General features: G+C 39.5%; 8 protein-coding genes across 8 annotated transcripts; 4 read left to right on the top strand and 4 right to left on the bottom strand.

The window, feature by feature from the left end:
• The first annotated feature begins 8,477 nt into the window (after window positions 1-8,477).
• Window positions 8,478-10,425, top strand: LOC148087258 (uncharacterized). The gene is made up of 2 exons (XM_087783138.1): window positions 8,478-8,909; window positions 8,991-10,425. The coding sequence occupies exons 1-2, from the start codon at window positions 8,478-8,480 to the stop codon at window positions 9,786-9,788; spliced, it is 1,230 nt and encodes a 409-aa protein (XP_087639264.1). The 3' UTR covers window positions 9,789-10,425.
• A 5,666-nt stretch (window positions 10,426-16,091) lies between these two features.
• On the bottom strand, window positions 16,092-36,275 carry plpp2b (phospholipid phosphatase 2b). Its single transcript, XM_087785455.1, has 6 exons — window positions 35,919-36,275; window positions 21,326-21,477; window positions 20,845-21,107; window positions 20,711-20,768; window positions 19,749-19,925; window positions 16,092-18,704 (listed from the first exon to the last, which is right to left on the bottom strand). The coding sequence occupies exons 1-6, from the start codon at window positions 35,977-35,979 to the stop codon at window positions 18,552-18,554; spliced, it is 864 nt and encodes a 287-aa protein (XP_087641581.1). The 5' UTR covers window positions 35,980-36,275; the 3' UTR covers window positions 16,092-18,551.
• Window positions 36,276-38,127: 1,852 nt separating this feature from the next.
• On the bottom strand, window positions 38,128-48,604 carry mier2 (mesoderm induction early response 1, family member 2). The gene is made up of 13 exons (XM_087785456.1): window positions 48,584-48,604; window positions 46,734-46,882; window positions 44,372-44,485; window positions 43,295-43,403; window positions 42,253-42,332; window positions 42,035-42,104; window positions 41,431-41,558; window positions 41,268-41,349; window positions 40,520-40,611; window positions 40,325-40,455; window positions 40,114-40,247; window positions 38,758-38,855; window positions 38,128-38,265 (listed from the first exon to the last, which is right to left on the bottom strand). The coding sequence occupies exons 2-12, from the start codon at window positions 46,758-46,760 to the stop codon at window positions 38,800-38,802; spliced, it is 1,023 nt and encodes a 340-aa protein (XP_087641582.1). The 5' UTR covers window positions 46,761-46,882; window positions 48,584-48,604; the 3' UTR covers window positions 38,128-38,265; window positions 38,758-38,799.
• Window positions 48,605-61,585: 12,981 nt separating this feature from the next.
• Window positions 61,586-63,956, top strand: s1pr3a (sphingosine-1-phosphate receptor 3a). The gene is made up of 2 exons (XM_087785457.1): window positions 61,586-61,743; window positions 62,286-63,956. Exon 2 carries the CDS (start codon window positions 62,362-62,364, stop codon window positions 63,559-63,561), a length of 1,200 nt encoding a protein of 399 aa, XP_087641583.1. The 5' UTR covers window positions 61,586-61,743; window positions 62,286-62,361; the 3' UTR covers window positions 63,562-63,956.
• Window positions 63,957-69,820: 5,864 nt separating this feature from the next.
• On the bottom strand, window positions 69,821-96,057 carry shdb (Src homology 2 domain containing transforming protein D, b). Its single transcript, XM_087785458.1, has 7 exons — window positions 95,875-96,057; window positions 93,148-93,509; window positions 87,922-88,072; window positions 85,624-85,845; window positions 74,227-74,401; window positions 72,772-72,882; window positions 69,821-70,786 (listed from the first exon to the last, which is right to left on the bottom strand). Exons 2-7 carry the CDS (start codon window positions 93,478-93,480, stop codon window positions 70,600-70,602), a joined length of 1,179 nt encoding a protein of 392 aa, XP_087641584.1. The 5' UTR covers window positions 93,481-93,509; window positions 95,875-96,057; the 3' UTR covers window positions 69,821-70,599.
• Window positions 96,058-100,921: 4,864 nt separating this feature from the next.
• Window positions 100,922-116,934, top strand: ankrd24 (ankyrin repeat domain 24). Its single transcript, XM_087785459.1, has 22 exons — window positions 100,922-100,968; window positions 102,107-102,237; window positions 103,088-103,176; window positions 103,242-103,306; window positions 103,374-103,431; window positions 103,509-103,579; window positions 103,640-103,746; window positions 103,876-104,048; window positions 107,065-107,087; window positions 107,297-107,389; window positions 107,453-107,548; window positions 107,611-107,730; window positions 112,457-112,586; window positions 112,676-112,848; window positions 113,435-113,577; window positions 113,642-114,321; window positions 115,017-115,327; window positions 115,434-115,658; window positions 115,746-115,922; window positions 115,982-116,143; window positions 116,595-116,660; window positions 116,812-116,934. Exons 1-22 carry the CDS (start codon window positions 100,933-100,935, stop codon window positions 116,878-116,880), a joined length of 3,198 nt encoding a protein of 1,065 aa, XP_087641585.1. The 5' UTR covers window positions 100,922-100,932; the 3' UTR covers window positions 116,881-116,934.
• A 1,953-nt stretch (window positions 116,935-118,887) lies between these two features.
• Window positions 118,888-131,807, bottom strand: shc2 (SHC (Src homology 2 domain containing) transforming protein 2). The gene is made up of 12 exons (XM_087783139.1): window positions 131,014-131,807; window positions 128,461-128,531; window positions 126,380-126,440; window positions 125,797-125,916; window positions 125,067-125,120; window positions 124,936-124,987; window positions 124,737-124,863; window positions 123,484-123,664; window positions 123,274-123,367; window positions 121,287-121,454; window positions 120,502-120,833; window positions 118,888-119,056 (listed from the first exon to the last, which is right to left on the bottom strand). The coding sequence occupies exons 1-12, from the start codon at window positions 131,773-131,775 to the stop codon at window positions 118,928-118,930; spliced, it is 2,151 nt and encodes a 716-aa protein (XP_087639265.1). The 5' UTR covers window positions 131,776-131,807; the 3' UTR covers window positions 118,888-118,927.
• A 2,282-nt stretch (window positions 131,808-134,089) lies between these two features.
• Window positions 134,090-136,044, top strand: cks2 (CDC28 protein kinase regulatory subunit 2). The gene is made up of 3 exons (XM_087783140.1): window positions 134,090-134,260; window positions 134,500-134,627; window positions 135,721-136,044. Exons 1-3 carry the CDS (start codon window positions 134,202-134,204, stop codon window positions 135,762-135,764), a joined length of 231 nt encoding a protein of 76 aa, XP_087639266.1. The 5' UTR covers window positions 134,090-134,201; the 3' UTR covers window positions 135,765-136,044.
• Window positions 136,045-143,215: the final 7,171 nt, after the last annotated feature.

The following is a 143,215-nucleotide window of genomic DNA, read 5'->3' on the forward strand; positions in this document are numbered from 1 at the left end:
AGGATACAAGATTTATATAGAATAGAATACATCATCTTTTCTGAGGAGCTCCGGATAACCAGTCAGGTTCTTATCCCTGTAAAAATGATTATCCTACAGTCAGAAAGCAAAATATTTTTTGGGAAAAAAGGAGAGAAAGCAGCAGTTAAAATTGGTATTCTGCTGGCTTGACCCCTAAGCAGGGCTCATAATTAAAGAGAGAGAGGGAGATGTTGAAAAAGCAATTTCTGACAGTGGAAATCACAACCTGCCAGAGGTGCAGTTTGAAACCGTGTGTGTGAAGAATATAAAAATATGTTTGTTTGTGAGAGAGAGACAGAGGAAAGGCGAAAGGGGGCAGGGAGGATTAAGAGAATAAAGGATGAAGGACAGCAGGGGGGATGCTGAGAAAGACGAGCCAGTGGGAGGGATAGTGAACAGCCACCATGAAAAAATAAGACTGGATGTCTGTGTGTGTGTGTGTGTGTGTGTGTGTGTGTGTGTGTGTGTGTGTGTGTGCGTGTGTGTGTGTGTGTGTGTGAGGGTGTAAAAAAAAAGAAGGAAGGGTGAGTGTAGCAGAGTGAAGCAGAAAAGAGAGAAATATTTTATTGCTATTTTTTTCCATGAATTTTAATGCACAGCACTGGACTCTGAATCTGGGATCACATTTAAGAAAAAGGAGTAATGCCGAGCTTAGCAATCTGGACATGGATATGTTTTGTGTTATTTGTGGGTTTGTGAGGCTGAGGCAGCTGGGGTGTGAGGCATAATGATATTGATGATAGAAAATGATAAAAGAAGGACACATATTATTGCTATTGGCAGTGTGTCTGGCTGAGTTCCAGTGATTAAATGAGTCCACATCGCCCTACTCTCCTCCATAGTAGCTCGTAGCAACAGGACATCAAAGTGGCTTCATAATGGGAGGATGGACACAATAGCCAAAACAGCACTGAAGGTTTTGCTTTTAGCTGAGTCGTGAAAAGCTGAAAAAAAAGCTGTCAATGATGAATAAAAGAAAGCCACTCTGAATCAGTTTCAGTGCAGGTTCATCGTTTCAACATGGACTGATAAACCTACCTTGTCTTAGCCTCAGAGCAAAGAGCCTGCAAAAGTAAGTAAGTAAGTAATGGTTATTTCAAAGGATAACAAGATATATCTGACAGAATAGTGTTCGTATTAGTGAAATGATCTGTCCATGCATTAAGATAATTCACTATAACATCTCGTATTAACAAACTCTGGCTGTTTACATCATTTTTCTCGTACAGTCACTTTGAAGTTCATGCACTTCCCATGAACCAGAGTGTGCAACAGGATTTTTAGGGACAGCACATGAAGGTAAATGTTTAATGTTTACCATCAGATTAGATAGGAAACACTAGTGTTCAACAATGATAAAAGACTAGTGACTCAAAGGTGTTACTAAACAAGTATTTTTGTATGTTGAGGCAAAACATTTGAAAGTACTTGAAGTTTCACTTTGATTTTTAAATCAATCCAAAGGACTTCATTTTACCCCAAAACCAGAGAATTCTTCTCAAAGCTCTTGTCTTGGCTTTATTTCTTGTGTTCCTGAAATGTTTTCTTTCACACTACTTCTTTCACACTACTACTACTAAGTCACACTTCATACTTTAGATTAGGCTTCAACATAAATCATAATAATAGGAAGAGGAGCTTTGGAAATGTTACAATCTCTACTTCAATTTTGCCCACTGTAGAATGAGCCAAACTAACTTTCTTGTTCAGTTCATACTGTCTCAGGAACTCTATAAGTCCTGCGTAATGGCATTGTTTATGAAAAATCAGAGAGGGATGAGGGGAAATCACTACATGGATGTTAGCTCAGCTGCTTGGGAGAGGTGTGCCGGTCAACTGATGTTGAGTTAAAAAAAATTTTTTTTTATTGATCTCTATTGATTTTTATTTTCAAAAACTCAGAGAAAGACACCTTAACTCTAAGAGCCCAAAAAGGAGACCAATAGTTCCAAACAGACCTTGTCGTCAAGTAATGTTTCCCCCTCCAGTCATAAAGGAATCATGCTGCAGCATACTTTACTGCTCAACTGTCACCTCGTTTTGTTTTCTCTGCCGAAAAGACACGAGAGAAATGAACAACGAAAAGGACTATTGTGGAGATGGGTCAAGAATACAGGAAGAAAAGGCCCCCTCCACACACCCCACCTCAGCCTGTATTCATGCACTCCTGGCTGTGGCCTCACTTTGCCCCCATCCACCTTTGTCCCTCATCAGGGTGTCAGTGAAGAGACGGAGCTTTGATTTATTGGTCTCTGCTGCTCTGGGACTACAATCACCCCCTGACCACTGCACCCCCCACAAATCACGGCTCTATCCTACTTAGGGACACACACTAAATGTGTAGGTAATAACATTATGTAAACTAATAAACCCTAATTCATCTTCAGAATCAATAGGGAGAGCTGAAATTCATCTTCAAAGTCAAATGTCAGCAAGGAAAATAGATGAACGTCCCCACTATGGATAGAATACATGTAACACACACACACAACAGTCTCAACCCCTCCCTTCTACACCCATCATTTCACCACCCACCCCCCACATTCCCCTTTTTTCTCCCCTTCCTTCCATGCACCCCCCTTCACACTCTCCCTCCCATTCAGTCCACTCCTGCTGCATTGCCCCTGGGGGACAGAAGGGGTAATGACCCACATCAACTGCAACTACACTCACACACACACACAGAAGCACACACACGCTCTCTCACCTATTGCAAGCAGATACAAATACATATACACACACCTGTGACACACATATGCACACGTAGCAGACACTGACATGTTTAGGCCCACAGGCACGAGTATGTGGGATCTCAGAAATTCCACCGCTCCACTTTAACGTATCTGACTCTTCAAAATGGCTGCACAACGGTCAAAAATGTCACTGTCATAACCTGCAACAGCATCTGACACGTGTAGTCACAGCGGCTCGTTTGACCAGTGGTAAAAACAGATTAATAATTGTATAATTTCCTCACTCTCCTCTCGAAAAAGTGGCCCTGAAATCCAAAAGTGTATCGCACTTAGAATGGCGCTTTAGAAATAACCATTACTTACTTACTTACTTACTTCTGCACAGTTGCGATTGATGATTGGAAGTCAAACAAAAAAATTAGCCTATGAGTTGCAAGTTTGAGATCCTCTAGGATTGCATTAAGAAACAGAGGCGGCGGCACAAAATTTCGTATGGGGGGAAGGGGGGGTCAAGATTTAAGGTAAGGTAAGGTAAGGTAAAACTTTATTGATCCCTCAGGAGGTCTCCTTCAGGATTTTTTTTTCCAATAGCCACAGAAAATACAGCAATTTTTCCTAAAAAAATAAATCAAAATAAAATAAGAACAAGAACATAACGAGAAAGAACAAGATGATACAATCTAAGTCTAAAGATAAAGATAAAGAACATAGATCAAAGAAAAATAACAAAGAAAAAGGATACAAAGACTAACCTAGAACAGAACATCATGATACTTTTACTCCACTCCTGCCCCCAAACTCAGAATTGTGCAATTTAATAGCCCGAGGAATGAATGAGTCCTTGAGTCTATTTGTTTTGCACCTGGGAAGGAGAATTCGTGCACTCATTTGTGACGTAATCTAAGACGAGCGCCGAAAATTTTGAAATGTAGATGTTCTGGAACGTTATTTCCTACATTTTGAGGGGCTGCTTTAGCGGTGGATTTTATTGAGAAAAAAAATACACAAGGTTTCAGCTTGAATTTTGCCACTGAGAAATATTACTTTCCCTTTAAACTGCAAGTAAATGAAGCTACTGGGTGATTACATGAAGATCAATATCCCAGTAGAGGCCCCACACACAACACTTCCCACCAGGCCAGTCGACCACTTTTGGTATGTACAATAATATTCAGTACATGGTTACAAAGTTTTGTATCCGCCAATTTGACTAGATTTGTTTCCCATCATCAACCATTGTGATGATTTTCCATCCTCCTTTTTTTATCTCTTAACATTCGTTGAAGTTTTTCATTTGTGACAAGTCTGGTATAATCTAAATAGGTGGTTTACTCCAAAAGCTATGAGAGTTGACAGACCCCTGTAGGCCGTCGGCGGTACCACATGCACTTTGAGCCCTAATTGGTTAATTTGTGAAAAACGTCAGCAGGATTTGTGTCCTCCTATGAACGAACAGAATTGTACAAAATAAACAATTATTAAAAAAATAAAGGAATACTAATAACAACCTCTCCTCTGCACCAGGAAATCAGAGAAACTTTATACTAATCTATAACAAACAAACACAAAGACACTGCAAATAACAGAAAACGAAAGTATACTTTTTTGTATTTTGTAATTCAGACGAAGCTTCTCTCTTACTTTTGCGGCGTGTATGAGCTACACAAAAATGACGTCACGGATGGGCTCTTCAAAAAGCGACCACCGAATAGACCGGATATGACGAATGAAGACACAAACCGAGATAATGTCAATGCAAATTTAATATTGAATTTTAAAAAAAGGATAAATTATAATAAACATTTTAAACGTAACCCAAGCGCCCTCTGTGGGCCGGTCGCTTCTGTATAACGGCAACATTGGTTGTAATGAGAAGATCCTCGTCACAAAGTGTATGTCAACCTCTTTTATAACCACATTTTCAATCCAAGGGTGAGAGAAAGAGCAATAGAGAAACAACCTTTTCTGAAGCTGAGATAGAAAATAACTTTTCATGAAGAGTTAAAAAAAAAGTTCTCTCTTTCGACTGTAGCGGAATTAAAAATACATATTTTATAGGGTAGGGATGTGAAAAATGTTGTTAATCATCCACACATAACCTATTAGATGATACATATCTTGACAGGACCAGAGGGGAGAAATCCTTCCAGGCTGTTGCTCCTAAGCTTTGGAATGGCCTTCCTCTCCCTCTGTATTTGATGGATCTACTGACTCCTTCAAGAAACATCTTAAGACCTTTTATTTGATCAGGCTTTTTCCTATTTTTTTCTTAAAGTATGTATTTTAACGGTGTATTGTTTTGATTGTTTAATCGCTTTGTGACCCTGCTCTTAAAAAGACCTCTACAAATATAAATTACTTTCTTACTATAAGTAGTGTCACCCAATTTCTCTGATTCCACATTGGTTGAAAATGTAAATAAGCTCCACCGTTCCCATGTGCTGGCAGCTGGCAGCTCAACTCAATACTTTCTCTCCCGGAGACCCAGGGCTCCACCTCCAGAGCTGCTGCTGATCCAGGATCTTCACCACGTCATCAGATCCTGAGTTCTCTCCAGCACCTCCATGGACTCTCCTACACTCTCCTCTTTTTTTCTCACTATCATTTCCCTCACTCCTCTCCTTAACCATCTGTCTACCCCCCCATCCTTCCTCCCAGCCGGTCAAAGCGGAAGGCTGACAACAATGAGTCAGGTTCCGCTCGAGGTTTCTGCCTTCTAAAAGGAAGTTTTCCCTCGCCATAGCTCACTGTACAGTGTTTCGCTTATTGCTCTTTGTTGAATTGCTGGGATCTATTTTTCCTTAATCAACTATAGTCTTATTTCAACTGTATAGTGTCTTGAGATAACTTTGTTATGAATTAAAATTGAATTGAATTGAATAGAGCACACGTTTTTGAGCAAAATGATGAAAGATGATTTTCAACTGTAGCTGTGATTTGTCTTCTGAAGCATTTACCTGAAGTTTCTTGAAAGAAAAATGGCAGAAGTATTGCAGATAGAGATTCAATTATTATGCGAGTAGAATATTGCCAGTTTGTCGTGTATAAAATCCCCTTAAAATTATATATTATAATTTTTCTGACAAATGTATTATAACAAATTGTATGCATGATCTTTATAAAATAAATATTAACTAGGTATAAAAGAATACATAATTTGATGTTTTAGTTGGACTACCCTCTGCTGGAAGAACTGTCTCTTGAGCTGTTGCAACGGGTGAAGGTCGTCTGATGTCATATTGGAGACCAGGATACTTAGTACAGAGGCTTAAATCATGTAAAATACAGGTACATTTCTGTACACTGACTTTTAGGTTCATTATTGACCCGTCACATGGTCATTTCTTTTTATGACTTTTGTTTTTTTATATTAATTTATATTTTGTATGCTTGTTAACAGCTGCAAAGTGTATTTTTCCATTTATATACAAATGTTTAGGTACATTTATGGCAATGCATTGTGGCTCTGAACTTTGATGGACAGATTTATTGAATTAATATATAATAATAAAGTGAACAAACATCATCAAACATCATTTCCACGCCTACATGACCTTTTCTCCAAGTGTTGTCATTTTTAGGTAACACAATGCTGAGGAAATATGTACCAAATTCTTGCAAAATAATGAATAAATAATAAATCTGAACGCATAGAGTAACACACATCCTACGTCAGACATATACTTTATTTGGTGGTGAAACAGCGACACAACAGAGGCATGTGTGCTGTGACTAGAAAAGTAAAATATTTGAGTCACTTCAGACTACAATGAAAAGGATTCAGAAGGGATGTTGGTGGAGGTGGCAGGTCAACACCGCATAGAAGTCATTTAGTCACCTGCTCTGGTCTTGCCTGGACTGCAGCATCTGGAGCTTCTTGAAAGTTTCATCATGCTTCTTTACGTAGAAGTTAGTCAGGTTTTTCTGCTCCTCCAGCTTCACTCGGACTTTCTCCAGTTCACCCTGCAGTTGACTTCTGCTGCTCTTCTCGCTGACCAGCTTTTGCCTCACTCTGGTCAGCAGGTCACTCATCTCCCTGTACGTCATCTGCTCAATCCTCAAATTCTTGCACTCCTTGGTGACGTGCTGTTTCCTCAGATGATCTGAGATCAGCTCCACTTCTCTGCGGAGGAACTTCAGATTTCTGGACTGCTCCTCCATCTTGGCACTCAGGTCATACTCGATGTCTGATTGGTCAAGTTTTCCTGCGTCGCTGTTCGATATCATCACCATGTCTGTAAGTGCGATGTTTCCTTTTAAGATCTGTTCATGTGTTCCTGTCTCTTGCATTAGAGATTGATCTTGAAACGTGGTTCTAATTTATAATTTACACTGTGATGGCACACAGTGAGTTGAGCTCTAATAAAGAAATGTTGATGCTTTTATTATGACGTCATCACAGGAGAGATGTCCAGCTTTAAGGTTATTTTCCCAAACAAAGCCGGATCTCGTGCATTAAACAAAACATGAAAACATCAATATTAAAGCTTCCATACATTAATCTATTAAAATTGTTTTTTTTCAAAGATAATCAATAAGTTTCAATCGCTATCATCTTCTAACCTGTTTGGATAGTTTGGTTTCATACAAGGTCATTTCTCTAATTGTTTAATTAATTCTCCACTTTTCAAAGGGTTAACTGTCCATTGATGAGATTTCAGTCCGGTCTCTGGATAAAAGGAGATATTAGATAGAATGACACCTAAATTTAGCATAATCCCACCATTATGACAATAATGTTTGAATGGTATTTAAAATAAAACCGCAGACGTCTTTTGATATAGGCAGAATTGCAGTCACATGGGCTTCATAAAGTTATCCGTCAACAACAACTAACTGGTAAACAACTCAGCATCACTCTCTTAAATACACATCAAACTTCGTTGGCATGCTAAGGATTTGATTTAACAACGATAGCCACAAACAGGCTAACAAACGTCCATGCAGTGCTATCAGTTGAACTGTTTTTTTTTATTGTGTTTTATTTAAAGTAATAGGTTACAAACTAGTTCAGGGCTATTCAATTACATGATGAATGCTTTTATTTATAAACTTGTTTGCTCATCTCAGCCCCTTGCAGTATCAGTGGATTTAATGCACAACCATGTATTTACTTATTTTCTACTCACCCTCATCTGGATTTAGGGTCGGGATTATTTTCGTATGTATTTTTTAATTGTTACCAGAACAATTCTTCGTATAGAGAATTCAATACAAACACGAGCACCACTTTCACTCTAATGTAAAAATGTAATATTTAGATTTTTACTCTTTTGATTTTGAAATGTATTGTTTACTCGCATATTATGTGGTTGATTTATGCACAAAATCTAAAATAATTTCACATCATACTTTTTCTTTTAAATTTAAATTTAATTTCAGTATAAACACTGACAGATAGTTACCCTCTTACTCTCAATGGTGCACCGTAATAGGCAGAACGGCAGGTAGCCGGAATAGTTTCTAAACTTCAAAGTGAAACTTTTTTAGCATAAAAGTGGATCCTGATGACATCTCAAAGGCATCACAGGATTGTTTACTTGGAGGTGTTAAGTTTCAGCACTTCTCTCCCTGCCATCGCAGGCAACGAAAGGTAACCACCAGAATCATCATCAATCTTCAGAAAACATATAAATAGACTCGGTGGTTAACTCCAGGTATTTGTAATGTTGCTTAACTATGTATGATTTTAAGAGCAGCGACATGAGGTTCATGACATGAGAATAAAGTTAAAGAAGACCGGCTGATTGTTATCATTTAAAGATGAGTGCCGAAGACAAGAATATTGACTTGCACGAAGATGAGTGCGACCTCAACAGCCAGTTGGCAGATCAGTCCAAACATCTTCAGTTTCTGCGTAAACAAATGGTCCATATCAAACATCAGCTGAAGAACCAGAAGAGCATGAGGGATGAGAGCCAGTTACGCAGAGACCAGCAGGCCTATGTAGAACAAGAGGAGCGATGGCTGGAGCTGGAGAAGCTGAAGAACCTGCTGACAGCGGAGAGACAGAAGTGTGAGAGCGAGAAGATTGCGAGGATCCAACTGCAGACAGAGCTGGAGAAGACCAGGAGTCAGCTGGATAAAACCAAAGGTATAAGAGAATACCACATGAAGAAAGAGGAGGAAACGTCCATATTGCTACTGAGGCTACAGAAGCAGAGCGAGGTCTTCCACATCTCAACAGATTGTCAGGTGATTTTTCCTTTTGAAAGGACTGCAGAGAGGCTTACAAGACTGATGTGCTCGAGTGTAACGATTGTATCTTCTGGCTAGATGGAGGAGTTCAAAAAGAAGGAAGAGAAAATGATCCAGGAGGTCCGCGAGGCACAACACATGATGGACAGGTTAGCGGAAGAGCTTCGGGGGGAGAAGAACCAAAATGTATTTCTTCAGCAGCAACTAGAAGAAATGACAGTCTCACACCTGGAGCTCAACAAAGAGTGCGAGAGTGCAGTTGAAGAATCTGGTGCATTGAAGCAGAAGCTGGAGATGGTTCTTAACTTTTACACTAAAACCATGGAGGAGGATGAGCATCTCATTCTACAGGAGGAGGAGGAGCTCAGGAGAGCAACAGAGAAGCACCAAGTTGAGAGGGAGAAGAACGAGAGCACAGATGAGTCACAGGTGGAGAAAACGCATCACTCTTTTCTTGTAGGGGAACTAGAAAGACTCATCGTCTCTCATCAGCATCTCAGCAAAGAGTTCGAGATAACAGTTCAACAGTCTGACGTTCTGAAGCAGAAGCTGGAGCTGGTCACAGAGTCGTATGAGAAAAAGTCGAGGGAGAACCAGCAGCTCATCAAGAGTTTAGGAGCTGAGCGAGAGGAGCTCAATAGAAGGATCCAGAAGACAAGAAATCCAGGGGAGACACTGCAGGAACAGGTGGAAGATGTGGACTTGGAGAACTCAAAAGAGGACCATCACTCATTCCTACAGGCTGGCTCTAGGTCTGTGCTTCTGCACCAGGAGTCTGAGGTCAAGCAGCTGCTCCCGCCAGTTCACAGGTCCATGAGAAGGATCGGCCGCTTCTTAGGTCTGAGGAGGAAGAGACAGAATACGTCCACATATTGAGTTTGTCCAATCACAGGACTGCTTTCCTTAACAGATGATGCTTATCCAGGCCTTCACTACTCAGACTAAAGCAAAATGTGGCTGAATTCAATACCACTTAAGAGTGGCAGTGTTAGCAAAATAATTCTACAGCTACAATTATATCCACACATATTACACAATGACATGAGCACACAGGCTCAAGTTCCACACCAGTCGTATACCATCTAGTGGTTGGACTACTAGCTTGACCAACTCTGGAGCCCTTTTCAGTATCAGCCCAACGATTGATGAATGTTTGCTGATCTAAAATTCCAACCCCAGGTACCTTGACTGATTTCATTTAAACATATATGCACCGTTATTGTTTAATATCTTTGAATTCAAGTTCTAACCGTTCTTGAGAGGAAAAAGAAGATGTTCCATTTGCACGTATGCTGGTTCTACTCTTGATACTCAAGGCACTCTGGTTTCCTCCCACAGTCCAAAAACAGAGGTTGATTGGGGACTTGAGGTAATTGTCTGTAGGTAAGAGTGTTTGTGTGTGTGAATGGTTCTGTCTTCTGTGCCCTTCGCCAGACAGGCATCCTGTCCAGGGTGTCCCCCGCCTCCCCTCTCATAAAGGGGTGAGTGGCAGATAATGGATGGATGGAGTTCAGATTCCCAGTTGTGTTCGCTCAAAGTTTTGATATTGCTATATTTTGGAAGAAAATGCAATTCATAACATGAAAAGCGTTGTTTCATCTCCTTAATAACTATTCACCTTTTAAGCATTTATTTTATTGGGTATTGTATAGATTGTTTAAGCGCTTTGTGACCCTGGTCTTGAAAAGCGCTCTACAAATATTACTTAAATTGTTACAGCAAATTAAACCAAAAAGTTTTTTTTTCTTAACGACACTGACATCTTGTGGTCATAACAGTAAATGCGTGTGGTAGGCATACAAGAAGGGGTGGCTCAAACTTAATTGTGTATTTGATACATGTATTGTTGTTATTATTATATTATTATTATTATTATTATTATAGACACCGTCTAATTTCTAGAAATCACTGTTGGTCCACTTAACTGGTTGATGGAATGCATGGTCTGCATGACGAGGCCTTTTGCAGGATACGTAAGAGTCAGACACTTATGATAATAAAACAATTTAATAGGAATAATATTGAATTTGTTCTTTTGCTGGTTCTAAACCAGTTCTTAAAAAACACATGGTCCTCCTGAAGAGGTAGGCTGGTCCTTCATTCAAATAAATGGACTGCTTAATATTGAGAGAGACCTAAGTGCCTAAAAAGACTTCGCTCTTGAAAAGCAAGTTTTTTAATATTAATTATTCATTGTTTATTCATATGCGATTTTATGGTAGTGTCCATTATTACATTTTAATTCATAGTGTTATATGTTATTCATCTATTTTTATTGAATTCGTATAATTTCAGTTTTATATTCTGTAATGCCACCACAACATATCCCAGTGTTGTGTGTACACTACTGGCAATAAAAGTTTTCCGATTGTAAAAGAAAGGTTTGAAACATTTTTTCCATTTTCACTTATGATTCACTGCTCTCACGTGGCCACTGGAGGGCAGCAAATACAGAGCATCTGTACTTAAGAGAACGACTGTCGCCATTTAAACATGCAAATGAAGAAAAATAAAGATTTACGAGTTCAGATTCATTTTTACAGTCTTTCTCGTAAATATTAAACAATGAGAATCTTCTGCTGTGTTTTGTGTCACTATTATTTCATCAGTTTATTTTTCCCACAACACATTCCTCCCCTGTTTCTGCTCATGAAACCTCAGCTCAGAACCATATTGTAGTTTAGTAGTTTGTCTACGTTTTGTCAGTAGATGGGATTAAAAGCTTAATAGAATTGATTGGGTGGGAATTGTGAGTAACGTAATACGTCACGTGTTGTTTATGGTTGCAAGACCATTCTTTATAACATTAAGGTATCACACACAAGGTCATTGGTCAGCAAGACATAGGTCAGCTAAGGCCACCAGTTTTCCATACTTTAGCCCAAATGTGTAAAAGATAAACTCCACTGTCTGTTTTAGCACCAATGCGATCACAGTCGCTGTCTGTTAGGGACCGTCAATGAATTTTACTTTAACAAACGTTGACATAAAACCCAAATACTTCGAGTTTCGCCGGTCAACTGAACCGCTCTTAGAACATATGTGCCCTTCTCGCTAAACATTACGGTAATATCCCTGCACGCCATGCATGTTTTGTAGCGGTTTCTCATGTCAAACATTTGAAAATAGAAATCTAGAGATATTCAAATCTTAATATCTCTAAATTTCTATTTTCAAATGTTATAATACTTTATATTTTAGTAGCATACATCCTCTATAATACATCCATAGTAGTCATTGATTGGCACTCTGGAGATTTATTGATTTATAGTCCCTCAAACCTGTCATTTTTGACATGTGAAACAGCAACTTTTTAAAATCTCAACTTGTTTCAAACAATCCGAATTTATGTCACAAAATAAAGTTGTATGAATCGATAAAGAACAAACGTTTCTTCTACATACGAGTGTGACCGTGATAGTGAAGGATTAGAGACACGCACGCTCCGAGCTCTTATTTTGAAACCGGCGGTTTGTCACATGCTTTTGCACGGCGTTCCGGGATATTACCGTAATGTTTAGCAAGAAGTGGCACATCGGTTTTAAGCGCGGCTCACGCGTGGTTGCTTGACCGCAATCCAACGTGGATGACGCGCTGCAGACTCTCGCTGAGCAAATATTCGGCGTGGAAAGCAAACACCCGGACTCGTTCTCTACCTGTGGGGAAAACAGTAAAGAAGTGGACTAATGAAGCCGAGCAGGAACTTCAAGAATGCTTTGCATGCACTGTTGGACTGTTTTTGAAGCTGCTCATGTAACTAAAATGGAAAATTATTTAGGATTGATAGCTTTGTTCTATCCGCCCAGTAAACAAAATTATATAATTGACAGAAGAACATTCAGACACAGTAGAGAAAATACATTATTTATAGTCTACTATTCTAAACTTTTTAACAATAATATAAACAGAATATATTCCCCCAAAATGTTCAATAAAGAAACCAAAAAAATAGCCTCCTTGGCTCGAAAATGTATTGTCTTCAAAAGAAAATAATATTGTCTATTTGTGGTTTTGGCCACCAAAATAAAAGTTAACAGAGCTCTATTAATTTCATAAAGGGAGTATCAATCTTGAAATACTCAAGTTGGTCCTGGAAGTTGGAGTTGAACAGATGTTTGACTCGTCCTCTGTCGGTGACCAGCAGGAACCAGCAAAACACAAAATAAACAGCTAACCCTGCAATCTGCTCCTGTAAGGACATTAAGAATTTTGAAAAAGTACCTCTGGTGACGGTTGAACACTGTTCTGTTAACAATGAGTTTTAAATATGACTTGATAGTCTTCTAAATAAGCTGGTGGCCTGCATCTTCGTTGTGGTGTTCCCTGAGCTACGATTGGACTCTCAACAGTTTTTTGTGTCAGATACATTTGAATGCTCCAAAACCAATTCTGGGGCTTCAGCGTTGAGGGATCTCTGCAACTGTAAAACTCCCTGCTCCACTGAAACGGCTTCCTCCTGCCAATCACTTGCAGAAGGAGCACTCCAGACTACATCCATTTCCTCAATACATGTGTCCTCGTCACCATCCTCAGTAGTCAGCACTGAAGAACATGGAGGAGTCAAAGAGTCGGAGACAGAAGGTGATGTGGCAAATGTTCCTAAGCTGGCACAGGGAAGCAGCATATCCCGATGAAGGACCCTTTCTCTGCCCTCTCCATTATCAGGCCTGACCACAGAGACAGGGATACTCTCATCAGGTTGCTTGACAACAACATGAACCGTTGATTCCCACTCGTCAGAAAGTTTGTGTTTCTTCCATAGACTCAGGTTTCTCACAAGGACTCTGTCGCCAACTTCTAAGGGCAAAGCAGTCACTTTGGCATCCCAGCGTCTTTTGTTCAGTAGCTGCCCCTTCTCAACATTACTTGAAGCGATCTCATATGCGGGTCTGAGCATTTTCTTTATGTCTCTCACATACTGGGAGTGAGTTTCAGAATCATAGCCTTGGGGACTGATACCAAAACAAAAGGTCCACTGGAAGATGAAGTTCTCTTCCAAACATCAGAAGAAAAGGAGCGTGTCCTGTTGCATCATTCTTTGTGCAATTATAAGCATGCACAAGGGGTCGTACATACTTATTCCACTCATCTTTTTTTTTTTATCATCCAAAGTCCCCAAAAGATCAAGCAGAGTCCTGTTAAACCTCTCAATAGGGTTTCCTTTTGGATGATAAGGTGTCGTCCAACTTTTGGAAATCCAGCTCTGCCACCACCTCTGATTCAAAACAAGCTCCATGATCACAATGAAGTCTGCGAGGGAAACCATAGTGACTGATGAAGTTCTCCCATAACACAGAAGCAACAGTTTTGGCTGTCTGATCTCTTGGTGGGTAGGCTTGGGCATACTTTGTAAAGTGATCAGTTAACACTAGGATGTTACGAGTGTCTCTTGAGTCAGGTTACAATGACAGAACATCTATGCATACTAACTCAAGAGGACTGTTAACTTTGATGTTAACAAGTTTAGATGCTTTCTGTAGTCTTGCCTTTCTCTTTACACATCTACCACAACTTTTGCATTTTGTCTCAATATATTTCGCCATTTTCGGCCAAAGAAATCTTACCCTGGCAAGTTCCAAAGTTCTTTCCATCCACATACGACCCGTTTTTGTCATGAATATCACTTCCCCTCTCTGGTAGAAAACTTTACGGAACAATACTCCATCTTTCAACAACTTTGCCCTCTCTCTTAAGAGTAAAGTTACCTCATTTTCTTCACACCGTCTGTCAAATGTCATATTGTCTGACGCAGAGTTGATAATGTCAATAACACGAGCTATTACCAAATCGTCCCTCTGTAGTTGAGACCAATCTTCCATAGACATTCCAGGTAAAGCTGGATGACCAGGCATATATGTCAGGGTCTAAGATCATCTAGAGGTGCTACTCTGAGAAGTAGCCTCAGAGACCTGACCAACTTCAGGAGGCCCACCCCCGCACAGAGGCCAACAAAGACCTGGCCAACGACCTCAACACCCTTTACTGCCGGTTTGGAAAGGACAATAGCACACCTCAAACAGCCAACACTACCACACCCCCATCCTCTGTCACACCTCAGACCTTCCCCCACCCCACTGAATTTAAAGGAGACGGATTCAGACTATAAACGGACTAAACGGTTTCATAGACCAGGAAAGCACCGGGCGTAGGCGGAGTTTCGTGCCTCAAAACCTGTGCTTCTGAGCTGGCTACAGTCTTCACCAAGACCTTCAACAGCTCCCTGTAGAAGTGTGAAGTCCCCTCCACCTTCAAGTGCTCCATCATCATCAAGGTTCCCAAGAAACACTCCGTCACTGAACTTAATGACTACAGACCGGTGGCCCTGAAGTCTGTGGTCATAAAGTACTTCGAGAGACTTGTGTTGAACCACCTGAGGACAGCAACAGGACCCCTGCTGGATCCCCTGCAGTTCGCCTATCGTGCCAACAAGTCAGTGGATGACGCAGTCAACCCTTCACTGCACCACGTCCTGCAGCACCTACAGTCCAGGGAACTACGCCAGGATCCCATTTGTGGACTTCCAGCTCGGAGTCCAACACCATCATACCCGTCATCCTCTCCCGCAAACTCTCCGAGCTGAACGTGACTAACTCCATCTGTCAGTGGATCACCAGCTTCCTGACAGGCAGGAGCCAGCAGGTGAGACTGGGAGAGGTCTCCTCCACCACACTGACAATCAGCCCTGACGCCCCCCAGGGATGCGTCCTGTCACCACTGCTCTTCTTCCTCTACACCAACGACTGCACCTCTGAACACCCTGCGGTCAAACTCCTGAAGTTTGCAGACACACGTCATCGGCCTGATCCAGGAACGGCGACGAGTCTGCATATCATCTTGAGGTCGAGAGGATGGTTCGGTGGAGCAGCACGAAAAATCTAGAGATGAACACCTTCAAGACTGTGGGGATGACAGTGGACTTCAGGAGGCACCCCTCAACCCTATGCCCCCTCACCATCACTCATGAACCGTTAATCCCCATCATGCCATTTTTTCTCATTAATTTCACTGTTTGACGTTGTGTGTTTATTAGTATCATTATTATTTCTCTTGTATATTGTTACAAATTCCGGAGTCATCCACATCCACAAAAAACTCCATGTATGTTTACCAATATGTACCAATATGTTGAATCTTCTTTTGTTACCGCCCAACAGCAGTCATAAAACCAAAAAGAAACAGTTATTACAGAAAAAACAAAACGCTTTATTGAAATCTCCTGCTACAAAAACTTCATCAGCATACAAAAATAAAACCATAGCATCAGGTCGATTTGAAGGACAAACGTCCGGCAGTGTTCGAGTTTTGGCACACACCTAGTAAATGAAGAACACATGGAGCCAAAAAAACAGCTGAGGACGTTTATTTCCATCATAAAAATCCTTCATCATCCTCCCCGCTGAGGCCGCAGTTATGCTCGCATGAAATAGATGCAAGAAGCCTACGAGGGGGAAAGGGGGGTCTTGTTGCAATTAACCATAACCAGTTCCATCTGTTTCTTGCAGTAAGTGTTTAAAATGTTCAGGGAGACTCCGGTGAGATCCAAAACTTCCCCCAACTCTCTATCAGGACCAGATGAAGGGCCTAACTGCTCCTCCTCTATGGGAGATAACAACTGTGATCCCCATCGTAGTGACTAGCTAGCCCGTCTGTCTGCACAGGAAGAGAGGACCAGGGGCGTTTACGCTGGTGGCTCACACACGCATTGTAGGCTTATAGTGGCGAGCATAAGCACGGATTAAAAACTCAATTAAAAGAACAATTTGAAATTATTAACACCATGTTCAGACTTGGCATCAGAATTCGATTATCAACATTAGTCATATTTGCGCTGTAGAACTGCCGTTATTAAGTATACAAAGACATTGTTGTAGTGGTCCATTCTCCAACACAACAACAAGAAGGAAAAAACAACAAACCAATTTTCATCGAGTCAACAAAATTTTTCATGAGTGTTTTTGCTTTCAAGCTTTAAATAATATTGCTTTGGTTTTAAAGTCATTTTTTAAATAAAAAATGTAATTTTGAATTATATTTTTGTTGATTTTTTTTTGTTATTTACATTATTTTCCCTTGAGTTGTGTTACGAAGTGTAATTCTTGTTTATAGTGCATCAAGTCACACCACTTGATCACTTGCACTAGTGATGTCAGGATCTCAGGGCTCAACCGGTGGTCGAGTGACCCAATAATTCTTCTGTAGTTTGTAGCAGTGTAGTTTTACCGATGAGAAATCATTTACTCAATGCATGTTTATTTCTGGTTTGTTGTGTGTTATGCAGTTGTTTCTCATCTTGGGGTTGTTAGATGACATTGATCGTTTGGACAACACAGGAAGACGTCAGAGCTAAACCTAGAACGCATTCAACTCTTTTTATTAAATGAGTTATTTATGTTATCCCTGCCCTGTTTTCCTTCAGTAAAATAAGTTATTTGCACTTGAGCTACATTAGCCATACATTGAAGTATTTTAAAATATAATAAAGTTCTACCTTACCTTACCTTACTTATTAATGAAATACCTTAAGTGTTATTCTGAGTGCATGCTTGTTTTAAAGCAGAATGCACTGGACTGGACGACATGGATCATCAGTTGATGTCATGTGATTCTGACACCACTGGTCAGCAGTCTTAAGTAAGGAAAAGAATAGACGGAGGTTAAGGAGAAACCTGAAAAGGAAACCCAAAAAACAATCAGTGAATACCAATATAAAGTAAAATGTATCTTGTTGCTTTAGTGAATCAACAAGATTTATTGTCTACAACAGACATGACCCTAATTTCTTTAAAAATGTCCTAAAAAGTTGATTGTTGTTTTCATGCAAAAAAATGTGCACTCATCGGGTTGTCATGAATTCTTGCATGAAAGGGTTACATTTGTCACCTTAAACACCCTATATTTAAAATATTTGCTGATTATGTGTAAAATGTATAAGAAATTAAACATTCATCAGTTACCTAAGGTCACCTGCAAAAACATTCAGGAGCCGAACCCATGACCCATTGAAAAATCACCTCTAACATTGTCATCCCATTTCAGAAGTACCTCGTTCAGCACCGGGTTTGGCCTGTCGGACTGGTTTCAATTGTCCTCCTCACACCACTTGAATATACCGCGGAGATGAAACAGGTTTGACCAAGAATTGATCCCGTTTCACACACTTGATTAATGTTGATTCATGTGCACTGAAAATAAGAATACAAAGAAAAGCATAATCTCAAACAGTCACAGTTATCCTGTAGTATTAGTTAAAAGTGTCATAAAGACTATAGACCAAATCAACATGAAGACCTTCATGGTCACACCGCATTTTCCTGTCTGTCCACAGAGATGCAATTGTGTTCTCCGCTTCATCGATGACTTTTTGTAACTCTTCAACACAGAACTCGTACGAGTCACCCTGGCGTTTAACATATCAAAAAACTCAGTCGGCCCACTTCTTGGGAACAAATGAGTGAGAGTGGTCGTGGGGTCACATATTTTAAAACATAGCAGAACTAATTTCCAATATGTTGCAGCTTTGCAGGGTGTGAAAGAGCCATCAGAAGTGTGTGTTGCGTGCAGGCAACTCGGACTGTTTCCTGAACACATCACACATGGAGGTCTGAGCACCTGGGACGGCTTGGCCAGCTGCGGCGGTCGTCACACGGACCCAGGACCGTGGTGGTAGTTGTAGTGATTTACGTGTTCAGAGTCTGCTATCTGCAGGCTGGGTTTCCTCTCGGGCTCGTTGCTGCCAGACGCCTCTCTGCGGTGAGGAGGGCGTTTCTTAAAGAAGCTGGATACATAGCGCACCTTTAGGAAGTCAGAGAGTGAGAGAGTGAGTTGGATACTTTCCCACTGAGATGGTATGTGTGAGAAACAGTTATAAATAACATCAGGCCAGAAGGTCTCTGCACAGCTGCTGGGGTACCTTAACACACACATCTATAAAAGTCCCCGCCATGGAGGGGATCTAATTGCATGCAGCACTGGGAAAGCCTGAGGTGTGGAGTCACTTCCTCATAGTCACACACAGACACAGCACAAGTGCAGATGTTGCAGCCGTCGAGAGACCTTGACTATCTTAAGACGTTTTTATTCATGCAGGCTTTTCCTTGATTTTCTGGAACTCTTGTGTTGTTCTTGACCTTTAAAGTATATACTTTATTGAATATTGTTTTGATTGTTTAAGCGCTTTGTGACCCTGGTCTGGAAAAGCGCTATATAAATACAAATGACTGACTTACTTACTATGATTCAGTCTTTGAACTGGCTGCACAGCTGGTTGAAATAAAGACATCATTTGGCGTAACATACTGTAAGTGTTGAGTATGATGATCAATGTTATTCCAAATATTAAGCCGAAAAAGATCTGACCGTCCGCAAGCTAGAAGTCCTTGCCATCAATCAGCTTGCCGAGTTTTGTTTCACATGCATCTTTTTTTCAATGATTTACTCTCTCACCACTTGTTTAACTCTGATTGTTTAACACATGGAAACTTGTTTGTGTGTTTCTTACTACAGATTAAGACCTCGCTGCTCATGCAACAGTTTGTCATACGTAATATGACACCTTCGATCTTATGGTCTTATGACTCAACCAGACTTAAATCGAATCAACATTTTTATACAACTTTGTTTTATAGACATTAAAACAATGTTTACCCGAGCCCCGTTACTGTAAATCTTTTCACTCTTCTCAGTTGAAAATTCAACAAACATGACAGTCTCGGAGACACAGAACTCGGTTTTCATTCTCTGGCCTTAAGTTCTTTTTCTATCACTTGGAAGTTTGTGTCGTCCAAACACGACGCAAACGTTCTTTGGAATCAATATTCTCATTCAGGGAAGACTCACGTTGAGCACAGCGATCAGCGCTCCCTGCAGCAGCCCCGTCAGCACGTCGCTCCAGTGGTGCTTGTAATCAGAAACCCGGGTATAGCCCACATAGACCGCGAAGGCCACCAGGAAGAACTGGATTGTGGGTCGGAGGAGTCTAGCCCACTTAGCTACCAGCCGCGCCTGGACGTACAGCTGGAGTGGAAAAAGAAGAGTGGAGGAGTTAATGACAGGAAGGAAATGTTTGAAGTGATGCATAATTCCATTCATTCTGATCTGCTCAGTTGGCCATTTTGTGAAAGAAAGTGGTGAAAATATTCAGCCAGCTAGTGTTCCTGTATGGAAGTTCTCGTCAAAAGTCATGGTACAGACTAGGTTGCATAATCCAGGGGAAAGGATTTCCAAAGGCATCACATTTAATACGGCCCTGTGAAAATAAAAAATTAAAAGAACAGCAAAACGCCTAAAAATGTTAACAAATATATTCTATACAAAAAGGTTAGGTTTAGAGTAAACAAGTGATGAGTAACCAAAATATAATAAATAATTAGATGGCACATAGTGGTGAAGTGGTTAGTGCGAAGTTTGAAGGTTTGCTTCCGGAGGCAGCCAACTTGTGACCTTTCTGTGCGTTTGTAAGTTCTCCCCGTGTTGCATGGGTTTACTCCGAGCACTCTGGTTTCCTCCCACAGTCCAAAAACATACAGATGTTGCTTGGGAGTTTGGGGAAAATTGTCTGTAGGTATGAGTGTTTGTGAAAGGTTTTATGTCTTTGTGTGCCCTACAAAGGACTAGCGTCCTGATCAGGGTGTCCACAGCCTAATGCCCTAAGAAACTGGGATAGTCTGAATAAAAAAATGTTTGGAAAATAGATCAAATGAACCAATGAAATCTGCGTCAATAACTAGCATTTTTGTCACAACCTGCGACATAAAGAACTGAAAAAAAAACAACCTCCTCGGGAGAGATTATTAACGTACCGCCAGGAATAGCATGCAGTACATTCCAAAAGATGAGTGACCGGAGTAAAAGGACAGCCTGAAAAAAAAGCAGGAAGCAGTTAACACAAACAATCCCGACAATCAATCAATCAATGCATCTGTGGTGGTTCTACCTGGACTCTGTGACGTCAAGTGGTTGACCAGTACAGTTGATCACTTGCATATATCCTGTGCAAACTTTGGGAACACAGACGGACAGGAAATTGGGTCTTGGGCGTCCGATTGTGAACTTGGCCAGGTCTGTCAATGACTGACTGACGGCAGCTCCAAACAAATAGGTCCCGACCACCTTATAAAGTGCAGCAACGTACTGGTTGAAGTCCGAGTTGGAATAGATCCTTTTGCTGTAAACCAGGTAGGCCTCTCCAGAGGAAATCTGGAAAAGGTAAATAACCAGGGTGGACCTGCATTGTGATCTACATCTTTTTTAATATTCAGACATTCACATTTATACTGTAGCTTCTGGGGAGTACATAAACAAAACAAAACTCAAACTCACTAGACTGATTAAAGCAGCCATTTTGTATAGTGATTCTGGATCTGTCCATTTCTGTGCATGTCCTGCTCTTCATGAGAGGAAGCTGTAGAACTTACGATGATAACGGTGCAAGAGATGGTTACAGCTGCCAGCGTCCCGTGAGTGATGGTGTCGGGTTTGAGCGGGTACATGATGGTCTCGTCGTCGCAGTAGATGCCTCTCTGGTACGGCTTGAAGATCACATTCATGACGAGAGAAGGCAGCGCCGCTGTGGATCCAACAAACAGGCTGAGTCAGGCATTATCTTCAGATCAATCACCTTGATTCAATATTCTTGTCTTTATTGTCTTTAGTCAACAATGTAAAAAAGAATGATGACCAAATTATGTCATTAAAATGGTTATAATGTCATGATATTGAAATTTTAGATTTATTTTAATTTTCAGTTTTTAAAACACTTTCAGAGGTTACACTCCTCACAATGATGGTGAAACAGCAAGAAGGCTAAAGGGAATTGTATATAAGGGGTAAAAGCCCATCAGGATCTGAAGAACTTGCAGTTTAAGTTGGGTGAAATGCTTAAAGCTGTAATAACACATTTGTAACCACTTCAAAGGCATTTTAGACATGACATAATTTCTTCAGCAGGAAGTGAAAACATTTCTTTAAGGATAGGTAAACTGTTTTCACACCAGTTCAAGCCCTGAGGACTAAAATCACAATAATGGAACAACCTCCTGGGAGGAAAGTAAACATGGTGAAATCATGTAGGAAAGAAAAATGTGTAACACTCACCTGACAGTTTACAAACAGATTTAATTAACGTTGTTAGGGAACTAAAAATACCAGCATAGGCAGCCACAAATAACTTAATCACCAGTGTGAAATCACAACAAGTATGAATGACAGAGATAGAGAAACTAATTCTAATAAATGTGTCAAAGGAATATATATATATATATATTAAACACCACCACCTGCTTTGATTTCTACAAGCTGAGGCCAAGAGAGGAAGATCAGCAACAGTGTCCAAATTACTCAAACCCCTTTAAAAAAAAAGTTTTTATAGCTTCTATTTCATATTATAATGAACTGGTCTCTCCAGCATGATTTTAAACACCTTTAATGTGGAAGACAAAGTTATTGCGGACTCTGAACATGATTTACACAAACACAGTTTGAATGATTCACTCAGATTCTTTGTATGAGGTAAACTACTAAAAGTTAGATAATAATAATAAATAATTCATTTTTGGCGTCAACGTGTTTAACCTCCAAATCCTGTTTATTGTCTCTTGACAGACGTATAGTTGTATATTACCAGTCTGGGTCTGACTTGATTCCTACAGGATGCCCACTTTGATTGACTGATGAGAGGCTGGGGATCCGCAACACTGAGAGGTAAGACAAATATACGAGTGGAGAGTTGACTGGTGTTCAGCAGCAGTCCAATACAAATATACAGTCATGGAGAGAGCTGCACTTATCATCCATGGAATGTTATGATTAAAGAGAGTTTCAATTACATGTGAATACACAAAGAGCAGATCCTACATGTGAAGAATCTGAAACCTTACGTGTAGAACCACCTGGCGAAGTGATATAAGGTTCAACTGTTGTCTCGTTGTGATGACATCACAAAATTGTGATTAGTCGCCACAAGTGAGACTACAAGTGGTTCTTTATGCAGAATTACCAGATTAATAAAAAGCTGTGTGGAGAGATAGAGAAAAATAACAATCCTCCAGTCTTCCAACACTGACTAATCTCCCACAAGAAACTACAGCAATTACTACTACAATAAAGAGACAAAAACCAAGTATCAATCATAACATTAATATCCTTTTTTTTAAGTATTGTTGCCTCATATGCAGTGTTGGAAGTAACAAGTTATTAAGTAACAAGTTACAGTAACTATGGTAGTTTAAGTGGTAACAATTATTATTAAAAAAAAAAGCAAAGCGTACATTACTGTGGTTTCATTACCCGTTATGTCACATTACTTCTCTATGTTCAATTCAATTAGCCGTTCGAGAATTGTGTTATCTGAATTTTTCTTTATTTCTTTTTACAAGATGCTATTTCTATTCATACACAAGGATAGACAGACAATGGGATTGTTATAGGGCGTTTAAGAATTATATTTTAAAACTAAACACGACACACCGACTGGACAACGTTTCACTGAACACAATACCCCGATGGCTGAGAAGCCACCTCAGGTCCTAGTGCCCACCACACAGCCCCCCCAGAATACCAGAAGGGAAAAATGGTCTATATGAAGCCTTGATAATCCTTCATGAGTGGCTACGTTGTCTATCAGTCGAACAGTGTGCCTCAGCACCAGTGTCCACACTCTGTGCAGATTAAGTCACTGCCTTGGAAGGCGGTCGGCCCCAGTGCTGGAGATATGATCTCATCAGCCACCTTGTGAGAGGGCTTGAGCCCATCAACAGAAATGTGTTCTCTTCGCCCACCTAGGTCCAAAACAAAATATCTAGGACCTGACTTAATAACTCTGAATTGTCCATCATATGGAGCCTGCAGGGGTGAGCGGTGGGCATCGTGACACACAAAAACAAAAAGAGCCTTTCTGAGTTCAACAGGCACGAACACTCTAGGAAAACAGTGATGAATGGGTCCCGTGGTAGGTGACATACGCCGAGGATCATGGTTGGTGAGTCAACGACTCCTGTTGTGTCAGTATATAAGCCTAAAATGGCAACTTATTCAATTGGCAAATGGTCATTTCATATCTCATCAGCATTGTTCACACACACACACACACACACACACACACACGCACAGGCACAGGCACACGCACACACGGTCTTGAGTGAAATTTTTAAGAGGATTTAAATGACTTTTATTAGACTGATGTCCTCACCTCCAAAATCATAATTTTTAAAACCATCTTCATACAATATTGTCAAAGATGAGAGATTTTTGCTATTAATAATTAATAATAATTTGTCAAAAATTCTATCTTGAATTGTTGTGAAATTTTGTGGGATGTTAGTCTACATCTTCCAGATCTTAGATTCTGGATGAATATTGAATTATAGCTTCATAAAGCTAACATCTTTGTCATTGACATAAGAGTCATAGCTGAAATGTTATGTTTTAATTTTAAATTCATTTAAAATTCTTTATTCAAAATCTTTAATCCACCATATTTACTGATCTTAGACCTTTCAACTGGCTGAAAATCTACATTTGTTTTAAACAATCAATAGATATTCAAAAAAATGAATCAACTGATAAATAATTTTTAAAAGGATTAGCAAACGTGGATTCAAACGGTGTAGAGAATGACAGTGATAATAAAGGATTACAAGGAAGACGCAGCTGATTCAATGGTCTTAATTTGAAAGCCGGACGTGTATTTCAAACTCTCCTACTGAAAGTTTAGCGAGAACTCTCCAGATTTTAAGGCTAATGAGTGAAGAATTGCGATTTAATATGTAATTATTTAACTGTCCCATTTCATGTCGTTTCTTCTTAATTACAAGAAAAAATTCATATAACAAGGTAACCATTTTTTTCCGTGATTGTAAATATAAAGCCATTGTTTAAGTTAAAGCAAATTACGCGTTCATTGAAATAAAATGGCGAGAATTTATTTAGTTACTGCAATTATAGTTGTAAACAAGGTAACATAAAACTTGCAGCCTTGTAAACATTTACTGTGAATATACGAAAAGTGCTTGAAAAACATGCTAAAGTTTGTGGTGCAAACATTTATATTTGTCAGTCAGTAATTGATTACACAAACCTAAGTGAAGAGTAAACAAAAGCGCAAACACTATCAGTCATGGCTGCCTTTTTCTTTCAGCTCCCACCCTTTAGTCACTTAGTCATTTTTAAGTGCATCGCCTGTTAAACAAAATAATAAATTGTAATTAATACAACAGAAAATTTGAATTGTGTGTTTGTACAACGGAATACAGTTTGTACTCCAAACACACATGCCAGCCATGCACAACATAATGGTTATATCTGTACTGATGTCATTATGTAGTGGTGCTCAAAACACTGGAGTCTTATCATTTCATTGCAGTTAACACAAAGGGCACGGGGATTTCTCCCAGTCACACCCTCAGCAAGGTTTTAAATTTCGCTCCCTTCCCGAAACTTCTGCCTACTCAACCAAAGCCAGAAGCTTGCCTTCTCTGCTTCCTCAGTCAGCTTGATGACTCAGTCCTAATACTCAAAATAGGCAAGTTGTCGAGCCCCTCACAAAGCCCCAAGTGCCCACCTCCCCTAGGAAGAGTAATTTGCTCCAAACATTTATTCAGATTTCTGCAAGTATATTGTTGTATTTAGTATTTTTTGTCAAGTAAAATTATTTTAAGTTATTCGTTCTAGACCATGGTCACAAAGCGCTTGAACAACATAATAGTCAGAGAAAATTAGGGAAAAGCCTGCACAAATAAAAAGGTGTTTCTTGAAGGAGTCAACCCAAAAGCCCGAGCTGGGGTGTAAGGCTGGATCAGATCACTGATGTAGGAAGGAGCCTGACTATGAATTTCTCTGAAAGTAAGAACCGGATGTTTAAAATTGATATTGAAAGACACCGTCAGCCAATGCAGAATTCCTGCTGCAGAGTTTTGTATTAACTGCAGGGGAGACAGCTCCTTCTTGTTTAGACACAGCACCATAACCTACTATACTGTAGTGTCGTGCTATAGATCAGTGGTCCCCAACCACCGGACCGTGGATCAATTGGTACCGGGCCGCACAAGAAATAATTAATAATTTCCATTTTATTTATTATCCAAGTATGAGCAATCTTTTATTTTGAAAAACCTTTTTTTATTTTAAAAAAGCTCGGATTCTCTCAGTTACATCTGTGCGCCAAAATTTAACCCACAAGCTAGCAAAATGAGTAAGAAACAGACGTCTTTGGAAAGTTTCTTTGCGAAGGGGAAAAGGACCAGTGAAGAGACAGAAGAAGCGCCTACGACTTCCAAGAAAAAGAAAGCTTTTAACAGACAATACCAGGAGAGCCATTTGAAATATGGATTTATTGCGGCAGGTGATTCCCACATCCACATACCAAGCCCGCTCTACATAATATGCGGTGACCGGCTTGCTAATGAGGCAATGAAGCCTTCAAAATTGCTTCGCCACTTAGAGACCAGGCATGCTGGATTAAAAGACAAGCCTGTGGAGTATTTTGAGAGAAAAAAAACAGGAACACGAAGGACAGAAGAAATTGATTCGGCGTTATGGTGAGTTAAAATTTTCATGCACTTTATATTTGTTTTTGTGGCGTATCGGTATCTTCTTTTGCAGGCATGTTTAAACGTTACCATAGCAACTAGAGTTAGAGAGCGTTAGAGCAGTGGTCGAGAACAGGAGAGCTTGTGAGTCTTAGCGGGCACACAAACATGCAGAAGCGTGATCCGACGCTTCAAACTTTATTTCAGCGGTTTAATAATAAATAATAATAATATATTACAATATAACCTCGGCCGGCTCAGTATGGTCTTGCATCCTGACAGGGTGTGTTGCAGGGAAGCACTAACAGTCCCTCAGAGCTCGCAAGTCTGCTCGGAGGAGAAACACTTTCATAAGTCCAATTCTGATCTGAAAAATAGTTTTGACTGAAATGCAGCAGAAACTGTGTCTAAATTAGACAGCAACACAAAAGCCCAAACAAACACTATTTTAGCCTGAAGGCAGCAATTTTCAGTGCTCAGGAAAAAACTGAGTTAAACAGAAGCAGACATGAATCTTTCATTTATATAAAGATGAAGTATACCAGACTTCTCATTTCAATAGATATAAATGTCATCTCTGTACATGGGGTTAAGATCCTATAAAAGATTTTGTGCCGTCAGTTGTACAACTTAGTAATATGAAATTGGACAGTGATGTTTCTCATTAAGAGCGAGTTTCACTAAACAACTTAATGCAGTAGTCAGTGAGAAGGAGAAGCTAACGTAGACCGCTCAGTACAACCATACGACCAAAAGAAACACTGGATAGGAGGCTCCACCTTAAATCCGTGATATGATCACCAGCTTCCGGACCAGGAGAGAAATCCTTCCAGGCTGTTGCTCCTAAGCTTTGGAATGATCTTCCTCTCTCTCTGCTTTTGATGGAGTCTACTGACTCCTTCAAGAAATATCTTAAGACATTTTTATTTTTGCTGGCTTTTTCCCTTATCTTCTGGAACTCCTGTATTTAAACATTTTTGGATCGCTTTTGATTTTTCAAGCGCTTTGTGACCCTGGTCTAGAAAGGTGCTTTACAAATAACTATTACTTACTTACTTACATATACTGGCAGCGTAACTGAACTAAATAAACCACCGGTAGGAGACCACAGAGCAGACTCAGGATGTGCAGGAGAGAGTGTCTCCCAGCTGGTCTCCTCCCCCAGGAGGAGCTATACAATGTAGCTCGGGCAAGGAAAGTCTGTCCCTCCCTGCTGAAAGCGACCAGAACCTGGGTAAGGGGAGGTAAACGAAAGGGGGAAACAAATGTAACCATGACAGGGCCAAGCAGAGGAATTGAGAGACAGTGAGCTAACTTAGTTATGAGTTGACACATTAAATACAGTTTTCTAAAACTTTTCTTATATATTATATAGAGTACTGTGCAAAAGTTTTAGGCAGGTGTGAAAACGCTGTAAACTAAGAATGATTTCAAAAATGGAAGCGTTAATAGTTTATTTTCATCAATTGACAAAATGCAGTGATTGAAAAGAAGAGAAATGTAAATCAAATCAATATTTGGTGAGAACACCCTTTGCCTTCAAAACAGCATCAATTCTTCTAGGTACACTTGCACACAGTAATTGAAGTAACTCGACTTGTAGTTTGTTCCAAACATCTTGGAGAACTAACCACAGATCTTCTGTAGATGAAGGCTTTCTCAAATCCTTCTGTCGCTTCATGAAATCTCAGACGACGATGACTGATGTTGAGATCAGGGCTCTGTGGGTCCATACCATCACTTCCAGGACTACTTCTTCTTTACGCTGAAGAACGATTTCAACCACGCCAACCTTGCTGGTGGAGTATAACTACTTTGTGTCTTGCTATGCTCAGTCTTGCCATGGTGTATGACCTGTGACATGAAACTGTCGTCCACAACCTCAGCTTGGTAGCAGAGTTTGTTCCTCACCCAGTTTTAAGCTCCTACACATGTATCTTTTTCACTTAATGACTGTGTTTCAATCTACTTGTGAAATTGATGATCATTAGAACCTGTTTGGTATAATTGGTTGATCATACACCTCACTAGAATACTACAAAACCCCTGACTTGTGCCTATAATGTAAGAATTGATGCTGGTTTGAAAGAAAATGGTCTCTTTTGTTTACTCACAAACAAAAGTTGCCCGTTGCAAGTTTGAATTTCGTAAATTGATAAAAATAAACAATTATTATTTATATTTTTGAAAGCATTCTTAGTTTACAGCATTTTTTCACACCTGCCTAAAACTTTTGCACAGAACTGTATATTTATTTATTATATATACACATTATATGCAGTACATACTGTACCTGTTACGTTTTAAAATTTTACATTTGTATAAGCTCAAGAGTCTTAAAGGGCAACTAATGTGAAACTTCAACCCTCCAGACATACTCACATGCCTCAGAAGACTTCCTCTCCAAGATGCATCAAGTCTCTCATCATGATGTTGATGAGCGTTTTGAAGTCATTACTTTATAAAGTTCTCCCCCGTATGAAGTCTCGGAGAATGAGAAGTTAGGAGAACGGAGCCTATTATGTCATAATGACATAATGATTTATTTATTTCATTCTTCTCCCCTGGAACATTTTATATAAATACATATTTATTTATTGATCTTTCTCATTTCTTATTTTGATTTTATTTTCACTGAATGTGAGGAGTGGCAGTAGGATTAGACATCCTCAGGTTTGTGTATTTACATACACATGCCAAAGCTAAACATCTGTAAGAAACAAACTAGTCAGTCTGTTGAAAAAAAGCAGACCCAAATTCTATTTACGGATGCAAGAGGCTTTTCAATGACTTCTGTGACATCGGCAAACATCAGCGGTTGCAAGTCTACAACTCCTCATTTTAAAGTGGGAATCCTCAAAGCCTGAGATATTTAATGAGTACTGGAACAAGCTTCAAAGACGTCCAAAAGTAAAATGACAAATATTTGCATAATGCCCTATTAAATATGGTGTAACCAATATAAACAAGCCATTTGCACCAATATATCAGGTTGTTGCTCCGACTTAAAATTTACAATCAGGTAAAAAGTTTTTTTCCAGGGTCCAGGGTCACTGTGTCATGGATTCAAGTAGCTAAAGATGCCTTAAGCGTCAATATTCACTTGATGTTGATCTTTTATGGGACAATGGGAGCAGCTCTTTAGTCACTAAGACCTCTACAAAAACTCCAGGATCCTTCCAACCGATGATTCACCTTGTCCACCATCTCCCGTTCCTTTTTCTCTGCACGTCATTTCCTTGATTGCACAGTTCTCGCACTGCTGTATATATAGCGGCCGTAATGGAGGGTTGAAGGTTTGTAAAACTGGCAGATATGCAATTACAGAGGACCACAATAGTCCTGCAGCCACAAGAATCCAGGCTTATTTTGTCATCCTTCGAAACGCAATCTTCACTTATTTTCCGCCCTCTTTCCCAAACATGAGTAATTTCATCATGATGGTGCAAGTCCAAATCCCATTAAGAACCTTACCGACCAATGTTTTTTCTGCCATGTGGAACTGCACCTAGAAGTCAGACACATGTATTCAGCATTAATTTGAAAAGCAAACAGCCTCTGTTTACATTTTCATATGCAAAGTGTCTGGAATTCATTCTGGGTCACAGCTGGAACATACGCTGTATCGTTCCGATGTCTTGCGTCAACTCATGTACTTTCCACTGTTACACAGCTCATCATAGCCCCTTGCAGTGGCGGCTGGCCTATAGGGGGCACCGACCTGCCACTGATTTGGATTTTTAACTTTATTGTTTTATCTTTTATTTATTTATTTTAGTTTTAAATTAACATAGTTTGAATCATCATCATTGATTCCCGTTCTGATTATTATCTTGGTCTGTGTCGTCATTTGTTATATCCGGTCTATGGCATTGGTGTGAAGGCTCCTCTTGAATAGCCCACCTGTGACGTCATGTTTACATAGCTCAACACGCCACAAAAGTAATGCAGGCGCGCCAGTGCTTAATGGGACATTGGAGCTCTGGAGAAAGAGCATACATTTTATTTTTATTTATTTTAAGAATTAATAGTAAACATTCACGTCAATTTCGCAGGTTGATTAGCTCAGTTCGAAGCGCTGCACATATTTGGAAGTTCTAGGACATGAAGTTTTCACCCGTTCGAGTCCCAATCCCGACATTTTAATTGTTAGGTTATTCGTTTAGTAATACCCTTTATTTTAATATACATTTTTATTTATTTTTTCTTTGCAGTATATTTGTGTGTGTTTGTGATAATTTGTTAGAAAGCATCTCTATTGTTCTGGTGCAGACGACAGGTTGGTTTTTAGTTTTGTAATAATTTAGTTCATTCTGTATGATGTATATAAGAGTATAATTAAAATATGTTTTCATTTGGAATGAAACAAGGAGCATAATAAGCATAATAACATAAAACAACATTTGTGTCGGAAATACACAAATTAGTCCTTTACTTTCACCCTCCCATCAACTTCAGGTCAGGCCAGCTAAGTGCTCCAAGTAAGCTCAAAAAGAAATGAAATCAGATTCAGACACACAACATACTTTTATGATTCCCATGAAAGCTTTAAGGGCAACTAATCTCCAAATCCAACTTTCAGTAAGTCCCTCATCATGAATGTTTTAAAGTTATTACTTTATAAAGTTCCCCTGTGTCTGAAATCTCGACAACAAGAGGTTACAAGAGCAAGGCCCATTATAACATAATAATTAATTAATTCAGACAACTGTAATCATGCGCCGCTTTGTTTATACAACAATGCCCTTGAAAGAGGCGAATTCCAGGATTGATAACATGCAGGGAAGAATGTGATGGTTGACCAATCACAGCGCAGGGGAAATGGTTATGGTAAATATGATTTAATCTACAGAAAAAACAAGCGTTTTCAGTGGGAGGGGCTTAAGCGCATATTCTAATGTTAATATTTTAATATTTTAAAGTGAGTTTTGTACAAACAGACAAACATACTGATGAGTATAGAGGTCCAAGATCAATTTAAGAGACACTTAAATCAACACATTAGTTTCCCTTGCTTTCAGTTTGCTGGGTGGGGGGATAACAAATTCCCAACTACAAATAAATCTCATTTATACAAGAGGAAGGATAACACTAATGCTTTCAGTTTAAATGTATTTTTAAGTTTGATCAACATTGACTGTTAAGTAGGAGTGTTATTTAAACTGCAACAATTGTTTTTATTACTTTGTGGGATACAAAAAGTAAGATGTTGTTAGAATGACCAGCTGTATTTGTAGACACATTTCCTTTTTTCTTCAATTTTTCCCACCATGTTCAGCTAAGTGTTTAATATACAGGGTGAACCAGTAATGTCTGTAACCAGGTTGATGTAAAAAGACGCTTCACCGCAGCAAAACAACTTAACACTCCCTCAATGTGACTGCAGCAGCCCAAGAAGAACTGACTAATGTGGAAGATATGTGCTGAGCATTCAACGTTTATCCGACAAAAATTCTAATTCACATTAGGAACGCCCAACTTCAACAGTCACACCAAATCCTACTACAGCTCCACATTCTGCAGTTTTAATCCGATGCTTTGCGCTGTCCATCACTTACGCATGCTTAACTGTGAAAGTGCAGGAGGACATGTGGAATCATGACAGAATGTCCAACTCCTCCGGTTTCAAAATTAAGTTTTCAAATTAAATTCCTTCCACAAAAATACTTTTTGGAGACATCGACTCACACCTAGTAGCACCCACTTGACCCACAAATGACTCCACCCAGGTGGTAAATACATTTGGATTGTAATCACCTTCAATTGTTTGCAATAATTCATAAAATGCAGTCTTTCGCTCTTTCAAAGCACTACCTCTCGGGCTTCAGACACACTAGTCTGGATTCAGGAAATTATGCCAGTGGCATACATATCAAAGAAAACACAGCTGTTCAGTATATTATTCTGGAGGAAATCAAAGGATTTTCACAAAGTGTCTAGTAGGTGTGTGGCCACGGACCGTTCCAACACAAACAGACCCTGAAGTATCATTGTTTAGATGTTCTAAGATGAAGATGGAGTTCAACTGACACTTTTTACACTGCTGGCACCGATATGGGTTTAATGCCCTCACGATTATTAAATATTCACTTATATAGTATGTCAAAAGAATGTGTGATTTGTTAATGGAAACATGTAGACTGGCAGCATGAGTAATTTGAAGCACCTTCTTGAAAGTCAGCTGGACATACACAAACTTTGCTTATAGAACTGAGAAATGTCATTAATGTTATACTTAACTTCACATCACTTATAAACATGTCACAGTAAACTATGATTGTACTAAAATATTCTTTGAGAATTACAATTGCCCATTCCAAGTAATATTCTTATGTAATGGATTAATATTAGTTTTTAATTCTTACATACACCAAGACAAGAGTGACCACCTTCTTAATAAAAACAGTATCTATTGTTTTTAGATTAGTTGATGCTTTTTCATAACAATGTGTGCGCAACATTGTTTTGTGGTTGTGTGTGAGTGTTAGAACTGTTTATTTTTTTATTTTTTTAAACCACACAGGTTTGAAAGAAAAACAAAGAGTGTAAGTATAAGTTGTTATGATTTTGTTTCTTGCCTTGAGTCACTGTCTTATTGTAGCATTGATCCAATGCTAGATAGACCTCAACCTACTGAGCGTCAGTAGCACAGCTTCACACATCTACACTACAGCAATCGAACCTGATCCGTGGGTCCAGCCCAGCCTTTTTCTCTGCACTTCAAGACAACACCCACAGTGGATTTGTGCTGATTGTAGACTTACACATACTGGTTGAAAGGAAGGGAGGAGAAAGAGATTGGGTTGGCAATAAAATGAGTCAAAAGGTAGTCTTGACGTCAAATGAGAGATTTATGCACATCGGCTTCTTAAACATAAACAAGGATAATAAATGTGCTTTCTAATTCCTCACACTGTGAATCAAACCTGCGTTTCATTAAAGAGCAGTCTCAAAGGTGAAGGAACAAAATAACTTTTAGGGAAAGGGACATTTTTTTAAATAATTTTCAACTATTGACTGACTTGGTTTTAATAGTTATTTGTACATTAGAATAGATCATTTTAGTTTGGATAAGGATTTCATCTTTCTTAAGTATAGATGTTAAAGTACCTTAAAAAAGCCTCAGCCAATAGAAAGATTTCCACAGACATTTGGGTGCGTATGATTACAAGCTCTGCCATGTTATTATTACATGGTAGGGACAACCTGACACAAGCTCAAGGTTAGACGAAGAGATTAGTATGTCGGGAGATGTGGGTGGCAGGAAGGTAGCAAGAAAACAGCAATCTATCTGACCAGATAAACCTGACCCAGACTGAGGTCCTCAGGCCGTGTGACGGTAAGTGGCTTTCTAACAACAAGACTGATACATTCTGACCAACAAACACATGTTGCTAGCCTCCCCTGACTTTCATCATAACCAGTGGAGACACAATAGATGAACAATAAACCTAAACTCAGGTCATATGGCCGTGGTGCCAACCAGTTGGTAAATTCCACACTCATACATTATCTTCAGAAGCTTCCTGTGAACAGTTCATTTCAAAACACAAATTCTACAATTCTGTCAAACAATAAGAAGACTATATTAATCAATGGAATTAAAAACGATCAACAAACAACATTTCATTTCATGAGACTTGTGATTAACAAAAAAATGAGGCAAAATGCAGGAGGTTTAAGAGTTCAGGAAAGTAGGACAGCGTAAAAAGGAGTCACAACAAATGGAAGAAAAGAAAAAGGAGACACACTGGCATATCAAATCTAAATACAGACATGTATTATAGTTATTCAGAGCAGTCTAGTGATAAATGCAATATAATTCATGTAGTTTTAAGGATAATGACAAATGTGGTAAGGATATGTGTTACAAGAGAATTTAAGCAGGACAACATCATCTCTTCATTTGCGTTGATAGATTTTGGTCCATGTGACAAGTGCCAATAGACAAGATCACACCACTGAATTTCTAAGTTTTAATTCAAACAGATGAGTCGGAGTGACATCCAAAAGCCGATAAAAGGGATCAAATTTTGCCCTAAAACAGTACAGAGCAAGTACCAAACATAAAAATAAGCTTATCACCGTAACGGTAAAGGGCAATGGTATGCAGGTATGATTTGAGAAAATAGCCCAATAATAAATTAATTTAAAAATTTTGAAGTTACTTTTTAATGTTCTCCCCCGTCTCAAATCTTGGGGAAACGAGAGGTTCTACGTCATTTGTTGCACCGCCCTTTAACTCTCCCCTCAGAGGTCTCTCATTGGTAGGGATCAGCCATTATCCAGGCCTACTAGGCAATGGGTAGATCTGATCCTAGCAAATTAGGGGCACATTCCACCCGTGGTGCGGCAGCTTCAGTGGCTCTTTTGCGGGGTGTTGCAGCAGAAGACATCTGCTCAGCCACTTCTTGGGCGACCACCTTAAACTTCGCTAGAGCCCATCTCCTTGACGTGGCGACAGGATCAGTGGCTCATACCGTTTTTGAGTGTTGCTATCCCCCTAGAAGCCCGCGGCTCCAGTGGATATGGATTCTGGGCCAGCGGGGCCCTAGTGATGCTGCTGTCAGGAGTGGCGTCCAGCTGGGGGTTCATTGATGCAGTCGGGCTTCGCCTTGGTTTAAACCAGTAGCGAAGCAGTTAGAGGGCAGAGCACCAAATGACATAGAACCCCTGAGTTATTGGCTTCATAACTTCAGCTTCTACGAATTGGTGCGAAGTCCTCTAACCACATCCCCCAGCTACCACCTTTTCTCAGCTGAGTTTTCAGTAGGAGTAAGTGTGGTGGGGATTCCCCACCTCTAATAGGAAGTGGGGTGCACCCAGCTGGGTGTCGAGTTCATTAAGCTTTTTCAGAGCCGAGGCAGGGCCTTGAGGGTAAACCAGTAGCGTAGCAGTTAAGGTAAGGTAAAACTTTATTGATCCCTCAGGACGTCTCCTTCCAGAAATTGTTGTTTTCAAATAGCCAATACATACAGCAATTTGTTATAAAAAATAAATTAGTAAAAGATTAATCAAAATAAAATAAGAACAAGAACATAAAGAGAAAGAACAAGATGACACAATCTAAGTCTAAAGATAAAGACAAAGAACATAGATCAAAGAAAAACAACAAAGACAAAGGATACAAAGACTAACATAGAACATCCAGATACTTTCACTAATTAATAGTTAAAGGGCTTCGCAATAATTCGTAGAACCTGAAGTTATGAAACCAATTACTCAGGGGTTATGACAGTATGAGCTTTTTAACAATAATCTTGGGCTTTGTGCCTCCTCCAGCCAGCTGTAATCATGCCCTGCTTTGTTTATACAACAAGTCCCTTGGAGCAGTAATACAAATTAGTAATGTTTATTTGTATCGTAACATGAATATGTGAATAGTTATTCTGTGATGCGTTCACGTCTATATAAAAGCAAACATGTTCAATGTTGACTCTCACAGCTGTAGAAGTTGAATAGCTTTAGCTGGAGCAGGACTCACCCACGACCAGACACAGGACGTCCACCACCACGAACAGCCCCTTCTTCTTCGCTTCCTTCATATTTGTCGCTTCTTTAGCTCAAACTTGGTCAGAACTTTGAGGAGTCGGAGCTTAGATCCATCGGAGGAACTCTCGCTGTGACTATACAAACAGGCTGAGAACCCGAACTTCGAGTTCTTCCGGGATGTCCTTCACGACCAACGTCCACATTGGCAGCAGCCGCGCTACAGTCCAACGCCGCTGACGCTGGAAAAAACACTCCAAAGTTGACACTTTGTCTGTGAGGAAGATCTGAGCCTTTGGAAAAGTCTGACAGGCTCCAGATATTGAAGTGTTTTCAACCAGCACGAGCCGTGGCCCCGCCCATCCACTTCCTCTGCTCCTGAGCTCAGGAACATAGTTCTTATCTAGGTGTCACTGCAGTGACCGCGGAGCGATCTGACGCTCACTATTTGTTTAAGAATATACTCTCTAAGTGTGTGAAGTGTCATCAACTTAAACCAACCTATCTATTTATTTATCTATCTATTTACTCTGACTCACGGTCATACGATAGTCACTTTAAATAAGTTGTACAAGAAGGAACACGAAGGCCATCTCCTGACAGAAATAAACCTCTACATGTGTATTTTCTAGCCTCTAGACGGCGCTACAGCAACTTTTGCGTCACTTCATGAATTCAAGAACTATAATTTCCCTTTCTCCCCCTGTACGCACTTATCCCTATCCCACAAAACTGTGAATGAAATACATCTTAAATCGTTTTGTTGTCATGAACTCGAGCACACAGTAAACAAAGTGAGGTCAGGTCTTGCATACGTCTCTCTAACCTCTTATTAGTATTAGGCTGAAAAATGTCCAGATAAATAAGACCAAACACACAAGTGACAAGATGCACACGAGCAAAAAGTTAAACATTTCCTTACACTTTAATTTCGTTTACAAAATATACAGTAAGTTATATACACAACAGAAGCATGATTTATATTTCTGAAATAACATAAGCATTAACAAATGGTGGTTCTATGCAGCTTAACTGCCAATATAATCTCATCATATAAACACACAAAGATCTTGCTTTATTTGGTTACAAGCTGAAATTAAAGTAGAAAAATCATCTGAGAGAAGAAATAGATGATGGATAAACAAAAAAAAAAGAAATTACACATGGGCAGCTAAATATTGATTCTGGACAATATTTCCAAACTCAGGCCAATACAAAGATGGATATGAATTAGTTTCTGTGAGCTGACAGGCAAGTTGATGATACAACATGATAACCTCAAGTAATAATTAAACTGATTATTGGCTAACACCAATCAATAACACACTGTAGTAAGTTGATAACGTCCATGGACTCATGGAAGTTCAAGATATTTCTCATAGTTTGGGTTTAGATTTATAGGTCAATGTAGAAGATGCATTTAATCTCTCAGAATGACAAGATCTGCAGTCACTTGGCCATATCATCAAAAGGTTTGCTGAAAGTAAACAGAGCTGCAATCAATACTTAAAATATCTTCATTATTTACTCTTAACACATGTGTTGGAGCTGAACCAAAACCGAGAAAAACACACCAGAACAGATTCTGTTGCGTTTTCCAAAAACCTACAATATATTTTTCCACCATACAAAAGATATTTAAGTTGCTGGAGGTGGATTTTAATCTTACAGTAGGAGTTTTAAAGAACATAACAAGTTTGCACAGCTCTAATCTAAAAAGCTTGACGATCCATTCTTCAAGTCGATCATATTAGAACTACAAAGCAACTTGAGGTCACCTCTAAAACTGACAACTGAGCAACATTTCTTCCTCCACACTGCTATAAAAGTTAATTCATTTCTCATCTTCTGGGTGATGTTTGTCAGGACATTCACTGGACATGGCGAGGTGAAAAGAAAATGATGAAAACAAACATATACATATTCCTCTGCCACCATGTTTTTCAGCTGGTTGACTCATTGTGTGAGTGGGCCGCGATATTGGACAAATGGACGGTACAGCGGACTTCCAAAAGCCTGCAGGCGGGTCGGGAGGTCAACAGATGAGATGTAAGACACAGTGCAGGCTGATCTCCACCTGCAGCAGATGGACGTCTTTGCATGTGTAGCACCTTGGTAGAGCCCCTCGGATGGGCAGTGTCTGTCAAGTCTGTGGAGCTGGAGGAAGTGTCGTGATGGAGGGTTGTAGCAAGACCACCCAGGGCCCCAAGGACATGGTTGGGACTGCAGCTGGACTGGAGCTGATGTTCTGCAACTAATGTGCAGCTTGTCCTCAGGCGGCAAAGAGTGTGTTTTCGATCCCCCACTGCACTGCTCAGATAACCTTGTCAGCATCTTCACACCTGGAAGAACAGGTGAAGAATAGAATCTTCTGTCATTTTAGCTTTTAAAGAAGGGATTTTCAAAGAATCTCCAGCTTCCTCATCAATGTCACCATTAACACTACAGTGTTTAAAGGACTCGAAGATAAAAACACACCCTTAAACAAGGGAAATGTGTTTTTTCATGCACTCAAAGGTGAGCAGATTAAAATGACTTTTCTAAGAACAAAGTCAAATACAATGAGAGAAAGAAGTTAGATTTTAAGGTTTATGTGTGGATTTTAATCCAGAAACTTGGAAGGTAGAAAGCGCACCATTTTGCATTAGCTCTGTTTACAAGCTAGCTGACACTGTTTGGCTGCAGCAAGATACTATTACCCTATTTTAAATTAAAAAACCCGCTGTTTTTGCTCATGTGTCTTAATAATGATATACAACTACTACACAATAGTTAGTTTAGAATAGTATAGTAGAGTTTTCTGTTCTGCAGCAGGCCCACTGTCCCTTCTTTACCTGCAGGCGCTGCCTGCTTTCTGAAGCCTGTCTGCACAGATGTCACGGCTTTAAGAGAAAGCGAGGGGTTCGTCTGCGGCGGGGGCGGCTCTGCTCCTCTGGGATGCCAAATGATGTGAAAAACACAAAAACAAAACATAAAATAATGGGGTGAAAGGAAATGCACAACAACAGACAACACACACAAATGAATCAGAACTTAGGATCATGATCACATGCAGGTGAATAAGAGTTGTCGAATTTAAAATGTTGACCAATCATGATAAAACAAAGAATGAAAAAGAAAACTAAGGCGTACATTCTCTTCCCCTCACTCTCTAAACCCGGCAATGTGGCTCTTTCAGCCCTCTGATGCGGCTCAGAGTTTTTTGAAAAGAAGTATTGGTATAAATGTGGGTATTTCATTTAAATGTTTCATAGCGTTTTTGAGTCACATAACGCTTTCCATAAGAAAAGAGTTAAAAACTAACATTTGTCTGTTCATCTGGACAAACTGCATTCATATTCAGTACAAAACATTGTAATGATAATTATGAATGCTTAAAGTCATTTTCTACTCACCCTCATGTCGACAAAGGGTTGAGATTATCTGTTTAGAGTTATACACAAAAAATGTATGTTCATTTTAATGTAGTGACTGGAGCTCAGTTGTCTTTGTCATCATCTTCATCTTCTTCTTAAAAGACACTTAAAAACTTCAAAATACCTCCATACTCGCCTGTAACTTTCCTCTTGTATTGAAGCCTCGACATGAGAGATTTAGGTTGGTATCATCCACTAACAACAAGCCTAAAATATGGACTTGTCTTATTTTTTGGGGAATAATTCCTCATATTAGGATGTTTTTAAGCGTGTCTTTTTCAACGAAAAATTAAGGTAACACGTAACAGATGGTGAAATCTGAATTTTGGGTGAACCATCTATCTATCTTCTTCCCTGTAGGAAATGGGTTTAAATGGCTCTTTGAGTGGTTAAGGTTTCCTGACCCCTGCTCTAAAGTAAACATAGTTTTGACATTAAACAGATTCATAAAGTCCAATGACCTTAACAGAGACCGATAATTTTGATTTTGTCAATATACTTATGTTTTCCAATCAGAATCATCTATCAGAATCTTGCTACATTACATTAAGAGGTGGAGAATGTTATTGTTTTTCTCTGCCGGCTAACAAGGCTCTGAGGTTCCCCATTGATATGTGTAGGTTTAGGGTTTTTTATATATCTCAATATCACTCAAATAAAGTCCACCAAGACCGTTTTTGAGCTACATTTTTACATTTTAAATTAACCACCCAAACAGTAAATAACTAGTTAAGCCTTTGTCTGGAAGCAGAGGATGCTGTAATTTTTTTTTACCCTTTTTTCCCTGGTCCACACTGGACTGTGGAGGTACTGTAGACACTGGTTTTGGGGAAGCCAAGGAGTTCCGAGTTACTAAATGATGGTTTCCCTCCATTTCTCCAACCTCTTGGTCCTGCTCTCCATCTTCCCTGAATGACAGAAAATGCTTTTTCAACAGTAGCAATACAAAGCAGCAGCTATAGGAAAGGCGAACGCCAGTACTCACAAAGTCCCGGACTGCATTATGTACTTTTTACGAGTCAGCCGTGTTGTTTGTTGCGTGAAGTACTCATGACGCTCTGACTTCTTCCACATGTAGTAATACTCCACACATTCCCCGACAGAGCGTGTTCGTACCTAAGATCACAGTGGTGTCTTCTCTCACGGCAAACACAGAAACATCAAAAACATTAAAACTCACCTTGTTGGCCTGAATGAGATGAAAGTTTTTCCCGTACACCTTATATCCAGTTTCAAAGTTCCTGCACTCTTCTTCACTCCATGCGCAAAGATCTGAAGAACAAAGATTTAATAACATGATCAATTTCGGAGTTGACGGATAAAGGGTTAAAAGACTTTACGGATAGGAGACATTTTTATCACATAATTAATCTCAAATTTAGAATAAAATACACATGATTTATCTCGGCTACCTTTTCTTCTATAGACTGCATCTGCTCACAAACTAATGAGTTGGAAGACTGTGTGTAATCCACAAACACAAAACTATTCACAGATAAGAGCATGATATGCAAGGGTTTCCAGCTACGGCGCCTGAGGTGAGCAATTTTTTTTTTATGTTAACACTGTTAAATAGTTTTTATTAGCTAACCCTTGAGCAGACTCTGGGTCAGGGTGACCCGGTGGCCCGAAAACAAATGTGTTTGAGGTATCCCTTGTGTTGTCTCAGGGTCGAGATAAACGACCGTTACTGCATATTTTGTTCTTGCAGCCAGGGACCTTCAACCACACATTTGTTTTTCAGCCACCAGGTCACCTTGACCCAGAGACCGCACAAGGATTAATCACAGCCTCTTCAATCTTATAGATTAAGATGTTAACTTCTGGAGTCCTAATTACATAAATACAAATAAAAAATCAACAGGAAGGACGCGAGTTGAAAACTAAAGTGCGTATAACAGTAAGTAGAACAATAGGAAGACCCTTACCACTGAATACTTTCACATTAAAGTGCAGTCGTCTCAGAGCTTCTTCTGCATGGAAGTTGCATTTGACAAGTTCATACAAGGCCTGAAACGAGGGGACAGGGGGATGTTAAGACATCTATGCCCAGAACACCCAGAAAAAATTTAATTGCAACTTTTTTCACACCTGTTCATTGTCTTTCACAACATTACCCTCCAGAGCATTTGGTCTCTGTGAAGAAAGAAGGAAGTCCTCCACTTCACACGGAGAAAGAACTCCAGGCTTCCACAGCAGCTGGTCCTCGTTGTTGTATGCTGGACAGAAAGAAAAGCTTTGTAATAATGGTGGCACAATTCTGCAACATTTCTGAATATGACATTTACTAGAGTAACAAAAATAGGGTGAAGTATGTAGAATGTAGACAGAAACAGTTTAAAATAGGAATGATATTTTTCAAGGTAAGAGAACACTGTTCTTGGTGTAAAAGAAAATCACAGGTGAATAGAGATCGAAAATTTGAAAGACAAAGCATATTTTATTAATGCCCATATAACTGCATGAATATCGAGCAATAACATTCCATTTTTAAGACATTTCCTTTGCTACATAGGTTGACACTTTTCTGTGTCAGATTCTTTAAATGAGCGAAAAGTGACAATCGGGGTGCCACAACAGCACTTCTATCCACATCAGAATGGGACAAGTGTGAAGACAGAACCAAAGCAACTTAATTCCATACAGAATCAGGGGCTTCAATGAAGTCTCACTCCTGGTGATTCAGTCAACTTACCTCTCTCAGCGTAGTTGTATGGATTGAGTGGAGGGATCTTTGCTTGGTACATGGAGCCAACCATGATCTCCTGTGTCCACGAAGAGTTAAGTTGGTCAATAAATGAGGATGAATATTTTTGAATTAATGAAAAAAGTATCATTGAAGTTGAATAATTTTTTTTAAAGCCTGAAATAATGGCAAGTGCAAAATGTGCTGAATAGCCATCATAGTTTTACCTTGTGCTCCTCGTTGGAGGGTGTCGAGGCGTCATCAGGCTCCTCGTCTGATGAGCTGACTAACTGATCTTTGTGTCCACCTTGAGGAGAACAGAGTGGATCACAATGTTGCATTGTTTCAAACAACTTTTATAAATGTCAAGAACAGTCAGCAGTTCAAGCTAATAAAAACGACCACTTTCTTAGGCATCATGTGACATATTAGAGATAATGAAAACACATGACTAATATTCTGAATTATGTTGTATTTGTTTTTTCTCAATGCAAATAAGTGAAAAAAACTCCACACAGCAATGTTGTATTGTTATTATTTTAAAAATCTTTGCCAGAGGAGGAACTGATATATGGAGGAAGGCAAGGTTTATCCTGGATAAAAGAGTATTTGTTGTACAAACAATAACCGTCAACAATTAAATTTATCTCAGGGTTATTTGTGGAGAAATCCCATACATGAAGTAGTGGATCACAAACTCAACTTATTTTATAGGCTTGTATAATAATTCAAATGTTATTTAAAATAGCCTTTCAAAAGACTCAATCTCACTTTACAAGAACTGTAAGGAAAACAATAAAACCACATAATAAATAGCCGTAGCAAAAAAAAAAAAAAATCAACCAAATAAAATAGACAGTAATAGTGTGAATGAAGAAGGGGTTTTAAGGGGTTTGAGTTTTTAATTTGGAGTTGCAAAATCGGAGAGAATCATAGAGGTCACGTTTTCTGACTTAAAAGAGCTAGCAGCAACACTTGTTAAGGTGCCTTGTATATACATTCTTCTCAATTGCTCTTGGCCATTGGAGACATGGAAAAGGGTCTGTGTAAACTGTCCTCTATACAATCACGAGTAACATTCACTTTTCAACAGAAGCTCATCTGTTCTGTCGGTACAGATACAGTGAATCACAAAGGTTCACTGCTCTCCTGTCAGATCACCTTTTAAGACAAAACAACCATGTGATGAGTAGTCCAACCTTTTCGTGGTCCAAGTAAATCGTGTTTTTTATAACATTTTAAACATGCCATTAAATCTGTGTGAGTCACCTTCAAGTTGGTCAAGCAGGTCTGAGCTTTTCGAGGACACTAAACTGCTGAGATCTTCTGATGACTCCTCCTCACCATCCCCAGGAAATATATTTCCTTTGATCTGATCCTGATAAAAGGAAAAAGGCAAAAAAATAAAAATAAAAACTCAACCTCATCCGTCAACTACAGTACTTGGATTTATATGTTAAATGGGGTTATTTTCCTCTAATAGATTGTCATTCTTCATTCAATTTCTACCACTGATTCTCTTATAAGGGTGCAGGGGCCTGGATCTGGATATTCAAGCTACTTCAGGCGGGAGATGAGATACACCCTGAAAAGGTTCCCAGCTATTCGCAAGGCACACAGAGACCGACACAAAATAACTACCAGACAATATAGAGTTCCTAGTCGAACTACGTATATTAATAGATACAACAGCTATTTATTAAAAAAGAAGAAGGAGGGCCAGATTTTAAGAAGGATATCCAGTCTGTTGGCCATTTAACCACTCTACAATTTGTTGTGTGCAAGTAATTTAAATTAAATAAATAAGTAAATAAGTAATTTATATTTGTAAACATTTTTAAGCAAACAGATGAAAAAAACTATATTATATTATATCATTAACACATAAATATTGAATGCATTAATTAAAATGAAGCAACTTGGCTTGCCATGAATTGCACACATAGTGTTGTAAAGTAAAACTACACTTCTATCAGCGTTTTGATAACTTATTCATTATTTACGAGCAAATGGGCTGGAAGCCATTCCAAATTTGTTTGATGGAATGAATCTGGCCTGCTTACCATAATATGATTGAATGATACTAACTAACAAAGATTTTCAGTCTTTACATCAATTTGAGGAGCTATTTATGAGCTAGGTGTTGACAATGATGGTTCATTTTGATCTGCATTAAATAATGTTTTTTTTTAACCATACAGAGCTATTGAGATCAATTTGTTTATATAAAATTGACTTTTGATTCACTGTAAATTAATTTCCCAAATATTACATACCTTCATTTTAACTGAGGATATCAATACCAAAAAAATCTTGAAACACATCCATAGACCGGAACATTCTCACCTTGTCCACAGTCATATTTGGAAGTCTGGCGGCCATGTGACACGTCGTCTTCTCTATATTGGAAACCTTGTAGCTGTAAAGAGCCAAAAGCTCCTCAAACGGAAACGCACCTGCCTGCAAAGACACATGTTAAACGTTTAAATCTAAAAGATTATATCAATTAAGATCTTTCTGTCAACTGATTTCAAAACGTTAGGGATACATATTAATTTGTGGTACATTTTATCTCAGACAGATAGCAACTAGCACTTTTATTAACTAGATAAGCTAGAAAGATAAGTTTTCTGACGACTCGGCCATTGTGGGCTGCGTGTCTGGGGGGGGTGAGCTGGAGTACAGGTCAGTCATCAAGGACTTTGTTGACTGGTGTGAGAGCAACTACCTTTGCTTAAACACCGGGAAGACAAGGGAGATGGTGATTGACTTCAGGAAAAAGTCCCCACCACATCAACCGGTGAGCATCCAGGGCTCGGACATTGAGCTGGTGGACAGCTTCAAATACCTGGGTGTTCACCTCAACAATAAACTGAACTGGTCCACACACATCAACGCCGTGTACAAGAAGGGCCGAAGTCGCCTCCACCTCCTGGGGAGACTGAGGTCCTTCGGAGTGTGCAGACCACTTTTAAGGACCTTTTATGACTCTGTGGTAGCCTCTGCTATCCACTACGCTGTGGTCTGCTGGGGAGCAGGCAGCACGGACCGGGACAGGAAGAGACTGAACAGGCTGGTCACGAGGGCCGGCTCTGTCCTGGGCCGCTCGCTGGACTCGGTGGAGGAGGTGGGAGAGAGGAGGACACTCTCCAGACTCTCCTCCATCAGGGACAACGCTCTCCACCCACTGCACCTGACCGTGGAGGAGCTGGCCAGCTCCTTCAGTGGCAGGCTCAGGCACCCCCAGTGTAGGACGGAGCGTTATAGAAGGTCCTTCATCCCAACTGGTGTCAGGATATTTAACTCTCTACTTTAAATATCCTGATGCTAATCCGTTTTTATTTTATTTTTTTTTCCGTTTTTATTTCTATTTTATTTTATTTTTTATTCGATTTTATTTTGTTAATAGTGTCAATTTCTAATTTTGTAAATAATTTGTATATTTTTAAGATCGTTTTTATTTTATTTTGTATTATCTCTTGTACTATTTCTTTCTCCTTGCACTTTATTTTCTTCCAACTGCGCTGTTGTGAAAGTGTGTTTCCCCTCTGGGGATGAATAAAGCCTTTCTATCTATCTATCTAAACTTTTTTATTGTATAAATTGAAGCTCAAAATTGAAAACACATCCCAATAAAGACAACGGTAAATCAATTGTTGGTTGGTTATTCTTTCAGCATTTTCTTTAGAGATGTCACAAAAGACTGTATAAGACAAACTTAGCATTTGGTACATTACACGTTTGTTACTGACTTTTCTGAGGTAATCTGTTGTTGCGGCCATCTTCAAAATACTATCTTACAGTTAAGACAGGCTAGACAGAGTTCAGGTGGGCTCAATTAATATTTGGTGACTTTAGTTGAAGCTACAGCAGATAATAGAACTTGTCAGTCAAGTCAATAGGTTATTATTATTATTTAAATACTGGAGAAATTATGAACAAAAACAAAAAGGGAAATTTTTACAAATAGTGAAATGAGAGTTCATTATTTTGCACTTTACTTTTTAAAACTAGACATTGCACCTTGGTGAAAGTCTTCCTCCACCACCTTAACCCGTCCTATTCATCCTCCTTAGTCAACTGTATTCCCATCTTGTCATCAATTTCTTTATTTTTTTACCCGATATCCTCGTCCTTCTTCTCCTTTCCACGTGTCTAAATCAGACATGCCTAACTTCATCTCCAAACTTTTCTCTGCATCTTTCGGTTGTATTCATCACAAGTGTGTCCTTTCTAGTCACCCCAATGGAAACATAAGCACCCGATTGTTTCCTGTGAGAGCTTGTCTCCCATAGATCAGCTAGCATTGAAACTAAAGATCGGCAGGGCATAGTAAACTTTGATTTGTTATACTACAATGCTACATACAATTCACATATTCACAGATCAATATTCTAATTTTGCTCAGTTCAAGTTTAAGGGTTTAAGGGTTTAAAAATCCTGTCCTAGTATGACCAGGAAACATAAAAATGTCTCATAGATTTAAAAAAAGTTACATCATAAGACAAAGCAATTACTTTGAAATTTTAAAAGCTTTTATCTCGTACAATGCCTCATTCTTTCAGTGAAAGCATATCCACACTACACTTTAAACATCAGAATCACACTTGATCCGTCATGTATTCATCATACTGGTTACCAAACACCACCTAATCCAGATCAACAACCCCACCCCGACAACAACCATGGCACAGAAACTTGTACGTACACTTCTTGATTGTGCAGCCATTTTCATGTGGTTTGGAGATTTCCCCTCCAACTCTTGTCAGGTTTTTTTCTGGAGATGATCACCATTATTGCTTCACCTCAGGAACAAGCCCATGATCTTTACTAGCAGGTCCAGAGGCTCTGACCAACCTGCACACAGAAAGGTTGAAATATTATGGCATTACATAAAACTGAAAATGTCATAACTAATTCATTCACTTACATTTCCAGTCCAAATTACTCTATTACCCGTGTTATGGTGTTGTTGAGTTAGAAATAACTACCTTAACTATCCCAAAATAATGAAAACTTGTTGTCAACACAGATAGCAATCAAATAACCCATTATTAAAACAAATCTGATATGCATCCAAAAATATAGCCAATCATTTTGACTTCAGTATTATGTCTGTCCTGAGTTATTGTCAATTTGCATTCAAAATATGTCTATTACTGTATGCAGCATATTCTAAATAGCTGTATTTCATAATTTCAACTGTATAGTGTCTTAAGATAACTTTGTTATGATAAGACACTTTTAATAAAATTGAATTGAATTGAATTTTGTAGTGTTGATTATTAATGCACGTGTTGTGGTAAGAATATATTTATTATATGTATTTTTATAAATCTATCTATTTATACTATTTTGTTTTAATATGTCATATTAGGCTAAAACAACAACATTCAATTGCAGCAATCAAACCACCTATTGAAAAACACAACTTTCCACCAACATACATTCTTGCATTGGGACTAACCTGGGGAGGAAAATAAAACATTTACAGGAGATAAATGCTTTTATATTAAACATTGTACTCTTGGTTCATGGTACTCTTCTATGAGCAACCATCTTCTAGATCTATGGGTAGATGTTTGTATATAAAGAGGTAAAGGCTAGAGCCCTAAACAAATGATTTATTTTCCAAACCATTAAATTGACCACATCAGACTCAATTCTGACATGCTATCAAACTGAATAAAGTTTAAAAATATAACCACATTTTTTAAGTTAATATTTATAAAAAGTTATATCAAACACCATAGTCACATTTTACAACATACAGTAAATGAATATACTTTTTTTTTTAGGAAGAAGTAACAACAAATAAAGCTACAATGGAATTCATTGTTTATTTTTGTTGTACAGCTATAGGTGAGACAACACTAGTTCTAGTATTTATAAACATACGTTAGAGAAATAATTCAATGTATTTCGATAAACAACTGACAAGATAGTTCGACATGTTCTGTGGTGGCTTGTGATCGCCACATGAAGCTTACTTTTCACGTATGGCAGAAAAAGCTCGGATAGCCTCAAACCCAACTAGGAGTAGTTATATAAAAGGTGAGCAGTGTCAAAGGTCCATTTCGAGTGGGTGAGCAGAACCAGTACTGAGTGACCAGCGGAGCTTTCCTGTGACTTGGTGCTGAACGTCTTTCTCCCGAGTGGGGCGAGAAGGAAATAGTTCCTACAAACTGCGAGAGTTAAGTCGTGACAATCGTGTCATCACGCACAACTTTTTCCACTCGCCCCACTCCTGGAAACACCTAAACACAGCGTGCTCTCCCACTCTTTCGTTTACTATCGGTTTGTTCGCTCCAAGCATGATCCGAGCGGCTGGAATGGCTCTGTTACGCCGAGCACGTAGTGAGGCGACCCGTCGGAGAGCTTCTCCATTTCTCCCCCCGCTTCTGCTCTACACGCCCGCTCTGGATCACTTTTGTCGGCGAGTCGGTGGCAGCGAACACGCGGACGGTCACGGGACCCATCCGGCGTGGAAATAGTCAAGAAAAGGGTGTAGTTTGTGAATCATCCGGGCCATAACACAGCTCGTTTTCGCCCACTTACCTCCGCCGCCATTCCGCTCCTGCGCAGGCGGACTGATGCCCGGATGTTGTCGGTCTCTCCTCTGCTCCACTCCGTCTGCAGACTCTTTTGCATCGACTTATAAAGTTTTTACTTTTTATCATCAAAATTATATATAGACGAAAGAATAATTAGAACAACTTTCAATGGTTTTATAGAAGTATATTTTGTTCTTATTCATCGTCTTTTAACCTTATGGTTTGATGAGATGACAATGTTTGATTAAGATAAAGTAAATAAATAAATTGGTAAATATCAAATAAGTATAAGAATAAAATGCGCTTCCTTGGGGTAAAATGTACCAAAACTTTCATGCAGCTTTGAAATACTTAAATCATAATGTGTTAGTTAAAAATATTTTGGATTCAACACTGTAGAAGCAGAACCAGAAGTGTTTCTTTATGGTGGACTCAAGACTTGCATTAGGGAGGGGACAAAACCTGTTCCAACAGATAAAAGCTTCAATGTATGGTTAAAGCTTCTGTCGGCAAACTGGGCCTTGCAGGACTGTTTATGTTGATCATTGTTCCTGTTGACTCTATAGAGATCTGACAGTGCACTTCATTGTTCCATCCAAGCTAAGATAGTGTCATTAAAGTTAGCTAAAATGTGTTTACATGAATGCAATGTGTTTGAAAACTTAACGTAGAATAAAGTCAACCTTTAAATGGTCATATCATTTAAAGAATGTTGATAAAGAGTAGAACTAGCATTGTGCTAAATGGTTTTTAACAACAATTGGCTAATTTACTACTACAATTTGTATTCATCTATAACAGCTGTTATAATAGAAAATAGAAGCTCACTAAAGACAGAAACACAAAAAGACAAACACAACACAAGAATACAATATGAGATATAAACACAGTTATAACTCAAAGACTACTAAAACGAGTGTGTACTGTACTTAATACATTAACTGGGACATTGAAAATAAATAATTTACTCTGTAAAATATTTGTTTTAATTTTGTAAAGTTCATTTCTCCAATGACAAAGCTAGGGGCAAAAACATTGGAAGTTCCTCTCTACAATTGAGGTGTGTGACCATTTTTGACAAATTGTTTGAACATACACATTGAAGCCTTCTGTCCATTATAAAAATGTGATACATATATTCAAAGACCTTATTTTTTCTCAAGGCGTTTCATATCATACATAATTAGGTGGAAGAATTTATGTACAGTACATTTTATGAACAGACTCAGAATGATAATGTGAAGCTAACACATCTAATTGTTGATGGGATAGAATAATATCAGTAATGCTCTTTGTAGCAAGCCTGAATCACATGCAGAATAAAATGTACGACTTGCATTATATTCCTATTAAAAAGTGAAACCTCAGATTGGAAGAATCAACGTGAATCCCCGATGGTCGTCTCAGATCATCTCACCCTGGATAATACAATCAACCACAACAACGTCTTGGTTCTCTGAATTTAATTGTGTTTAGTTCTTCTTAATGGAACTTTTCAAAGTTCTTTATGTCACTCCTCTATGTTATAGTCACATCTAATCAATGAAAGGAAATAGTCTTTTTATTAAACAAACTATTATTAAAACCGGTAAGACTTAAATGTTGCTACATCTGGACTGTTGTTTTATCATTTGAAAAATGCAATATTACAACACTTGTCAATAGGTTACACTTGGTTCATTGTAAGCATTAAACATTTCTCTTCTTACAAATTGTTCTTGCAGAAGCCTTAAATGACTTATCAACTATGTTGATGCAAAGATTCCTGACATGGGCCTGACCACAAAGAAAACATATTGAACTTTTTCTTTTTATGTGAATATTCATGAATTCTTTCATTTTAAACATTTTGCACAGAATTGAACCTCTCAAAAATAGCTCTATATGTGATTTCTTCTTAAGGGCTGAGGTATTTTAGTGATCATGAGTGAGGCTGGTCTGATCCCACCAATGGGGGAGTGTTAGATTTCCAGTCACACCCACAGATAGAACAAGTGACAAACAGGAAGTAGCTCAGTGGCACATGAAGAGTGAAGAGAAACACGTTGAAAACAGTAGGACTACGAGCCTACATGACTATAAAGAGGAACCACAGCATTCAATCATGTCAACACACCAAGGACATGGTTGTGACGGAGCTCAAATGAAATATTTGGCCACTGTAATAACCCACACATCAGTGGCAGTCTTTCTATTTAATGGCTACAAAATGTGCTTTATTTTTCTAATTCCTGTAAAGCTATCTCCCCCACATATTATTCTTGCCGTTTGTATTATGCCTTGAGTGAGGAGCTTCAGTTTTGAACCACCCACTCACTCACAAGAGGAAGTCCATTTGAGACAAAATGCATTCTCTTTTTTCAAAACATTCAATATTTTCCTGTCATGTTAATGTCTTAATGTTTAGTAAGAAATGATAGGTTTGTTATTAAATTGGAAATTCACAGAGGTTAAATGCAACTGTTGAAAAAATACAAAGAGTTAATCGACCAGCTATGATATCCAGAGTACCATTCAGTTCAACAGTTGTTCTTATTTTGAGATAAATCTAATTCATTTTGGTAAAAAATTAATTAAATTAAACATATAGACAATTTTTTTTAACAAAGTCATTGAAACATGTAATATATTATTCAGTAAACCTTAATTAACTGTTTTGATCTTGTAAAATACCTATCGTTTTGATTTATTTTGAGAGCTCAAAAAATGGGCCACAGACAAAAGGTACAGGTTCATTGTATGAGCCACATAACATATGGAAACTGATGTGATTGAACAAGAGTATTATGAGATTTTAACTTATATATTAACAACTTATGTTATCTCATTACTTCCTGCTTAATACAGCTAAAATACACTTCAAATAACGAGCTGAATGAATGTTTATATATTGTCTATGAGAGACAGAATACAATGCATAAACAATTAATACTGTATACATATATGCAGAGTCAAGACCACAGAATGTTACCCGATGTTTTATCGCTGTGTCATGATAAACAACCTCCCTGGCTCCCTGAAATACATACAGTATGCAGTGGTGGAGCTTGTTCACCTTGACCCTGAGATAACGCAAGGGTTAACAAATCTTCACTTTTAACTATTTTTAGGGACGATTTTTGGAAGACAGAGCATTAAGAATTAGACACCTAAGATATTCATTCAAAATTCTCCGTTTAAACGCGTTATACTATATGTTTGTTTTCAAGTACATTATCATAATGGAGCCATCATTTATTATTATTACTTTTTGTTAGTCAGTTATCCCCTTGTGTTATCTCAGGGTCAAGGTGAACAAGCTCCACCACTGCATATGTATTTCAGGGAGCCAGGGAGGTTGTTTATCATGACACAGAGATAAAACATCGGGTAACATTCTGTGGTCTTGACTCTGCATATATGTATACAGTATAGTAAGGCCCGAAAAACAAATGTGTTTGTGGTATTCCTTGTGTTGTCTCTGGTTCAAGGTGAAAGACCTCCACCACTGCCGATGTATTTCTAGTCACCTTGAATCTGAGATGACACAAGGGTTAAGCTAAACTCATCATCCTGTTACACATAACACAGACAGAGTTTGCTTTTAGTTAACATGATCAAACTTCATATGCTCTCTGGGTGCCATGAAGAAAAGCAGGTATTAGGAATAGATCAGACGATTAAACGCCAAACAGTGTGTGTCTAAAAGCACTTGAATCTACGCAGAAAATGATAACCACACTGTCACTAAAATTCCACAAGAGGGGGTAACAGCTCTGCGGACAGAAAGTGCCTTGACACTCCCTGCTCCACACAGCCACACTACAGATCCAGAGAAGTAGCAAATGACCTCTCAGTGCTGTCATTTAAAAGCTCAAAGGTTTGGTTCGACTTAGTGGGGATATAGAGTTGGGCAGGTTATTTTTTGCGTCAGTTTTTTTTTCGTGTGGGTACAAATAAGTTTGCATCCATTTCTCATTTTTTTCTTTCAATTTTTCATGTATATACGGCAATTCATACATACACATATCATTTGAACAAGAACAGTGACTGAGCTTTGAGTACTTTTAGCAGATATTTGCTCAGACATTCCAGTCGGAGTTATTGTCAACAATTAATCCTGGTATTTCTCGATTTTCCCACTGACCCTCTAAACAGGATGTTTGCTTCTCAGAGCAGCAGCAGACTGACACAAAGCTGATGATCTGATAAGGTGGGTATGGACAGTCCAGATCCCCCAACGCTGTGACAGATTAACTGGGATTTAGTGGTTCCATTTGAATTCCGTTCTAAACCAACTCACAGAGAGGGACACAGGAGGTGGTGCAGCCATAACCCTGATCACCCGGGTACATTTTTGTCTGTTGGGCCGACCCGAGCTTGCAGTGGAAAAAAAGAACATCCGTTTCATCGTAGGTATTGCCGAAGAAAGCAAGCATTCAGACTCAAGATTTGGTCTTAAAAAGCATTCTTTTTAAAGCAAACAAATTTGAGAAATGTAAACATTTGATTTTTAAAAAATAGAAAAAATGAAAAGATGATTGTTCTAAGCTTACAAATATATTTTCTTATACATGCCTGTGATATTATTCATGGTTCTCTTCCTCTTGGCCCCTGTTATGCCTAATGTACCATAGGTCTTGTTTAGGGAATGGCTGACGAATCCCCGGCGACCCCCCTTCACTATCATGCATCTTGTCATACTTCTAACTTATTTGAAGCAAACTTTTGATTTGTGAACCGGAAACAAGTATATAAGGGATCAATTATCATGTATAAGATATAGTATATAAATTCATTTTCTGAATATTAGCTGGAGTCATTTGCAGAATGTTTTTTAAGAGCTGTAAAGGTAAATTAAAAAAAAAAAAAAATCCTCTCTGAAAGTTCACCTGAGCTGTGTTTTCTGCACAGGTCATGGGAATACTAAAAAGCAGAAGTGGCTACAGATGATTTAAAGACCTTTCCAGCAACCATTTCCTCTTGTGTGAACAGGACTCTAACTAACACTTAAGGAACACAACTCTACATTTTAACTCACCTCCTCCCATTTAATTATTCATCAAACCGCATACATTTTATTCGATAAAACAACTTGAAACATTATGATCTGTGTTTCCTGGACTGGTATCAATTCAGGGAACTTAAGGGGTGAGAGGGCAGATATTTGACCATTCAGCCACAGTTGTTCTCATGTAGTAACCCTTAAATAGCGAAGTAGATTTACTTTAGGGATTGAATTGTAAGCTATTTCCTATCAAGGCTATAACATTTATAAAACTTAATTTGTATGCTTTCATGCTTGTTCTAAATTGGAGAAGCAACAATCCAAATCATAAATTCAGATATAACTAAAGAACACCAACAAAATGTAATATTTGGTCTTTGGTCTGTTTTATTATTAATGTTTCCTGAAAAATGTCATTTCATTATGTTCAAAAATGTTTGACATTATTTTTGACTAACAGACAAATCACCAGAAGATGTAAATATATCTTTGTTTTTATGTTAATCATAACCGAGCCTACCCGAGCTTTCTGCACATTGGATTGGACTGTGTAATATTTGACAAGTTTGCGTCGGTCAACCACAAAGGTGATATCATGAGTCTCAAAAGAATTGCTTTCCGTGTATTGTGATGTCTTGCTTGAGAATGCGGCGCAGCTAATATCCGATGCCAGAGTGGTGTTTTCAACTCAGGATCTGAATCATGCTCCAACACTTTTGTTGTGCGACCTATTTCACAACATTCAATATTTCCATATTGTCACTCAGACACAAGTGATCAAAGCTCCATTAGGTCCGAAAGGATAATAAAACAATTTCTCTAATGTTCCCGTCTGCTCAGGTTTATAAAAGTGTGTTTTGTTCTTTAATGAATATTTAGTTTAACTCATGAAAAAAAGATATGATAAAACGAGAAGTTTACTTAACAAAAGTAATCACCGGACCTCAATCTCTGGGGTTACTATGGTTTATGCATAAACACTGACCTGTAACAGGTTAAAGAAATCCTAGAAAGGTGTTTCCTCTTCATTTTCAGACATGAAAACATTTTCAGAATGTTGCATAAACGAGTGAAGGGAATTCTATTTTGACCTCCATTATGGTTCAAAGGAAGTCAAATAGAAACTCCACTGACTGCTAACCTGCAATCTAACACAGCCAGCTCTCTGTTTGTAAGGTTTCTTTGGATGTTTTTCTATTTTTTTCTTTCAAATGTGCACAAGAACCTGAGTGTGGATAAGGCCAATAAGTGGTGTCATTAAGTCTGTGAAGCCCAAACACACAGACCTTTTACTCTGAAGAGCCGCTGGACTGCACACACATGTGCCATAGTTGCAGCACACAACTGCACTTCTGTTTTCATCCACAGTTTATCCGTGATCACTGCCAGCCCCCTTCCACCTCCACACCATCCAGAGACACGAGAGACATTTGAAATATAACGTCACAGTTTAACGGTCACTCTTTTTTAAAGCTTTGGTTTGAGTGAATCATCTACACTGTCAACAAGGAACAAGTTAAGTCGAATTTGAACTGTTTTGACTTCTAACAAAAACACTGTACAAGTGGAAGCTAGTATTTGTTTTGTTTATATTTTCATTATGATGTTTATGATGCTTTTTCTCAATAACCTACACGTTGAAGTTTTTGTCCTTTCGCTGTATACAGTCAGTTGTTTGACAAACATAATGAATATTATCTTTTTTTAAAGCATCCATTCAATATGCATACTACGTCCTTTTTATCTTTGTATACAGCTTTGTCTCCTTCTTAATCTTATATTTGTCCATATTTTTCCTTCTTATATTACTTCTTCTTTGTCTCCACAGTCTTCTTCTTATTGAGTGAACCCAGATTTGCACACGACCAACCTCTCGATTCATTCACTGTCTGACATTGATATTGTCTTATGAGCATTCTTGTCCATCAGCAGACTGTGTCCACAGTATTTAAGATAACATAAAGACATGATTTCATGGTCATAATTATTACCACTTAAATCACTCCACTAAAACTCAACAACAAGCTGCAACCAAAGTTAGAAATAATATCAGATATCAAACAAATGTACTGATACTCTGATGGAAGAAGAAAATAAATCTTAGTTAAAGTTATCAATTACCAAACAGTTATTTTGTATAGATTAAAATATATCTATTACAAAAATCTGTTCTTGATGTATTAATTGAAATAAATCAAATGCTATAAACAACAAATTCCATCTAAATTTTAAATGAGGTATAAAGTGTCTCCATTTTTTGTGTCATTTAGTGGCAGTTTTCCTTCTCATTGTTAAATTACTTCCCTCCTTCTCTCAGTAATGGATTTGCTTTCAATATGTACCAAAGTACAAGTATTTATTCAATGTTTATGTATTTGTTTATCTAATTTGGTCTATATCCATTGAAAACCACTCATCTGGGGGAGTTCAATCACATCTTCTTAAAATGAAGTGTACAGAAAAGTCTGGAGAGGAGTTTCATATATGTGTTTCCCAGAGAGCCAGAACTATTTCGTTATTAACTCATGACCAAACGTTCAGCGGGACTGGTTGCAGTTCATGGAACAGGGCACAGGAAGTAACTAGTCAAGTCTCTGCATTCTTTGGAGCTGTAGACTCAACGTCCTGTGCTAGCGGTGTAATTGTTTTGGTTGGGACTCCAGGGAAAACAGTCCTGACGCCAGAGGCTGGGCAATCGTGTTAATGTGTGCGCGCTTTTACTGATAGTTGTGGTGATACTTGGATGTGTGGACGACAAAGCCGGTGACCAAACAGGGAAAAAACGAGCACTGTACTTCAGTTTTTGTACAGTTGTTGCTCCAACACTTGGTTGTTCACTTCACTGTCTGAATCTAAGGTGGTTTATTTTTGTAGTACCATCAGCTCCACAACCCACGACTCGCTTCACTAACTATTAGTAAATAGTCTATGATCATCACAGATGTTCTCTCTGATCTGTTGTTACCAGCACAGTTGACCAACTCTCAGACAAGTGTGGAACAGCTGTATTAGCTGGGTGGGAGGTGAAGGAGACCTCCGTGATTCTACACATGAAGGCACCATCGTGCACTTGACTCATAAACATTGGTCAACCACAGCACGCCAGGACAGAACACCAGTGTGTGTCCTCCTTAACACCTTGTGTTTCTCGTGCACACATGTGCACTGTAGATCCTCAACATGCCGAACCTTCAATGCTTTCTATTATCATACAAGAGCATTTTCTTTCATAGAAAGTGTTTCCGTAAAAGGTTGTTTTGAGCTGAAGTGTTTATATTACCAGCTTTCTATTGCACTATTTAGAATCGTTCAATTTCATGTGTTTTTGACGCTGAGCTAATGACTACATGAGAAAAGCTTTTCCCAATCACTTTCAACTACAGCAATCACACAGTATCTTGTTTAAAGAAAAATAAGTTAAGTTAGCTGACTAGGTGACAGGCCAGCCGTCAAGCTAATTCTGCTTCATTAGATGTGAAATGTGTTTCTAGCTTTGATTCTCTGCGACCAGGGAGCTTTAGTACGCTCAAGCCTGATGTCAATCCATTCTTATTGTTGTTGTTTCTAGCTGAGCAGTCACCATGGCAGCCTTTACTACGTCTGCAGATCCCTATTCAACCTGTCATTATAGGCCACATCAGGACGTCACACTGGTCAGCAGTGTAAAGCCCAAGTCTACATAATACTTGTTCATTCCTGCATTGTTAGAAAATCGCTTCCCTCCTCTCAAAACTTTTGTGTACTACACCCTCACACACTGACTGAGCTCACATGTCACAGCATCGATTGTCATTCATCAGCATTACCTAATTTATTTAAAGCTACCGCTCATCGCAATCTTAGTGGCAACAAAACAAGTACAACAGGATTGGAAAAAGTGTGTCAAAACATTTAACGTTTAAACGTTTATAAAGACATTTATATTTTCTACATTTTAGATGAACTCATATCATGTAGTGACATTATTTGACTAGATTAAAAATAATATAACGTGTCAGTATGACTATTAAAAATAGATCATAGTTCACTTCCTTCCTTTTGACTAGATAATAAATGACTAAATAATGAGATTTTTACCCCCACGTATTAATTTTAGAGGCAATTCATAAACGTTAGCCCATTTCCTTAAGAAATTTCTCCCAGAATTGTATTTCCTATGAGTTTTCTGTTAATCTAAGTTTTCTGTTAATGCAGGATACTAACATCAGCAGTGTATTAAAACACATTAAAGGATTTGTTTTGTTAACCCTTGTGTTATCCCAGGGTCAAGGTTACCCAGAGGCTAGAAAACAAATGTAATTGTTTTATCCCTTGTGTTCACCTTGACTCAGAGACAACAAAAGGGTTACCTCTACCGTTTGTTTCAACATTATTGACATTTAAACTAGTATATTCATCATAGAAGTGCACACAATTTGAGAGTGAACCATCTAAAGCCTCTAGAGGCCTTCCATGAATGTTATTTTTTTCATCTGCATCACTTTTTTTCAAAACCAAATCTTAAATTTTACAGAGAGCATAAATGTGTGAAACAAAGTTGGAGGAAAACATCCCAGAATGGACTCCTTTAGATGATCTACAGTACACATTCACAGGCAGGAGCACACAAACACACACCAGTTCCCAAGCTTTCCCAGGGATATAAAAAGCATTTCTGAGAAATTTGGGCATGATTATTTACAAGACCCTCAGTCTGGGCTATTTAAGACTTCCATTGGCTGAGCCAAGACTAAAGGTTTATTTAATGTCGCATTCCCCCCGTCATAAGGAAAATAAACATACAGATCTTGACATTTGAATTCCAAAGTGTTTGTGTGAGAACAGAACCACTGCTTATTTATAATAGTTCATTTTCATGATACTGACATAATTAGATGCAGGCTCATGAAGAATGCTTTATTCAACCCTTTATGTCTGCTTTTTAGCGCTGGTGCAGATAAAAAAAAGTTTATCAGAAAGAAATGGTGCTCAGGCCAGATAACTCTTGCCCTCAATGACCTCAAACATCTACTGATAACCAGATCATTTTTCACTTTATTTCCTTTCTCTGCTTGTTTTTCAGGCATTTTCAGGCTTGTATTTCTGTGTAAGTACGTCATGCTACATTCTAAAAATCATTTACAGGAAATGACAGATAGAGGGCTGGAAGAAATAAAAATAAATAAAAGTTTGCTTTATTGAAGCACTTCATAAAATGAGATGAATAATATAATTAGTATAGGAAACTTTTAAAGGCAAATGTTAACTACAATGCCTGCCCTCTCATTTACCTTGTTTACAACTTTGTACCTGGTAAATCCATGCCAAGCATACTCTGTCTAACATGTTACCATGTGTCCAAACCATCTGGCTTCTTCTCTCCCAACTTCTCCATGTAAGCTATTCATCCGATTAAATCATTTATGATCTCCTTGTGACGCCCAACAAAAACCTCAGTATCTTCAAACTCTTCTGCCACTTTTATTCCTTAAATTTTCATACTAAGCCTAAAAAGAACAAATGTGGGACATTGTTCAGGACACTTTTCCTTCTTTTCTACAACCACTTCCAGCATTCCCAAACATCTTAATCACCCACCAGGCTTACGTCAGCCAGCTTGAACTTGCAATCATGCTACAAAGAAGAGCTAGCTGAAATACTTCATTAGTCAATTATTTCTCCGCCTATTCATCCTATTATTGAAAAACTCAGCTATTATGTCCTCCAACTGTCCAGGAAGCGAGTTACCAGCTTGGGACAATACCAAGGCCTGTTTCCATATGATAAATGGGCTTTCTAGCGTGGATGTGTGACTTTGTCCTTGTTGTCAGGGTAAAGTCAACAGCTCTGAGGGTCATTTAGACTTAAGCAGTTACATTATGACTGTTGAATTGTTTCACTTCACAGTTGTCTTTTATTTAAACTTAGCTGTCCTGTGTTTGTATAGAAATAATAAATAATACAAATAAATCACAGTACAATGTATTTGATTGAACCAGAGTAATATTTTCCGGGAACAATTAGTAGATAATAAATCAAGCGGAAAATGTGCAAACAAAAAACGCTATACAGTTTACTTTGTGACGTATACAATAACTCTTTAACCCTTGTGTTGTCTCTGGGTCGAGGTCAGCCTCCCTGGCTTACAGAAATAAATATGCAGCGGTGGAGGTCGTTCACCCTGACCCAGAGACAACAGGGGGGGATACCTCAAACACATTTGTTTTCGGGAATTCGGGTAGGTTACTGCAATAACACTAGGGTTAAAGAAACTATTAAGGGCAGCCAAAGTAAAGATGGTCTCCATTTATTCAAGTATTTTTTCATTAAATCTGCAGTAAGACTTGTGTGTCTTCAGGAAATCGAGACATGATTTCATAGATTTCCCCAGAATAAAAGTTTTCTGCCTACAATAATCTCACAGACAACAAAGTAGTGGTGAGTGATGAATTCATTTATCAGTTAATGAACCAGGGTGGAACATGAACGGTTCTACTAAGAAGAGATGTTAAAAAAAGTTAAGCTTAAACTTTAACTTAATCACATAGTTATTTTAAGTCCTGGTTGCTCTGCTTTTGTTATGGATGTCAGGTTAAACGGTTTGTAATCTCTTTGCATAGACTAACTTTACACAGCACTTTCATATTTCGTTCACCCTTGTGTTATCCCAGGGTCAAGGTGTTGAATGTATGTATTTAGCTCTGCATTTCCACATTTCTGATGAATAGTTAGACCACTCTAATCAACGTTTTAAACTTGGTAAAATCAATGCAAAGTTATGAACATTACAGTCAAAAACTCTACCTACTTAAGTGCAACTTCTTAAGGTGAGGATCCAGAAGAGCCTTTTACCAGAAGACGCCTGCATAAAATAACTTAAAATATATCCCCTCCCAAAAAAAACCCTGGCAAGCAACATGTGGGAAAGTAAAGTCAAATGATTCAGAGATGACCAATTCACAGCTTTCAAAGCACTTAGAAAAAGAGGGATGAAACTACCCAGAAAGTGTGACTGTTTCCTTCCCAGCCATTCCACTATATCCCCCTTGGAGCTGTCTGACCTATCTCACAGACGAGGGTGAAAGAGGTTGGTCTTTGTTGGCCCATGAACTTGAAAACGCAATGATTCATTGAATAACTTACATTGACCTAACATTCTTGATTAAGTCTGAACTACCCCATTACATCGTCTTCTCACAAATCCTCTGAGTCTGGCCAACTGTCCGAACCTTCTGCCTCTCTGAGTCCATACTTCCCTTAGCTTAGCATCCTGTCTCTGTTTTAGTTTGTGAAATTGTGAATGTACCTATAAAAGGTGATAACGGAAAACACATTCAGAATTCATTCAGAAATCATCGGTGACTTGTTTGGCTTATACCTGTGGTGTCCGTTAAGAGAACGCTCGCTAACAAGCTTACAATAGACCAAAATATGCTGTAGTTTGAACATGTATAATCCTATTTTCTATTATTTTAGGAGTACATTTGTACAAATGCTTGCACTGTTTCAGTCCATCAAATACTTTTTTATAAGTAACAAAAGCCATGTGGTCACTTTACTGTCAGGTAGGGAGCCACACAACATGGGCCCCAAGGCCTTAAGCTTGAGTGCTTCGTTTTAGAGAAAGCTTGGTCATCACTGGAAGACTAATAGTAGGACTGCTGGATCAAGAAAAGCTAAGCCTACTGCCAGACGTGAGGTCTGTGTTTTAGTGGAATGGATTGTTGCCAGAGATGAACAGACTTCTCAGTCTTTAAATGAATCTTGCAATATAAATAGAGAGGTTCTGAGCTAACTCAGATCCAGCAGCAACAAAACTGACTGTTGTGAAGATTCTTAATTCTTGAAAAATATACACGATTGTGTGATGCCAGAATTGATCAGATGGCATCGTCTTGCAATGCAATAAAACGTTAAAAGGTAATGTTGACAATTATATAAATGAGCCTTTCTTTAGGAGCGGTTTTGAAACAAGCTTCATTTTTAACTGGTCAGAGGTAAAGATCCGCCCAAAAGTGAGGGAGAAAGAAAAGAGTGGGAGCAGGATGGTTTGGATCAGAGAGGGGAGAACTTCGGGAAGTTTTGGGAGGAACTTTTTCTCTTAACTACGGTCATTGACGCCGGATCGTGTTTATTTTTTCAACCAAGTGGAATTATGTCAGGAGGAAATGCTCTCAGACCGCCATGTCAAAGCTAAGGTAAAATGCGTTCACGGACATCACGTTAAATCCTATTTCCCTCTGTACGTTTGTGTGACACGTTGATACGTTTGTATGACACGATGATTTGACGTTTGATGACTTTTGGATGAGAAAATTATGATTTTCTAAATGTACCGTTTGTATAGTTATCGAATTGTGTTCAGGATTTAGTGGTTAATACCTATCAATTAATAGTTATAGTTTGCATAGACAAGTTGAAAATTTTAAGCATCATTTTACATATTAAATGTTCGTATAAAACCTTGAAAATGTGTTTTTAGGCAGTGGGAATGGAGTAGATCCAATAAAATTAACTGCAGACGTTATTTGGTTGTTTCAAACTTCACATACCGTCGTGCAAATTCTTCGGTTTTAAAATAAGTTTATCTTAGCTTTTTATATTCTTTCTTTCAAATAAAACCAGATACATTTTATTTGAGCTGGTTTAGTAAATCTTGTTTACTCTGCGGCTCTGCAGTCGATCGATCTATTGTAAATTGAAAATCAATGCATTTGATAACTTGAGTTTTAATCTTCAGGCTTGAGGACGCTGCAGTGAGCCAGTGTCCAGTGCTGTGGCGCCCCCTGCTGTGTGGTTGAGGAGGGGCAGGCAGGATGAGGAACGTTGTGGAGGAAGGCATGAACATCATAATCATCAGCCACTACAACCACTCGGGCAAGTGGGACCGGCCTCGCAGCAGTGGAGTCTGCAAGATGGTGGTCCTGCTCTGCATCTGTGTGCTGATCGTGCTGGAGAACCTCACTGTGCTCCTGGCCCTGTGGAGGAACAAACGTTTTCACAGCCGCATGTACTTCCTCATTGGAAACTTGGCGCTGTCCGACCTACTGGCAGGTGTGGCCTATGTGGTGAACATCTTCACTTCAGGAAAGAGCACCTATTTCCTGACCCCGGCACAGTGGTTGGCCAGAGAGGGCAGCATGTTTGTAGCTCTCAGCGCCTCCACGTTCAGTCTTCTGGCGATCGGAATAGAGAGGCACATGACTATGGTCCGCCTGCGTCCGTGCGAGACAGCTGGTCGAGGGAGACTTCTGGGGCTGTTGGCAGCCTGCTGGTTTGTGTCCGTCCTGCTCAGCGCCCTACCCAGCCTTGGATGGAACTGCCTGGAAAACATGACCTCTTGCTCAACTGTGCTCCCCCTATACGCCAAAAGTTATGTGGCTTTCTGCATCAGTGTCTTCAGCGCTCTGCTGGTGGCCATCATCATCCTCTACATTAGGATCTACCGCCTGGTGACCTCTAGTGGACGTAGGGTCAGCAGCAGGCCCTCTGAGCGCTCCCTGGCTCTGCTGCGGACTGTAGTTATAGTTCTTGGAGTTTTTGTCATATGCTGGTCCCCCCTCTTCCTTCTTCTGCTCCTGGACGTAGGCTGTAGCCCGAACATGTGTCCGGTTCTGTACCAGGTAGACTGGTTTATAGCACTGGCTGTGCTCAACTCAGCGCTCAACCCTCTCATATACACTCTGACCAGCAGGGAAATGAGAGCGGCCTTCTTCCGCCTGCTGTGCTGCTGTCAGACCAGCATGGAGGCTGCCGGGACTCCTGTGGTGGGGAACCCCCACATCGGCACCAACATCCCCACAGCAGAGAACAGTAAGACCAGCCTGGGCGGAGGAGATGGCACTGGAGGAGGGAAGTCAACTTTGAACAGAGGGAAAGTTTCATCGTCCATGAACACTGAGAACAAACATGGAGACCCATCTGCCACGGTGGTGCAACATCCTTCAGGACCCGCCGACCTGCTCTCAGCGGTGCTGGTCAAAGCAGGGGCGCTGCCGCCTCTTAGGAAGTTCTAAAAGCACCTTAATAACACCTGAACTTTGACCCGTTTGGCACCATCAAAATCTGTATTTCAGAATCCTGTTACAATTAACGTAATTGACACTTTGTCACAGACTTTGAGGAATAAGTAGTATTGTTTTCTCAGAAAATAAAAAAAAAAAACCAACTAGTAATGCACTGAGAAAGGACACACCTCTGCCGATGGCCTCATTTCACATGACAAAAATAAACCATTGCATTAGGGTGGCGGTTATTTACCAGCTGCCCAATGCAATGAATAAACTCGTTTCTATGATCACTGCAAAAGAAAGGATGAAACTTCCATGATGAACATTTGCTGAAAATGTCTTGAACTGAAGTATGAACTGTTGGTCTTATTTTGCTGACAGACAGAGGTTCAAAAGCAATATTTTGAAAAAGTCAGAAGTGGGATGGATTTGTGAGGCTAATGGGAGCATACCATGTTCTCAATCATGGCAAGCCACTTCAAATACTGCACGTGACGTTTTTTTTCTCCAAATGAATGGTTAATGTGGCTAAGCTTCATGCAAACTCTTAACATAAGTCAACTTAATTCTATCCAACCTCTATCGTCTTCTACAGCTGTAACATTGATGTTATTTGATAATGCATTTATTTTCTGTGAAAACGTTAGTCTCTTGAATATATTCTATGCTTTGTGCATAAAACCCCTGATGGTACTTGTTTGGATGCACTGTTATAAACACCAATCAGCAACATGGTTTAACCCAAATAATGTTCCAGTAACTAACTTTGATGCTAATAAAACAACAGTGAGATGGTTAACGGGTGAACATGGGTCACTTGTGAAAAAAACAGTGAGCTAATGTTACTATCATTGCTTAAAAACTCAATACAGACGATTTAGTTAATAGAGATGAATCTGAACTGGTCATATCGAATGTTCAATGTGTCTGGTAATGTTCAAATAAGATACATCGTACAACAGTGTTCAACAAAATGAACTGAAAGCGACAGTGATTGTCAGACTAGCAGCCCCCTGTGCATGTTAATAGTTTATCTTGACCTGTAAACATGATATTCATATGTCAACTTTTAAAACCACTTTCTATGATTATAAGCACCAAAACCCGATTTTAAATCTGAATTGTTCGTCACTTAATTAATCGAGTGGGTTAAAATGAAATGTACTGTGCAGATTTTTTCCTGATGGTGGCGCCAGAGGAAAAGCAATAACGAGTGTCACTGCTTATTATGGTGTCTCATATCTAATAAGGATTTTGAGGTGAATTATTGTGTTGTCTGAACTACTCGCACACATACTAACCACTAGTAAAGAGCAGATGTGAATAATTTATCAGTGTTTGTCCGCCAGATGTTTGTGTCGATTGCAGTGTGATGTCAGCTTCCATTTTGCAAATATAATAAACAAATGCTGTGTTTGATAGGATCCTCAAGTGTGTCGTGTTCTGATATTGAATCACTGGCAGTCACCGCTCTGTTGGCCATGTATTATCATGTTGCGTTTGCGCATGCGTATATATATGTGTCGCCCCCCCCCCCCCCATCATCATATTGTATTGTTAATTACCCGTAAGAATAGCATACAATCCAAATGAGTTTAATATGAATATAAATGGATCTCTTAGCGCTAGTATAAGACCTAATGCGAGTGAAAAGCTTGAGGAAAAAAAAAAAAAAATCAACCCTGGTACTTGTTTCAGCACATGTTTTCATTAATTTATATGGAAAACTGTCCGAAAAGGTTCTCATTCATCCAGGGCATGGTTATCCAAGAGGTTCAAAAGCCATATTTTGAAAAACGGAACCACATCAACAATCTCGTACAATAAAACGATTCATGTTGAATTGACGTGATTTAACTAACCACTGCCCCCTTCAGGTTAGATTGCCTAATATACGATTAATCAATCATTTTCGGCTTTTAGAAGTTGTGAGAGGCTGGAACTCATGGGTGACACTAAACAAGGGATGCTCTGGAAAAATGAAGGATATTGCAAAATCCTACTCTCTGATTTCATCCCATGCTTGTACCATGTATGTTGATAAGGAGAGCTGGCTCTGTGGTTGTCATGAAGCTGGACTCACTGGTGACAGTTGCTGAGAGGAGATCACTGAACTAACTACTTTCCATCATGGATGATGACAGTCATCCTCTGAACACTGTCATCAGTGAGCAGAGAAGCAGATGAAGTGCCATGATGCAACACTAATAGACTCAGGGACTCATTCATTCCTCGTTGTATTAGATTGTATAATTCTGAGTTTGGGGGTAGGAGTGGAGTTAAAAGACGATTCTACTCCATGTTATTCTTTGTTATTTTTCTTTGATCTATGTTCTTTATCTTTGGATATAGATTGTGTCATCTTGCACTTTCTTTTTTTTGCACTTTGTTCTTGTTCTTGTTTTATGAATCTATTGTCTGTGTTGCTGTGAGTTGGAAAAACAATTTCCCGAAGGAGACCTCCAGAGGGATCAAGAAAGTGCCAATCAAACTCATCTGCTACGGTCGTCACTTGGTGATGAAAAGGAGCTGGACTTGCCTGTATCACCAACCTGAATTGTTTTGATGGGAGAGGATCCAGAGGTGATCCATTTGTGGAATCTTATGATCAATATATCAATGGTTTCTAGGTGAAATTCACAAACCTCAACATAAGCCTAATTTCAGCATCTGATTTTGATTTGTACTACCTTGTACATCATGTGTCAAACCTATATCAAGGAGTCAAAAATGGGCTAGCAACACATTTGTGTAGCTCACAAGAGCTTGGAAATTAAACATGCAGATGTCTGAAATGATCAAGAAAATGTTATACAAAATTCAAATTGACATGTAAATGTTTCGTGTTATGTGGATGGGTGTGGAAGACAAGTTATGTATTAAACTTATAATACATATCCATAAGAAGTTAATTCATGATCATACTGAAGCAGTTTTGCTTGGCCCATACATTTCTTTAAAATTTCCTATATGTTATAAGTATCAGACAAAGAGCTGATCTCCGTCCATAAAACTGACTAACTAATAATCATAATCACAATAATCAAAATGCTAATAAGATAACATACACACAGTGATTACATTTTTCTGACATAACTGCACCAAACAACAGTCTCAATGTGTCATTTTCCTGGACTTACTCAGTACAGTGTTCTTGTTAACACCTGAAATAATTAAGTCGGTCTAACCCTTTGATGAATCATGTTCACTAAACAGCGGTCACCAGAGGATTTAGGCATGGGGGTTTGTGTCATTCTCTAAGCACAATGCAGTTTTGCATATGACTTATGTGAACAAGACAGAGCACAATAGGATCACACCACCCCTTGTTATTGTTACCCCGGCTGTGCACGGACGTATGGTAAGGAAGCAAATAATCTATCTGTTTGTAAAGATCCAGTTGAAAGAACAAGAACAAATACTTCCTGGAATATCATAGAGGCTAATTTCAGATGCAGGTGCTGTGGTCCAATTTACGGCTCACGCAAGGGGTCCCAACAGACACACATTCATTCTGGTTTGATAATGACTCCCGGCCACCTTCCATTAGAACACTGCTATCACACACCAACAAATTATCAACACTCGCTGGAGAGGCTCTCAAAAATGCTCAAGATTTTGGTTCGGTATGCATCTCAGCATCACTCAACTGTTAATCAAATTCTAGAAAGAGTAGTAAAAGTATTATTTGATTATTCCCTTGCAAGTCTAGAGAAAGTTAAATTATATAAAATGTATATATACTGTATATGTCCAACTGATTGTTAACGCAAATTTGTAATCAGCCAATCACATGACAGTAACTAAATTTATTTAGGCATGTAGACATGCATCAAGATGATCTTCTGCAGTTCAAAACGAGCACCAGAATGGGGAATATACATATATATATATATAAAATCAATTTAACGCCCAGTAGGAGATTTGTATCGGTGATAAAATGTTGTCAGATTGGTTAGAAACAACAGTAAAAATATTGACTCTTGACAGCTATTGATCTGTCAGGGTGAGTCAGAAGAGAATGCTAATTGGAAATGTAATGATTAACAACACTAAATATAATTCCTAACTAAAAGAGCTTTAGAGGGTGTTAATAGTCTACTTACAGATGATATGTCAACCACAGTTAAAATATTTGTTGTCGTTTATCTGCACCAGTGAAGACATTCATCATATAAAAGTCTTGCGTGTTACTTACAAATCTTAGTTGTTCATGTGTCTGTAAACTTATTCAATTTATTTTACTCGTCTCTTATCTTATAGAAACAGATGTAACCTTTCTATTAATACAATCTACTGTTTAAGTAACTGTTGCAATGCATGGTGGAAGTTCTGTGAGACGCAGGAGGGCTTTTTAGCATTCAATAATACAATTAGCATAAACCATAAAAAGTTATCTATATCAACGTCCTCTACTTCATAAATCTGTGGACCAGTTTGACATATCTGTTTAGATCTTTAAACTCTCAATGACTATTGATCTCAGAGACCAATTATAGACCAATTATATCCTCTATTACATTTCTGTAACCATTACTAGTCTTGCACATGGATGGAAACATGATCCCCTAATTTCCTACTCTTGCTGACCCCTCCTATAGCCCCGAATCGTGGGGGAAACAGCAGCTGCAATCTCTGCAATCCATCTCTGATCGCGGTCTCAAACACACGTACATGCACCTGCTCACGCTGACCTCAGATCTTTCGCTCCACGCCCGCCGCCTCACCAGGGATTAGTGTGTCTAGGACGGATCAGATAGAGGCTCCATGACACTTTCTGTCTAACATGCGTGTCCCTTTTCTCACTTGTGGCGTTGAGAGTGTGTGCGCAGCTGGCTGACATTCTGGCTGCCTTGGAGCCTTGAAACTCCCTTTTTACTGTTTATGTTCTATGACTGCCTGTAGTAAGGAATTACATTTGAAGTGTTTCACACACACCTTCTCTGCACACTTATTACATAAAGGCTCATATTAAAACACTCACAAACTAATATATAGGTTAGCTCTGCTATAGTTTGATAATCAACAGAAGTTCAGTGTAATTTTTTAGAGAAAGTGTATATCCAGGTGTTTGATTGGGATTTACCTGATTATATGTTTATTTTGTCTGTTGTGCTGTGCCAACAAGGTTGCCTTTTCTTATCTGAGATTCACATTCAGTATGAGCAGTAGCATTGGAGACCATACAAGAGAAGGACAGACCTTCACAAAAACAGTTTGCAACTAGCTAGCTCCATTTCCTGCCTGCTCACTGTGTGTATTGTGCACCGTTATCAGAGACCAGCTACACCATCCGACATGAGGGAGATTCAAAAGCGATGTATTAACATTGTAGTTCCTGCGGGTGGATTGGAGACAAAGAGTCATAACAAGGAGTTGTTTGGGTCATAAAGGAAACATAAAAAGCCGTCAGGCAAAAAAAAAAAGGCTAATCCACTCTGGTGACTTGCCATGATGTTTTAGATCAACTTGTCAAATATTTGTGATGAAAACATCACTTCAATACTAAAAAAAAGGCTGACATCATAACAAATACAGCTTGGGAAAAGAACCAGCTGCTGGACCCAACATTCTTGCTATCGATCATTTAAAAAATGAAAATGTGTCTTTTCTTTTTGCGATCCCTGCATCACTCATGGTGCATCACAGCTGCAGTCAGTGTAAAATGGCCAGTGAGATGACTGCACAAAGCCTTGAAATCATTTTTTTTATTCCTACATGTTGCTCATTTCTTTCCGTTAGTATTTAATCACTCTCTATGGTTATTAAATATGTTTGTTTTTTTACAGTCAGACACGCCTCTTTCCTCTCATCCATTCCCCCTCAAGCTCCCTCTCTTGTCTCCACCACACTATACAATTTGGGTCTGTAATGAAAGCAATCCCACAGACTTCCACTGAGGAGCCGCCCAAATAATGAGGAACCCCACCCCCACCCACCTTCCCCACATGGCTGTTACTGGATAAAGGGGAGCAAATGTTGTCCGAGTGTGTGTGAAGAATGCTAGTCCTTTGTGCTGTAAATAACTCTCCTGCAGTGTTTTTCCAGCGGATGATGTTTTATGTGCAACTGTGTAAAGCTGTCGCATAAAATCAATAAAAACACTTCTACGTATTTATCCTCCTTTTAGGGCATCCTTCAATCTCAGTGGCTCTCTTCCTCTTATTCCTCACACTTTTCATTATTCCAATTGATTCATTTAATCTTCACCAGCACACAATTGCAATCGAGAGGTGATCCCAACTCCTCAAGCGGACACACAAGGTGCACACAAATATTTATTTTCAATGTGACAAAATTCACAAAGAATGAGGTTGTTAAGTTCAGAGAGTCAGTGGAGGGACAGTGGCAGTATTGACAGTAAAACTTTATAAACCCACAACTATCAATGGATATAGACACAAGTAGACCTATGGTTAAACACTAACACAACTTAATCCATGATGGCCACACCACAATGAGGGTGTGACTGAACTGATCCACGAGTCGAGCTGTACATCCCAAAATATTATTTTCAAATGCAAAAAAGGAAAAAACCTTAAACAGTTCAACTTCATCTAGACCAGGGGTCACTAACATGTTGCCCGCAGGAACTTTGGGTGGCATGTCACCAAATAATCTTGTTCAGAAAATAAACCATTTATTAGGTTTGATTTTGTGTTTCCTTTCTTGTTGCCACATTATTAACAATTGAAGAATCAAAAATGTGATTAGGAGGAATGTCCTTGGTCATCCATAATAACATATATTACGTTATTTCAGAAGTATGTAACAAACAAATGGAAGTCCTTTCGGTCACACAGTGCCCTTGGAGAAGCTTGCAGTTGCAAAAAGGTTGGTGACCCATGATCTACAAACACTGGTACAAAGATGGAAACAAAATAGAGCTTTCACTGAAAACTGTGGGGTGGCATGGAGAGCTTTCCTTGTATGAAGGATGAGATTATTGCTTTGGTGTTGTTACTGTTGACACAAATAAGAACACCAGGAAAGGGAACCGGCTGCTGAAACATTCAAGAGTCTGTCCACAGGTAGAATTTTTCTTCAGAGCGTCTGCACCAGCACAGGGAAGAGCAGGGACAAGTGTTCAGCACCTCTGATGGGAAGCTTGTGTGTGGTGTAGAAGTGGATAACCTCTGGGATGGTGTCAAAAGGCAGACTGTTCTGTCCCAGTACGAACTTGCCATCCTTGCACTGAGTGAACTTCATGTGCATGAAACCCTGGCAGCTCCTGAGAGGAAAAACAAACATGAGTTGGAATTTAAGTGAGCAGGAAGACATGAGGGATTAAAGGAAAACCGTGGACACGAAAGGCATTAAACATGACCCACAAGAAAATCTTCTTACTGCTTTATAATGTTGATTCAATCTGCTGGACTGAGGCATTAATAGGAAGACAAGAAGAAAGGAATAAACTGATCGTGTTTGATTAGAAATATAATTTTTCATTTCCACTTTAAGCTATTTTCCTATTAACATAACTGCTGCAGTGCATCATTGGACACGTGGCTTGATTGGCTGCTGTGCGGCAAAAATGCACATTATTTTTGGTCAATCAATGAAATGCATTGACACAGAATAAAAACATTTGATCCACAAGTGGAACCTATGGAAACTTCATCTTTATCAGCAGCTCTTTAGAAATGATATGGTAGAGATATGTCAAAATCAAAATCCAACTAAGCTGCCCTCTCAGTGCTTTGTAGTTCTAGGGTTGTACACCTTTTAATAATAAGGTACTATGGCAGAAACAATGAATAAAAGTTCTGAAACTTACTACCATTTTAATATCCACAAGTCACCGACTATTGAAACAATAAGTCGACTAATCATTTTTAAATATTTCTTAAATTCTGCCAGATTTTCCTTTAATTATGTGCTATGATAATAAACACACAAAAGATGGATATAATTAAAATGTTACTGCTTCCTACAAAACATAGACCAGCAACCGTAATTAAGGAAATAAAAAAACAAGTAATATAATAATCAAAATAAAATAAAATAAACCTCAGCAGCACATCTCCTTCAATGACAAACAGGCTTCCATCATCAGGCCCTTTATTGGATTGCATGCATTTATTTGAAAACACTTGTTTTAGGAATAACTTGAAGCTCTCTTATAAAGCCAAAATACACTCTTAAAATGTAAAAGAGACTGACACACCTTACAGCTTAGCCAGGTACTGATGACACATTTAGATCTGTTTCAATAAAATGTAGTGAAGTTTAACAACAACATTTATCTTTCAATGTTAGCCTTACATACGTGCTGCCATGGTATGCAAGGTCTGGTTGGAGAACCTTACAAGTAATCATTTTAGTCCATGGTGAAAAGCTGAAAAGCTCTACACATCCTGTAGAAATGTTATAAGCATATTCAATTGTTCAAAGAAAGTTGCAATTCCACAGCAATTCTGTGTCAATGACATCGCTTCTTTCATTTTCAGACTAGAGCTGTAACAACTTCGCTGCCCCTTTAAGTTGGGGCCAGCCTGCATCACGTCGGTCTAATTATAGCAACAAGGGACAGACGAGGGCTTGAACTGGATGCCACAACTGTCACTGGCTAAGAAACATTCAAGCAGAACCATAATCTTCCTCTAGCCTGCACACAACTAAGAGCCGGGGATGATGGTCTACTCTCATCAAGCTGGTTTGTGTTTAGCATGTTTGATTCATCTTCACATTCTATTAAGTTTCTCTTTCAATATAGCTGAAAGACTGAATACTTTTTCAAGCTAGTTTTCATAAATCATAAATGAAGGTTTTGGAACGCTAAGCACATACTCAGGTGCTGATGACATATTTACTGTAGATCTGTTTTAATAAAATGTATTGAAGTTTAGTGTTGTTTTCCATTATTTGCTTAATCTCACTATTTTTCTACTCCATAGATATGTCTGACATGTAAATAACTATTATATACATCTATGCTGATAACAAATGCTTGACATTACTATAATATGCTCATTGAATTTAGAGAGGTTCTATCTAAAGACTAAGGACAGAGGGACAATGAGGGCCCAGCGTAGCTTAGTATAACTAAAAACGAGAGTTTAGACCAGTTAAGCTTGTTTGTGAGAAGCAGATGAGTTGAAGTAGATATAAGAAGATAGTGACAGATGGAGAGGTGTGGAGAGTGGCTCAAGATTGGAAGCTCAGTATAATTTACACACATGTGGTTCATTCACAGATTTACGCAGTGTGTCGTACCGTAGAGACAAAGAGAAGTTGTTCTGACTGCTCCTCACCAGGTAACTACACTCTTTACTCAACGTGAGCAGAGATTCTGCATCTGAGCGGGACAACGAGCCATGGTACCATCTGAAAACAAAACCAAGCACATGGTTAATTTAAAAAATATATTTTATCCAAATAATCTTTGCTGTTTTTATGGAGAAGTTCCTCATTTCTATCAATTGTTTCCCCTGCCATGTTATTTTACATTGAAATTATCTGGAAAGGTTCTGAGCATGTTAAAATGACATTTATAGGAAATTGCATAAGGAAATGATGATTAAAAGTTAAGGATGCTTTGGATTATCATCTGAATCTAGGAATGTTTGGAAGGAATATATACTTTGTTATGTTCAGAACTAGAAAGTCAAAAAGTATCACTAAAATAAGTGATGCTTCATCTGATAGTAGTGACGAATCAGTTCTTCCAACATTGTTTTCATTTCATTTTACAAAACTAGTGCTTTTGTGTCTGTGCCATTTCATGAGCCTATCAAATGTGAAAATGTCATTGCAAATATATATAAAAAATGTTGACAATTTTGAAGTACAAAGACCACGTCCAATGTCCAGGAAGCACCACATAAACCAATGGCCATCAAGGATGTTATCACAGTAAGCAAATGTTAGTTAAACCCTCACAGGAGGTCTCAAGATGGCAAGTTCCCAAATGTGATTTACTTGCCATTGTTGGTATCTGGTTCAGATCTGATAATATCAACCTTTACAACAAGTATTGTTTAATAAAACTTTTTATAAGTAAAGGTTAAATTTAACTTGATTGTTTTTTTTTTAAATCTTAGCGAGTAGATAACAATACTAACTGCACGCATTCTGGGGCGAAATTTAACACACCTGAATAATGTGTATATTGTAACAATCTTTACTTGTGTTTATTGATGTTGCGGGGCACTTTAAGAAGTTCTGTGTGTGAGCATGCGCAGGTGGGTGTTTGAGGGAGTTCGATTGCAACTTGTGTGCTGAGAACAAGTGGCGTGGGTTGTGGCCTAAAACAATAACCTGTTTGTGGACTATTGCAAATAAAAGAAGCGAACTGTGCAAGACAATCGTCTGGTCATTGAGAGGAGAACCAAACGTTACAATATGTTGAATCTAAATCATGTAAATCTCCACTAAAATACGTTATGTGGTTTTAAAGATCAAATGATCTCTTCTACAAAAAAAGAAACGTGTATCTAATAAAAATGACAAGATTCATGTCTGAGATTAAAAAAAGAAATGCAAATGCAAAGTGGATATTTTTCGCAGATTAACCTATGTTGTTGACTTGTAAATTAATTATAGATGTTCTCCTTGACAGAGGCTTGAACTGTCATGATGCTCCTGTCTTTTTCAAATCTTTGTTCATTCAGATGGTTTTTGGAATGAACTCTGAGCCATTAGTATATTTAGGTAAACTGTAATACATACACCTGGTTCTCCAGAGGCACAGAAGGATCCACTCTTTCCCCAACCATGTTGAGGACATCTTGTTGCATTCGAAACTTCATTCCTCCTCCTGCTAGCGGGCTAGACCTCGGACCCGGAGGGAGCAATCTCTCCGTAGGGGATGAAGAACGCTCCCAATCTGAGGCATCAAACTGCACTGTTGAGAGGCAAGTAGAGAGAGAACACAGCAGGTTAATTGAAAGATTACAGAGAGAAAGAGTTGTCAAAAATTAGTTAGTGAGACTGAAATTAAAGTAAGTGAGATTGGGGAGCACGCTGTGAGTGCAAGTAGTGGACCTCTCAGTTCGAACGTCAATGGATAATAAACAAGACCCTCTTTCTGTCAAATAATATTTTTACTACTTTAACAGAGTTTGGATTAAAATCGTTCATAAGGAGGCATGACTGCTACAAAAAAAAAGATGACAGGCCTATATGTGTATTTAATACATTACATACATTGTACAAACAATGGGTCATATTCCTGAAATGTGAGCAGAACGAACAACATGAGCAGAGGGAAATTTACGTGATTTTCATCAATATTTTAGTAGCTCCAATCTTTTTGTGGCTACTAACAAAATCTACACCTGCTGCAGACCATGTGTATTGTAGTTCATATTATCATTCAGTTATGTAAACAATACACAGATACCTTTGAAACACGTGATATGAGAATTACAAAAAGATATTTGGTTGAAATAGTCGTTATATCATTATATGTTCGATGAAGCTTATTGTGAATTATCAATGTTAATCGACTCAACAGATCACAAGTTCGTTCAACCTTAATAGAAATAATTAATTATATATAAGTTAGGTTAGTAATAATAGGCTTAAATGAAAAGAAATGTCACAATCATCAGGTATATTTCCTGACAGAGAGGTTTCCTTTATTGCGAGCAATGCACTCGTCAAAATGTGATATTTCAGACTTTGCGATCACTCGTGTGGCTGATATGTTTCTAAGCATATGCCTTTCTTTCCCTCCAGTGTTATGTCAAACCATTTACCTGATATTGTTACAAGTTCTTCAGAGTCAAGATACATTAGTTTGATATTGGAAACTCACTCCAAAATCAGCCGAGTTTTCGTCTGTAACACGCAGAGGTTACCGCACTGATCACAGCTGGTCGAACTTCCAATTGGCAGTGGCAGGTGGTGCTGCCTCAATGGAAATCTGCGGTCATCAATGGCAATATGTGTCCTGACAACACACCTCTCAAGTGTGGCAGGGCCACATTTCGTTGGAAAAACCACTCGTCACTTCCGTCTTTGATGAATACAAAAAGGATCAGCTACTTATTGTAATGTACAAATGTTAGTGTAAGTGGTGAGTCCAGCACTAAATTGGTTTATTTAAAGTGTTCTCAGGGCATAATATACCGATAACATCTAGTTCCAGCTCCTGGCCTTCTATTCAACGGTTTAATCTTCTGCTACTTTCTCCTGTTGCATCTTGGCTGTCTGGTCCTCTGGTCTTCTTAAATGATTCCGGACATGCAGACCAGGTTAACCTGACAAGGGTGGACATAGAACCTGAATCTTACATGGAGACTGAGTGACAATAGACACAGTGTTGGAAATATGTAATCTAAAATATGACTATGGAAATATCCTTACATGAAAGTGACTAGCAGGCTGCCATAAGGTGCAAGGGTGTCTTAGCAACAGCTGGATGTATATGTTTAAACAATAGCATAAAGGCAACTATTAAGTTAAGTATGTTAGTTCACCCAAAATTCAAACTTCACTAATCTTCTACTTACCCTGATGTCAACTAGTGGTTGGGACTATTTTCAGAGTGATCCGTTCCTGATCCGTTATAGGCGAAAATGTTATCAATTTTATATAGCGACTAGCGCTCAGTGGTCTTCGTCTTCATCTTCCTTCTTAAAAAGACATGAGGGTAAGTAGTACTATATAACGGAGTACGCCATGATGAGGGTCTCACACATCACACCCATCTGCCAGAGAGCCATTCAATTCAATTTTATTTAAAGTGTCTTATCATAACAAAGTTATCTCAAGACACTATACAGTTGAAATAAGACTACAGTTGATTAAGGAAAAATAGATCCCAACAATTCAACAAAGAGCAAGAAACAAAACACTGTACAGTGAGCTGTACAGTGAGCAATGGCGAGGAAAAACTTCCTTTTAGAAGGCAGAAACCTCGAGCGGAACCAGACTCATTGTTGACGGCCTGCCGCTTTGACCGGCTGGGAGGAAGGATGGGGGGGTAGACAGATGGATAAGGAGAGGAGTGAGGGAGGATATAGTGACAGAAAAGAGGAGAGTGTAGGAGGGTCCATGGGGGTGCTTCATCACTATAAGATCAAATATAAAGAGATTTTATGATTAAAGCAGATTGTATACAATTCAGAGAATCTGAAGGACACGAGAAAAAACAGGATGTAAACTAGCATCTCATTCATTAGACTCAGACTAAGATGTGAGGGATATAGCAATTGTCAAAATCTTTCATTGACTATAGAATGCATTTTCCGTTAGACAACAGTGTACCATGAACAATGATGTGGTTGAAAAAGTGGGTTAGTGGTGAGTTGCTGCAAATGAAGCAGAAACTAGAGTGCACGACTGCTTGTCTGAAGTATTTTATTACATGAGTGACTGAGTTGACTGAGTTGTGAGTCAACCTGTTCAGTCAAGTTGAATAGACGATCAGGACAAAAAGACAAACAAGGAAACTTTGGTTCAACCATGGTTAGAGAACATCAAACCTGAGGACGAGGTGGAAACCAGAAGACACATCCTTTAGTTACTCATCTATCCACGTGCTTTGGGTTCTTTTCTCACACTGAAGACCAATGACAAATGACAAATACAAGGATTGTACTTCATGTCTTAATGAGCTGAAAGTTTCTAACACTTCTCACGTGGGTGAAATCAAAGACCATTTGTAGAAGCATTTAGAAGGAGACCCCGCTGTATGAACAAGTCTCTCTCCATCCCTGGTTAATAATTAAGCGAGCAGACACACTTCACCACTTTCACTGCCTCTGTGTGAATTATTGATGCATGGCACTGTACAATGGCCCAATCTGGAGCGGGCCATGTCTCTGCTGAAGCCAGCAATAAAGTGTTGTTTGGCATCATGTGGACACGAACAGAGGGACCAGTCTGCTCAACTTGCTAACACGTCCAATTTCACTCTACTTATTCTCACAGGCAGTGGTGGTTTGTAACAAGAGCTGAATGGAGGTGCAAAAAATTATACAGGCCATGGATTTATTTATTTATTGTCATGATGTTTATGGAGGAGATGGAAAACCGTCTGGGATTTATGATAGCTCTTGAATAAAAAAAAAATACTTGTAAGAGGCAACACATTATACTGAATGTTAATACACATGGCAAAACGAGTCTATTCAAGTTCAAATATGACTCCAAGTCACCATTAGGGAGTCCCTACCAGCCTATCACAACTTGACAGTCCAAAGCACGAATGAAGAAAAATCTGTAAAGTCGCCGAAGGGTGCGTATTTGCAAGAATCTACTGTGTACGTAGACTTTCCATTTAAGGCCCCAGGAGATTGTTATTCCCAGGAATGGAGGCCTGTACGGCTGCCACGGGTTGCTACTGATGGTGGTGGGGAGGGAGTTGCTTCCTAAAATCAACTTTCATCCCCACGGTCTTGAGCGTGTTCAGCTTCAGATTGATTTATGCTACACCACCAGATGTTGTGTAGTTCCGCAAACTTCAGGTTTTTTTTTTCTTTGGGTGGGTTCCAGTGCTCACTGTCTGAGAAGAAAGACTGTGAATGGGGCATGGCGGCTGGAGTGGTGGGCCGCCAGAGGTGTCTCGGGGTATGGTGGAGAGGCGATGTGGTTTGTAAGAGGTGTTAAATTGTCCCTTTTAAACTGGCAGTAAAAGGTACTGAGGTCGTTGGGGAGGTCTTTGTTGACCTTAATGCAGGAGGAGGGCTTCCTGTAGCTGGTAATATCACGTAAACCTTTCCACACTAAAGCAGTATCATTGGATGCATATGTATCTCCCAAATTCCCAGATTAGCTCCTCTTAGCAACTTTAATCGCCCTAATTTGTTTGTTTCTGGCCCGCTTGCAAAGGTTCCAGCCCCAGTTTGCTTGTTATTTGTCTTCTCCATAGCCCAGCGGAGCTGGCACAACCTGTTCGGGAACGATTTGTCATTCATAAAAGTTAGTAAAAAATACCATAACAGAATCAGTCGCATAGTCCAGCTTATAGTCAGCAGCTTTAATCACACTACAGTCAGTGCAGGCATTTTCAATTTGAGGTTGTAATATTTGAACAATTCTCTGGAAAGAATGTATTCCTTTACTTCTCTTACCTTCTTTTAACTAACAATTTTATAATATTTGTTGTTCACTCTCAGTACTCAAATTGGTCATAAATAACAAACGCTGTGTTATTAGCCAGTCAGTGAAAGTGAAATTGTTGAAGAAAAGGAACTGTGGCAACTGATTTGGTAGGGAGAACAAGGGAACAAAATGTGACAGAGAAACGAGAGGCTTGAGTAAATGTGAGAGACTGTGACAAAAGGGCTTTCTCTGTGCCACTGGATTGATGAAGAGGCTGGTCTGATGCCCCCTGGGCCTACTAAGAGTGGCTGTGCACAGCTCTTTCACAGTAGAAATGGAAATCTAATGTCATTTCTTTGCTTTGACGAATGTTTGTCACCATGTACAGAGAAAAATAAGGACGGATCCACACACATTTAGAAGACCTTGTGTAACCACACATCCCAACATACAAGTCACCATTAGCGAGTCTGACCCAAGTCTGTCACAACATGACATTCTAGAGGGCAAACTAAAAAATCTATACAGTCGTGTTAGTTTTTTTATTTTTTTCCTGAGTCACCCTAAATGCACAATCAGGTCCACGGGCAATGACACAGGTACACATTTTTATTATTTTCGCTGTACTTGATTTCCCTTGGTAAAATCATCAGAGATTTCCTGATGTTTCTTACATTTTTGCTTATGACATCTACGTCTACTGCTTATTTGATACAACTGAGCTCCAGAGGCTGAAAAGCTTAGTCAATTGTTTGCTAGAAATCAAACAATGGCTGAGTGAAATGTGGACAATACTGAAACTCTGGTTATTGCGCCTGATGATAAAGTTCCAGGGTGTTGTATTTGACAAAGACGTGTCACTAGTGCACTGCAGAAAACTGACCGGAAACAGTTTCCTTCAACTGACAAAAATCTCTAAATTTAGGGAAATTATGTCACAACACTTTCTGGAGGTTATAATTCATGTGTTGGTGTCTTATCGTTTAGACTATTGTAACAGTTAATTTCGTGTTTAAACAAGAAGGAGCTGTCTCGCTTGCAGTCAATACAGAACTCTGCAGCAATCATTTTGACCCGCTCTAGTAGAAGAACTCACATTTCTCCAATCCTTAAAACTCTTCACTGGCTGCCAGTTTCTTTCAGGATCAACTTTAAAATTCTGGTTCTTACTTTCAGAGCTATTCATGGTCAGGCTACACCTTACATAAGTGATCTGATCCAGCCTTACACCCCAGCTCGGGCTCTGAGGTCTGTGGATCAGAATCTACTGATGGTTCCTCGCACACGGTTCAGGACCAGAGGAGAGAAATCCTGACTGTTGCTCCTAAGCTTTGGGATGATCTTCCTCCTCCTCTGTGTTTGATGGATCTACTGACTTCTTCAAGAAACATCTTATGACATTCTTATTTGTGCAGGCTTTTCACTGATTTTCTTGGACTTCCTTCTACCAATACTTAATTCCCCTCCTTTGTACATGAGCAAACCATCTCATTCTGACCTCTCTGACCTTATCTCCAAAACATCAAACGTGATGTTCCTCTGATTGACTCATTCCTGATCCTATCCATCTTCGTTACTCGCAAAGAGAACTTTAACATCTTCGTCTCTGCTACCTCCAGCTCTGTTTCCTGCCTTTTCCTCTGTGACTGTCTCTAGACCATACAGCATCGCTCATCTCACCACTGTTTGGATATCATTCCTTTCATTCTGGCTCATACTCTTTTTTCACACATAACCCCTGACAATTTTCTCCACCCATTCCACCCAGCATGAACACGTTCCTTAACCTTTTTTCCACAATATCCGCCGCTCTGGACTGTTTACCTTCAATACTTAAAATCCTCCACCTTCTTTATTCTCTACTCCCTGTAGCCTCATGGTTCCACTTTGGTTCCTCTCATTCACAAACATATATTCGATCTTGCTGCGACTAACCATCCATCTCCTTTCTAGAGCATATTACCACCTCCCGAGCTTTTCCTCCACCTGGTCTCTGCTCTCACCACAGATCACAATGTCATCTGCAAACATCATCGTCCATGGAGATTCCTGTCTAACCTCATCTCTCAGTCTGTCCATCACCACTGCAAACAAGAAGGGACCGAGAGCCGAACCCTGATGTAGTCCCACCTCCACCTTGAACTTCTCTGTCACCTCACCACTGCCTCACATACTCCTGCACCAGTCTAAGTAAGTAAGTAATTTTTTTATTTGTATAGCGCTTTTCAAGACCAGGGTTAAACAATCAAAACAATATTCAATAAAGTATATACTTTAAAGGGAAAGATAAAACTGATAACACAACAGGAGTTCCAGAAAATCAAGGAAAAGCTTTTCTTAAAGGAGTCAGTAGATCCATCAAGCATCAGTCCTGCACCAGTCTAACATACATGTCCTGCATCAGTCTAACATACAATTCTTGCACAGGTCTAAAATACTTCTCTGCCACTCCAGACTCCCTCATACAGTACCATAGTTCCTCCCTCGGCTTTTTCCAGATCGACAAAGGCACAATGCAGCTCCCTCTGACCTCTGTATTTCTCTAACAAAGGAGGCAAGTGCTTTGCTCAAGAGCACCTCATAGTTGACTTGTATGCATATTATTTTCATTTTAATTGGCAAACAAAGAACAGGAATAAGTGAGTGTAACTTGATCTGGGCTGTCATGGTGACGGCTGAAACTTTCCTAACGTACCAATTAAAACCCACCAGCCTGCGTAGAGGTCTTTTGTGTCAGACATTCCTCCATGCATACTATGGTGGCCCCTTTAGTATCAAGTTTCATTAATTCTTCAATGTCCTTCATGCCGGCTTCTCATGTAAACAACCCACTTCTGACCGCATATGTCACAAATACAGAGGTCAAACAAATTTCATCGCCCCTTCTGCAAGCACCACAAGACCTTACACACTCAAAATAGTGGTGGATCAGATTTATCCACCCGTTTTGGAGAAACCATTTTCCTCAATCAGAGACACCATTGTGCAGGACGCAAAACTGGCCTCTGCCCTCTTTTAGAAGTACCTTGCAGCAAATGTTTCTTAGTCTCATAAACAAGGATATTTACAATCGTTTTAGCAACACATAGACAACAGGCTGAATGAATCCATGATGACTTCTTCCAAATATTTTGGGTTCTGAAACAAACTACATTAATACACCATCGAGATTACTTTATTAAACAATATTTGATGAAATTATGAAAAGCCGCATAGAGGGTGTATTTTCCCAAATTACTGAAACAATCGATTTATTGAAACCATCTGAGAAACTCAGTCAGCAGGTGAATATTACAGGGAGAATATTTTTTTTAACCAGTAAAATTCCCTTTGGAGATGCTTTTGTTTATTTTATATATGTGCTGAATTTATAAAGTGATATGAGGCCTTTGGTGTAAGTATGCGCCGTCTTAGGGCATTCTAGTTTAGAATTTAATAGTATGAAATAATAATACTAAATATGTTATATTAGTGTTAAATATGGGCATTCAGATACAAACATGAATTCATTGTAATACTTTTTTCCATAATGTAAAAAGGCTATTCCCCAAAAAAAGGCTTTGTATTTAATTTGTAATGGCTTACTCATTAAAGAGAAAAAGGAAAAGGATTGAGAAGATTTTAGCATGTTTGTATACTTCTGTACACAACACACAAACCCCCTTCTTTAACACTCAATGGCGTGCTGGTGCTAATGACAATGGAGTCTGCTCGGGCACACAGATTGAGCATGTGAGCAGTGTAAAGTGATGATGATTGCAGAGCTGGGGCTCCCAGTGCTGTCCTGTGACCTCTGCAGCAGGTTATCTGAGCCAGTGTGTCACATCCACAGGGAGGGAGTGCAGCGGCGACAGCTCTGTGAGTGCTGCTTTACTGTGTGAGAGTGTAACACTAGATGACTGATTGCTCACCCCCACAATGACCCAGACTACCCTTCCCCTTACGTACTTTTTTGGTTAATTCACTAAGCTTTCTTTCATCAACCGTATCTCTCTCCCTCCTCATGTGTCTGTCTCTGCACATCACACAAGCGCAATGTACATGGAAACAGTGAGTGTGTTTGGGTATATGGATTAAACAAATGGAAAAACTACTTATATGTTTACACATCAGTGCTTTCGCTCCGCTCAGACAGACAGTGTGCCAGCTCTGAAGGCCAATCGGAAAAAATAAGAGGTCAGGCGGCTGGAGGACGCGGTTCCTTTTTTTTGTTCCCTGAATGCTGTTGGATTTGGAGGTAGAGAAGGACAAGTACCTTCTGAATAAAAAGGTCTTTGAAGACTTTTGTCATGGTAGTAGCCTTGCACCTTATAGAGGTTATCTGTGTAGGATCAGAGAGTGATTTATTAGCCCAGGATCACATGTGATCACATGTGTGGAGGGGGGTCTGCTTCTATAAAAGGTGGGCATGATGTTGTGCTACGAGTGGAGTTGAGGCTAGTTTGGAATTCGAAATCAGGTAATGAAGGCATCATGTGCTGCACGCTGGACGGGGCCTCTTCTGATAACATGACCCCTGGATGACCCTTCTATACCGCGATCCAATCAGATCTTTACTATTATTCACGTAACCGTGTTGTTGTGTTGGGCTTAGAAATCTGCCAGGAGGGCGAGAACGTCTTTTCCAGTAAGAAAAGGCTTTCAGTGCTCACGTTTCAGCTCTGAAACTCCGTCTAAATCAGCAAAAACAGACAAAATCCCCTGTTCGATCAAGCTAGTAGTATCGCTAGCGTCGGCCATATGATGATGACGTGAAGCCCTGACGATGGGGCAGAGATGGCAGGGACCAATCAGAGCGCTACGTCCACAGTTTTGATGAATTTTCGAATTCCAAACGTAAGCGGGTCAAGCGATCCCAGACTATTTTTTTGGGTAGCGAGTGTAGGAGCCCCCGGTAGACAATATTTACACCTTGATCTCAGTGGTACAGAGATGCAGGTCAATTAAGCAGACACTCTTATCTGCTCCTTACTTGCTGTTCTTGCTCTTCTCTCCATCCAAATATATGTGGAAGACAAATTCAAATCAGATGTTGTGTGCTGCTAGTACACGCTTGGGAAAATAGTATTACATACTAAACCAATTATTCAAGTATTCATAGTGAGACAACACTCTTTAATTTATCACATGTTGCCATATAAAGCTGCTGTCACACTTATAGAGATGTCATCTCTAATGATCTTCACAGATGTTGTGACTGGCGCATCATGCATGATGGTGTGAGAAATCAATATGCACTGTAAAATGTTTCAACTTGAGTGAAATGGGAACGTTAATGTGGATTTGAAGCTTCGGAAATGAAGGCCACAGTCCTCGGCAAGATCCTCCAACGAGGTTTGTGGCTGTGATGAAGGATATTTTAAAGGTCACAGTGGATACAGAAGAATTAAAATGTAGATTCTTATCAGTAGTTCTTTATGCTGATAACTAGATTCAACCTTTTAAAATGAATCGCTTTAATTGGAATAGCCCATTTCTGTTATTTTCCATAAAAACTCACCATTAATACTAGTAATTATATAATAATAATCTTAATACATTTTATTTGTAAGGTTTTATATATTTAATTATTTAATTATATATTAAAAAAGAATCCCAAAGTGAGCAAGGGGTTTAAAAAACATCAACAATGAAACTAGAATGATTAGGTAATAAAAAACATTTAAAGATTTTTTTTTTTTTTTAATGTAGGTTGCAGAGAAAGTGGGCAGCTGTTGCAGAGCAGTACTCTTTCTCACCTCAAGAGGCGAACTGGGACAGGATGTGTGCTTCATACATCTCTATACATTAATTTGTTAACAGTACATACAGTACATATTTATTGGACACAAGAAGGATGACTCTATACATTTATATAAGAGAAACATTCTTTGAAGGTCAACTATGTTTAGCATATACATATACGCAGAATATATGCTAATGTATGCTGTTTGATAAATAGGCACAAATAAGTCGCCCCTTAAGTTCTTACAATTGTAAATCTGACTCCACAGGAGTCAGTACCTCATCAGTCATGGACCTTACTCCAAGTTCCCGTGTCGTTATTCCTACAACGCAAATAAATCTGCACAGACGGAAGATGTAAGAATTTAAAATATAGATATTAGAGTCACAACCCCTAAAAAATTTAGCATTTTTAAAAAGGTTCCGCTCAATTGGTCGTCCAATTTTTATTGTTCCTAAACGAAAGTCAAATATGGCCCTAAATTTGTTTATTTACAAAGTTTGAAATTAGAATGAAAGGAAGATATACAGATAATCATCTCCAGCTTTTCTTCCGTTTACTAAACTTTTAAATAAATGTTTCTATGTCAAATTTACACTATTCAGGACCAGAGGAGAGAAATCCTTCCAGGCTGTTGCTCCTAAGCTTTGGAACGATCTTCCTCTCTCTCTGCGCTTGATGGATCTAATTACTCCTTCAAGAAACATCTGACACTGTATCCGCCCTCACTCTTTTCTCCATCCATCTGTCTACCATCCACCCTCCCAGCTGGTCGCAGCAGGAGGCCGTCAACACAGTCAGGTTCTGCTTGAGATTTCTGCCTTCTAAAAGGAAGTTTTCCTCGCCACTCCAATAAAGTCCTACTTAAACTGTAAAGCGTCTTGAGATAACTTTGTTATTATAAAACACTTTTAAGGATATTAAATATTTACATCCACTTTGTGTTATTATTGCTGTTGCTTATATTGACTTTGCCCTTGTCATGGAATGTGATCTAGTTATGATTTATTTACCTTTTGTTCTCATGTATGGTGTTCTTAATGCGAGTCGTGTTGATGTTGGTTGTTGGGCCTCGGCACATTTTACTTCCACCCGTCACCCATTTGTATATTGTCACTTATTAGTACTTTCTATCTATTGTTCTTTGAAGTTATTTGTGTGTCTTGTAGTTTTACAGTCGAACGATGACTTATTTTTGTTATTCACAACACAAAGTTTAAATCCTTTAAAAACAAAAACATGTGAGACTGAATCAAGCTGGGAGCTCTGATTACCTCCATACATGAGTGTGAACATGAAAATAAAAAATAAAAAAATAAATCAGACAGCATTGATGGTTCTCTTCTTACCTGCAAAAGCTTTGGAGATGTGGTCTTTTTTCCATTCCCAGGGTTGGTCGTACTCATCAGCCGGCCTCTCATCATCTTGTGGCAGCCGGCTGCTATCCTTCTCCTCCTCCTGAGGATCTCCGTACAACGAATCTAAAGGCCGACCTCTTTCATCTTCATATGGTGTGTCGTATAACTGCACCGTTGCTTGCGTTCTCCCACCTCCTGGACCTCTCTGAAACTCTATTAGAAAAAGCAACTCAGACAGGTGTGAATGTGTCACAAAGTGCAAACCACAAAACTATCGGAGTTTGTCAGATGTGTCATGCTTAATTGATGGCTGTAAACGTTCATGTTAGTTTGCGGCAGGGAGGCTCCACTGCAGACAAGAGGGAATGATTCTGTTCCGGAAAATAAAACACGCATGTTGAGTTCTGACATGAGTAGAATTAGAGGAGAAGGACAAATTATGTTTGCACAGCTTGCCACAGGCTCAGAGCTTCATTCATGGGGGCACTCTTAACTCTGCCTCGGGCTGGGTGCTGAGACACATCATGGCAAACCCACCCCCCCTCTTGTTCATCCCATCAACAGCAGGCCTCGTCTTCCTATTGACATTTTCATCACTTTCTCAGCTGGTCAAAAAACACCCCTTGCCTCGTGTAGCATTAGATTCTGAGTGAAAGATTTCAAAAGATTGCAAATCCGATTTGAGATTGAATAATTGAATTGAATTAAATGAAAGTGTCAAACAGCAGAAACAGCCATTAGTAATATTGCTTTGATATGCTGACCTCAAAAGCTTTTAATGAGAACAGGTGGCTCACAGGAAGAAAAAATTAGGACATAATAAGAGGAGTCGGCATCTTTTATGTCTATAGCCTTCAGCTTGAAAAAAGGTGCGCTCATGTAAGAATAGAAACTTGTCGAGCAAAATAGAATGTCCGACTGGGGAAAGGCTTGTATAAAGTTTAACCTTCACACGACAAGAAGCTGGTCCTGGGTGGCTCTGTGGTCACCAGAGCAACAGAGTGGCAACCCTTAGGAAGGCCCTGCAGCTGGGAAGAAGGAGGGGAGAACACAGAGAGGGGGAGTAAAAGCACGGGAAGGGAGGGAGGAGGAGCGGGAGGATGAGGGCCATGGGGGAGGTCTCTCGCCACTTGATGATAAGTCACTAAGACAGAAGACCTCCAGGTCCAAATGCTACTCCACCTGAGGGAAATGAAGGCAAAAATCTAGTGTGTCTGAAACGATATGACACATTTGATGGTTCGGATAAAACATAAGATGACAGAGAGTCGAAAACAATAGATTTTTTCAATTTGTGTGGCAAATTCAATTGTTTGTCTCATCCTGCACATGGTGAATGCTGCTCTAGAGAAAATGTAAAGAGGGAAAAAATAGCAGCACATATAGGAATCCAATGTCCACTATCCAGCTCCCTCCTTGATTCAAATGAGGTGATTATATTGAGAATAAGAAAAGACCACCGACTCTTCTAATCCTGAGATTATCAACTTGATTCGACCAGCAGTAAAGCAGCTCTAGCGACAACAGGAGAGATGGGGCATGACATTTGCTGAAAGGCAGATTACAGCGGCAGCCAGGCTCCCCTTGGGGCCAGAGAGAGCCCTCCAGATGAGGCAGACAGAGGAATGGGGAAAGCAGAGGGGAAGGGGGGAACTATTTACACTGGACTAGAGGGACAGACGGGAGGAAAAGCACTGGGTAAGAGGCAGAAAGAAATGTTACTACAGGAGAAATGTAGGATGGATTGAGCTAGACCACGCCGGAGGAAAATCATGGTGAGGGAGGGACTCAAGGGGCAAAATTCTTTGTCAGATTGGTCTCTCTTATGGCACAAATGCTTGTTGTGTTTTACTGACAGAATGACTATTAAATCAGACTTTAAACATCAAACTGACCTAACAAAAATCATATAATTAATGTCCTAAATATCAGTAGTTCCCATCCACCTGCCCACTGCCTATTACCAGAACATGAGGCATTTGTTAACAGTTAACACAGATTTTAAGAATTTCCAGTGAGAGGATTATTCGAGTCTGAAAATATCCACACACGACAAGACACTCAATACAACAAACTTGCTAAATTTTCCAAAAAAAAAAAATAGTTGTTCCATCTTGTGACAACAATCAAGCAGAGCACTCCTACCAAGTTTTCTTTTTTCTTACATTTAACAGCTGTTTTCATGCAGTCGTTTTATTATTTGATTTTTGATGTCTTTACTAAAGAGCAATGCAATGCAAAAACAGGTATGGGATGGCTACTTTATATGGTAGGATTGAGCCCACTCACCTGTAATGACTCTCTGGGCCTCGTATGGCTCCATGTAGCCGTTGTTCTCAGAGGGGATATAACCCAAATCACTTTCTTGATGCACTTCCAGGCGAGCGTCAAAGGGGTCCGAATAATCCGTATCCCCAGCCATCGGGGCAGATGGCACCACCTAATTGAGATCCAACATTGCCACACGATATAAAAGTGCAACGTTAAAAACAAATATCCTGTTCACAGAGTGCCTTCAAATATTTCAGTTCGGCAGGAAGCCAAAAACTACCTCACAAAACAAAGGTAAACATGTGTTGTTTGTGGTTGTTCATCAAATTGTGCCAAAAACAAAAAAAAGTAATTGTGAAATTTTCTAAAGTTGTGTTTGTAGTGAAAACTAGTTTTAGGAAAAGCGTTTGTTAGCTCGATAGAATGCTTGTGTTCTCACACAAAATAAACAGTGGTCACTTGGCAAACAGGCAAATACACGGGACACCATATGGTCTCACTTCCACACTTGCAAATGCACACAGACTTCCAACATCTCCCTGACAAAAGACAATGACTGTATGATGCCGTGCTTCCACTGAAACACCCTCACTTAATTACTTTCTAATCCCATGCTGACTGTAACAGGTTCTTTATCGTTGTACAGGCATCTGTAATGTTTATTAGAGCCAGGATGTTCCAATGGAGACCTCAGAAATAGATAGATAGGATAGATGGATTAGATAGGATAGATAGATTAGATAGGATAGAAAGGATAGGTAGATAGATAGATAAACTTTATTGATCCCTCTGGAGGTCTCCTTTGGTAAAATGATTAAGAGTGGAGCGCCACGGATGGAGTACAGACCTCAAAGCACAGTTTGCATAACTGTGTTTTTTTTCTGTATTCATTGTGTCCTTAGCAAATCAGCTAGTTAAATATGATATACAGATGAGAAAACAGTCACTCTAGAAAATATAATGGGGAAAAACAATATGATCCTGGTACTGGTCCGATTCAGCCTCTTAAAGTTGGATAGTTTATTAATGAAAAAGGTTTGATCCACAGATGCGATCTAGGCAATGTAGATCTATGTTTGCACTCACTCGCTGGCTACTGTGGAGCAGCGGCTGCTAACAACAGAGTCTCTGCGGTGTGGATGTGGCTTATGTTTTGAGGGGGGAGTCATCATGTCAAGGAATATTAGCAGTTGAAACATAACAAGGAAGACCAAATGCTTCAGTTGTATCAAGTATCGAAACATTCTTATCTTTCGGTGCCAAGTTTCTGTACCTGGAGGATATTCATGTGATGAAGACTTGAAAAGGCTATGATCGGGTTCACTTGCACATATCTATGCAAATATCAATTTTAAAATGGATATAAATTTTTGCCTATAACTCTAAAAATGAAAGGATTACTCTGAAATAATCCCAACCCTCAGTCGACGTGAGGTTGAGTAGAAAATTAGTGAAGTTTTAGTTGAACTTTTCTTTTAAGCAATCTAAAAAAAACTGTAAATGTTAGTCATGTGACAATGATGAGTCCATAAGAACGATAGAATTTTCTGACTTTTTGGGAGGGCATGGATAGGAGAAAGGAGAAATGGTTACTTGCATGTGAATGAAGTTGCATGTGACTGAACAAATATGACTTGCTTCTATGCAAGTCATATTTATTTGCTTGACTCACATCCAAGTGGGGGATCAAAGCAATAAAATAAGTTTCTTTTCTACACAGCTGAATAAAATGCCAGGCTTCTTCCCAAGAAGGCCATTCCTTCCACTCAAGGCAATTGTGATTTTTGTCATAGTTTCGGCCGGTTGCTCACCTAGAATCAACAACCCTCAACTTACTGTTGTGCTTCTGTGGGCCCTCTACATGCCAATATGCGTGACTCTCTCCGCTTGCAAAACCAAATCTCATTTATTACAGGCTGGTGTATCTAGCAAAAAACCCTTAAATGAAGAAGATTCGCTGTTGATTGAGTTGATATTGTAGCAGGTACATGGGGGTGTGGTATCTCATGCGGTGGATGATGGGTAGTGAACCACTGAATAATATAAATACTTGTGCATGACATATGCCGCCTGTTTCAGCGACCTGTTAATTAACAGTCAAATTGACTAATTGCCATCAGCAGCCGATGGAGGTGCCTTCACTTTGGCCACAGCGCTCCAACTACCACGGCTGGCCAGAACGGGTGTACGGCTGTACCACGGGTCAGTGAAGATTCCAGGGTATAAGCAAAGCGATCCTGATCCGTGGTTTGAATAAATCAAAGCCCTTTTCACCTGTAAGGATGTATGACGGATGACGGATATTATTTAGTGGTCGTGGCTCTTGACCGAAAATCTACAAGTCATGTGATGTAACTTTTAGGAGGTCCTCCAAGACTTGGAAAGGTTGTCGCTCCCAAGCTCCCACACCTGTTCCTGCATCAAATGTTGCTGCCAGTGCGCATGGCTGTGGCAAACACTGCCTTGCCGGTTGCGATTTCCATGACTTGCCAGAACAAGCGGATTGATTCCTATGACTTCCAGATGACTCTCTGTGCGGAGCGTCATGACGGAGCCGGAGGAGGTGAAGGTCTCCCCTGAACGGCGGCGAGGTGGTTTTTCCATCAGCGCTTTGTCGAGAAGCCTCTTCGCTGTGTTTCCACTTTCATTATGCCGGGAAACGACATAGCCAGCACTCTGTACCAACTGTAGGTGCTGGTGATCAAGAGGAGCAAACGTTACGGAAGAATTCACTGTCAGAAAAGACGGTTTCTGGTGTACTTTGGTTTTCAGAAAACCCCGGTAAGATGGACTTGTCAGCCTGTTGCTACAGACCATCATTGAGTGCTGCAAACAGGTCCTCCAAAGAGACATTTGGAACGTTATTGACTGTCAATTTCACCAGATAGAGTTTCAAATTTGTCTTTGAGATAGCTTAATTCACAGTACTATTATTGTTGCACACTTCGAGTGTGCTAATGGTTTTCTGGTGGACGTTGCCTTGTCTCTGTAAAGTTAGCCACTGCTAAATTTACTAGTATTGAACAATTGGACACCATTGAACACATGGTGCCAAAGTCTAGGTGTAATTTGTAGCGACTTTTGGAGGTTGGATAATGCGACTTTGCATGATCGTTATGCCATTCTGCACATCCAGGATTTTATCAGTTTGTTTAGCAGGTATGACAGTTTTCTCCAAGGTGGATCTGGTACGTGGCAATCATCGTGTTCCAGTGCATGTCAAGGACGTTCCTAAGACCTTTTAGAGGTTGATCAATTTGGTGTTACGGGACCTGACATTCCTGTTTGCCTATCTGGATGACATTTTGATGGTCAGTTGTTAAAGCAGCATCGGTTGAACCTTAGGCAGATTTGTGATGAGCAAGGGTTGATTGTGAACCCAGCTAAGTGTCAGTTTGGGCTACCTGTGGTCGACTTGTTGGGCAGTTGCATTTCTTCTCAGGGTGCAGTTCCTTTTCCTTCTAAGGTTCAGGCCAGTGATCAGGTTGATTGGACACCGAGTTGCTTCAGGACTTTGGCGGTGCCAAGATTGACCAAGGCAACAGGGCGCTTCTGGCTAATCCCACGCCTCATGTGCAGATTTCCTCAGAGCTGACGCATCTGATGTGGAAGTAAGAGTTGTTGTTGAGCTGCATGTGTCAGAGCCTCTTGCATTTTCAAGTTGTAGACTGCTGGACAGTACAGTAAATCATAAATACAGTGCGTCTCACTAATAAAGCAGGAGCAGAACAAATTTTTGTGTAAAAATTAACATCAGCAAATTTACGGGATTTTGGCATTCATCAATATTTTTGTAGCTACCATCTTGTGGTACATCATTGATCTGATCCAGCCTTACACCCCAGCTCGGGCTCTGAGATCTGTGGATCAGAATAAACTGATGGTTCCTCGCACACGGTTCAGGACCAGAGGAGAGAAATCCTTCCAGACCTAAGCTTTGGAATGATCTTCCTCTCCCTCTGTGTTTGATGGAGTCTACTGTCTCCTTCAAGAAACAACTTAAGACATTTTTATTTGTGCAGACTTTTTCTTCATTCTCCTAGACTCCTGTGTTTGTCTCGCTTCAAGTGTAGTCTAAGAGAGTCACAGACTTTCTTGTAGAACAAAATCACATCAATAACGCCTGTTAAATCAAACTCAACTGTAGGTTGGAATGAAGGCTCAACAAAAAAAGTGTCCCTCATGTGATCACGTGATTGGAGATATAGCCTCGAAAAACACCCTTATGGTATATTAATTCTCCATTACATGATGAAATGATTTGTTAAAAAAAACTCTTTTAAACTATAAATATAAGCACTTCTGGGTTCACCATTAATAAGTTGGGTTGGCTAACTATTGCCTTCCACCAAGTTCAAATGTCAATTCAATTGAAACTGCTGTTGAGATATGTCTATGACAGTGTGGAGATGGACAAGAAGTCTATGATAACATCAGTGACAGCCTGCTACAGGATGATTTAGGCAATAATAATAATAATAAAGCAACTGGTTGAGATTGTTCAGATAAGAAATAGCCAGTTTACCAGAAGCTTATGTCAAGATGAGGGTTTTTTTTAACAAGGCACTTAATTTTTTCTTTCTTTATATATAAATGCTGTCCTTACTAGCGTTTGTTGTATAGTGTTCTTCTGTGATGTTCATTATTTGCATCTGTGGATTTGTTAGAAAGAAGAAGTCTTTTTCTCGTTTATAGATTTTTTTCAGAAAAAAAAATGGGCCTTCTTCATTTTATTTATATTTCTTATTTAAATGCACACCTTACAATTATTTTTCTTTTAATTACTACTGTATTTCAGTATTTATGTTTACATTTCACAATTTTTTTTCATGAAACTAGAGTGGAAACGTGGAAACATTATTTATTATTACTATCAATTTATTAATTTAGCTTCTGATCATTGAAATAAAACGTATAATACATCGTATTTATTTAGCGCTATTTTGGGACACACAACGATGCTTTACATTAAGGATAAACAAACTTGTACTCTTATACTTGACTGAACTGATTTGCTCTTACTTTGCGGAAAAAATATTATCAGTAAAAAAACAGATGACCCAACCTTACTTCCATCCATCACAGCAAATTTATGTTGTGCATTAGATCTAATGTGAAATATAAACACAACACATACATTTGTGCCACTCGTGTACTTTTGCTTTGATCAAAGATAAGCAAGGAACATCAGGAAGGATTTTTTTCTCACAAACAGATACCAAAAAATAAACAAGAGGTTCTTACAGGTTCTTGCTGGTCTTCTAAGGAGATTGCACTCAGAAGAATCTTGGTGCGCCCCAACTCCTGGGATTCTACTTTGATCAGTCTGTGTTTTGGAGACTTCAGGTCTAAAGACGATGTCTTCATGGGAGATCTATAAACAGGGGTTGCAGGATCCAAAGTCCCAGATTCACACCTGGACCTGTTATCAGAGTCTTCATAAGGATCTTCAAAATCTAGATCCCTCTGGAGTCTGTATGCTTTCAGGATCTCACTCTCTGTGTAGTCTGGTGTGGGCGGCGTGGGTGGAACCTTCCTACTGCCAAAACTCAGGTAGTCTTTCAACCACTTGGCCATAATGAGGCGTGCCAGAGGGAAGGCAGGGGCTGCAGGGCAGAAAAGGAGTCTATTTTAAAATCTATCGTCCAGATGGAAGGGAAGGAATGGATAAATATAAGCAGAAACATTTTCAAGGAGAATTGTTTAAAAATTTGTGTCATTCTATAAAACCAGTTCCTTCCGAGTCTGGTCCAATTCATGAGCTCTCGGAGATGTCAAAATGTGCAAAATCTACTTCTACTACTATCAAAACTTTTCATTGATGTGCCTCATGACATCATGTATGATTGAATTCCCCAATGTCAAGAAAGTCTGAATACCTAAATTTGTATTTTTTTTTTAAACTTTTTTTTTTGGTCCAGCTAATTGGACACAAGTTAACAGAGTTAAGCAATGGGCATATTTATTTCTCAAAGGGTCCATCTATTGAGTTGGAGGGCTAAAAGACTTAATTTTCAAATAAACCGGATACTAAGAAGATAGCTGAATGAAACTACTGAAATGTTGTGAAGCATGTGTTGCATGTGCACTGGTTATGAAAGAATGTTGTGAATTATAAGCAACTTAACTCCTGCAAATGTTGTTTCATTTTGTAAATTTACAGAAGGCACTTTACTTTTCTTCACTGTTTACTTTATCATTCATTTCCACCATTGAATGGTTGATGGTTGAAATAATTCAATTTTCTTTTTAATTTGGAGCATTTTACATTCAGTATTAAAAAATACTAAGCCTTTGGATTCAAAATAATAAAATACTAAGCCTTTGACATTCATCATAACAGTGCCACCAGACAAAACCAAACGAGTACCGAGTTACTGGATCATACTTGCATAAACGATCAGGCGACGACATCACTGCTGCATTAATATAGGTGTTTTCATGACAAAGTATCAACTTTTTTTTAACGTCTGGAGTTTAAACACCTTACACTACATCTCACGATCAATCAGTAGATTCTGATGTCAAAGGATTTAAACAGAAACGATAGTTCACTCTGATCCTTTACTATAAGACAAGTTTGTTGAAGCCCCGCCCACAACTTCAATTTAGCTCAGTGAGTTAATGTGATGTCTCTTCTTTTGGAGTCGTGGGTCAGAAACCTGCTCTTGAACTTTTGTCAAGCGATGTCATGTTTTAGAATAAGCTCTGGTGACACTGTTACTCTTAATAACGTTTGTTCTGTGAAAAAATGCAATTTCTTCCAAACAAATCCCAATGATTTCCCTTTTCGTGATCAGAAAAAAATGCAATGAAAACATCAATTGAGACTGTATTAACAGTTTATAATCGTTCTTTTTAAATATTTTTTTGACACGGATCACACTGTTGTAAAAGGGTTCAGACGAGCTCCGGTGTAAATGTTTATATTTTACATACATTAACACAAATACTTTATTAACAGAGAGGATCTTGTTTGAAACCTCTTGAGAGGAAGTTTAACAAAAATAAAACTGCAAATCACCTTCAACCGGTCGGAAAGTTCACACATTTTCATAATCTGTTCATTCCTAACCTGCCACTAAATAAAGTACCATTTTTAACAGAACCAGCGTTATTAATATAGATATGAGATAATTGTAAAACATGACATCGCTTGACAAAAGTTCTAGAGCAGGTTTCGAACCTGTGACTCCAACAGACAAGACATCACATTCTATTATTACTGTTTAAATCCTTTGACATCAGAATCTACTGATTGATCGTGAGATGTAGTTTAAGATGTTTACTCCAGACGTTAAAACAAAGTTGATACTTTGTCATGAAAATATCTAAACTGATGGAGCAGTGGTGACATCACCTGATCATTTATGCATGCAAGTACTGTAACTTGGTACTCGTTTGGTTTTGGCTGGTGTTTTTTTTTTTATATATTGAATTTAAAAGGCTTAGAATTGTTTAATATTGAATTTAAAAGGCTACGAATTAAAACATATTGAAAAATTGAAATTAAAATGTAACAAATATTGACACATTAAAATAATTTCAACTATTAAAAATTCTGATGGCACTGATGTACTTCCATATACTTCAGGTTGGCCAGCCGATGGTGCAAGCTGCAGTTATTCTGGGGAGAAATTTACCACCCAGTAAAATATGACACCTGTAAGTCACAATACATAGGGCAACATCATCGGGGGTTTATTCATCATAGATATTTTTAGCAGGCCATATGCGTCTTCATAACGTCATTCAAATGATTAATCTTACATATAATCACAAGTGCAAATGGCAAACATTCAGCAACAGATCTATAGTCAGTCTGAGTTCCAACGCTATGGGGACCAGAGGGTCAGACTCTTCTTTTGTTTAACACCTCCAACGATCGTGTCTGTCTCCTAAACTTTCCACAGGGCTGCGATCACTGAACACAAGATCACGAACCTGCCAGTCAACACTTGTGTCACTCACCAGCCTGCTTCAGTCCTTCAGTCACTTTGTTTGCTTTGTTGTGTCTTTCTTCATGCTGGTCGACCAGACGCACACGCGCCGAGGACGCTCGCGCTCGTGGCGCTCAGGAGCACGAGCAGCTCGGAGGAGAAACGATTCAAAAAGGTTTTCTCAGGAACAAGAGCGCATAAATCCACGCGCTGAGCTGAGATCCGCAGACGTCTGTTGGCAAATGTGAGAGTGGAGTGAGCAGTGAGTCGAGAGGAGGGGCTTCAGTCCTGCTGTCAACGAGACCCTAACTCAGAGCTCTGCTCCCCACTTTCTGTCTCTTCAAATGTCTCGACCTGCATCTCAGGAACATATGAAGAGCATGAGCCGGAGGAAGCACGAACATTGAATTATTTATCTGCATATTTACACATCACTGAGTTCTTCTTAAACTGCTTCTCATGTATTTTAGATACTTCACATTTGATATAAAAAAAAGAAAAAGGTGTGTTCATTTTATCTCACATGACAACGGGAGCCACTGTGACAATACAGTAAAAGTGAAGAGCAGAAAATAATTTTTAAATTCAACAACAATTTTGGTCTACATCTTATAAAATCACAGTAGCATCTTGTTCTTTCTCTTTATTTCTCTTTGTTCTTGTTGTTATTTTTTTGGGTTATTTTTTATGAAAAATTGCTGTATTTGCTGTGGATAATTTGGAAAAAAAAAAAATATCCCTCAGGAGACCTCCTAAGGGATATATAAAGTTCTACCTAGCCAGTCGTTAAGTAATGCTTTGGCTCTGTCTTGCCCTGTCAAAATTAAAATACACACGAGTTGTCGTGTTGAAACTCTTGATCGAGAAACTGTTAAAAAATCGAATACATATAATCAATATGAAGGTTTTAGGCAAAGCTAGTGTGGCCATGATTTTACTTGTATGCTGCTCTTTTACTTTTCTTGACATAATATACCTGAGGCGTCTTTCGGTTCTCAAATGTCCATCCATGGAAAAAAGTTTTTATTTTTTACAAATTTTATTTTCATTCAAGCAGAAATATACAGGTCACAAAACAACACCAACAAAAAATAATAGTACAGACAGATGAATGAATCAAAGTACACAAATAAATACAATATTAAGAATACAATTAAAATAAAAAATAAGTGCCAGTTTATGGGAACAAATACAATAAAAATATGTCCCAGTTTCCATGTTGCAGTTAAATAATCCATATATGTAGGTCAGAGAGTCCACACAACTCCTCCCAAAGGAACTGCGACACAAAGTTGCATATCAGTCAATGCCCTTCCCTATAGCGTCCAGAAATGGTCCCCATTTATTGACAAATTTAGAAGTGAATGTAAGACATTGTGTATCTTATTTCTTCAAGCTACAAGAGAGAAACTGTCGTTTAGCCGTTTTTTAAAACAAGGTGGAGATGAAGATTTCCATTCACTCAGGTTAACTCTCTTAGCGACAACCAAACAGAAAGCCAGAGCTTGTTGCTGAGTACATGGACAACATTTTATACAGAATGTAAAATAGAATCAACCAACATCTTAGAATGTAAGCTCTCATATGCCTGCATGACCAATGTTCTGCAACACAGAAGAAATCGGAAAACCTTGATTTAAGATAAAGCTGAAATTGCCTAAAGTTTTAGTAAAACTTGAATTGTTTCAAATTGTTACAACCTTTACCCTCACTGTTAATAACTCTAACCATTTATCACATCACTGAACCTCCAATTTTCCTAAATGGCATCATTAGGACACTAGAAAAGCGCTCTACAAATATTACTTACTCACTTACTTACTAACACAGTCTGTCCACTCAGATTAAACTGGGACACGGTTGGTATAATGGGTTTATCGTCTCTAGGTACCCTATTGTACACAGAACAGTGTAGTAAATTGGATTGTGTGCTACAGTGGCTCTGACCCCCAAGGAACATGAATACTTCTTTCTTTACGACACTCATGAGCTCACTCTCTCCCAGAAGCAGCAGAATGGATGAGGTCATTGAGCTGGAAACCTCCCCCAACGCCATCAACACGATGAAATCAAGTCCTTTACATCTTCCTTTATTTGCTTATTCAGCGCGTTGAGGTTCAGAGTCAGAAGAAGGTTGCGACAGACAGTAGGTTTTAAGGTATATCATTAATAATCTTGACCAAAGACAAGATACAGAGACAATCTCATTTAGCTTAAAGCTCCAAATCACGACAGCTATCTCATGACAAAATTCCATTGACCGACAGGAACCTCAAGCAGAACCTGACTGAACGGCCGTCTGCTGTGAACAGCTTTAAAACAAAAGCTTTGCAAAAGCTGCTTAACAGACACCCAACAATTGTGACCCCACCCGTCCCTGTTCATACAATTCCCAGATGAAAGTTCCAAATAACTCTCTTGCAGTAATGATCTTAGCTACAGCTTTCAGTTCACTCTGGTGGTGTTCAGCTATGATAGCCCCCCAGAGATTCAGGCAAACCTTAAATACATTAGAAAGCACATATGGAAAACATATTAACCAACTACTATTCATCTCATCTTCTATGCATCCTGAAATGCGCTTTATTTACTCAATTATTTACAAACTTGTAAATATGTTCTGATTCCCAGGAATGATGATCTTTTTTGAATACAACCACATGATCGTTCTATACTGCTATTTCACACAATTCAGAAAAAGACGTCAAGAGAGTATTGTTTTTTATAATAAAACAAACAAAATTATCTGCATCAGATCACTTCAGTAGTGGCTAAACTAGCTGCTAGGTCATCGACTTAAACACTTGCAAAGGAACGGGTTACTCAGAAAATAATCCCAAGTCGACATAAGAGTCAATGGGAAATAAGAGAATTTGAATTTTGGGAGAACGATTACTTCAAGATGTTTATAACAAGCCCCCAATCCCTGTTTGCGTTGATAACCCCATATGTTTTGTGTCTTAACAAGAAGGAGCTGTCTCGCCTGCAGTTAATACAAAACTCTGCAGCAAGAATTCTGAGCTGCTCTAGTAGAAGAACTTACATTTCTCCGATCCTAAAAACTCATTACTGGCTGCCAGTTTCTTTCAGGATCAACTTTAAAATTCTGGTTCTTACTTTCAGAGCTATTCATGGTCAGGCTCCTCCATACATCAGTGATCTGATCCAGCCTTACACCCGAGCTCGGGCTCTGAGGTCTGTGGATCAGAATCTACTGATGGTTCCTCGCACACGGTTCAGGACCAAAGGAGAGAAATCCTTCCAGGCTGTTGCTCCTAAGCTTTGGAATGATCTTCCTCTCTCTCTGCTTTTTATGGAGTCTACTGACTGCTTCAAGAAACATCTGAATATACTTTTATTTGTGCAGGCTTTTCCTTGATTTTCTGGTACTCCTTTGTTTGTCTTATGTGTCTTGGCCTTTTAAGCATGTATTGTAGCTGTATATTGTTTTGTTTGTTAAAGCGCTTTGTGACCCTTATTTAGAAAGATGCTTTACAAATAACCTTTACTTTACTTTACTATGTAAATAAAAATTAATTTTGAATGATCCATGATAGTAATGTTTAAATTAACAAATATAAAGTTGAATCTAGTTTAAATATTTTTTTCTTACCGCACAGATAAAATAACAGTTGAAAGAAAAAGTCTTCTGTGTTTATTTTTGGTCAATATTGATTGTTAATGTGTCTCTGATAAATATTTCTCAGCATTACTGGTGAGTGTTGACATTGATCGGAGCAGTAAATATGTGCGTACAACACCTTCACACATGTCGGGAATCCCGCACGTTTTTACGTTCTATTCATTCTTGATATGAATTTTGTCTTAAAATGAACATGCACACCTTTTTTGTGCGCAGGCACCTTTTTTCTTTGTACATGAGGCCCCTGGACTTTGACAGATGTTATTTAAAACCACTTCCAGAAGTTTTAAACAGTGATAGGAATCCATCTTGAAAACCCTAATCAAATATGTTTTTAAATGTTTCAAACTTTGTTGTTTGGCTCGCAATTGGTTTGCCTGAGACATCAGAAGAGACTGAATACATGATTGAACTGGGTGAGCCACTGAGGACCTCCTTGGTCCATGTATCAACCAGAAGGGTAAACCTCCAAATGCTGTTTTCTTTTAGGTTGTCTTGTTGTAGTTTCAACAAACGATACTATGAATGCTATTCATTTACACGGTTTCATATTTGAGGATATTGGCTTGATTGTAGTCACACGCTAATATATTTAAAGCATGTGTAAACAATAATTGACTCGAGGAGAAGAAATCGTAAAACATGAAGTTTTATTTTTCACAAAGCAATTATCATTATCATTTAAAACTAGCTTCTTATAAACAGTTCTCGCTCAGCGTTCACGTTCCACCCGATTTCTTTTCTTGCTTGTTTTTACCGCCCTCATTTGGTGATATAACGCGTGTACAAGAGCTGCACTCACAAGTTTAGTATACTACAAACAAAATCCAGAAGTTAAATAATAGTTTATAATCTGTTTATTCCCACCATTTTAAAAAGAATGATCAGTAACGAGGGTATTATTTATTATTATGTTAGCATGCAGGCCAAGCATCTGCAATAGAATTCCGTCCAACATGACTAAAAAATATTCCATTTACTTTTAATACGTTATAGGTAGAAAACTTCCCTAGTAGTTACGTCACAAGAACTTCGTCTTGGTAGACGTATTATACGCCTTTATAATAATTATAATAATTATCGGTTTATTAATGTATGAATGTGTCGCTATTGTGTCTGTCTGTCAGACGGTGAACCTTCCAAAGATAAACCGATATAACATTTAAAAAGGGAGTCATCATGTAAATCAGAAGTTGATGCAGCATATACTGCGTTTCTGATTGGATAGTTTGGTAAGAGGGCGGGCTCATGGGTCAGGCGCCGGTGTGTTGCTGATGGACAGACAGGCCAGAAGAAACTCTCATCCGGAGCAGACGCAGGTGAGTTACCATCTCTTTAAACACACGTCGGTTCATTATAATAGCATGTCTAATACACACAACTTTCGAGATCTGTAAAAATGTTATTTATTAACCATGTTTGGTCTTTTCAGCGTCACAGATAAGCATGAAGAGTCTTAAAGCCAAGTTTAAAAAGAACGAGGTAAGTAGAGGAACAAGGAGCTTTTTACTGAATGTAGCCTCTAGTATATGACACATGTTGCCTTGAGTGGGGGGTGGAGGGTTGAGTGTCACAGCAGCAGCAGGACAGCAGTTGTCTCCAGACTAGAAGCCGAGATCTCAGGTATCTTTTAATAATTCACTAGTATGCGTGCACACACATACACACCTGCCTGCTGTTGAGTACGTGCTAACAAGGGGGGCTTAATAACGTGGGATTGAAAAGCTTTTGTATTTAAAAGACTCGTCCTATTTCAGAAACATTGAACTATATTTTCCTAATATCATTTAAAACACTGCCATCTCTGATATTTGCCCATCATTCACTACAAATATTAGATGGATAAACAAACAGACAGATGGACTACAGTACTCTGGTATTCTGGTATTCCGAAGTTGATTATGAAATATTTTTAATTAAGTAGTAGCATGCCATTAGTGTTAAAAAATAATAAACCTGTATATTTGTGAGCTCAAATTGCTCATTGAAATGTCTAAATTCGAAGTAAATAATGAATTTAGACATGCAAGTAGTTTGGGTATGTTTGTGCTTTGTGAGAAAATCTAATGTACTTGAGTCAAAAAACAATTCATTGAAACAGATATGAGAAAATTAAACATAACTAATACTAAAAATGCATTTATGATATTTAATCCTGAAAATTAAAAAAAAAGATATTGAAAGAGATTTGAATAATCATGTAAGAATGAAAACAAAAACATCACATGTGATGAGGATATGAGGGTGCTTATCTTGGTTTTTCTTTTACAATCAGTCACGTTGGGGTGCTGTTCTTGTTCAGAGTTGCAGCAGAAGCACACATGAAGTGCACACAACATTCTTTGTTTACGTGTAATGGAACTGGTGGAGTTTTCCAACAAGCCACATCACACAAAGCTGTTTATTCGGTCCAAGAACCACAAGAAGTTTTTTTTTGTGGCTTGATAACTTGCATGACATTTTTAATGCATAAAGTTTGAATTGATTATGAATTGAATTGCTTATTATTTGCATGCATAGAAATGAGTATAAGCTGCAATATTAGCTTAGCTTATGAGTAACATTAGCACTTACTTCATCTGATAATGTGGTAAACTTGCATCCCATCTAAACCCCACAGAGTCAGGACTGGAGTAAAAGTGATGAGAGGCTTCTGCAAGCAGTGGAGCAGAATGAACCTGATAGAGTTTCCACTCTCATTCTCAAGAAAGGTCTCTGTCCAACAAAGCTGGATGCCGAGGGAAAGTCTGCGTAAGTTGAGGACTGTCCAGATTTCTGTACCTGATGATTTATGGTAAAGTAATTATTAAGAAATGAACAGGAATCTTAGTCCAATATAATGACTATTGCTGTAGTAATAAGTACTTAAAAAAAATTGGCTCCCTAGTGTTAAAATAGTGTAACTGCAATGTCATGCATAAGTTTCATTGCTGCTAATTCCCAGCCTGTAAATTTGTTTAAAAAAGTCAAAGACTCATGTATCTGATTATGTCTTTTGGAAATATAACCATCATTATAGAGAATATGAAATAATAATAATATCAATATATGATGTATTGTTATTGTTTAAAAGAGACAATCATTTAAGTAGTGACACGGCTAATCTTGGTTGGGAAAGTGATTGTAAAGGATCAATTAAAGTGGGATTGTGGAGTATGGCTAAGTTGTCAGGGAAGTATTTGCTCGGTTAAATCAGTAGTCTACTGGACTAATAATGAAGTAACAAAGTTATGATTATTATGAAGGAACTTCGGTTTATGGACAAAATATAATTGTGGAACGATAATTTAAGCCTTTCAAATTCGTTGGTTGATGGATTAGGTGAAAAGGATCACACTTGTTTTACACTTAATTCAGTTATTTTTAGTCCAACAAAGAAGGCCATGCAGGCCTTGCAGCCCACAGCTGGATTGATGACTAGATGCATGAAATAAGTGGTTAATAAAACATGAATCAAGTCCACCTTTTATACTTATTTATGAACCTGTTAGAAAGTTTCTCTACATGATACCAAACATAATCTATATGGTGGTATGACATGTTTGTAATGCATTATTCATGAGAGCTTCACAGAAATAAAATCAAGCGTGTGTTATTGCAGCTTTCATCTGTGTGTGTCGCGAGGGCGGATAGATTGTTTGGAGGTCATCATCGCTCATGGAGCCGACATCAATGCCCCAGACGAAGCTGGTACCCTTTTCAGTGAAGATTGATTGTTGTTAAACTAAATGACGTGAAACATTGTCACTCACCAGGTCTCAGTGCTCTTCATCTGGCAGCCAAACACGGTCAAATGGAATGTTTAAAGACACTTTTGCAGGTAGATAGAAGTCATGATTCAGTCAAGCACTTCAATCAATTCAAAGATGCACAAATGTTCTTGACAGGAGCGTTTATCAGTAGACTGCAGAGACACAATAGCGAGGACGCCACTCCATCATGCAGGTGACAAACAACTGCTGAGCTCATTGTGAATAAGGAATTCAAATATTTGATAGGCAGTCTGATCATTGTCTTCACAGCCATCAGCGGCTGTCTGTCCTGTACTGAGATTCTGTGGGACTTTAAAGCTGAACTAGACGTCCAGGACATGGTAGGTGAAAAAGAGCTGCATAGGTCAGAAGGTTTTATAAGTATAAATGTCCGCCTCCAGGAAGGGTGTACACCTCTTATTCTCGCTGCCCAGATGAGTAGAGTGGAGTTGTGCAACTTCCTTCTGGGTCGAGGTGCCAATGCAAATATACAGGAAAACCAGGGCAGGTGAATATAAATCCACATTCAAGGTGAAACAATTGTTTTACTCTGAAATTTATGATTCTGATTAATTTGAGTAGAAGTAGAGAAAAGTAAATCTGACAAACAATCTTTGATCATGCATTTGCTATTGAGGACTGCGTTGATGCTGGCTTGTGAGAGCGACAGCAGCGAGACGGTGGAAGTTCTCCTGAGAGGCGGAGCCAAAACAAAGCTGACTGACTCACTCGGACACACTGCTTCTGACTATGGCTGCGCAACTGGCAACAAACACATTTTAAACATGCTGAAGAATGGAGCACCACCAGGTATTACTTCCATAACTTCACCTCCCGCTAAAGTCTTGATCGATCACCTTTGCATGCTTTAAGGCAGGGGTGTCCAACTGTTCCAGAAAAGGGCAGAGAGGTTGCAGGTTTTTGTTCGAACCAGTGAAGCACACATGAGTTAATGAATCAGGTGTCGCTTAAACAAGCAACACATGACTAGAAATTAATTGATTACTGTCTTCAGATGCCTGAGTGGTTGAACTATATGTTCTTGACTGGATGGATCCAAAACATGCCCCGTCTCGGCCCTTTTCTGGACCAGTTTGACACCTGTGGTTTAGGCTGACTTAGCATTTTATCATGTTTTGAAAAGCTTTATTCTGTTAATATAATTTTAGTCTTCTATTGAAAATGTTGTGTTTACTGAGGCAGGAAATCCAAGTGAGAAAGGACTTTTGAAAACCATTTAAAAAGTAAAAATATATATAATCATAATAATTAAAGACAACAGAACTCAGAAATATATATATATATTTTTTAAATCATAATGACTCTTATAGAAGAGAGTGCCAGAGAAGTTTTACAAATATTGTACATACCATATACAGACATGAGATTATCTGGTATCACTGTAGGGATGTATGCTCTTAGGATCCACAGCTGGTCTGTGAAATTAGCCGATTGCAAATCAACCGTGGAGCCAGAGAGCAGGCAAGACCTGTGCTGTGTCTCAAATCGCATACTAATCTTAGTATGCTAGAAGTTAGTATGCATCAGTTTAGTATGCATACTAACTAGTACGCAAATTCTCCGCAGAAAGTATGTCTCAAATCAAACCCTGAAGCTACACACTAACCGGAAATCACATGACAGCTTCTTCTTCTACTTCTATTTAACGATGTTTCAAGCAGCTGTTTGAACGCTATCGCCGACACCTGCTGGCAGCACGTATTGCAACTTTGGAAAAAGAAATAAAGAAAAAATATGAGAATCTAAATAATCGCGAGATATTTAAGCTGGTATCAGCAGCGAAGACGTGTTTATCCTCCTACTGCTGCTGAAAATACACATTTAAGTATATGCATATATATGCATTTATATATGACGTAACTTCCGTTTGAAACGTCACTAAAATGGCGGCTGTTTAGTATGGTTAGTGTCCATCGAACCATGCTAGTTTTGTGGGCGTGTTAGTATGCCAATTTAGTATGCATGGCGCACTAAATTTCGCATACTAAGAATTGAGACACACTAACGTACTAAAAATACTAACTTTTAGTACGCTAGTATGCGATTTGACACACAGCTCTGGCTAGGGAAGCCAAGAATAGGAAACAACCCACAAAATAAAACAACGTGAAACAAGTTTTGTTAACCAAATTTATCTGACTCAGTCAAATGTTGAAGTCTTACTCTTCAAGGTGCAATAATTTACTCATGACAATGTTTTTAAGTTATTCCTTCATAAAACTCTCCCCCGTCTGAAATCTCTGCAAATGAGAGTTTACAAGAGCCCATTCTTTTTTAAGAACGGTCATCACTCCTCCTGCAACCAGCTGTAACCACAACCTGCTTAGCTTATATAAAACTTATTTTACTTGATTTGACCAACCACAGCAGAGTAATCACAATGTCATTAAATCTTTCTCAACATACATCTTGCTGGGTGCCAGGTATATTCAAGAATCATATGTTATATATTGCCAATACTTTACTGCCACAGCGCCCCATCTTTTTCTCTTTTCTCCATACCAAAATGGAAGGTTTAACTTCAAGTAGAATTAATTAATCAATCAATATACTTTATTGATCTCCATAGAAAAATCTCCCAGAGAAATTCAACATGTGGTGCAGTGGAAAAATGCAAGACAAACACCGGGGCAGCTAGTCCAGAGTCTTGACCCACATGAGGGAGGTGGGGCTGGTGGAGAAAAAACGGGCATCTCTGCTCTGTTCCTGAAGGAGTGCAGGGATACAGAAAAAACACACCTCGACAGAGAAGCACAAACACAGACAGAGATAAAACAACATAGGCGCTGAGTTGCAGGAGCACAAGTCTATGAACTACCTTGTCATTGTCCCAGTCTCTGCCTGCAGGTGAAACGCAGCCTTAGGAGCTGGTCCAGAGAGGTATATAGAGTCCGTGGGAGGGTCCAGGGGGGGGGGGGGGTCTCCAAGGCCAGTCTGGGGGAGTTCGGATTGAGATAAGACTTTGTTTGGGAACAGGCTGGAATTTGCCACAGACTTGAGTCTTTTCAGTGGCCTCTCTGTCAATTTAAAATGGCCGAATTATGCTTCAAGTCGAGCGGACATTCTCTCCAAGATGGTACCTGATGAGCGGACCATGTCATGAACCACAGCCAGACGACCACTCTGAGCGAGAATGGTGTCCAGTTTCCGTCAGCACTTCAGTCAGAGTCACATCCACACGATGCTGTACGGCATTCAAGATTCCAATCACTTCGCGATCCACCAGATATCCACCAGCTCCAATGAGCAGAAATCCAGTTATCATAAATCCAAATAGGTAGATGTCTTCCATGTCCTCCATGGAAAGAACCTACAGACACAAGATCTTCCGCTTACCCCAGTCATTCATCATGTATCCAGCCATGTGCGTTTCCTTAGGACATGTGGGCTCAACCTTTTTTAAGTTGAAAGAATTGTATCCATTGCACTGAGAGACCAGTTGACCAGATCCATAGTTGATTTATATGTAGGAAGAAATGTTGAGTAAGTCTCTGATAGATAAGACAGGACAAGTGCAGTGGGGAGAGTTTAGGGCAGGAGGGAAAGAAAAAGCGACCGCCTCTGTCGAGAGCTAAAGCAGAAGAGAGAACCAGTTGAAAGAACTCAAATATATATAATTCCTTCTGCAAAGGAAGTTCGGCCGTTTTAAAAGTCTTTCAATTCGATCAGGAAGTACCTTTTTATAAGTTTTCCTTGTCATGTGATCCAACCTAAACTCTTACAAATTTTTGAAAACTGAAGCTGGATTATGCGTTTTCATGTCATATTTGTGTCTCATATTTGTCTGTGCCTCCATCACACGTAGCCTCAGAGAACCCAGATGAGGAGGTAATGATTAAGAACGTGTTTCACTTTTACTATCCGCTGTTCATAGTCCACTTTAGCTGCTTTTATTGTGTGTGAGCTCATTGTTTGTGGCTCAGATGTGGTGGCTAGCTTTGGTTGCGGTGATTCTACCTTTCCCGGTTGATGTATTTGTTTTGTTTTTGCTTGGGTTGTGCCTGACTCGTGCTCGTCTGAACAATCCCCTCTCACAGAGTGTCAAAGTCCCCTCAAGCACCTCGTCAGTGCAAGGGGGGTCTTCACCTCGCAAACGAAAAGCTCCACCTCCACCTCGCTCTCTTCTACAGGTACTATATATTAGCTTTTTATTCTTTATGAAGGTCTACATTTCACATTTACCTTCTCTCCAGGGTTTACCACCCACCCCTCTGCTTCGCAGTCCTGCTCCTCCACACCAGTCTCCTGAGCCCCTGACCCGTTCTCCTTCCCCACAGCCTCCCCCTCAGGTTAGACTCTTTTATTTATTTTTTTCCTATTTGAACATAATGGTTTGGGTTTCCTGTCTCAGATGGAGGATGAGGAAGTGTTCGAGGAGATTCGGAAGCTGCGTTTTGAAAGGGGGCGACTTCTACAAAAGATTAAAGGATTGGAGCAGCAACAGCATAGCGCCACTGCTGCCTTGGAGGAGGTACTGCATTTAACCTGAAAACCAAGGCTGACCTAAAAATCTGGGGCTAAATTTCGCAACCCAACAAGAGCTTGAGAAAAATGGCTTAAAAATGAAGTACACTTGTGATGTCCGTATAACGACCCACAAAGATCAAAGTGTTTTGTGAGTCAACTCACTGGTTACTTGCAAGATTTTTCTTGCTTGCATCCATCTGATATCTTAAAAAAATAAAAGTATATTCAGATTTCCAGGCCCATGGATGACATTTTATTTAGGGGGCAAATTACAGAACATCACTTAATTTCAAGCGAAGGCATCGTGTAAATGTAAATTCAATTGCATAAAAACTGGTGTTTCTCAAGTGTCCATTTCTGCCCAATTCTGTTTTATCTTATAAGACACTATCAGCTAGTGTTGGGCAAGTAATTAAATTAACATATTACTGTAATGTATAACTTTTTGCTGTAACACGGAAGTTTAAGGTATTAGAAAAATATGGTAATATAATAATATATTACTAGGTAAAAACCAGTAGCCTAGTTTTCATTTTAAATAAAGTTTGATATTATTTGAATGAAGTGAAATAAAGTTTCATTTCATACTAATTAGCGACACAAAATGCACTAAGGAGGAAAAAAGACCTGCGAATGTTAACTTCCTGTAAGGCCTGTAAATGATTAAGGGGTGGTCATACATTAAATAATATTGCTACTGAGATTGAGCACTTTCTCCAAGGAGGAGGAGTTTGAAGAGGAGGGATAAGTATTATTATTATTATCTGTGAAGGAAAAAAGGGAAATGTAAATGTAAAAATGTAAATGTCTTGGTGGGTGGTAAGTGGGTCATATAAAATAGTGTAAAGCCTTGCAATTTAAATACATTAATATTGTAATATAACATATTACTTTGAAATGGGAGAAATAAGAAATAAATAATAGACCATTACCATTTTGAAGTAACTTGCCCAACACTGGACATCAGCAACTATTCTCATATTATGCTGATATATATGAATATATGTCCAAGCATCACCGATCTACGATCGCGATGATCTTTTCAACATCAGTCTATGGAGGAGTTTGACACTTGCAACAGTTACCAACGTCCCACGAGTATGTTTCCTCCCCCACTTCCCATCGACACGATCTCTGAGGTACCGGGCGATTTCAACAAGAGATCGAGGAGATCTGGGGTTCAGGTCAGGATGAGACGCGCAGTTGCCATCGCTCGCCGGAACTCCGATGTCATTGGGCATTTTCGATGTTTGATCAACATTCCTCTCATTGAAGAGTGTGACGACATGTCAGCGCTGCCGCCTCAACATGTGGTGGTCAGATCGTTCAATTTCCTCTTTTTAACCTGGCTTTTACAACAGAGCTTTAGTGAGTGACAGCTGTCACCCACATGACCGCTGCTGTTCTCTTCAGCTCCGCTGATGAAGCCGATGACTGAGTGTCATCAGCTCTGCACGTGGCTCTTTTGAATGCTCACTCCATTACAAATAAATCCTTTTCTCTGAATGATCTTTTCACAAGAGAAAAGTTGGATTTATTTTGTCTGTCTGAGACTGAGGCAGAGAGAGATAGAGTTTATTCATCTAAATGAACTCTGTCCACTAGGGAGCGCTGTCTTGGGGAAGCCTCGCCTCTCTGGTAGTGGGGGAGGTCTTGCTACTGTATATAGAGAGAGTTGTTCTTGCAATGTTATACAGACACAGGAAATCACTTATTTTGAGTCTCAGATGATCTTGGTTGGTTCTACAAGACCTTTCCACCTTGTGTGGAACCCCTGCTGTTACTGTTACTGTCTCCTTCTCGTGGTCTTCCCTCAGTGCTGTATCTCGGTTGATATTTCGGCACTGTTGAGCAAGATCTCTTGCTCGTCCGACGTCCTTTCTTGTAGGCCCCTGGGTAACCAAAATGGTAAACCTCTCCCTTTCCACAGGGGTTTTTCCCTTTTCCCATTTTAACATGCCATTGTGGAACCTTTGCTCAAAAAGCCTGGCTTATACCCGACTGACCTCAGTAATTTCAGGCCTATTTCTAAGCTCCCTTTCTTGTCCAAGATCTTGGAGAAGGTGGTTTCTGAGCAGCTGTCATTGTCATTGGATCAGAGCGACATCCATGAGAAGGTTCAGTCTGGCTTCAGCAAACATCACTCTATGGAGACAGCCTTACTGAAAGTGTCCAGTGACATCATGATGTCGGCTGATTCGGGTCAACACACTGTTCTAGTTCTCTTGGATCTGTTGTCAGCCTTTGACACAGTTGATCACCAGATCCTGCTGAGAAGACTGAGGTCTGTGTTACAGTGGTTCTCGTCATACCTTTCTGGGCGCAGTTTCAGTGTATCTGCCGACCAAATGAGGTATGAATCGTCAGATCTATTGAGTCCCTCAAGGTTCTGTTCTGGGTCCTTCATTGTTTTTGCTGTACTTGATTAACCTGGGTAAAATCATCCAGAGATTTCCTGATGTTTCTTACCACATTTTAGCTGATGACATCCAGCTCTACTGCTCATTTGATCCAACTGAGCCCCAGAGGCTGAACAGTTGAGTCAATTGTTTGCTAAAAATCAAACAATGGCTGAGTGAAAGCACTTTGCAACTAAATGTGGACAAAACTGAAGCTCTGGTTATTGCTCCTGATGATAAGGTTCCAGGGTTTAGTCAGTACTTGGGTGACTTAGGTCAGTCTGTCAAACTGAGCCTGAGAAACCTGGGTCTTGTATTTGACAAAGACATGTCTCTTGTTCAACACTGCAGAAAACTGACCAGAAACTGTTTTCTTCAACTGAGAAACATCTCTAAACTTTGGAAAATGTTGTCACGGCATGATTTGGAGCTTCTAATCCATGCGTTTGTGTCTTCTTGTCTGGAGCTGTCTCACCTGCAGTTGATTGAGAACTCTGCAGCGAGAATTCTGACCCACTCTAGTAGAAGAACTCACATTTCTCCGATCCTTAAAACTCTTCACTGGCTTCCAGTTTATTTCAGGATCAAATTCTGGTTCTTACTTTCAGAGCTATTCATGGTCAGGCTCCTCCTTACATCAGTGATCTGATCTAGCCTTACACCCCAGCTCGGGCTCTGAGGTCCGATGGTTCCTCGCACATGGTTCAGGACCAGAGGAGAGAAATCCTTCCAGACTGTTGGTCCTAAGCTTTGGAACTAACTCCTTCAAGAAACATCTCAAAACATATTAATTTGTGCAGGCTTTTCCCTGATTTTCTGAGACTCCTGTGTTGTTCTCGATGTTGTCTTGAGCTTTTAAGTATTTATTTTATTGGGTATTGTTTTGATTGTTAAAGCACTTTGTGACCCTGGTCTAGAAAAGCGCTTTACAAATATTAATCAGAATCAGAATCAGAAATCCTTTATTTGTCCCGCGAGGGGAAATTCGGTTTAAACAACAGTAAGAGCAATATACCACAAATAAAACACCCAGAAATAAAATAATAAAATGAAAAAAATCTAAATAGAATAGAATAGACATGCAGAGTCTGCACTATATTATATATACACAACATATTTACAAAAATAACAAGAAGAAAGGTGCTGTTAAATATTTATCTGGCTGTGTTCTTGTTGTGGGGTCTGATGGCAGCAGGGAGGAAGGACCTACAGTACCTCTCCCTCACACACCTGGGATGGAGCATCCTATCACTGATGGAGCTCCTCAATGCCCTCAGTGTGTGCTGGAGAGGGTGAGATAAGTTCTTCCTCATGGAGGCCAGCTTGCTCTGTATCCTCCTCCCAGACACTTCCTCCACAGGATCCAGGGGGCGCCCTAGGACGTAACCGGCCTTCTTAATAAGGCTGTCCAGTTTAGCCCTATCCTTTGCTGTCATGCTGCTCCCCCAGCAGACCACACCGTTGAAGATGGCAGAGGCCACTACTGAGTCATAGAATGACTTCAGGAGTGGCCCCTGGACACCAAACGACCTCAACCTCCGGAGCAGGTAGAGTCTACTCTGCCCTTTTTTATAAAGAGCAGCAGTGTTATCCACCCAGTCCAGGCGGTTGTTGAGGTGAACACCTAGGAACGTGTAAGACGTGACAATCTCAATGTCCTGTCCCCGGATGTTCAGTGGTGAGGGGGAGATGGAGGGACACCGCCGGAAATCCACAATCAACTCCTTAGTTTTGCTGGAGTTGATCTGGAGGTGGTTTTCCAGGCACCAGTCAACAAAGTCCTGGACAAGTCCCCGGTACGACCCGTCATCCCCGTCCTTAATGAGGCCGACGATGGCGGAGTCGTCCGAGAACTTTTGCAGGTGACTGGTGGGAGACAGGTGTTGGAAGTCTGCAGTGTACAGTGAAAAGAGGAACGGTGCCAACACTGTAGCCTACGAGAGTCACAGACGCTCTTGTGAAACAAAATCACATCAGCCTGTTAAATCAAACTGAACTGCAGGTTCGAATGAAGGCACAACGAAAAACAGTTTCCCTTATGTGATCACGTGATCGGAGATCTATCCTCAGTCTACCGACTCCTTCATGAAACATCTTATGACACTTTTATTCATGCAGGCTTTTCCTTGATTTTGTCAGACTCCTGTGTTGGTCTCGGTTTTGTCTTAACCTTTTAAGCATCTATTTTATTGGGTATTGTTTTGATTGTTTAAGTACTTTGTGGCCCTGGTCTAGAAAAGCGTTCTACAAATATTACTTACTGAAACCCCTCACGTCACTTGATTCTTCCTTCTACGTAGTTTTGACGGCTTCTCTCTGTCCAATGTCTAGTTAGCTCAACTGAAGCGCTGCCTAGAGCAGGCAGAAGCAGAGCGTGACAAACTGCTGGAGGAGCTGAAGGTTTACAACTGTGTAGGAGCGAGTGACTCGGAGGACTTGGATGAGATGTTGGACTTCCCAGGTATGTTGGTAGAATCAGGTGTTTAAGACCAAAGACCTTGGAACCTGGACCATGTCAGGATTTTTGTCTTAACTGAACATTCCTTCTAGAAAAGCTCCTCTCCAAACACTCCAGATGCTCTCCGGTTCAAGACGAATCCTCATCTCATGAAGAGTCAGCAAGTTCATCTCCAGCTCCTCAAAACTCTGCAACTGAGGCCGCGCTCCACAAAAAGATAGACGAGCTCCTTTCACAGAACTCAGAACTTGTTCTGAAAGTGCAGGTAATGTCGAGCTCAAGTTCAACGTAAATGTCGACCTACATAGAATCATTCCATGGAACTACAAGTCCTGAATGTGTTATTAGAAACAATGTTTTTTTCATATAATTGCTGTGTTAAGAGCAAGGACAATTTCACCTTAGAATGACTGCAGCTAGCACTGTTAGCCATTAGCTAAAATAAAATGTCCTATACTTTTTACTGCAATTAAAAAATGATTACGTGTTATGGATGGTAGTTTAAGTATAACTATCTATCCACAAGAATGAGGGATGTGCCTTTTTAAATGTTACATGGTCAGGTGAAAAACTGTAGGACAGGCATACAATGTAATGTTTAAATAAGACAATGTTTATGAAAAAAAAAAAAAAAATTAAAATGCATGTTTAGAAATAATTATATCTTAAAATGTATGTAAAGGCAGGCTTGGAGAAATTGTCCATGTTCTCTATAAAATTAGGAAAGAGTTTCAATCTATATTTACATGTGAGAGAGCACATGAAACAGCTTCTAGTTGATAGAATGATCCAAAACCAGCAGGACAGTATTGTAATGTAGAGCGCTCACTGAGCGTTCGGCATCTGCACAGATGCTGGAGATGTTTGAGAAGGACGACACAGACATGCAGACCTTCAGTCCAGACTCTGTTCCTGTGGCTCAGTATGAGACCATCAGGCAGGAGTTGGAGACTCTACAGGAACGATTCTCTCAGATGAAGACCGATGAAGCGAGGTTCATATTTTGGACATCAATTGTGGATATTTGTGTTTTACAAAAACTTGACGTGCCTCTGCAGGGGTGAGGAGAAGTCGGGGGAGCGAGACGGTGAGCATGTCCTGAGGGAAAAAGTGCTTCAGGAACAGTTGGCCTCTACCCAGACTGAGCTGGAGCAAGTGAGGGAGCAAATGCGTCTGGGTGTGCTCTCTGTGGAGTGTGGTGAGGCGGATTCTTTTCTGACAGGTGTCGGGTCTGGCTCCACGAGCCATAACCAGGAGGCCCTGCAACTGAGCGCACGGGTGGCAGAGCTGGAGGTGGAGCTTGCCAAGAGATCGGACATAATCAGACAGCTGATGCAGAGAGTAGAGGAACTGCAGGCGTCACAGAAAGGAGAAGTAGTGGAGAATTCACTAACTATGACGAGTCATAGCGAAAAGGTGGCAGATCTAGAGTCAGTCCTGGCTGAATGCAAAGAAGGAGTCCCATCAGATGGAGATCAGGTCAAGAGGCTTCAGGAGCGTGTGCGGGAGCTGGAGGACGAGCTGAGGAGGCGGGTGCCCCGGTCAGACCTGGAGGAGGTGCAGGTGACCTTGGCTATGCAATGTGAGCAGCTGGCCAGGGAGAGGTCAGAGGTCGCCAGGAGACTCAACGACGCTCTCCTCGAGCTAGAGAGACTTCGGCCTCCTCTGCAAGGTGTTGATGAAGATGAGGAGGAAGAAACAGAGCACTCAGAGAACTCAGAGCCTTGTGTTGCATCAGGTAAGTGTGTGTTTGTATCTTTGTTTATTTGTATTTGTGTGTGCCAATGTATGTGTGTGTGCACAACAAGAGAGTCTTGTATTTTAAAGCACTGTATTTAGAACCAGGGCTATTACCAGATAACACAGAGCAGGACAGTCAGGTAAAGAATGGAAGTGCTTTGGTATCAAGTGTGGAAAGAAATGGATGTCAAATGATATGGAGAGGAAAGGGACATGTTCCACGAGCAAATCGGAGACGGAAGTAAAAAGAAAAGAGGGAGAGAACAAGTGTGGTTGGATGATGAGGTTAGATGGGGGTGGAGGAAGCTGTGGCAACATGAGAGAGAATGATTCTTTATTATTATTATTATCCAATTTTTAAATGTCATTGCCCCTTAGTCTAGACCCTTTGGTTTCTTCTAATGAAGCTTTAATTGAAAAAAATGTTGTTTCTTTGTGTAAAATTACTCAAAATCTTATGCTATTATTACCCCTTCTAGGGAGAGTTTGTTGTTGGTAACTACTCAATTATTTGATATACTTGAGTATAGAGTATTTTAGTAAGATTTTTAAGGATTTGTCACAAGCATGTATGGCTTCTAACTTCTGCTGCTGATGCACTCAGCAGTGTTCAGAACTAGTCAAACTATATAAATCCCAGTACTTTATACTAAAATTGATGGTGGAATGATGGTTTCTTCTCACGTCTGTCAGATAGACGCACCTTGGCGGCTCTCAGGGCAGAGCTGGAGGCGGCCAGACAGGAAGCAGCTCAGGCTCTGGACTGTGTGTGTGCAGAGCGGGAAGGCCGAGCTCAGGACGCGCTGGAGCTAAAAGATGCAGTTCCTCTTTTTAAACATAATGAGTGGCTGTCTGCCGTGTCGGAGAAGCTGGCTCAGACTCTACAGCAGCTCCAACAGGAGAAGACCCTCCGAGGTCAGGCAGAGGAGGAGGCAGCCAGACTGGCGAGCAAATTACGGACCATGAATGAAGCTGTGTCCAGAGAGGAGCACCTGAAGATGAAGGCGAGGGCCTGCAGAGATGATCATGAACACGTGAAATCATTTTGACATGCTAAGTTAATGATGTGTTGATTTAAGTGTCTAATGTAGCCATGATTATATTATGCAGGAGGAGCTGCAGTGCTCCCTGCTGGCCAATGAGAAAAGTACAGCAGCAGCTGAGGACGCTGTGGCAGTGAAAGAGTCTGAGCTGAGGGAGCTCAAAGCTGCAGAAAAAGGACTGATCTCAAAAGAAGACCATGAAGCTCTGCGTCTCTCCATGCAGGGGGAGATCAATGCCATGGCAGCGCGACTCAACGACTTAACACGCAAGCACGAGAAGACGTGCACAGAGGTGTGTCATCTCAGCTCAAGAGTTGAGCTTTCAACACACAAAGAAACTAATTTTCCATCAAATGTGCACGTCTATGATGTTGTACAGGTGTTCCAGGTACAGAGGGAGGCGCTGTTTCACAAGAGTGAGCGACAGGTAGCAGAGTCTGAGCTGGTCGCTGTGAAGCAGCAGTTATCCGAGCTCCAGAGTCAGTGCAGGCACATCCAGGAGCTTCACAATGACGTACAGGAGTCTCAGGGTCTAGTCAAGGAGAAGGACCGAAAGGTGACATATCACCTTCACCCCTGTGACATAAAGATAGTTACCTTCTGCTGTTGCGTTAGATAACAGAGCTCTCCAAGGAGGTGTTTCGGCTGAAGGAGGCACTTGGAGCCCTGTCGCCACCATTGGGAATCTCCTCAACCTCCCCATCAGGCTTCATCGGAAACCCTGGACAGCAGGTGGCACTGCAAAACAGGATCGCCATTCTCAACCAGCAGCTACAGGTTGGTGCAGACATGGTCAAACTGCCAACAATAGTAATTATGTTTCTAAAATAACTCCATTTTGTGTTATTTATTCATTAATGTTTAAAATAATTTTCCTTTCCCTTTCCTTTCCCATTTTTAACATTGAATAAAACATGAAAGGTTTTGGGTGTAAAAAATGATGATAACGGTGTCAGAGCTAAAATAAGGGGACCCATCTGGCTGGTTAGGTTCTAAAGGTCATATTGGTTTCACAAATCACTCTGTAAAAAAGTGGAGAGTCCTAAGGTGCATACCAGTCTATTAACTAGTAGGTTGTGTGACCACTGAGGACATTAGGAAAGTCTCACATCACAAGGTCGGAGTGGATATTGGATCGCATCTGAGAGTGGCGTTTATTGAAAGCCATAAAGTGTTTCATCAGTAATTATATTGAATTAACTTTCCTGTGTTTTGGCCTACTTTTCAGGAATGGGAACGAAAGCACAGACAAGTGGTGACAGTTTACAGGTCCCACCTACTGGCTGCTGTGCAGGTCAGTTCTTCAATAAAATGTCATAATTTACAATAATGAAGAGATTTGTTTAATGAATCAGAACATTAATTTAGGACTTTATTTTCATCTCTTATGGCCACATTTTATGATGAACTTTGAAAAAAATGGTTTGGTGTGTGCTGCTCTGCAGGGTCGCATGGACCAGGAGGTGCAGGGTCTGCTGCTTCAGATCCTGAGGATGACACAGCAGGAAGAGTAATATCTACTGATTCAATCTAATCATGTGATTACTGCATGTTGATATCAAAAAGCCTGTTTGATGAAGATGTAAACTAATGGGAATTTTTTCTTTTATAATAAAAGCTACTTTGGTCACTAAGTGGTCACTTTTGTATTCTATTTCGGTCGAGGCCACAATTGCTGCTTCTATTTCTGTCGAGAGCGAGGTCTTGGCAACTAGAGGTAGAACACAATTGCAGAGACTCAATTTCTGGATGAAAGAAATCTGAGTGTGGAACAGCTAAGACTCCATAAGTTTAAAACCCAAAATAATGAGTAAGATTTGAGTTGATTTGATTTTTTATTTAAGTCAATCTTAAAAGGAAAAACTTACACACCTGAGAAATAAAAGAAAACACTCTGCCCCCACAAACAACAGTTGCTCGTTTGTGCATCCATGATGGTTTTAGCAGATGTTAACAAAACAAGATAAAAGGCCTAAAAATAAAGACAATTGATTTATTTACATTTGATTTTCTTGACATGAGGAACATATTTAAAGGGCAACTAATTTGTTGATTCAAGTCTCTCTTAAATTGATCAAGGTTTGTCACAATTCACTATCAATCATGGAAGTCTCCACCTCCACGTTGTCCTCCTTGTTGTATAAACAAAGAGGGCGTGATTACAGCTGGCTGCAGGAGTGGAGTCTAATATTAGTTTATAAAGTTATAACAAAGGATTTTGCATTTTGGAGAGGAAACTTCAACATTTAAAACATGTGAGTAAGTCAGGAGAGTTAGGTTTCCACTTTAGTTGCCCTTTAAGTTTCCCACAAATCAAAGAGCAGCTTACATCACTGAGCTTAGTCGTTTGTTGGCATCATAACAAGAGTTATTTACATGTTTAGAATACACAAATACTCCCCTTAAGGCACTGAAGTGGGAAGAGCTGACGTCACAAGCATTATTGACTCTAGTGTTGTCAGATTTTAAACGAAAAATGTTCTCCATTGTGCACCACATAAACCAACCCAGCAGCGCCCTCTTGTGACAGTCTAAATATCGCTTATTATTTGTGTAACTTTATGTTTTACTCATTGTCACTAGTCAAGAGTCACATGCTAATGTTATTTCAGAGAAGATCAGTTGTCTTTTTTTTAACTGGAACACCTTTTAGGTAGTAACAATAGATTGATCAATAGATAATTTTTTCTTTCTTTCTGTGATCTGTAAATAAAATGTCTCACGGGCCGGGCCGGTAACAATCCTTTGACCGGGGTTGGGGAACACTAACGTAAACCACACTAAAAAAGACTTACTACAGAGGAGCTCAGGAGGGTGGAGAAGTGCATTGTACTTTTGCTCAGAAGCCAAAACTGGAAACAAAGCCTTTGTGTGTCACTTATATTAAGGCAACCAACCCCTTCATCTTTGGTAAGATGATGATCCATGTTGATTAAAAGAGTTTGGTGTCTCCAAAACAGTTTTGAATTTGTGCAAAAGTGGAATGTAGTGCACTACCTGAGTGGACGTTAAAGCCTAGACACCGGGCAGAAGTTGTTCAAGTTTAGCAGAGTGAAACAAACATTGACGAGTGTGATTCTGAAATGACAGAAGACGTGGTTTGTACTGAAGAGTGCATCACAAGTTCATGAGTAAATGTTTGCTCCCGTCACAAAGTAGCTCTTCAAACTCATGGAAATGAAATGTTTTGTAGTTCAGATAAATGGTGAACATTTTAGCTTCGGATTAGGATGAGTGCCAATTGGATGAACAACGAGTCATTGACCTGTTGGAAGCATAGACCAGCTGCTTTGATCCATCAGACAAGTCATGATGTCAAAAGTCTTCTCAGCCTCAAGAAGGTCTTTGAAGCCACAAGCCGGAGACCAGTCTGGATATAGGTGTCAAAGTGACTGAATATCCTCTCACTTCCTTTGTTGCCACGTTTTTGTTCATCCAGTTTGTTCAGAGAAGTCCTGCTGAAAAAAACAGATGAACTGCACTCTCAATCGATCCACGACAGACGGACACAAGAAATTTGGACAGATCAGAGATGCATCTCTTACTTTTCTGTCTGATGGTTCATACTTTCCTCCTGACCACTTGCTGGAGGTGGAGTTCACTCTCTGCGGCAACGATTGGCAGCTCGTTCTTCAGGTGGTAAGAGATGAGGTGACTGATGCTCTCGAAAAGCATGTCTTTGGTCCTGACCTTCAGAGAGAGACACCAAATACCACATGATGCAAAGCAACAGTTCAAGTTTGAGACCTTAAAGGGCAACTAATGTATTGATTTGAGTGTCTCTTAAATTTAAAAATATACATCAGAAATATTTACATAGATAAATATGCTTATTAATCCTTGTTTACCCAACCATACCCAACTTGCTGCAATTGGTCACTCATTAAGGTTTTTAATCACAAATCATCAATCCCGGAAGTCTCCACCTCCAAGGGACTCTTTGTATAAAATACGGGATGTGATTAAAGCTGGCTGGAGGAGGAGACCATTATTTCATCAAAATGGGCATCACACTCGAAAACCTCTCGTTTGCCGAGATTCCAGATGTGCAGAACTTAATGAAGTAATAACTTCAAAAGTAAGTAAGTAAGTGGGTAAAGTAAGGTCATTTGTAAAGCGCTTTTCTAGACCAGGGTCACAAGGGCTTTAACAATCAAAAACAATACACAGTTAAAATACATACTACAAAAGGCCAAGACACATAAGACAAACAAAGGAGTCCAAGAAAATCAGGGAAAAGCCTGCACAAATGTCTTAAGGTGTTTCTTGAAGGAGTCAGTAGACTCAATCAAACACAGAAGATGGCTTAGGAGCAACATGTGCGCGGAACCATCAGCAGATTCTGATCCACAGACCTAAGAGCCCGAGCTGAGGTATTAGGCTATATCAGATCACTGATGTAAGGAGGAGCCTGACCATGAATAGCTGTGAAAGTAAGAACCAGAATTTTAAAATTGATCCTGAATCAAACTGGCAGCCAGTGAAGAGTTTTAAGGATCGGAGAAATGTGAGTTCCTCTACTAGAGCGGGTTAGAATTCTCACTGCAAAGTTTTGTATTGCGGCGAGACAGCCCCTTTTTTGTTTAGACACAACAATAAGCTATTACTAAACGAGAAGACACAAACGCTCCAGATCGTGTTGTGACATCATTTTCCTAAGTTAAGAGATTTTTCTCAGTTGAAGGAAACAGTTTCTGGTCAGTTTTCTGCAGTGGTGAACTAGAGACATGTCTTTGTCAAATACAACACCCAGGTTTCTCAGGCTCAGTTTGACGGACTGACCTAAGTCACCCAAGTACTGACTCAACGCTGGAACCTTAACATCAGGTTTGACTAAGCTGTTGGATCAATTTAGCAGGGGTGTTGGAGCAGCAGGACACACGAGAGAATTTATCGTGTCAAACAACACTTTGAGGTTTTTCTTTTTTACTGTTACCAGTTTCTGAATGTAATCAGATCTGGCAGTTTCCATCATCTCATTTGATTGTTTCATGTTTGATCAAAACATCACCATGATGAGGGACTTACTGCCTATTGGAGAGGAAGACTTCAACATTTTAAACATGTGATTCAGTAGAATTGGGCTTTCACATTAGTTGCCCTTAAGCTTCACACAAAGGACCTGCAGGACTCACCACTCCCTCAGGGTCCACCAGAAGCAGGTGTTTGGGTAAACCACAGTGCATGCCTGTCAGCACATATTGACCTGGGTTGGTGGTGCTCTCCCGCACAAGAAAATCCCCATCACGGACCAACACTTTCTCTGCATCTCGTCTGCTCATACAGCTGTGGTACCAGGTCTCCCTGCGCAGCTGTTCCTCGTTGGGGGCCACAGGGGCCCGGCGGCGCGGTGGACTCGGCCACTGGTCCTCTAAAACCCTGATGCCTCCACCCTCAGCATCACCATCAAAACCCCCACCTGGTCCACTGCTGGCCTCGTGGAGCTTTAAAGCATCCGCAAATGGTCCTGAAGGAGGAAAATGTGGCTAGCTGATGAACAAGACCCCAACATTTGCATGTAATTCATACAGCGTTGTTTGCAGTTGCTTCTTTAAATAAAAAATTAAAATGAAGGTCAAGCCTTTTTGTGAAGTTTGTAAGATATATTTGTCCTGCAAAAATATTTTCACACCTCATAACTAACCGTTGTGTGTCTGGAGGCTGAAAACAAATGCGTTTGTTGTGTTGCCTTGAGGTCAAGGTGAACGATCTCCCTGGCTTCCAGAAATACATATGCAGTGGTGGAGGTGACATTGACCCAGAGGCAATACAAAGAATACCATAAACAGATTTGTTTCCAGCCATCGGGAGGAGCCAGGGGCTGCATTAGGGTTAATGTTGATTAATTAATGTTTAATATACTGTGTTAACATGAAGGATGACTGAACCTCAGGGTGAGAAATTGTGAAATTGGAATTACTCATGTCAAAAAGGTCCTTCTTGGGACTTTCAGGTGCTCTGGTGCTCTTAGCTCCCTCAGGCCCCTGAGCGAGGATGTCCAGGCTCTCCAGACTCTGAGTGTTGACATATTGATGCTCCTCGTAGTCTCTGCTGCTCTGATGCTGACCATCTGCACAAAGATACCCATCTGGGGTCAACAAGAAAACAAAACAGGAAAACATTATTAAGGGTGGCAGTCATATTTTCTCAAACATTTTAAACCTTAAATTGCCTCCTTCTAGTGGTAGAGAAGCAAACCAAAAAATATTCGTATATGAAACTAATCAACATTTTACATGAAAACTAACTTTTGACATGACCTGGATTTCAATATGCAGAACTATAATAAATTAAAATAATAATAATTGGACTTTTATAACTGTGTTTTATGCCAAAGACTGATAGATGTCATTTTTCAGATAAAATAAAAAAAATAATAATATAAAATGACATATGCAATATTCAAAAGAGCAGGATTTGATTAGATTTTAACATGAAACGTTTTCTTAGTCTTAGTTTCGAAGTCTACATGATGACAAGTTTGTTTGTGAATAGCCCCGCTTTTACGTCAGAGTGAATTATTTGGAAAATATTTCAAGACAGCTTTATTATTATTATTATTATTATGGCTACACCACCATGGATGAGCATAGCAGGGTTTGTTTTTATACTGGTGGAACTAGGAGAGAGCTGAAATACAGATCTATAAAAGTGTATCTTGTCTACATCCGTGGTCCTCAACCCCCGGACTAGGGACCGGTACCAGTCCATGAGAGATTAGTTACTGGGCCGCACAGAAAGAAGGAAAAAAAATGTACTACTGAATATTACTAGGTGCTTATTAGAGATGTTCTCTGAAATAATATTAGCGTGTGACTCTTGACTAGTGACAATGAGTAAAACACAAACTCTAGAAACAAAACTTATACTTCAGAGTCCTCATTCCTTATTAATAATGATTAAACACAAACATGCTTAACCCATTTGGCACAAAGTCTCTAAAAGCTACACAAGACACACACATACAGAACACCATTGTCAGCCTACAATCAAATATCACCTCTTGCTGATCCAGCATTATGGTGAGTTTTGTTTTCATCCACTTTATTTTAGGTAACGCAATTTTATTTTATTTTTAACCGTTGTGTAAATATAATATCGACATATTTAATGGTCCGTGGTAATCTCGCACAATGAAGATGTGTGAGATTCCATCCTCAACAGCCATTGGGTAATAGCCAACTTCTTAATTCAGAAATGGTTGAGCCTACTGCATTGCTTCTCTGACACTTCTTGGAGCTAAAATAATCTACAGATAATACTGTGAGGAATGCACATGTCTCCACCCAAACAGGTTGGAAGTGGCAAGCAGGGCTAGAAACTTTGAAGGCCATTGTCAGACTCCCACACTATAAGATAGATGGTAGGTTAAAAGTAGGGAGAGCAGGGTTTGGTTGAGAAGGCCTCATCATGAAGCGGGAACAAAAAAACATGGTTGTGGAATATGTGCCCAGAGCAAACCAAGAGCAGTATTTCATTAAGGCTGAATTACAAGATCGCTAAGGAAGATAGAACCTTCAGGAGGAAGATGCCCCAACCTAAACTCAGCTTTCTGCTCAGGGCAACATACAATACATTGCTCTGACGCAAGTTTGGTATGGTAGCACGACCAATCTTTGACAAAATTGATCTTGGGAGCTGCGGCCAACAACCAACCCATCAAGATCTGCAAACAGCTAGACAGCTTGCTTAAGACGTGGCTAAGGGGCTAAGCTCTGAAGGGAACCAAGTCCCTTGCTGACAAAGCAGAAAAAGGAATTGTCTGGCTGTGTCTGAGGATGGGAGTATAAGAATAGGGGTCTACACAGAAAATGACAATGCAAAACTCCAGTGACCGGTTGTGAACAACACCATATCTGTATCATCTATCTAGTTACTTTAAGTTCATTTCATCTGAATCTGGTCACCTGAGCTGCTGTTGGTGTCTGTGTCCCAGTGAAGCTCATAGCAGAGTTGACCTGCGGAGTACAACTGGTGCTCCCTCCTGGGGGGTGAGCCCGTCTGCAGAAAAACACCTCAGTGAAACTCAACACATTCGCTGCTTTTCATCAGAACAGGCGAGTACTGGGAGTTGATGATGGAACAAAAGTGTCTGTGACATTCTTTTCAGAGTGTACCTGTGACATAGCTGTTTTCTGTGGCTGCGTGTGAATATGGCCCAGCATGCTTTTGCTGGGCCTCAACCTTGTGTCCACCACCCCTCCAACAGGGGGTTCTTTGCCAGGGATGCTGTTATAGTAGTCATGCTCAGAGAAATCCTCCTCATCCCCCCAAGCAGGCTCCTCCAGTCGCACAGATCTGTTGAGAAACATTGTAAATGACAACAGAACTGAACTTCCCTCAGTCCAACTTATACTCACATGAGTGCTTCATTATAATATTAGAATGGACACAGGAGCTTCTCTGACACTTCGGATCAGAGATCTAGGTGCATCCGAAACTAATCCATATTCATTTGCTGGACCTTGTATAGATCGGAAAAGATGTTTACTTGAAACCAAAGCAGAACACTGGAGAGATGCTTCTGTCACTGATAAAGCTTTTTATAGTGGAATCATCTGGACAGAAGTGGTCGTGAAACTGCTTCATTTTCAGAATCACTCATGTATGGTCAATACTGGTTAAATGACACATTAGGTGCACATCATCCTTTATTTTAAAGGTGTGAAAATATCTTGTGATTTTAAGGTGAAACGGATTAAAAAAAAAAATTATTTGTGTTTCTTCAAAAGAGCTTGAACAGAACATCTTGAAACCCCAGTCTGCTTTGAAATCTTTGTCTGGGAGAAACCTTGCTGCTGCAGTAGAACTACCTTGTGTCTTATTGCTGTGCTCAGTCTTGCCATGGTGTATGACCTGTGACATGAAACTGTCTTCCACAACCTCAGCTTGGTAGCAGAGTTTGTTCCTCACCCAGTTTTAAGCTCCTACACATCTGTATCTTTTTCACTTAATGTGTTTCAATCGACTTGTGAAATTGATGTTCATTAGAACCTGTTTGGTATAATTGGTTGATCATACACCTCACTAGAATACTACAAAATCCCCTATACAAATTGATGCTGGTTTGAAGGCAAAGGGTAGTGACAATAAATATTGATTTCATTTATCCTTTGTTTGATCACTTTTCATTTTGTCAATTGCTAAAAAAAAATAAACAATTATTATTTATATTTTTTAAAGGATTCTTAGTTTACAGCATTTTTTCACACCTGCCTAAAACTTTTGCACAGAACTGTACATAGAGACTTTAGCTTGTTAAACAAAGAACTCATGACTGGGAGTTACACTGTTCCTACTCTAGAGAGAAAATACTTTCTTTTTTTTAAAGGGGCAACAATCTCACACACACAACTTCCACACTTGTTACCTCTCTACAGATGTCATCGTTTTGGGAGGGCTGTGAAGATAATGTTTAAACTGCAGCTCAAAAGCTTGGCCGATGGTGCTGATGACACTCTGGGCTAACCCATCCGAACACTCCAGAATATGACATGCTGGATACAAAAAGAAAACAAACATTTATTTTTCTTGCTACAACAGAGATAGATTAGATGCAGGAGACAAACCTCTCTGGTTCACTGGGTCTTTGGCCACATATGCAACATAGTCAGGATTGTCCTATAAATGTAAAAAATCTAATTTAAGAGTTGATAAGAGACAAGAAACAGAAAAAATCTATTATAAAACCGTCACTCACTGTGTCTCCTCCAGAGGCGAAGGAGATGGACTGCATGGGGTGATGAGCAATTACCTGAAAATAGAATAAAGAAGTTGTACTATTGCTGTAGGACGAGCAGACGCTTTGTGTATATTCTCCAGGACTTCAGCTTGGTCATTCGTAACAACCAAAAAGCTTTGAAAATGTGGTCAGTGGATAAAATAGATTTAGAGAGTCTTGGCTTCCTGCAGTATTTTAAACAGAATGCTTGTTTTTGGGAAACAAAGTCTTTGTGTCTGTTAATGTAAGACATCACAAACATTTAAGAAATCAAGATGTTAATTTTCTTCAAACAACAACTTTTTCTTCATTAAGGCAGAAGTTAATGATGAAGAATGGATAGGAAAATAGTATATCACTTTTACAGGTTCAATTTATCTTGGTATACAGTTATTCGTCTGCAAAGACAAAAATGGTCGAAAATGGTGGTGTGCTAACTTATTTAGAATAGATATTTAATTGAAAGATTCTGAATAAATAATAGATGAAAGGAAAATAATAATGAACTGAAAATCCTAAACACAGACAAAAGACACAAATGAAATGATAACCGATAAAATGTTAAAATAACAACTTAAAAAAGTTGAAAAATCTTAAAACTGTTATTGATAATGTCAGTCAGAGGGCTTCTTCAAACCATCGAATATGGACACTGTGGAAGGTGCCCTTGATTTGAAAAAGCGTTTTTCTAGGAAAATTATTGTTGTACCTGTCTTGTGGTGGGAATGAGGAGACCGAGCCCATCTACAGAGATGTTGACTGCAATACTCATGCCGGCAAAGCGCAGATTACTCTTTCCCATGATGGACTGGAGAGCTTTGTTCATGGCCTGGAAGAAAAAAATCCTTTCATAATAGATTAAAACCTGTGCATGCTTCTGGGATCATGACTGGCACTTGATGTCATGTATTTGAATATTTTCCTTCTAGAATTAATATTTATCGATAAGGCACTTTTCGACAGAGGTGAAGTTCAAATGGCTTTACATGGTCAAAGACATAAACCAACACATACGCAAACAAAAACATATTCAGACACTCTGGAGATAACACTATCATGGGACTGCTTTTGTCCAGATTCAGAGCCATATTGTGAAGGTTTAGGCACTCAAATTGTGGCCAAGTTCGTGAGGTACCAAATAGGGAAATGAAAGAAAAAATCTTATAAAAACAGTTTACAAGAAATATGTATAAGATAAATGCATCATCTAGAAATTGTCATAGTAACTTCAAATAAAAAATATAAAAGTATTGAGTTTACGTTTTTGGGTTAACTTTTTAATATCTTCTGACCTTCTTCCTCCACGCTCCTTTACCACCAGGCACAGCATCACACAGCCTGTTGATGGCCTCTCTTGGTCAGGGAGAGAAGAAAGATACAAAGGTGGATTCAGATTTGCCATCTTATTATCAATATTTGATACAAACAATGTAGAATATATTTACAGACATAAACACACAGGAGCTTTGTGTTCCTCCCTCCGGTTAAGGTGAAAGGTCAGTGGTTAAGGGCTTCTATTAGATCTGTTCACTGCTTATTAAACTGACAAATAAAGAGGGTAAAATGTTAAATAAGATCCTAGTTCAAATATATCAATTATAAATAATTACAACCACAATGTGAGCATTTATCTCATGTACGTGATTGCAGATTGTGAGTTACGGGCCAGAGTCTGTTGTGGGGCTGCCAGGGGATGGAGGGGACAGCCGCCAAGAACCCGGTGGCCCTGATCAAATGTCTAGTAAATATTTAAAAAGCAGTGTCCAAGGTCCTGTGCTGAATAAGGCTCTTCTCAGGGAATTTGAACAACACAATCAAGTTTGAATGACTCATGCAAGAAGCAAAAGGAGTAGAGAAGGGGGGGAGGGGGTCATCTGTTTTGTTGCTGGTCGACTGAACCTTTTCAGTTGAAATATAAATTCAGCACCATTTGTTCATAAAATCAATCATTGAACTTTGACCTTTACTTAACAAATGTATTGACCTGATCAATCACTCACAAGTCTGTATGATATTAAAGTTCATGATTCAGTTGTAAAACTATAGTTTAGAGACATTTGGGACGATAGAGAATAAATTCACTACTCAAATGTTTACACTCATAGTGGAAACACAAAAAGGACAAACAATAAAAAAAAACATTTATATTCACAATTCTAACATTTCTGACAAATTTTCGGACTGGAGTCTGTTGTGGGGCTGCCAGGGAATGGAGGAGACAGCCGCCAAGAATCAACTGAGATAGAAATGGAGTCAATACATCTCTTGCCGTAAAATATACAAATATAGGCTTTGGGATATTTATTTATTTTTTGTGTGACGTCCGGCGTCTTTAGAACAAAAATCAATGATCATACTGCATCTAGGATATCATGTCACGTAACTTTACAAACACAGCAAGAAAACAAGTTTCGTAACTCGAGAAATGAGTTGACTCACAGCACAACACAAAAAGAAGCAGATGAGAAACTATAAAGGTCAGTGAGTAATCACTAAAAACATTCATGCCTCCAGACTTTGATGCAGATAACCACCAAAAAAAAATTGAACTTGTCCTCACAAATCCTGGAAGGTCTGACTTACACAGTCAAGACACAAGATGAAATTACAACAAAGTACAAATTTCTTCTTGTCCCAGAACTCTTTTGGAAATGTAGGGTCACCAAAGAAAATATATGAATATCTACAGAAGCAAAAAAAAGCAAACAAAAAATTAAGATACGATTTAAGTCCCATTGGAGTTATTTGGTTTTGTTTTATTTTGTATAGATAGTGTCTTTCTTTTGTCTGATATTGTCCGTCTGCATTCCCCCTTGATAGCTAAGGTGGTTTCTAAGGAGAGGGAAGAATGGACCTCTTAAATGTGGTGCCCCTATAACCTAAACTCAACTAAAACCGACTGTTTTTCATTATCATTTTCATCTGTTTATTTTGAAAAAGAAATCCCAGTTATTCATGTTATTTTTGTAAATAAATGAAAAGAAAATGTTATTTAGGAAAACATTGTCGCAACATCCTACAGGGTGCATTCATGGGACCACTGCAGCTTTCCAAAGTCATTTGTGACCATCATCAATAATAGAAGCAGCTTTCTATCGCTCCATCTCCTCCCCCATACACTTTAGCCATGGTGTGCTCAGATTACCACGGATCGATGTTGGAGGAAAGAGAGACCAGGAGAGGGGAGAGATCTCCCAGAAGACAATATTATGATACCATATTTTCTAGCTGGACCAACTGAACAACAGCCTCACAAGATAAGAGTTTATCGTTCTGACGTCATCAATATTTGATCAGAAATGGAGCAGTGATGAGGCAGCTAAACATTTGATCTAAAGGATCAATGGTCGATTTGTTGTCTTATGCTGCTTACCTTGTCACCTGCGTCCGTGTGTTGAAGTCCAGTGAGCGCATCGACTTTAACACCTCGATACATCCCATGTACTATTTGAATAATGGACAAAAGAAAATCAATGAACCACATACTGATACAGGTACATTCAACCTAATTATAATTTTAGATAGTCATGCAAAACAGGGTCAGGAATTGACCGTCTGTTCCATTTGTTTTAATACCTACTCAGAACAGAAGGCTTCAAACTGAATCAGGTAAAAGACAAAAGAAAGAAAATCCAACTTTTCTTCAATTAGGAAACTGTGTCTAATTTGGGAACTACAACAGTTCTCTTCCTCATGCTTAACATGCAAATATTTCTGTTGGCAACTTATGAATGATTTATGATCTATCTATCCATCTATCTATCAATTGAATTGTTTACATCAGAAAATGTGCTTAAGCCCGGCCCACTGAAACCACTCAGTTTTTCTGGATATGAAATCTTGTTTACGATAACCAAACCCACTGGGTGGGAATTAATGAAGTAATGAATTTAAAACATCATTATGATGAGGGACTTACTGCAACTTGGAAAGAAATCTATAAGAAATCATAAGTGAACAACCAGCTGAGGAGCTGGACATGAATGTAAACTTTGGGTGTTAATGGAATCTTGACTAAATTAAAGTGCAGCTTGCTGAGCCTCAAGGGAAAGTGATAAGTGTGTTTGTACACGTAATCAATGCTTTCAAGAATGATCCATTTCTCGGGAATAAATGATGAGATGATGCTGACTTTAATGTTAAAGCAATATAATTGTAAACTAGTCCAGGAGTAACCAGATTCAGGGTGCATGCAATCTAAAAGTTAAAATATCGGCTTATTGAACCATGAGCTAGGGCGGGGGAAACCAAAAAGGCCATGCTAATAGCAATGTTGCAATTTGTTTACAGACAGAGGGTAGAAAACACATAATATTTACAATTCTAATAATAAAAGAAAAATGTCAATGTTGTGACAACATAAACAAACGTAAACATAAAAGAGGGTTATTTGACTAACAACTCATGTTTCAAGAGTGTTTACTATGTGCTAGCATTACATCATTAAAGGGAATTAGTAACAAAGGCCTGTGATTTCTCCAGATGTGATCCAGAACATAATCAATGCTAGCCAACATTTTACTTTCTCCAGTTATCCAATCCTTGTCTCCATATATGATCCAACACATTTACATGCATCATTGAAAAATGGATACAAGAATAATCTTTTGTCCCTGATTTCTTTCCATGGTAGCAACAAGCTGCAAATGACAGAGAGAGAGAGACCTTTGAGACCGAGAGTGTAATGAGCTTCTTAACCAGATTTGAGGATGAGGGAAGTCTTCCATCAGGAAGCCCCCACTCTCCATCACCAAAGCCTCCATTGTTACACACTCCTGATGCAAGGCACCCTGTATTCTATCAGTGTTTGACATGTTATTTGGCGCAGTCCGATCCACTCAATAAGGGAACACTGACTTTCCAAGAAAATATCCAACAAATTGAATTAGTCCTTGTCAATGCTATGCAATTTTCCTTCACTGTGACTCTGCATATTGTCATTGCCACCATTAACAATGTAGTGTTACTCAACATTTTATTTCAAATAGAATAAAATAGAATTCCGGACAGGAGAGATCATTTATAATAGAGGCCAGGGGTTTCCTAATCCTAATTTGTTTGGCATATGTGACCCTGGTCTAGAAAAGCGCTCTACAAATATTACTTATTTATTTAATAGCACAATTCCTTATTTTAAGTGGCATATTTTGCCATATTTTTTCAGGTTTTGCATAAAGTAGCCTAACTTGGCAATGACCGCCCAATCCTGGTGTGCTGTGAGACCTGTGTTTGAGGGTAGCAAGGCTGAATGCTAAGGGCAGCAGAAACCTATGGATGGTTGATACTGATACATATAGCAAGAACAGAGCTTCCCATATTAAGGATTCACTAGAAAGTCTTTGTTTACCTGCATATCATTTCAACTCCAATCAGACTCCTCCCAAGACCCACTACTCATTCACATGACTTGCATGATTAAATGTGATTTTATGTGAACAGTGCCCCTATAATGTGGTTAGAGAACATGCTTAGAGTCCAGAATTGGCTAATTGAGAGTCATGTAATTCGTTTAGGGAGGAAAGAGGGACAGAGCTGGACATGGAAAGACAATGGCGGACCAATCCTCTAAACATACCACTGGTGTGCTGAGTTGGTCTTTTCTCTCTTGTATTTGTGATTCATCATCATCTATCTTAGTCGTCAATGATCCAAACCAAAATATGTGAATATGCAGCACAAAGTCACCTTCGTGGCACTCATGTCAGTTCACAGTGATGTATGTGTACAGCCACAACAACCCTCTATCTGGATTAAATTATAGATTCACCAGCCCACACCGCATGAGCTGCATAATAAAATGTCCACATAGTTTACGACCAAGGCAGAGGAAGCCTTAGGTAGAGATTTCTTAAAAAAAAAAAAAAAATTTAAGCTAAAACAGACCCTTTTTATTACAATTACTGTTTATAGTTTTGAAGCGGCTTACCCGGACAATATAGGAGGCTCCCGGTCCTGCAATCTTCTTATCAGTGTGCAACCAGCCATGAGAAGGTTTGTGGAGGAAGTTGCCCTTCTGGTTTAAGTCCTCTTCTCCAGGCCACATGCCTTCCACTCTGGTTCTGACTCTCCCTGATCTTGAGCTGCTCGAACTTACACGGCTCGCCGTAGCCTCTGTGGCCCCAAAACTGTTTCCTCCAGAACTAACAAGATTTGATGCAGCCACTGCTCTCTGTCCACGTATGGCCTGTAGGGAACATGGTGTGACACACACAGGGTCACATGAGTTGAGAACTGCTGCTAGACTGGCTACTGGTCCACTGGCTGAAGGTGCTCCACTGTGCCTGGGAGAGGAGGAAGATGAGGAAAAAGAAGCCTGGCCTTGGGTTGTGGCTGCTTTGCCCGAATCCTTGCCAGAGTTGGAGCTAGAGCTGGAGTTGGCTGGGCTGCGGCTCAGCAGTGAATTGGAGAACTTCCACTGGGGCATCTTTGGGATCAGCATGCAGAAGGTTGTGGTTCCATCCTGTTCTCCATCCAGACAAGGAGAGTCAACGAGGGATGCAGCTGCAGCCCCTCCTGTGGAGGAGGACCTGGTTGTGGGATCCAGAGGAGGCAAAGAAAGGCGAGGGGTGGATGAAGGGACCACCGGTGTGGCCACAACTTTGCCGCTCATGGCTAAGCTCTGCATCAGATCATCAGTGGAGGTCACAGACTCGTTGCGAAAGCGGTCATACTTTGGCTTAAGGAGCATACCCGGAGTAGTCGCTTAGAGCAGAATCTGAGGGGAGAGGGAAGGGGAGAGGTGTTCTAAAAAGGGGAAAAGTTTATAAAAGATCTCTTAGAGGTTTTCTTGTATCCCAGTCAAAGTCAAGTGAATGCTGCCGGCTCCAAGAGACACGCCGCCAGCCGCTCTATCATCCTGCTTTCTCTGAGAGCAATCCAGCCTTCTTTCCTCAGCTCACTCTTCTGCTCTCAGCCTCTCTCTCCCTCACCCTCTATGGATGATGTCATTGGGTCTATCAGCCCTGCCCTGCCCATCTGCTCGCCGACGCTATTAGCTAAAAGAAATCAGCCCTAACCACTCTGCAAAATACACTCAGGATATTTGACAGCATTAGGGGGATTTGGCGAGAGTCAAGTGATGCTTTCACTCTCCGAAATGTAAATGTAGATATAACATTCTTTCAACATTTGCATTAGTACATAAAAGGAAGCATGTAATGCTAGTAATAAGCTAATTCTGTTTTATTTCCGCAAGTGATTCTTGTCCCATATTGTCATGCCGCTGTACCAAAACCACAAAGAAAACAATGCAGCAACGGTCATTATTGACTGCAGGCACTGAAACACCCATCCCATCTGTCTGCATTCTCCCCTCCATGTATCTTCTATCTGACTCCCCTGAGAGCAATCTATCATCAACACCACCCTTTTAGCTTTACATCGCCCTCCCAGGTTAATGACTTTACTCTCGTATACAATTTCACTTCAGTGCCTCACAATAAGCATCATGCTGGAGTTGGCAGAAAAAAACAGAAGTACAAGTTGTGTTTGACTGTATAACTAATCAAAAAAACTTCATCTGAATAAATAAATATTTGATGATTAAAATCAAAACCTTTAAATAATTAAGTCTTAAGTCAGAGAAAACCAAGAATCCAATCCTGTCACATTTTCAGCTGGTACTTTTGATTCTTTCACATGTTAGAAGAGATGGAAGAAAGAAACATTTACATACACTTATAAACTCTAACTCCATTGGAACTACCTTCTCTATCACTACTTGTTCATTCAAAGCATGGTGAAGTGAGTTACTTGTTGTTAAAGTAAAAAATTAAACTAGAATAATGGTGCAAGCAAGTTGCTAGTTTGCAGGTTATCTACATGTTTGTGCGCTTAGTATTAAAATACCTTAACAATTATCCAACCATTGGAAATGTGTGACATGTTGGAAGATAAAAGAAAAATGTTTGCAAAATTTATTTAATCCCAATAATAAAGACACCATAAAGGTGACTTTTTTATTACTCTCATTTTGGACATGCTTTAGAATACAAAAAAGGAAATGTGTTTATGTTAAATAACATGTTAAATCACATGATAGTATTTATTCATGTATAGTATTTTGGGATTATTTTTTGTTCTGGTGTTTAGAATACCCACAGTCTCTGGATTCCTTTCACAGTTCTGATGTGTCAATAATCGCTTATTCTTCTACGTGATGCCTGCTTTTAAATTGCATTGTTTTTGGCATATCTGATTTGGAAGAATCCTCCGAGCCTGTTGGGAAGTCTATCTCTCCCACTTGGTCTGGAGTGCCACTGAGGATTACTTTTCTGAGATGTATGGGCTATTTATTCCATATTTTATTTATGTTTATTTAAAAAAGAAAATAAATAAATAATAATACCATTGTTGATTTAAGTGTCTTTGTTAAATTGATCTAGGACCTCTATGAAAATGACCTCCGGAAAATGTGCCTAAGCCCCACCCACTGAAATTGCTTAGTTTTCTTGGGGTTTAAAGCTTGTTTACCCTACCAATGCTTACTCTGCTGTGATTGGCCAAGCAGCGAGGTTTTTTCAACACATGTCATCAATCCCAGAAGTCTCAGTCTCCAAGGGACTTGTTGTATAAACAAAGCACATGATTACAGCTGGCTGGACAAGACTCAGCACTTTACATTGACGAGCAGGTAAGTTTGTGGCTGGTGAGGCACAAACTCCTCTGGAGTCAGATTTACTATCAGCATTCCCTAGAAACGTCCTACAAAGGTTTATCTTTAGAATTAGATTAATATTTACTGTAAAACAAATTTTAGAGAGATGTGTGCGGCGTATATTTTATTTGGACTGCAGTGAGAATATTATTTTTAAACTTTAACCCTTGCGTTATATCAGCAAATACGTCGGCAGTCTGTTTGCCTTTCATGGCTCAGTCGTCACGGCTCATGTGTTCCGGGTTGTGACGTAAACACTCCACATTGGATGGTTGACGTTTGCCTTTAAACTACGTAGCATCGGTTCCACCAATCAGAAGAGCGCGGGGAACCGTTGAGGTTTGAATCCTCGGGTGAAGCAGCGGCAGAACATCTTCAGCAGAGAGTGCGTCGTACGAGCGAGGAAACTCTGTTTATCACGACAACTTCAAGTATTTGCTCGCTAAAGTCCTCTTAAGATGTCGAAGAAACAGATTTATTATTCGGACAAATACAACGACGAGGAGTACGAGTACAGGTGGGTTTGTCGCCTGCTAGCTTTGGAGAGCTAATGGGTTCCTGCTAGCTTTCTAACATCGACTGAAACCGGTCCAGTTCTGGTCAAAACACTGAGCTAAAGTCAAGCTTTCAAGTTATCAATGGTCTAACTTGAGTAACTATATGATAACCTGTGTTAACCGATGCTAATCGCCCTGGTTGTATGCTAGCTCCTCACACGAATGTTTGTACTTATTTATGTTTGTTTCTGTCAAATAGGCATGTTGTGCTTCCAAAACAGTTGACCAAACTGGTTCCATCTTCTCATCTGATGTCGGAGGACGAGTGGAGAGGTTTAGGGGTTCAGCAGAGCCAGGGCTGGATTCACTATATGATCCACAAGCCAGGTACCACAACACACAGCCGAGGGTTGTGTCACACACTGTTCAGGCGTACTGGTGCCTAGCTTTAGAACCTTCGAGAATCTACACAGACCAACGTTACTCTTAAGACGTTTCTATTTGTTCAGGCTTTTCCTTGATTTTCTGGAACTCCTGTTGTGTTATCAGTTTTATCTTGACCTTCAAAGTACATACTTTATTGAATATTGTTTTGATTGTTTAAGCACTTTGTGACCCTCGTCTGAAAAAGTGCTATACAAATAATACTTACTTACCAGAATGACAAAGTGGATTTTTTGGAACAATTCTATTGGCTGTCATTTTCTTTCCTATTTGTAGAATCTGTCTCACTTAAACAAGTATCTAGGAGACTTGGCAAAGTATAAAAAAAAAGATACGGTAGGTGGTATTTGTGCTTGACTGGCAGATCGACATCTTTTATTTTATTGTTTTTACATTATTTTATTTGCTAACATGCATATTATCAAAGCTATCTTTCTAGATAAAACTTTATTGAGATGTATCTATCTGTCTATTTTGTAGAGTCAGATGTTGCAAGATAATAAACTGCTGTTTCAAAACTGAAGAATTGGATACCAGAAATGGTTTACAGTGCTGCATTGAGGTCCATGCAAGGTCTTGTACACTCTATAGACAATAAGATTTGTTTTATAACGAACATTCTGGTGTGTAATGAGCGGTGGCAATCTGCATTCTGTAAATTCTGTTTCTCTTAAATTGATCTTGGACCTATTTTGTACTCCTCTGTTCTGTTTGTACAAAACTCTGCTTTAATTAAGATCTATTCACATTAGAAAATGTGCTTAAGCCCCATCCAATCACATTATTACATCGCAATGAGCTGTACTCTTCTCCTCTTCAATCTGTAAAATATATATTTTGATTACAGTAGAAAATGTTTGCTTGTAGTTAAATTCTTCACTTGCATGTATGTGACGTCAACAAAACAGATTGTGTAAGATGGGGTTTGCAAATGTACGAGTATTGTACAGTTAACCGATGTAAAGGACAAGAAGAGATTGAAATGAATAACTGCAGTGTGACCAGTATATTGACTGACTGCTCCTTCCATCTGCAGAGCCACACATCCTCCTTTTCCGGAGACCCCTCCCCAAGGACTGAGGAGAACTCTTGAACACCCGCTGACTCTCCCACCAGCTGTGATGTGGAGTAGAAGACTTGTGAATATGAGGGTGAACTGTAGTCTGCCCATTGTACATTTGACTTTTTGTCTTCCCACAGACTGGTCACGCACATGTCTTTCTATTTCTCTTTGTTGACCACCACACTTTTAAATGTAAATATGTTCTAGATGTTACTGGCAAGTCAGCCTGACTGTGTCACAACTGACTTGCCAAAAATGTGTTGCTTGTTGAACAAAATAAATATTTTAAAAAAGTAACTTGGGGTGTTTAGTCGGACACAACCAAGAACAGCGGGGTGATTAACTCTCAATTGTGAGACATGAGCTTTGTGAAAAGGTTTCTAGGTTTGTAGACTCCTGGACTGGTTGGTGTTGGGCAGACTGTTAGCATGACAAGGAGAGCATGGATGGTGTGCACAGGAAAATATAACTGGCATGGTGTGATTGGCGCTTGCTAGTTTGTTGGTCACGTGAAGGCAATAAGTACCTGTTGCGAGTGGATACAGAGTACATGGTGCAGCATTTGTACCAAGGAGCTTGACGTTGGTCTTTACACAGTGGGGCTTTTTCTGGTGCTGTAAGACCCTGGGCAGGAGTCCTGTAGAGCTGGTATAAAGAAGTGAACAGAAGGTCCAAAACTTTTTTTGAGTTTGAACAGCTACTAACAGACCTGGTAAATACCTGGCAACATTCTTTGATTATATTTTTCCACAATTAAAATAAAAAGATATTGGAAAACAACCCCTGCCCACGCCATCACCTACATTCTCGGCTCATAAAGTAAACCAATCACAGCAGAGTAGGCAGGATAAAGTAATACATGTAGCTAGCCATTCTTAATCAGTCTTTAAAGTAAGTTGAGAAGGATCCCAAAACCTCTTGTTTTATATTTACACTCACGGATAAATGCATCCCTCAGCCACATTGAAGTTATTGGTGTTTTGGGATATTTCCAAAGCAGAATAAGGCATAGATCGTCAATTAACATACATTTGAACCTTTTTCCAAAAATGTATATAAATGGATCCGACTCAATTGTACTTCCAAAAACAGTAGATATAAGTAGTTGGACCAGAACGTGTGTCAGAGAAAGACTGCATGCCCTAACTGGAAAAATAATAAAAGGAAATTCCAGATCAGTTGTTTCGTGGTACATTGTGTGTTAAATGTTTAAATATAGATACAGTGAAGAAAATAAGTATTTGAACACCAACATTAATATTTGGTAGAGTAGCCTTTGTTTGCAATTACAGAGGTCAAACGTTTCCTGTAGTTCTTCACCAGGTTTGCACAGACTGCAGGAGGGATTTTGGCCACTCCTCCACACAGATCTTCTCTAGATCAGTCAGGTTTCTGGGCTGTCGCTGAGAAACACGGAGTTTCAGCTCCCTCCAAAGATTTTCAATTGGATTTAGGTCTGGAGACTGGCTAGGCCACTCCAGAACCTTGATATGCTTCTTCTCACTCCTTGGTTTTCCTGGCTGTGTGCTTTGGGTCATTGTCATGTTGGAAGATCCAGCCACGACTCATCTTCAATGATCTGACTGAGGGAAAGAGGTTGTTCCCCAAAATCCTGTCCTTAATACAGTACAGTCGTCCTGTCCCATGAGCAGAAAAACACCCCCAAAGCATGATGCTACCACCCCCATGCTTCACAGTAGGGATGGTGTTCTTGGGATGGTACGCATCATTCTTCATCCTCCAAACACGCTTAGTGGAATTATGACCAAAAAGGTCCATTTTGGTCTCATCTGACCACAAAACTTTCTCCCATGACTCCTCTGGATCATCCAAATGGTCATTGGCAAACTTAAGACGGGCCTTAACATGTGCTGGTTTAAGCAGGGGAACCTTCCGTGCCATGCATGATTTCAAACCATGACGTCTTAGTGTATTACCAACAGTGACCATGGAAACGGTGGTCCCAGCTCTTTTTAGGTCATTGACCAAGTCCTGCCGTGTAGTTCTGGGCTGATTCCTCACCTTTCTTAGCATCATTGAGACTCCACGAGGTGATATCTTGCATGGGGCTCCACTCCGATTGAGATTGACCGCCATGTTTAGCTTCTTCCATTTTCTAATGATTGCTCCAACAGTGGACCTTTTTTCACCAAGCTGCTTGGCAATTTCTCCGTAGCCCTTTCCAGCCTTGTGGAGTTGTACAATTTTGTCTCTGGTGTCTTTGGACAGGTCTTTAGCCATGCTGAATGTTTCGGTCTTACTGATTGTATGGGGTGGACAGGTGTCTTTATGAAGCTAAAGACCTCACACAGGTCCATCTGATTCAGGATAATACAGTGGAGTGGAGGAGGACTTTTAAAGGCGGACTAACAGGTCTTTGAGGGTCAAAATTCTAGCTGATAGACAGGTGTTCAAATACTTATTTTCAGCTGTATCACACGAATAAATTGTTAAAAAAATCATAGATTTTGATTTCTGGATTTTTCTTTTTAGAATATCTCTCACACAGTGGACATGCACCTACCATGATTTCTAAGTGGGAGAACTTGCAAAATAGCAGCTTTTTCTTTAAACAGTAGTGACCTTTCTAAATTGGTACCACCCGCGTAAACAACAAATATTAATCTTTATCAACAATATTTTGTTTTAAATGTCCATTCTGCGAAAGTAATGCAACCAAAAACACTGACTTTATTTTTTGTTAAATGTGTGTGTATGATTTATTTTTTGGACAGAGAGTAGATACTTTCAAATAGAAGTCTAAATGGTGACTTTGGCCAACTGTATGACATTAACAGGTAATAAAAACTTTATTTGTATTCAGCGAGTAGCATTTGATGATGGACATAATGTAAGGCTTCATCAGCAATCGTATTCATTTATTTCTTAAATACATTACTACCATAAAGTGAACTCTTAGTACACCAGCACCCATCCTTCTACACAAACACAAACAGTGTGTAGAACATAACTCTGCCATATCACATGTATTCATATAAAACACACCATAAAAATAAATGAATAAAACCACTTCCATGAATAAAGAACTTATTTTCTGTTGACAACATTTTTGAAGAATGGACATTTTAAAAACAACAACATTGGAATGATGTAAATTAGCATTCTGTTTACCAAAAGTTTAAAAAGTCTTCTGTTAGTCACCTGTTTACTACATTACAGCACTTTAATATGTTACAATTATTGTTAGCAATTGATTAAACACGGTGAAGAGTTCCAAAATGCTTTCCGAGAGTTTTGTCCTTAAGAAGGAACCATAGTGACATCAAGGGCCCAACGCTCCCGCGCATGCTCAGCACTTACCATTCGCCGCCATCTAAACCATAGACATATATACAAAAGACACCGCATCGACTGCAGACGGATGTGTATGAAGCGCCGCCATCTTGGTACAGTGCCACAGAGGCAGCGGCGCATTAAGAACTACAGGGAAAGAGGTAAGTCTCAATCTTAAAATACAATTATTCCCTGTATTCTGGACAGATTTTCAAACAGTTTGGTCCGTTCAAATCGTTATACATGCAATGTAATAAGAAGGGCAGCGCACAAATGACTGTTGATTGTTGATACTACCTCAGTAATAGATTTTTAAATAAAACCCTCTTAGAAATTAAACTAATTTGACAGAAGTTATTTCTGATGCAAATGGACTTGGGACAATAGATTTACAAAATAATAATAATAATAATTTCATAACAACGATTCCCATACTATGTTACCCCTTAATTACATTTTGCCTGTAAAAAAAGTGAACCTACGAGATCTAGTATTAAAACTAGCATTTTTAAAAATATCCAAGCACCCTATGTAATTTCTAAGAGGGTTTTATTTAAAAATCTATTACTGAGGTAGTATCAACAATCAACAGTCATTTGTACGCTGTCCTTCTTATTACATTGGATTGATCCTAATCATCATTTTATCCAACGTTTTCTCAATAGGTCATTTTAAAACATTGTTATTTTGTGACATTATCCTCAGCATACCTTTCATATTCGTTTCATCTAACACTACAAAATGCTTCTTTTTTTCAATATATATAGTAAACTATTCCTTCTAATAATGTCGGTCTATCTGGTCTGAAAACAAACCACTTAAAAAAAACTTGACAAATGAGCGATGTATGATCACTTTTATTGTATAAACACGGCATTCCTCCATAGACGCAATGCACTGTGGGAGCGAGTGGCACTGTACCAAGATGGACGCACACCGCTCTAGTGGGCGGCAGCAGTCGATGCGGCGTCTATGTATATATTTCTATGATCTACAGGTCCCTTAAATTCTCAGAAAATCTTAAGTAAACTTCGAAAAACTCCCCTTCGAAGGCTAATGAGAACATCGATGTTTACTTACCCACAATGCACTGCTTCGTTGCATGAAAAACACATCCATGCGGTGGCAGTAATGGACTACACTTGTCTACTGTCTGTTTCCCAGCAAAGAACATAAGAGAAAATAAAAAATGATTTAGAAGAAAATTAATTTTAATGGAGGAAGCGATGATCTGTACTAAGTATGCAAGCTAGGCTACCTGTCGTCGCTGCGAAAATCACTAAAATAAAACCACATTCATAAATGATATAAAATACCGTCTCCAAATACCTTTTTTCTGTAGTGACGCGTTATGCCCGGTGTATTTCATTGAACGGTGAAAAAGTCATTTTTCTGGACCGAAAAGACACAGCAGGAGAAATGGCATCAGACCCAGGCAAAGTCTTAATGAAGATGTGAGTTTCTATACTCTTATACACGCTGGATAAAAGACTTGCTGTGTAGGAAAAGTAAGTATGCTTTATTTGTAAAGCGCCTTTCTGAGACCAGGGTCACAAGACTCTGGGCTTGCAGCTATCGGATATTTTGGTAATCATGCATGCCATCGAATACCTAAAGTTCTACCTATTCCATCGAGTAATTGGAGAAAAAAACATTTTACTTAATTTAAGTCCAAATATAAATATACAATACAAAACAATACATATCACTTAATAACAACAAATTTGTTTACTTAAAAAAAACAACAACATTAACTTATAGACATACATAAACATAATACATATTATGCAATGCAGTGAAGTGTCTCAATCAATATATCTAATAAAATAAATAATAAAATAAAAAATAATGATGCGATATATTGCCATACTGTAGTAACAACAATATATTGTTTATTTTAAAGATACAAAACTTTTTTTTGGCTTTTACAACAAATAAATGAGCAAATACTTTCCTACAAACACCTTCACATTTGATTAAAGAAATTGCCTACCAAAATATTAACAAAAGTGTATACTTAGATTAACGATAAACAATTAAGTGCATTAACAGTTTTGAACACCCTTGAAATAACATTTTTTTTCATATATTATATTTTGTAAGAATTTAACGGTGTTATGACTGAACTAAACTTGTTAAATGTGACTGTGACCACTACGACAATCGGGAAGTGGACACCAGCTGTGGAGGACGCCATCAGAGACTGCTAAGACTGTCCCCTGTTACCCTAATAATAAAACATGGGTAACAAAGGACGACCACGAGGTCAGCACAGCAGTAGGTGAAGTGATGATTGAGGGAGGCAAAGGACACCTACAGGAGGAGGTTGGAGGAGAAGCTGAGTGGGGAATAAATAAGAGAGGTCTGGGATGGTGTTAAAACCATCACTGGACACAAGACCAAGACCTCTCTGACTGCAGTGGACACGGTGGAGGAGGCAAACAGTCTCAACAACTTTTTCAACAGGTTTGAGCAGGTCACCTCACTATCACTGCTGCCCACTTCAGGACCTGCCCCACCTTCTTGTGCTCACTCCAGGTACACTTTTGAAGATTCTTCCAGGGAAGGCTGCTGGTCCTGACAAGGTATCTGCTCGGCTGCTAAACACCTGTGCTTCTGAACTAGCCGAGCTGCTCCAGCATGTCTTAAACCTCAGTCTACAGCTGGGGAAAGTACCAACCCTGTGGAAGACTTCCTGTATCATTCCAGTCCCGAAAAAGATCCGCCCGAGCGAGCTGAACGATTACAGATCAGTGGCACTGACTTCACAGCTGATGAAGACACTGGAACGGTGGGTCCTCAAACATCTCAGTCCACAAGTCCAGCACGCGCAAGACCCCCTGCAGTTTGCCTACCAGCCAGCAGTTGGTGTAGAAGATGCCATCCTTCACCTCCTGCATCGGACCTACTCCCACCTGGATAAAGGAAGTGGTTCAGTGAGGATCCTGTTCCTGGACTTTTCTTTAACACCATCCAGCCCACTCTGCTTCAGGACAAACTGACACAGATGCATGTGGATCCTGGTCTGGTCTCCTGGATCTCGGACTATCTCGCTGTACCACAGTATGTCAGGCTGAAGGACATCACGTCCCACACCTTGGTTTGTTGTGGTGGGAATGTGTCCAAGAGGAGTGTCAACAGGTTGGACAGGTTGATCAGGAGGGCTGGCTCTGTGGTTGGAATGAAGCTGGACTCACTGGTGACAGTTGCTGAGAGGAGATCTCTGGACAAACTACTGTCCATCATGGATGATGACAGTCATCATCTGAACACTGTCATCAGTGAGCAGAGAAGCAGATGAAGTGCACGAATGCTCATCACCAGATGCAACACTAATAGACTCAAGGACTCACTCATTCCTAATTCTATTAAATTGTATAATTCTGAGTTTGGGGACAGGAGTGGAGTGAAAGGATGATGTATTCTATTCTATGTTAATCTTTGTATCCTTTGCTTTATTTTTCTTCAATCAATTTTCTTTATCTTTAGACTTAGATTGTATCATCTTGCACTTTATCTTTATTGCTTTCTTTGTTGATGTTCTTGTTTTTATAAATCTATCGTCTATGTTGCTGTGTACTGGGTGGAAAAACAATTTCCCGAAAGAGACCACCAGAAGGAAAAAAAATAAATATTTTATCTATCTAAATTGAGCGCCCGGAAGTTTGTTAACTTAGCGGAGGGTAAGGTGACATCACACAAACGGAACTCAGCGGCGTGAGCCTTGATTAAACCAGTATTAAACTATTAGATCGAGGCATATTCCAATGACGATGTCAACATCAACACTAACGTTTGTTACTGGTGACTTTCATGAGGTCGACTGAAGGTTTATCAAGTCTCGACAGAACAACAAAGTTAACGGCTTCGTTTTGTTTCGTCTTGTTTCTTCGATCTGATGATGCGTGTCCAGATGTTTAATAAACTCAGTGCTGTTGAATCTTCTAGCGTGATCTCTCCTCCCCCATCCTCACTGCTTTACCGGGGTACCGGTATGTATATATATAAAAATGTCGATATTGTGCTATTGAATATCGATACAGTATTGTGAATAAAAATATCGTGCTGTATCGTTATATCGATATCTTCTTACACCCCTAACTGTTGCGTAAACACATTGTGTCACACTAAAAACAATCCTTGAGCTTTACATTTCATTAAACGAGGCTTCGAG

Source organism: Callionymus lyra, chromosome 2 (genome assembly GCF_982586985.1).
Source record: "Callionymus lyra chromosome 2, fCalLyr1.hap1.1, whole genome shotgun sequence".
NCBI lineage: Eukaryota > Metazoa > Chordata > Actinopteri > Syngnathiformes > Callionymidae > Callionymus > Callionymus lyra.

Excerpts from the sequence above, each read along its gene's own strand:
- s1pr3a (XM_087785457.1), top strand. The coding sequence starts at position 62,362 with ATGAGGAACGTTGTGGAGGAAGGCATGAACATCATAATCATCAGCCAC.
- ankrd24 (XM_087785459.1), top strand. The coding sequence starts at position 100,933 with ATGAAGAGTCTTAAAGCCAAGTTTAAAAAGAACGAG. Across the intron at positions 102,238-103,087 it reads GATGCCGAGGGAAAGTCTGC|CTTTCATCTGTGTGTGTCGC; the intron begins GTAAGTTGAGGA and ends GTGTTATTGCAG. Across the intron at positions 103,580-103,639 it reads AACTAGACGTCCAGGACATG|GAAGGGTGTACACCTCTTAT; the intron begins GTAGGTGAAAAA and ends GTCCGCCTCCAG.
- LOC148087258 (XM_087783138.1), top strand. The coding sequence starts at position 8,478 with ATGAGTGCCGAAGACAAGAATATTGACTTGCACGAAGATGAGTGCGAC. Across the intron at positions 8,910-8,990 it reads ACATCTCAACAGATTGTCAG|ATGGAGGAGTTCAAAAAGAA; the intron begins GTGATTTTTCCT and ends TCTTCTGGCTAG.
- cks2 (XM_087783140.1), top strand. The coding sequence starts at position 134,202 with ATGTCGAAGAAACAGATTTATTATTCGGACAAATACAACGACGAGGAG. Across the intron at positions 134,261-134,499 it reads GACGAGGAGTACGAGTACAG|GCATGTTGTGCTTCCAAAAC; the intron begins GTGGGTTTGTCG and ends TCTGTCAAATAG. Across the intron at positions 134,628-135,720 it reads CTATATGATCCACAAGCCAG|AGCCACACATCCTCCTTTTC; the intron begins GTACCACAACAC and ends TTCCATCTGCAG.
- shdb (XM_087785458.1), bottom strand. The coding sequence starts at position 93,480 with ATGGCCAAGTGGTTGAAAGACTACCTGAGTTTTGGCAGTAGGAAGGTT. Across the intron at positions 88,073-93,147 it reads TAGAAGACCAGCAAGAACCT|GTGGTGCCATCTGCCCCGAT; the intron begins GTAAGAACCTCT and ends GATCTCAATTAG. Across the intron at positions 72,883-74,226 it reads GTGCCTCTGGAGAACCAGGT|ATGGTACCATGGCTCGTTGT; the intron begins GTATGTATTACA and ends TTTTGTTTTCAG.
- mier2 (XM_087785456.1), bottom strand. The coding sequence starts at position 46,760 with ATGAAAATGGCTGCACAATCAAGAAGT. Across the intron at positions 44,486-46,733 it reads TGGCTGCACAATCAAGAAGT|GCAGGTGCGTTTCCGTTTGA; the intron begins GTACGTACAAGT and ends GTGTCTTTGCAG. Across the intron at positions 38,856-40,113 it reads TGTGGACCAGGGAAAAAAGG|AGGAGCAGAGCCGCCCCCGC; the intron begins GTAAAAAAAAAT and ends TTGGCATCCCAG.
- shc2 (XM_087783139.1), bottom strand. The coding sequence starts at position 131,775 with ATGCTCCTTAAGCCAAAGTATGACCGCTTTCGCAACGAGTCTGTGACC. Across the intron at positions 124,864-124,935 it reads AGACCCAGTGAACCAGAGAG|CATGTCATATTCTGGAGTGT; the intron begins GTTTGTCTCCTG and ends TTTTGTATCCAG. Across the intron at positions 123,368-123,483 it reads AGAAAACAGCTATGTCACAG|ACGGGCTCACCCCCCAGGAG; the intron begins GTACACTCTGAA and ends GTTTTTCTGCAG.
- plpp2b (XM_087785455.1), bottom strand. The coding sequence starts at position 35,979 with ATGAAGGAAGCGAAGAAGAAGGGGCTGTTCGTGGTGGTGGACGTCCTG. Across the intron at positions 20,769-20,844 it reads CTTGACGTCACAGAGTCCAG|GCTGTCCTTTTACTCCGGTC; the intron begins GTAGAACCACCA and ends CTTTTTTTTCAG. Across the intron at positions 19,926-20,710 it reads ACTGCATGCTATTCCTGGCG|CTGTACGTCCAGGCGCGGCT; the intron begins GTACGTTAATAA and ends TTTCCACTCCAG.